Source organism: Pelophylax lessonae, assembly GCF_965119305.1.
Source record: "Pelophylax lessonae genome assembly, chromosome: 8".
NCBI classification, from domain to species: domain Eukaryota; kingdom Metazoa; phylum Chordata; class Amphibia; order Anura; family Ranidae; genus Pelophylax; species Pelophylax lessonae.
In genome coordinates, this window is record NC_138775.1 from 227790339 (window position 1) to 227934517 (window position 144179).

The 144179-nt window shown below is 43.1% G+C and overlaps 1 protein-coding gene across 1 annotated transcript; it reads left to right on the forward strand.

Annotated features, from left to right (window-relative positions):
- The first annotated feature begins 47583 nt into the window (after positions 1–47583).
- On the forward strand, positions 47584–106055 carry LOC309561870 (histo-blood group ABO system transferase 2-like). Its single transcript, XM_082265934.1, has 4 exons — positions 47584–47750; positions 87169–87357; positions 103411–103539; positions 105256–106055. The coding sequence occupies exons 1-4, from the start codon at positions 47677–47679 to the stop codon at positions 105938–105940; spliced, it is 1077 nt and encodes a 358-aa protein (XP_082122060.1). The 5' UTR covers positions 47584–47676; the 3' UTR covers positions 105941–106055.
- Positions 106056–144179: the final 38124 nt, after the last annotated feature.

A 144179-nucleotide genomic window follows, 5' to 3' on the forward strand; every position in this document is an offset into this window, starting at 1 on the left:
CATTTTGACTATGTATATATATATATATATATATATATATATATATATATATATATATATATACATCAATTTCTACCCTTAACCACTTAAGCCCCGGAGGATTTGGCTGCTAAAAGACCAGGGGGTATTTTGCGATTCGGCACTGCGTGACTTTAACGGACAATTGCGTGGTCGTGCGACGCTGTACCTAAACGAATTTGGCGTCCTTTTTTTCCCACAAACAGAGCTTTCTTTTGGTGGTATTTGATCACCTGTGCAATTTTTATTTTTTGCGCTATAAACAAAAAAAGAGCATCAATTTTGCAAAAATAACTATTTTTCACTTTTTTTTATATGAAATTCCCCCAAAAAAATGTAAAAATCAAAATTTTTTAACATTTTCGGCCTATTTGTTTTATGCTACCTATGTTTGGTAAAAAAAATCGCAAAAAGCGTATTTTTATTGGTTTGCACAAAAGTTATCGCGTTTACTAACAAAGGGAAAGATTTTTGTAATTTTTGTTGTTTTTTTTTAACGCGTAATGGCGGCGATCTGCGATTTTTTTGCGGTACTGCGACATTGTGGCGGACAGATCGGACCCTTGACTGACATTTTTGACACTTTTGGGGTTACCAGTGACATTTCTACAGTAATCAGTGCTATACATATGCACTGATACTGTAAAAATACACTGGTAGTGAAGGGGTTAACTTTATTTGAGAGGGAGGGGCTGTGTGTCTCCCTAGGGGCATGATTCTTACTGTGATTGGTTGTGGCTTGAGCTGTAGGAACACTGATTTGTACATTGTAGAACCGTGTGATCGGTGTTTCTACACTGGGGAGAATGACAGGTGGCTTGTTTACACAAGCCGCCTGACTTTCTCCCTCTCCCCCGACGATCGCTGAGTGACCGGCGGACATCGGGTCCGCCGGTCACACGCGCGGGGGGGGGGGTCCGTGACCATGTCCATGATCAACCTGTACTTTACCTCCTAGTGCCATAAAACTTTATAACTGTGCTTTAAAGCGGTTTTATACTCATAAAAAAAAAAAAAAAAACAAACCCTGTAAGACAAAGGCATAATGAGCTAGTATTCATCGCATACTAACTCATTATGAAATATTTACCTTAGAACGAACCCCCGGCATGGTCGTCTGGACAACGCTGAGGGAGCTGACATGCTCCCTCGGCGTCTCTTCCTGGTTCGGCGGCTCTGGCGCTGTGAGTGGCTGGAGCCGCGATGACATCACTCCCGCGCATGGTCTGCCGGACCTTCAGAGCGCATGTGCCGCATACGTCAGCGGCTGCATGCAGGTTTAATATCTCCTAAACCGTGCAGGTTTAGGAGATATTAATTGTACCTACAGGTAAGCCTTATTATAGGCTTACCTGTAGGTAAAAGTCATATAGCGGAGTATACTACCGCTTTAAATTGATTTTAAACTAACACCTTTTAAAAAAACCCATTTCATTTAACCATATCAGCATCAGAAGATTTACCGCCCCCTTCCCCCCCCTTCATGACCAGGCCAGCGATGCAGCACTACGTAACTTTAATGGACAATTGCGTGGTCGTGCAACGCTGTATCCAAATAACATTTTTGTCTTAGAGTTTTCTTTTATGGTGGTATTTGATCACCTCCTGCGGTTTTTATTTTTTGTACTATAAACAAAAAAAGACCGACAATTTTAAAAACAAACCAATATTTTTACTTTCTGCTATAAAACATATCCAATAAAAAAATGTAAAAAATCGAATTTCTTCGTCAATTTAGGCCAATATGTGTTCTGCTACATATTTTTGGTAAAAAAAATCCCAATAAGCATATATTGATTGGTTTGCGCAAAAGTTATAGCGTCTACAAACTATGGAATATATTTATAGATTATTTATTTATTTTTTACTAGTATTGGCGGTGATCAGCGACTTATAGCTGGACAGCAATATTGTGGTGGACAAATCGGACACTAAGTGACGTTTATGACACTTTTTTCGGAACCGGTGACACCAATACAGTGATCAGGGCTAAAAAATATGCACTGTCACTGTACTAACGATAGTGGCAGGGAAGAGATTAACATCAGGAATAATGAAAGGGTTAAACGTGTGCCCTAATATATGCTTGGTTACTGTGGGGGAGGTTCTTGTACTATGGGAAGGCAGAGATCCTGCTTTGCAGAAACACAGGATCACTACCTTCCGTCCTGCAGAACAGCGATCTGCCTTATGTACATAGGCAGACCGCTGTTCTGCTTCTGTCCCGAATGATCAGCAGGCATCGAGTCTGCCGGACCCGCTGATTGGCTCCCGCTGTGTTCAATAACAGCAGCTCCCCAAACCCATAAGTGCAGAATCACACACAGGTACGTGATTCTGTGCAGAGAGGCTGCCCTGCCGCAGTAAATGTAAGTGGGGCGGTCGGCATCTGGTTAAAACAGAAATGAAAGGCAAAATATTTTTGTAAAGATATAAAAAATACATTATAAATGCCTTTTTTCCACTTTTTTATGTGTTCACATTCCCTCTGCTCTCAGCTGCATAAGAGCTGGTACACTGAGCTTCCCAGTGACAGGCTGTGCAGGAGGAGCATGTCAAGACAAGTCTGATCATTAGAGGAGAGCAGGCTGAGTTGAAAGGGGGTACACTGGTTATTCTGCATTGAAAGGGGGCACGCTGGTCTCTCTGCATTGAATGGGGGCACGCTGGTCACTCTGCATTGAATGGGGGCACGCTGATCTCTCTGCATTAAATGGGTGCATGCTGGTCTCTCTGCAATGAATGAGGGCACGCTGGTCTCTCTGCATTGAATGGGGGCACGCTGGTCTCTCTGCATTGAATGGGGGCACGCTGGTCACTCTGCATTGAATGGGGGCACGCTGGTCACTCTGCATTGAAAGGGGGCACGCTGGTCACTCTGCATTGAAAGGGGGCACGCTGGTCACTCTGCATTGAAAGGGGGCACACTGGTCTCTCTGGATTGAATGGGGGCACGCTGGTCACTCTGCATTGAATGGGGGCACGGTGGTCGCTCTGCATTGAATGGGGGCACGCTGGTCACTCTGCATTGAATGGGGGCACGCTGGTCACTCTGCATTGAAAGGGGGCACGCTGGTCTCCCTGCATTGAAAGGGGGCACGCTGGTCACTCTGCATTAAAAGGGGGCACGCTGGTCACTTTGCATTGAAAGGGGGCACACTATACCTTGATTACTGAAGGCCCCTTTTACACTTTTGTGACCTCAAAGTCACGCAATTTTTTACAGCGTTTTTTGCCGCAAAGCAATGCCTATTACATTTTTCTGTTTGCGCCCCCCAAAAAATTTTGAGCACCAGCCGCAACTGGTTGTCATTAGGAATTGTAGACATCTTCTCAATAAAGACATATTATGCTATTTTGTTCTTCATCTGAGTGATGAGGTGGTGGAAGACCACCATGCTTTGGTTAAGACTTGTTTTGCACTTGAAAAGAGAAAAGTGGGAAGCTGAAATTGAGTGGTTGTACACTGATCTGGCTTCCTCAGGTCTTTTTCAGAAGCCGTTTTCTAAATGAGTGTAAAAAAATCTGATATACCTAGTTCCAAAACCTCCTGATGCAAGGACAAGCCCACCATATGTGGGTTTACCAAGGGGGTACATTTCGACAATCTCTGTGGAACAATGTACAGAAATATGAGAAAGTTGACATTAAAATCAATTGCTGAAGCATTTATGGAGCAGTGGAATATGATATAGCATAGCTGTTTCCGATCCTCCCAGATGATTTGTTTCTCCTAGGTCTTTTTCCCATTGCTCTGCATCAGGTAATCAGTTAGGGGCTTGGCCTTCAAATTTGAGTAATACATGATAGATATAATGGGTCTGGCTGTTGAATCTTTAAGGCATATTAGCTCAAAATGAGTGAGTGTTTGCAATGAGGATGAGTTATTTATGTTTATGTAATCTGTAACAACCAAGAAGACTTGGGTTCCTTCACCTTTAGTAATTTTCCATGCAGGGGCTCCCCCATGCTCCAGTGCCTGTCAAAGAGCCCTAGGATTTGTGGCATTAAGGAGAGGGATCATTACTGGTTAGCAACCCTCCCTGATCCAAAATACATGGGAAAGCTACAGAGCTCATCCTGTTACGGGCAGAGAAGAAACATCTCCTCTTGAAGGGAGGAACCTGTGTTACTCCTTTCCAGAGGCTGGCAGGATAACATCTCACAGGAAAGGTATCTCTGAGCCACCTGTTGGTGACTATCTGTGGGCAAGACTGGGTTTAGAGACCCTCCAAACAGATGAATCCCTTAACTACTGGGTCAAGGATGGACCACTGGCCAGAGCTTGCCCAGTATGCAGTTGAGCTGCTTGACTGCCCTGCATTCAGCCTACTGTTAACATGCTGTTGGGAATGTACTTGTAAAGAGTGGGGCAGTGGCCAGAAATATCAGACTAGGCACAGTTCTTAGTGAAAGAGGAATCAACCAAGTAGTCCAGATTACAAGACACAGAGTCAGCGTCAGGGTCACAAACCAGGGTCAGGACAGGCAGCAGAGAATCAGTGTTGAGGTCACAAGCTGGGGGCAGTGCAGGTAGTAGAAAATCAGCATCAGGGTCGCAAGCCAAGGTTATGAAAGGAGCAATAACAATCTGGTCTTCCTCCTAAATTGTGGCCCTAACAATGAAGGCTTCAAAGATATATACACTTTCCATCCACAGTGTCCAAAACATAGCACTGATATACAATTTCCTGGTGTAAAATGCCTGCCTGCTCTATCCCTCCAAAAGTGCAAACTGTCCACACAGGTTAGTTTTTTTGCAAACCCGTATGCGATCTTCATTGTCGGTGTCCAAAAAAAGACACTGAGATATATACAGAATTTATTCTTTTAATGGATGTTAAATGCCTGCTCAGTCTCCCAGAAAGTGTGCCCTGTTCAAAAAGGCCTTCTAGCTGTGGTGCAAACCTGTATGCTGTATCCATCATCCGTGTCCGAAAAGACACAGATGGATACATAAGTCTCTTCTTCTAACATAGTGGCCAAATACAAATGCTTGCTTTACCACTTCAAGTCTGGACGTTTTCACTCCCTCCAGTCCAGGCCATTTTTCAGTTTTTAGTGCAGTCACATGTTGAATGACAATCAGTCATGCAAAACCTTTACCCAACCTACATTTTTATAATTTTAATACAGATAGAGCTTTCTTTTTTTGGTATTTAATCACCACTGTTTTTTTTTCTAAATAAATTTAAAAAACTCAAAACCTTTTGAAAAAAGGTTTTTTCTTAGTTTGTTATTTTGCAAATAATCTTTCTTCCTAAATGTAGTTCAAAATGTATTCTGACAGTACGGAACTAATAAAGTGACCATGAAGTGTTGGTGCAAAACCCTATGATTTTTTTTTTTTTACATAAAGTGGGCAAAAAGATTTCAAAATAATATTCGTTGTAGATACAATGTGTAAAAAACACACAACACGAAAAAACTGCCCAGTAAGACTAAACGCATAATAAAAATAATATTAAAAAATAACCCCCTAGTGGTTAAATACACTGAAAACCAGTATATGTAATTTGTAAAAAAATGCTGTCACCCTCTATGAATACTATTGAGATATACAGCCTGAATGTGTAGCAAAAACCCTAAAAACCACAGTGTACACAAAAGATGCAATATATTAATGGTGTCACCCTCTGCAAAATACTATAATCAATCTGAATCCTTCACTGCAATAATGTTGTCAACCTCTATCGATTCTATAGGTATATACAGCCTGAATATGCACCAAAAGACCTTTAAAAATCAGTGTACACAAAAAATGCAATATAACAATAATGGTATTATACTACGCAATCACCACGCTAAGTAACCACAAAGTGTTCACCTCTACCTAATATAAAACAATCAACAATCAGTGATAAATACATAAGTTTTTCTGCAGCCTCCTTAAATATATAAATTAAATAAACACATCTATAAGTCCATAGATTAGAATAAGAGGCGCAGTCCCAACAGAGAAGTTATGTGCAAGCTTGTGCTTTGAACTCTCAAACAAAAAATCCAAACATGATAAAGCCTCCACACCACACCCTTTGTGCTTCACCACAAACTACAAACAAAATTTATAGGGCGTTTTGCACCTACACTTAGGCTCCATGTACACGGGACGCTGGAAATGGCCGTTTAGGAACAGTTGGGCGTTTTTTTCAGAAGCCCCTGAACCCATCTACATTTTATCTTATCTGTCCATGTACACCAGGTCGTTTACAGTCATTTGCAGGCAGTTGCGTTCAGGGACTTTTTTTAGAACGCAATTATTTGCGTTCGAACCTGTGTTTCCCGGCGTTTCAAACGCACAAACGCGTCCGAACGCGTCTGAACGCGTCCGAACGCGATGACCCGCGTTTAGCGTTCGCGTTTTAACATTTTAAAGGGGAATAATTTTTTTGACCTTTAGGAACGGTTCTAAACGCAAACGCCCGCAAACGCCCGCTAAACGCGGGTACAAACGCGACCGAACGGACGTTTCAAACGTCCTAAAAATTTCAGCATTCAAAGGGACTTTTAACAACGTCCCGTGTACATGGAGCCTTAAGGTCACTTTATGACCTCATGCACACTGGACATTTTTTCAGCGGCTGTTTTTGACATCAGTCGTATCTTTCTGCAATAAACTCCCCAGCATGTTATCCTATGTGTCCATGCACACATAGGCTGTTATCAGCAGTTTTTGGCAGGGGGTTTCTTGGCTGGAAAAACCCCAGAGCTAGTGGGTTTTAACCACTTCTGGACCGAAAGGATTTGCCCCCTTAATAACCAGGCCCTATTTTGCAATTCGGCACTGCATTATTTTCCTGGACAATTGCGTGGTCGTGCAATGCTGTACCCAAACAAAATTTACATTCTTTTTTTTTCCCCAAATAGAGCTTTCTTTTGGTGGTATTTGATCACCTCTGCAATTTTAATTTTTTGCGTTAAAAACAAAAAAAGAGCGACAATTTTGAAAAAAAAAAAAAAAAAACAATATTTTTCACTTTCTGCTATATAACATTCCCAAAAAAAAAAAATGTAAAATCGAAATTTTTTAACATTTTAGGCCAATTTGTTTTCTGCTACATATTTTTGGTAAAACAAATCACAATCGCGTCTACTAACTACGGGAAAGATTTGTCATTTTTATTGTGTTTTTTTTTTTTTACTAGTAATGGCGGCTATCTGCGTGACTGCTACATTGCAGCGGACAGATTGGACCCCTAACTGACATTTTTGATACTTTTGGGGGGACCAGCGACATTACTACAGTAATTAGTGCTAAAAATATGCACTGTTACTGTAATAATGACACTGGCAGGGAAGGGGTTAACAGTATAGGTGATCAAGGGGTTAAATGTGACCCTAGAGGAGTGATTCTAACTGTGGGGGGTGTGGCTTCTGAGGTGACCACAGAGACATGTGATCCTATATAGGATGACATAAGCTCTGTGATCATTTCACGGAGAAGGACCATCGGCTGTGTTTACAACGGCCGACCCTCCTTCTCTCTCTGCGAGGCGGGATCGCGGGTGTCAGGTGACAATTAGAGCCGTCTGACACACGCCTTGGCTTCCCCGCTGACGATCGGGGGCGGGAGTGCCCCCTAGCTCCCCCCAGGCGAGCAACGCAGACCTACGTTGTTCTGCCTGTACGAGCCAGCCTGCCGCAGTGAATATAAAGGAGCTGGTCAGGAACTGGTTCAGAGGAGTTTTTCAGCTGTAAAAATTCACTAAGGGCTCTTTCACACGGGCGATCCGATCAGATCCGCCTGCCAGTTTTTTAGACGGATCTGATTGGATCCCCCATGCAGCTCTATGGGGCAGCGGATGTCAGCGGAGACACCTCCGCTGACACCCGCTGCCATCCGCATCCGATCCTGTGCTTGAAATCTGGATGGATGGAAACCCTATTTTTCCATCCGTTCAGTAATCGGAGCGGAGCGGATCTGATGAGAGCGGACAAGCGGTCCGCTCTCATCCGATCCCCCATAGAGGGCAGCGGGTGCTGAGACACCTCCCTCTCCGCTCTGCAAGCGGAGACGGAGCTGTCACCCGCCCGGCTCAGCGGGGATCGCGGATCGATCCCCGCTGAGCAACACGGATCCGCCTACGGAGCGGACCGTGTGAAAGAGCCCTAACTGATAAAAGCTGAAAAATGCCAAAAAACACTGAAAAACTTGGCTATTCATAGTTTCCCAGTGTTTTCTAGTTATACATTTTTGTGGGAGTGTAGTTTAGCTGAAAAAAGCTAAAATAACGATATGGCAAAAAATCTGAAAAACTCCTTTTACAGCTATAGCTTTCTACTGGTGCTCTGATAACATCTAGTGGGCATGAGGCCTATTAGTTTGGAGCAGCGCCGCATTGCCTTTATTTTTTGTTTACTCATTTGATGTGGGGACACGTGCATGCTGGCAGCCACATATTAGATATTACATTAGGGAGGTCTGCGTGGTGGTTGCTCAGTTATATTGTTTAAAATGTATTCTGCTACATTTCTTCGGTAAAAAAAAACAATTAAATAAGGGCTCTTTCACACGGTCCGCCTCCGTAGGCGGATCCGTGCTGCTCAGCGGGGATCGATCCGCCGATCCCCGCTGAGCCGGCGGATGACAGCTCCGTCTCCGCTTGCAGTGCGAGTGAGTTGTTTTTTTACAATCTTTTGGGAACTGAAGAGATTAAATAAAAGGTTTGTTTTTATTTTATTTATCATAAAGTTGCAATTTTAACAAGTTATTTCTCAGCCTAGATGCATAGAGGGGCACAAAATCCAAGGTTTTTAAGGGGTAAAAATTAGGCATCTAATGTCCTAACTATCATAAGGACAGTAGAAACACCCACAAGTACCACATTTTGGAGAGCAAACACTCCAAAGTATTTTCCGAAAGGCAAAGTGAGTCTTTTTTTTATTTTTATTTTTTTTTGTCGCAAGTTTTTTTGGAAAATGGAGGAAAGGAAAAAAATGTTATTATTTTTTTTATTTTTTTTACAGAAAGTTGTCAATTCGATATTTCTAACAAACATCATAGGCATTAACTATGGCACCCCAAATGCAGTAAGCAGGCATGCGATTTGCTGCACCTTATGACAAATGTGCTACAATTGCGCCAAAGTGCTTATTGAAAAAATTAACCGTGCACCATGCCCAAAAAGGTTACATTTTGGCATTTTGATGCTTTTTTGCACATTTTCATGCAGTTTAACCACTTCATTACAGTGCACTTTCTGCCCAGGCCAATTTTCAGCTTTCAGCGCTGTCACATTTTGAATGACAATTGCGCGGTCATGCTACACTGTACCCATATTAATTTTTTATCATTTTTTCACACAAATAGAGCTTTCTTTTAGTGGTATTTAATCACCGCTGGGTTTTTTATTTCTTACAAAAAAATAAAGACAAAAAATTTTGAAAAATAAATTTTTTTTCTTATTTTCTGTGAGTAAATTTTGAAAATAAATATTTTTTCTTCTTCGCTGATGTGCGCTGATGAGGTGGAACTGATGGGTACTGATGAGGTGGCACTGACGAGGAGGTACTAATATGCCGCACTGATGGGCACTGATGAGCACTGATGGACACTGGTGGGCAGCACAGATGAGCAGGCACAGATGGGCACTGACTGACAGCACTATGGGCACTGTGGGCACTGATGGTGGGCACTGATTGGCACTGTTTTCACTTTTCTGTAATCAGGGCACTGATGATCAGTGCCCTGATTACCTGTTGTGACGGGAGTCCCTTTGGGCGTGGGGTGACCAGGAAACTGGTGGGCACTGGGGAAATGGTTTGGATTGCTCCAAATGGGACAGTGATATTTAGGAATGATGTCTCTCTTGAAATATGAAGATTTTATTCCCTGTACATTGTGAGGTCTATGACCGGGAAGTACAACTCCTAATATGGGCATTCCAGGAAGTTTAATGTGGAGGCCAACTATCTATTGCTTAACAATTTTGCTTTTGTCTGAATAAGTAAACTGTTAAGTGTTGTTAAGTGTACTGATGAACACACCTGTTGTCTGCTAAGGGATGTATTGACACTCAGAGTAATGTGTATTGGGGGCTCGTTATGTAACCATTGTGTGATGTTGAGGGCTGGATTTGGGTCATTGTTCATGTAGTGACTGCATTACTTCTAACATGTATATAAAGCGTGTATTCCTTTTGAATAAACAGTCTGATTCCTGCTTGACCCTCAATACAGAGCCTCGTCTCGTACTTGGGGGAGGGGGGGGGGGTTATTTGTATGGGTTTCTTGTTTGGCTGAGTGGAGTGTCCGGTAGCTGCCTTTGTGTTTGGGAATGAAATGTCCTAAACAACTGTAACCCCTTTCATACCCGGGGTGTCGTTACACCTGTCCTGGTCTCCCCTGTAAGGAGGAGCCGCTGATCAGCTCTCCTTGCCACACACTTTGACAGTATGAAGCGAGGAGAGCCGATAAACGACACTTCCTCATTTACATGTGACACAGCCAATCACATGGGTAAAGAGTCATGTCATTGACTCTTTACCAAGATCAGGGCCCCGATTGACGCACTGCGCCCCCCCCCCCCCCGAGGGCACGCAAGAGAGGCCGTTTTGGTGCGCCATCATATGACGACGTCGCAGAACAATAGCTGCACCGCTCCACCGTCATTTGACGGTGGGCAGGTAATAAACGGTTAGGGCCCTTTCACACGGGCGCTCCGTATGTCCGCAAATCATCCTATTTTTTTGCGGATGATTTGCGGACATAATGTAAGTCTATGGCATTGCGGATGTCAGCGGAATACCATCCGCTAACATCCGATTTTCCTCCTGTCAGTTCTGTTCCGTTTTTTGGAACTGAAAAAATCCTATTTTTGTTCCGTTCAAAAAACGGAAAGGAAGGAAAATCGGATGTCAGCGGTGTCATCCGCTGACATCCGCAATCCCCCATAGACTTACATTAGGTCCGCATATCATCCGCAAACTGATGGGATGATATGCGGACCTACGGAGCGGATGACAGAAATGTCATCCGCTCCGTGAAAAAAAAAAAAAAAGTCCCGCAGCGGACCTTTCACACGGAAAGCCCGTGTGAAAGAGCCCTTAAGCACATTTTGGCACTTTTTTTTAACCACTTCTCCTCCTGGCCTATTATAATAATACAGCCGGGCTGGAGCTTCCTCATCCCAGGTGGATGTAATATGACATCCTGTCACTCTTGCCACTCATGCGTGCCCGCGGGGGCATGCAGAGGCATGATTTGTGATCTGTGGGCCCAGCAAAAGACAGATCATTGTACCAGGCCTGCCCTGGTATCATGTTCATTGTGACCTATCACAGTGATCACCAGTGTTGGGAAGGTTACTTTGGAAATGTAATAGGTTACAGATTACAAATGACCCTATTTAAAATGTAATAAGTAGTGTAACTTTTCAATTACTTTATAAAAGTAAGGGAACTGATTACATTTGATTACTTTTTAATTACTTTAAAGTTTCTAATAGATATTTTCAACTAAACTATTTCCAAACAATTATAACAGGTTGGGTTAATGTTATACAGTTCCTTGCAAAAGTATTCGGCCCCCTTGAACTTTGAAGTTTACCGGACCCGCCGGAAGCGGGGAAAGCTATCCGGTCCCGGATTCTCAGAGACAGGAAGTCGAGTGAGGGCAAGATGGCCCTCACTCGACTCTATGGTCTTGGAGGACCGGAGCTACGTCAAAAGTCGTTGCCTAGCAGCCGGTTTAAAGGGACGCTTTTTTTTTTTTTTTCCTTTTTCAACAATTTTTTTTTCTTTTTTAGTGTAGTTGTGAGGTCTGAGGTCTTTTTGACCCCAGATCTCACAATAAAGAGGACCTGTCATGCCTATTTCTATTACAAGGGATGTTTACATTCCTTGTAATAGGAATAAAAATGATCAAAACATTTTTTTTTTTTAAAACTGTGTAAAAATAAAATAATAATAAATAAAATAAATAGGAAAAAAATAAAATTAAAGCGCCCTGTCCCCGTTATCTCGCTCGCAGAAGCGAACGCATACGCAAGTCCTGCCCACATATGTAAACGGTGTTCAAACCACACATGTGAGATATCGCCGCGATCGTTAGAGCGAGAGCAATAATTTGAGCCCTAGACCTCCTCTGTAACTCTAAGCTGGTAAACTGTAGAAATTTTTAAAATATTGCCTATGGGGATTTTTAAGTACCAATGTTTGGCGCCATTCTGTGAGCGTGCGCAATTTTGAAGCATGACATGTTGGGTATATAATTACTCAGCGTAACATTATCTTTCACATTATGGAAAAAAATTGGCCTAAATTTACTGTTTTCTTATTTTTAATTAAAAAAAGTGAATTTTTTTCAAAAAAATTGCATTTGGAAGACTGCTACGCAGATATGGTGTGATAAAAAATATTGCAACGATCTCCATTTTATTCTCTAGGGTCTCTGCTAAAAAAAAATATATAATGTTTGGGGGTTCTAAGTAGCTTTCTAGCAAAAAAAAAATGATTTTAGCTTGTAAACACCAAGTGTCAAAAATAGGCCCAGTCTTAAAGTGGATAAATGGACAACGTTGTGTAAAGTGCTACTTGGATGTTAGGCCTCTGTATGTGGCCAGGCTGTGAAAAAGTCTCACACATGTGGTATTGACATAATCAGGAGGAGTAGCAGAATGTATTTTGGGGTGCAATTTTTGCTATGTACATGCTATGTGTTGGAAATATTTCATAAATGGACAACTTTGTGTAAAAAAAATTCATTTTCATTTTCTTTCCACAGTTTCCAAAAACTTGTGGAAAAAAATGACACGTTCAAAGGACTCATTATGCCTCAAACATTATACGTTGGGGTGTTTGCTTTCCAAAATGGGGTCATTTTATGGGGGTTTCCATTGTCCTGGTGCTTCAGGGTCTTCAAAAGTGCGATAGGTTGTCAGGAAATTATATGTGTAATTTATGCTCCTAGAATGCCGGACGGTGCTACTTGGATGTTAGGCCTCTGTATGTGGCCAGGCTGTGAAAAAGTCTCACACATGTGGTATCGCCATAGTCAGGAGGAGTAGTAGAATGTGTTTTGGGGTGAAGTTGCAAGTATATATATGCTGTGTGAGAGAAAAACCCTGTTAATACGTCAATTTGTAAAAAAAAAATAAAAAAAAAAAAAATCTTCATTTTTCAAAGAATTGTGGGAAAAAATTACAACTTCAAAAAACTCACCATGCCCCATATTAAATACATTGGAATGTCTACTTTCCAAAAAGGGATCATTTGGGGGGTATTTGTACTTTCCTGACTTTTTAGTGTCTCAAGAAATGAGATAGGCCTTCAGTACATCAGGTGTGATCAAGTAAGGTAAATTTTCAATGATTAGCGCCATAACTTGTGGACTCTTTCACAAAGACCAAATAATATACACTTATTTGGGTTATTTTTTACCAAAGATAAGTAGCAGTATAAATTTTGGCCAAAATTTGTGAAGGAAAATGACTAATTTGCAAAATTTTATGACAGAAACAAAGAAAAATGCGTTTTTTCACAATATTTTCAGTCTTTTTTTATTTATAGCACAAAAAATAAAAAACCCAGTAGTGATATACCATCAAAAGAAAGCTCTATTTGTGTGAAAAAAGGACACAAATTTTTTATGGGTACAGTGTTGCATGACTGAGTAATTGTCATTCAAAGTGTGAGAGCACTGAAAGCTGAAAATCGGTCTGGGCAGGAAGGGGGTGAAAGTGCACTGTAGGCAAGTGGTTAAACACAAAGTTTTCCTCTGACTCATCAGATTTCAGAGTTGTCATCTCTCACTGCAGCTGGACTGTGCAGTGGTTCCAGAGCAATAGCTTCCTGCAGTAAAGTTCTCCTTAACACTTATCCAAAGTGCTGTTTTATGGCCTCACTGATACTGATGACAGTGTGTGCATTATAGAGCAAATGAGGCATCTTTTCAAATAGCTTTGTCTTGAGGTTAAGCAAAGTAGGAATTAAAAATCCTAGGTAACATTTGCTTTCACCCTGGAGAATGTCAATGGCAACAGCTAGAGGCTTCAGAACCTCTGTGCACTCTTTAACCACTTAAGCCCAGGAAGATTTTACCCCCTTCCTGACCAGGGCCTATTTTGCAATTCGGCACTGCCTGACTTTGACGGACAATTGCGCAGTCGTGCAATGCTGTACTTAAACGAATTTGACGTCCTTTTTTTCCCACAAACAGAGCTTTCTTTTGGTGGTATTTGATCACCTGTGCGATTTTTTTGATCATGAGCTATAAACAAAAAAAGAGGGTCAATTTTGCAAAAATAACAATATTTTTCACATTTTTTTATATGAAATTCCCCAAAAAAATGTAAAAATCAAAATTTTTTAACTTTTTCGGCCAATTTGTTTTATGCTACATATGTTTGGTAAAAAAAATTGCAAAAAGCGTATTTTGATTGGTTTGCGCAAAAGTTATCGCTAACAAAGGGAAAGATTTTTGTAATTTCTATTCCTACACAGGGGAGAATGACAGGCGGCTTGTTTACATTAGCCGCCTTTCTCCTGCTCTAACGGACGATCGCGAGTGACTGGCAGACATCGGGTCCACCGGTCACACGTGCAGGGGGGTCCGTGACCGTGCACGCGCTTGCTCCCTAGACCCTCACAGGCTAGCGACGTAGTACTACGTCGCTTTGCCTTTGAGGGGCTGACCGCCGCAGTGAATAGTCGTGCGGCGGTTGGCAAGGAGTTAAGGAATGCAGACTCTTGTGGATGAAGCTTTGGCACATCAAGTTTATCACAGATCTCCCTCAGCTTTTCTTCTGGGAGCCCTGCAAGTTTTGTGATAGGCCTGAACTCCGAGTTCCATCTTGTGACTGATGGGACAGTAAAATGCTTATTGGCAATCTCCTGAATCACTGCTGTCGCCAATGAAGATCTATGTGCTTTATTCCAGATAGATGAGCATTTAGCCATATCACTTCTGTATATCTTACGTGTTATCTTACTTCTGGGTGCGGCGTGTCCCTGTGTGAGGCTGGCGGTTCATGATGTTATGCCCGCCAGTGCTGACTGGTTGTAGAAGAGAGTAGTAGAAGGTCTCTCTGATCCCCCAATCTGGCTCTGTGATCATGGTACTGCCCCGTGGTCCCTATCATCTCATCTCTCATCTGACCGTGAGTAGGCTGGGCTTGTCATATGAGGAGCACACAGGGTATGACTTCCTCTCTCTTCTCCTTCTCCCCACATCCTCTGTTATTATTCAACATATCCTAGGGTTTTAAAGAAAATATTTAGGTTTAACCTTATTTGTAATCTTTAACATTTTCACAAGTAACTGTAATTTATTTACACATTTTTTCTCAGTAACTGTAACAAATTACTGTTACATGTAACGTAATTTAATTACAAAATAAATGTAACTAGTTACTCCCCAACACTGGTGATCACATGTAATTTGTATACAATTATTTTCATTCATAGCTATTCATTGTATACTATTGTGACCTCTGTGATTGGTCACAGTGATCACATAATACAAGACCAATCACAACAGATCTGTACCTTGGGATAGCTGAGGTCAATCACGCTATCAGAACAGTACACAATGAATGGCTATAACTGAATGGATGCCCTTCATAAAAATAATTGCTTATAACAGTGTCCATCACTGTAATAAGCAATCACCATGTTAAAAAAATAAATAAATACAGATCAGCTCCCATGCGCTAGTCACGGTATAATAAAAGAAAATTTTGTTTAAAAAAAAAAAAGTTTTAAAAATTGAAAAAAGCATTTTTTTCCTACAAATTCACCAGTCAGTTTCCTTGATAACCCACCACAACAGTCCTATGGTGAGGCTGTGCTGCTCTGGTGACAGTATGAAAAGGAAAAATGAAAAATCCCCCAAAAATTACTTAACCGGTTGCCGACTGCGCACAGTATATTTACTGCGGCAGTCAGCCCCGGCCAGGCAGAGTGACATAGGTCTACGTCGCTCGCCTGTCACTGCTATTAGAGCCAGTAGCGGGGAGCGCGCGCCCGCTGAGGCGCGCGCTCGCCTCAGCTCGTTCAGGGAGGAGTGCGGGCGTGTGACCGGCGGACCCGATGTCCGCCGGTCACTCGCCGATCGTCGGTACAGCGGGAGAAAGGCAGAGCGGCTTATGTAAACAAGCCGCCTGTCATTCTCCCCTGTGTAAAAATGGAGATCAGACGGTTCTACTATGTAGAACCGTTGACCTTTATTTTTACACCAATAGCATTGTCCCACTACAGTTAGAATCACGCCCCTAGGACACACTTAACCCCTCCCTGTCCAATACAGTTAACCCCTTCCCTGCCAGTGTCATTTTTGCAGTAACAGTGCATATATATATAGCACTGATTACTGCAGTAATGTCACTGGTACCCCCAAAAGTGTCAAAAATGTCAGTCAAGTGTCCGATCTGTCCGCCGCAATGTCGAAGTACCGCAAAAAAAAATCGCAGATCGCCGCCATTACTCGTTAAAAAAAAAAAACACCAAAAATGACAAAAATCTTTCCCTTTGTTAGTAAACGCGATAACTTTTGCGCAAACCAATCAAAATACGCTTTTTGCGATATTTTTGGGGGGAATTTCATATAAAAAAAAGTGAAAAATATTGTTATTTTTGCAAAAATTACGCTTTTTTTTTGTTTATAGCACATGATCAAAAAATCGCACAGGTGATCAAATACCACCAAAAGAAAGCTCTGTTTGTGGGAAAAAAAGGACGTGAAATTCGTTTAGGTACAGCGTCGCACGACCACGCAATTGTCCGTTAAAGTCACGCAGTAAAAAATCGCAAAAAAAAACCCTGGTCAGGAAGGGGGTAAAATCTTCCGGGGCTTAAGTGGTTAAAGGCATAACTTTTTTTTTTTTTTTCTGGATGGATAGCGTAAGGGAGGGTTATAATGCTTGTCAAATTTTTTTCGCCATCTGTGTCCCATTTCAGAGTTTTACTGTCACTTTCTGTTCCATAGCCAAAACAGGAGGTGGGAGAAAATACCTGCAAATTAAGGGAATTCCTTGGGGACCCCCAGATCACCAGAACTGGTGTCCCCATTGAAAGATTTCCCCTCTATTATTTTTCTGGTGACAACCCAAAACTTTTAATAATAAACAGGACAAATAGAGAGGGGGAATCCCCCTAATGGGGGCAAAGACAGCAATACAAACTGACAGGGGTTCTATTCCCTCTCCACTCTGTTCAAAAAAAAAAAAAAAAGTTTTGCCTTAGGTCACCAGAATGGAAATCTATACATTTTTTCTAACTTTAATGTTCGAAAGGAAGACTATGGGGTTGATTTACTACAACTGGAGAGTGCAATCTCTGGTGAAGCTTTGCATGGAAGCCAATCAGCTTCTACCTTCAACTTGTGCAATAAATAGGATTATGTAATCCTACACCCACGCAAGTAAGTTAAGAATTTTGGTGAAATTCAATACAAAAAAAATTGCGCAAGTACAGACCTTACAAGTTTGCAAATAAACCAGAATAGAATGGAGAGATGGTCGTTATAAAGATAAAACCTAGCATAAAAGTTTTACTGTAGATCACTAAATAATTATTAACCATGCTCTCACTTCCACAAATTTACTATTGTGCACATACTTCCAGTGAAATCGTGTTTAAAGTGATTAACACAACCATTCTAAGTAAAGTGTCCTTTAAAACTTCCAAGTGAGTTCAAAAATCACTGCAGTAGTTCCACACCGACAGTGCCGATTAGTGTCTTCTCTTCACCAACATGCAAGCACACAGCCCACTCACCAGAAGTTTTTGACACCTATTACAGGCAGTAAAAATCAGCATTGCATTATTTCACTGTTCTAAATGTAAAAGGAACATCTCAGGCCAGACCATCAATAGCGGCGCTTCTGCACTTTTATATTCTCCTGCCAGAACAGAAAAACCCAGCTTTCTCGGGTGTGCAGAGTTCAGCGTCCTTCATTTATCAAGAGCAGGCTGAGGTCACCTAGACACCCCCAGAACTGTCCACCATGCGCTGTATTTACCTCTCATCAGTTGTCAGGCACTTGTTTTTTTTCTGTTCTAAAATTTAAAGGAGCAGGAGCTGATGGTCCAGCCTGAAATGTTCCTTTTAACATTTAGAACAGTGGAATAATGCAAGATAAATCATCAGATACCCAATACTGTTTTTGACTGCCTATAATAGGGGTCAAAAACTTCTTGTGAGTAGTCTGTGTGCTTGTATGTTGGTGAAGAGGAGACATTAACCGGTTCCGGACTGCCCACCGCATATATACTGCGGCAGGCTGGCCCTCCTGCATGAAATGACGTAGGGCTACGTTGGTCGTGCGTCGGCAGCAGGGACTATGATGCACGAGGCAGGCAGCTCCGATTGCCGCCTGACACCTGCGATCGCTCCCTGCTGAGAGAGAAGAACGGTCAGCTGTTGTAAACACAGCTGACCATTCTTCTCCCTGGAATGATCATAGAGCTCCTGTGATCCTTCTATATAGGATCACAGGTCTCTGTCGTCATTTCCTAAGTCCCGCCCCCATACAGTTAAAATCACTCCCCTACACTCACATTAAACCCATTGATCACCCACAGTGTTAACCCCTTCCCTGCCAGTGTCATTATTACAGTAACTGCATATTTTTAGCACTGATTACTGTAGTAATGTTACTGGTCCCCCCAAAAGTGTCAGAAATGTCAATTAGGGGTCCGATCTGTCCGCCGCAATGTCGCAGTCCCATAAAAAATCACAGATCGCCGCCATTACTAGTAAAAAAAAAAAAAAGATAAAAATGACAAATCTTTCCCATAGTTTGTAGACGCGATAACTTTTGCGCAAACCAATCAAAATACGCTCATTGTGATTTTTTTTTTTAACCAAAAATATGTACCCGAAAACAAATTGGCCTACAATGTTAAAAAATTTAGATTTTTTATTTTTTTGGAATGTTATATAGCAGAAAGTGAAAAATATTTGTTTTTTGTTTTTTTTCAGAATTGTCGCTCTTCTTTTGTTTATAGCGCAAAAAATAAAAATCGCACAGGTGATCAAATACCACCAAAAGAAAGCTCTATTTGTGGCAAAAAACCAAAAAAAAATACATTTTTGTCATAATCCCGAAACTTGTGGCAAAGTATAAAATAAATTCCGTGAATTCAACATGTCTCTCAGCAAATAGCTTGGAGTGTCTACTTTTCAAAATGGGTCATTTGAGGGGGTTTTGTGCTATCCTGACATTTCAGGGCCTCCAATACTGTTGTAAGTAGTGAGGAAGTAAAATGAGCAATTTACGCCCTTAGAAAACCTGAAGGCGGTGATTGTTTTTTGGGGTCCCGTACACAGCTAGGCTCCCAAAATGTCACACACGTGTGGTCAGAGATGCATAGTAACTAAGTAGAACTACAATTCTGTACTTAAGTACCGAAAGGCAGTATCTGTACTTTCCTGGAGTATAATTTTTTTCTCCTACTTCCACTTTTACTTCACTACATTTTTTCGATGATTTCAATACTTCTACTCCGATATTTTTTTTTTTTTTTTGTGCTTCAAAGTTACTCGTTACAATGTCATGTGTAAATCAGCGCATACGAACATCAATGCTACTGTATGTATAAATAAAATGGTCTACATATCTGCTGTTAAGGGGAAAGAGAACCTCCCCCAACCAAGGAGAGTCACAAGCGTACATACCTTTTTTCTGGTAAGAGGCTGATTTTGCTTTTTTCACTGGAAGTTGAGAGCGCAGGTTTTGCAGTTTTGTTTCACTGGAAGAGTCTATTTGGATATTATTTTGCACTTACGTTCATCCGCCGGGTAAGGGGGAAATCCACAAGGCGGTGGGAGTCTGCACCTATTATTTGGAATAGCACCTGTTTGATTCCTGCACCTTTGAAAACAAATTCATCTTGTTTTGTCACATATATATGGTATTATGGCATAATGGCATTATATATATATATATATATATATATATATATATATATATATATATGGACTTTTTCGTGACTTTGATTTCATACACTCTTCCTTTATTTCATTATTGGAATATATTGTTGTATATCAGATTGGTTTATATATGATTTTGCGCACCAATAAGCTGTGGAGAAAAAAAAAACATGCAGGGAAGAGAAGGAGGGATGCTTTAAAGGGGAAAGGGAGGGACATTCTTTATCTGTTTTTATTTACAAAAAGTTACAGCCAAAGGAATTGTGATTGTCCTTTAGGTTAATCATTTGAAATAATAAAAAACAATATGATGTTCAAACTTTTGACTTCTTTCTTTAATAAACTACATAACACAGTACTTGTACTTTTACTTTCAGTACTTGAGTAGCACATTTTTTTAAAAAACTACTGGTACTTTTACTTTCAGTACTTGAGTAGCGAAATTTAAAAAAAAAACTACTTGCAATACTTAAGTACAAAAAATGTTGAATACATTAGTACTTCTACTCAAGTCACTTTTTGATAGAGCACTTCCACTTCTACTCAAGTCACTTTTCGATCGAGCACTAGTACTTTTACTCAAGTATGGGTTTCGAGTACTTTATACAAGTGTGCGTGTGGTATCCCCATACTCAGGAGAAGCAGCAGGATGTATTTTGGGGTGTAATTCTACATATACCCATGGCATGTGTGAGCAATATATCATTTCATGACAACAAGCAGAGGCCCTAAAGAACAAAATGGTAGTGTTGCAAATTTTTTGTCACAAGGTATTTGCGCAGAAATTTTCCAAACGCAATTTTTGGGAAAAAAAAACACTTTTTTTTTTTATTTAATGCACAAACACACTATATATTGCCCAACTGTTTGGTAAAATATAAAAGATCTTATGCCGAGTACATAAAAGGAAGGTAGTGAACCAATGCGCTAACCAATAATTATAAACCATTGGCGGCCCGTTCATTGAGGGCGCAGGGGCCCTGCCCCCCAATCCAGGCGTCTGGCCCCCTAATCTATATGCAGGGCGCCAGACACATGGATTCCAATGTTTTTTTTTTTTTTTTTAAGCACGTGATTAGAGCCAGAGACTCTAATAGGCTTCAAAAAAGGATGGGCTCTGAGCCCACCCAGTTGTGTGACAATAGCAAATGAATATTCGCTATTATCACACTGATTCTCCTCCCAGCCAATCAGGAAGCTGCCGCCAGCCCTCCATGTCAGTCCAGGGTGAGCGAGCCAGCGACGGGGGGAGGGTGGTATGGTGTGCGAGCTTATGTGTTCCGGAGGGGGGGGGGGTGGTATGGTGTGGTCCGTCTGCCACCTCCCCACCTCCCCCTCCCCGGCCCATGGAGCACCAGCCACCACTGGTATAAAAGATGTAAAGTGTAATGATGGCAGCCAATTTAAGTAGTGTCACCACATTCAACAGATAATTGGAGCATAAGGAAATCAGCGCTAAATATACATAAAATCAAAATAGCATACATATGTAAAAAACAAATAAAGTGCATAGACATGCTACTTTGTGAAGTAAATAAAAGTTAAAAATTGTGTGCCTAGGGGGGTTCTTTGTAACTGTATGGGGAATAGGCTCACTGCATGAACATGAAAAATCAAAATAGCATAAATATGTAAAAAAACAAAAAATAAATAAAGTGCATAGACATGCTACTTTGTGAAGTAAATAAAAGTGAAACATTCACACAGCAAAGCGCAATATTTCAGAGTAGAAATAATCTCCAAAAAAGCTAGTGATAGTCCAAATGAGTGAAAAAAGTGTCACACTTGCTCAAAGTCCAAAATAAATAGGTGACAACAATCAATATTAAAAAATGTGTCTTCTGTGCACAATCCCAGGTACCAAGCGTGCACCAATCCAGCTATGAGTGCAATGGCCGCCGCTCACCTTGATGAAGGGTATATATCGCATTGATAATAATCCCAAACTGGAAATTAGATCCTTCACCATGGTATAATTCAGCTCATGGAAGGCAAATAGATAACTCCATAGTGTAGTATGTACCATAAAACATTTATTTAAAGAATATAGCAATTTACAGTTAAAATCACAGAGGCAGATGAACAGAGGGCGAGACCGCGGGGTCCCCAGATGCTGTAAGTTCGTTTAAAATGGAACTTCCTGTCTCGGCCGAAAACTGGAAGTGACGTTAGCCAGCTTGGGGCGGTTGTTTATGTATTTTATTTGTCACGCTGGTGATATATGATTTTCACACATATATTCACAGGAGTGCTGTTATGTTGTTTCTTGTTTATATTGAGAGGTGTACACTTTACTACGTGCAGCTCCATATAAATATTTAATCTTTTAGATACACATTTGTTTTCGTGGGTTTGGTTTTATTGCACAATGGAATATGTGGCCCTTTGGCAGTGAACATGTGACTATTTGTGTATTGAAACACGCACCTCTTGGCCTTCCTCTATCTCTGAGTAAGCCCTTTCGGGTAAACCATGTTAGAGAGGAGGTCCCAAAGACGGGGACTTCACAGTGGTTGTTTGCTTCAGTATTTTGGGATCCATGTGATATCGGAGTGTGGAGAATTTCTTTCTGCTCGTTCAAGTGTTGGAGCGGAGATTGTTTTTTTATTATTATTACATCAATTTCACATGAGTCACTCTGACTCTCCTGCTGAGCCATATATGCGCAGTTTATAATTTTAAACTAAATGAACTATTCATAAAGCATTGCAGTCTGCTATTGTCACATGGATTCTTTGATGTTTTGTCCGTGCTTTTGTTGCTTTTACTGATTTCGAAACCGATACAGCTGCCTGAATATACTAGTTTGAACTGCTCATAAAGCATACTTTACGGCTGGTATCATACAAGAAGCTTTAGGGTTGCCACCTTGTCCCTTAAAACCAGGACACACATTAATGACACAGGTTCTGTGGCTGATTAAGGTGGTAATTAAACTAAGGTGACCAGACGTCCCCGGGGACAGTCCCCAGATTAAGGACACCATCCCTGGCTGTAATCTGTCCCCAGTTTTGTCCCCGCTCTGCAGGGCCAATGCACCGTAAACTGGGGCAGACGGGTACCCAGGGCTGGCCCTATCATAGGTTCCACTTGTGCTATAGTTGGGCTGCCTCCGGAGGGTATGGGGGGGGGGGGGGTGCGAGTGCATTGGATATGGGTACTGGTCACTCTGCATTGGATGGGGGCACTGGTCACTCTGCATTGATGGGGGCACTGGTCACTCTGCATTGATGGGGGCACTGGTCACTCTGCATTGATGGGGGTACTGGTCACTCTGCATTGTTGGGGGCACTGGTCACTCTGAATTGATGGGGGCATTGGTCACTCTGCATTGATGGGGCACTGGTCACTCTGCATTGGATGGGGGCGCAGGTCACTCTGCATTGGATGGGGGCGCAGGTCACTCTGCATTGGATGGGGGCGCTGGTCACTCTGCATTGGATGGGGGCGCTGGTCACTCTGCATTGGATGGGGGGCTGGTCACTCTGCATTGGTGGGGGCGCTGGTCACTCTGCATTGGATGGGGCACTGGTCACTCTGCATGGGATGGGGCACTGGTCAGGCTGCATGGGATGGGGCACAGCTCAGCCCTGCATTCTTTATGTAGTGCACTGCTGAGCCCTGCATTCTTTATGTAGTGCACTGCTGAGCCCTGCATTCTTTATGTAGCAGGCTCCTGAGTGCTACTAAGCCCTGTATTCTTTATGTAACACACTCCTGAACGCTATACCCTGTTTTTATCTATCTTATCTTCATAACATTTGGTAGTCATATCTCAAAAATTTTTAAGTAGTATCCTTTTTTTTTCTCCTCTCATGGACGAAATGGGAGAAATAACGTATATATCATAAATCATTCCATAAACACATACTACATACACTGCAGTTATCATTTGAGGAAAATATGCTTATAAAATAGTTTACCATTTGCTAATAAAAAATGTCCCCGGATTTAATTTTAATAATCGGGTCATCTTAAATTAAACTCACGGTGCCTTATGTGCATTATATCAGCCTCAGAACTTGTGTATTTAATATGTGTCCTGGATTAAAGAGATGAGGTGGCAACCCTAGCCTGGATCCTATGCTTGTGGCTTTGTTTTTTCACTAGATTTGAAATCTACGTAGAAGCCTTACACGCAACCATTGACAGTATGTACACAATAGAGAAAAAACAGGCATGCCAACAGACACCTCTGTAAGCGGTTGCAAAAAAGATCCCAAATGAGTGGGGTTTATCAGCTGTCTTCCACGTCCTGGAATCTAAGTTCCTACTATTTGGATCACAGAATGAGTTCCTTATTGAAATCTTAGACCTAGCCCTTAACAATAATTACTTCCAGTTTCTTGGAAAATACTATCAGCAAATTAGAGGCACCGCGATGGGTGCACCCTGGGCACCATCGTATGCCTGCCTCCACCTGGGTCTGTGGGAGGAAGAGACGGTGTATGCTTCCTTAATGTACCTCAGCCATGCTAGGACATGGCTGAGGTACATTGATGACATACTCATGGTCTGGGAGGGCACAAGAGCCAAATTGGATCTGTTTATATTGGAACTCAACTCCAACAGTAGAAACATCCACCTAACCTTTACGGTTGATGCGTCACAGATCTCCTTCTTAGACCTTAAAATTATATTGGTTAAATGTCCATTGTCCACCGCCACATACAGGAAAAATACTGCTGCAAATACCCTACTCCGTGCGGAGAGCCACCACCCTGAACTCCTTAAAAATGCATCCCGGTAGGGCAATTTATTAGGATCAAACGAAATTGCACTGACTACAGCGAATACCTACAGGAAGCTGATAAACTTTATCAGCGCTTTAGGGAGAGGGGTTATTCACATAGAACCCTAAGAATGGCTAAACGTATGGCGGGCACTAGGACAAGAACTCCTAGTCCCTAAGGAGAAGAGGGTAGAACACCCCTGAGGATGATCACGAAATTTGGAAGTCAGTGGCAGGAGGTACGAAAAGTACTCGAAAGTCCCTGGCACATACTGCTGAGATCAGAGAGGATAGGCAAAGTAGTGGGACCTAGGCCACTAATGGTGGCTAAACGGGCTAGAAACTTGAGTGATATGCTGGTCCATTCGGAATATCAAAGAAAGGTTAAGAGAAATTGGCTTACCGATTTCCCTCCTCTCAGCGGTATGTACCCCTGCGGACATTGCGGGATATGTGAATTTGTGGAAAAGACAAATAGTTTCACCAATTCCAGCAGATCTACTACCTTTACAATTAAACAGTTTATCAACTGTACAACAACCCAGGTCCTGTATTCAATTGAGTGTCCATGCCAGAAATTCAATATCGGAAAAACTAAAAGGCAGTTGAGGGTACGAATCAGTGAACACCTTAAAAGTATACGGTTAAAGAAGGAGACCCCTCTTGGTCTTCACTTTGCCGACAAACATAATAGCAGCATTAGGAGTTTAAAGGTCAAAGGATTTATGGCTCTAAATCTTCCACCTAGGAGAGGGGACTTTGATAAAATATTACTTCAAAAAGAAAAGGCCTGGATTTTTAGACTAAATACTTTGGTCCCAATCGGGTTAAACACGGAAATGAGCCTTAAAGTTTTCTTGGAGCCATAAAAGCTTAGTTTAAGGGCTATAGGCCATATTAATGACCCTACTTCTTAGAAAATACCTCCCTCTTCATCTAGATCACATGACCATATGCATTAATTGTCAAAATAAATAAATGAGCAAGTGGCGTGCAAATAAATTTAAAGAAATTTGTTCCATCCTTCTTTCCTTGTATCCTGAAATTCAATAGAGACTGCCAAAGACATGGGTGCCATACAGACTTGTGGTTGGTCTAAATTTGGTAATGGGAGTAGAAACAAAGGTGTAGTGTCATTGTTCACATATATTTTTCTTCCCCCTCCCTAAATACAATAGATCAGTATGAGACATCCACCTCACCTTATTTTAGGGTGATCTGGACTATTGTCCCTATATAATTTTGGGATGACCTACCCTTGAAGTAAAATTATAGCATTAGCTGGTTAAACTTCCCTTTATAATGTTGATTTTGTCTGTTTGGTCCCTATGTAGGGTGTGACTATTGGGGCTGCTAATTCTTCCTCTTTTTTGATGGCTGTTATTGGTGTCCAGGTCTTGCTAATACAGCCGTCGTTTCCCCACTAGAATTGCTTCCTATTGTCTGATTTACTACTTGTAGTTAAAATGTATGACCGGTGTAACGCTCCTCTCTGGCCACAAGATGTCTCCATACAAACGCCTTAGCCCATGTATCCTGACACAGCTGATGCTTTTGATTAGCTGAGTCGGGGTTTAAAGATGGAGTCATGCACTGCGTTATTACGTCCTGAAGAAGCGTGCGTCATTGCGCAAAACGCGTTGACGTCATGCGCTGGGCTCGTCACTCCACCCTGTACTCACTAACACCTGCTTCCTGAAACACCTCCTGGGACTTCTGCGTTACCACGCTACGGGACAGCGTGTTGTAGCAAGTGGAACAGAACCGATGCGGAAGCTTCCGCCAGCTCACATTGGCTCATCACCGCTCTGCAACCCCTCTACTGCTGCAAAAAGGTCTGTGGTGACTGGGATGCCTCCCTACATGTATCGTCACCTCAACAGTCTGACAACAGTCTGACACCGGGCGGTTAAGAGATCATCTGCAACCACTGCATCTGTTGCACAATTGATTGGGCTTTTATGCAGCTATAGTGTTCCTGGCCCAGTGGACTTTGACTTGGTTAAAGCCCACCATTATCTTCATGCAATATGTTTATTGGAGGTTGCCTTTATATGAAGTTCTAAGTGAGATGAGCGGGTTGCATTATTGCCATTGAGCTTGGTGCAGGGTGTGATTCAGGACATTTTTAACCCTTTGTCCACAACTCCTAAATCAGAATATTTCCAGCACAGTTCAGTGTATTTGGAGTGATACCTGGATCTTTCTGATTTACAGGCGTCATCAGCCTGAAATCCACAGGCAAACTGGCAATCGTATACAGGACTTGCAGGAGTATTACCCATAATCTCTGAGTCAATTCATGTTAGGATTCAGAGTGCCCTATTTCCTGCAATAACTGGTTCTTCATACCCCTGGAGTGTTTAATTGAGTTGAAATTTACACTGTTCTGGAGGTGTACAAGTCACCATTATTCCTAGATGTTGCATATTTTGGTACATATGGTTTCACCATAAATGTGTTTATTGCTGTTTAGGATAGTTAAAAAAAAGGGAGGGGTCTATAGAGTGCAGGGTGGAGTGGTTTTGAGCCCACAAGTGTTTCTGTGTGTGTTGATGTGTCACATCAGTTGGAAGTGCTTCCACAGGCCAATTTTCAGTCAGTTGCACATTCAGTGACTGACTTTTTATGCCAATCTTTTTGTTTTCAATAAAACTATTTTCCTATTTTCACAAACCAGTATTGAGCCCTCTTTTTTGCAACCTCTTACAGAGGTGTCTGTTGGCATCCCTGCTTTTTCTCTATTGTGTACTTACGGTTTAAACAATGATTTCCTCCATGGCTTTCACGCTCTATATAATTCCCCAAGAACTTCCAGGCTGTAACTCGGAATTCTTTAAAGTTAGCAGAGGTACAAGAAAGGGCTGCCCACTTTCCCCTCTTCTTTTTGCGCTTGCCATCGAGCCATTAGCCACAGCAATCATCGGTAACCCAGATATAAAAGGCTATACCTCCTCAAATAACACATACAAGTTGAGTATGTATGCTAATGATATGCTATTATTTATCACACAACCAATCACCTCTCTCCCTAACCTACTGAACACACTTCAAAAAATTTCTGTTATTTCTGGACTTTCTGTTAATGTTTCTAAATCAATAGGTATGCTGTTGAATATCCCTAGTTCCTTATTTAACATTGTTAAAAGCTCATTCACTTTTTCTTGGCCTGTGGCCTGGGTATAAGCCTTACCTGGGAATTAAAGTACATCTTTCCCAAAAATTATACACCACTACTGCTGAAAATCAGGAAATCCCTCAAGGCTTGGAAGTCCTACCACATTTCATTTCTGGGGAGAATTACTGCAGTTAAAATTATCTTACTCCCTAAATTATTGTATTTGTTTCGAGCAATCCCAAATAGAATTAATAAAACTTATATATCGAAGTTCCAGAGAGAAATTAATAAATTTGTCTGGGCTGACTCACATCCTCGATTCTCCAAATCTTTGTTGTACACTACACAACAGAGGGGTGGAGTTGGTCTCCCAGATTTCTGGTTATATTACTTGGCCTCTCACTTCACCCAGATTGCTCAGTGGCACATCCCTGATTCGAAAATCCCATGGGTTAATTTTGAGAGGGAATCAATTCTACCTTATCAGTTAACAGGTCTAATGTGGACCAGAAATGTCCCTAATAATATGATAGCATCACGAAATACTCTAGTCTCACAATCCTTATCTCTTTAGAGATCATTCGGTAATAAAATCGGCTTGATCTCACGTGCTCCTCCAGGTGCTATGTATCTAGGGGATCCAAAGTTTCTCCCCAGTCTCCATAATAACATTTTCAAACATTGGATTGATAGAAATTTAACATTCCTACATAAATGTATAACTAACTCCACGTTTACATCGTTTGAGATTCTGCAATCCAAATATAAGTTGCCTCATAGCGAATACTACAACTTCCTGCAGATCAGGCAATTTTTCCAAAAGCACTATCAATTAACTGACACCCCCAGCCCAACATTCTATGAAAAGATTTGCCTTAAAAATCCTAGAGGTAGGGGTATTATATCTGAAATATATTAAAGAATGACACACTCCATCTCGGAGGAAAAACTCCCTTATATGCACAAATGGGAGAAAGAATGTAATTTACATCTCACATCTGATAATAGGCAGGATTGTATTTTGAACCTCAGGAAATGCACCAGATCTATCACGATTCGTGAAACCCCCTACAAACTAATAACCAGATGGTACTTTAAGCCATCTAAACTGCTTGCCATCTTCCCATCTTCTTCCCTTAACTGCTATAGAGGATGTGATGCCCCGGGATCATTTACCCATATTTTTTGGGAATGTGACAGGATATCCTTTATTTGGCAACAACTGGATAGTTTTGCCTCCAAAATCTCTAACAGGCAAATAAACCTCACTCTCCCCAATTATCTTCTATTCACTACAATACCTGGTTTGTCTGTTCCTCAGATGAGACTTATTCACACTATATGTGTTGCCATACATTGGTTGATCGCAGTAAATTGGAAATCCTCTTTGTTCTCACAGACCAAATTAAAGGCTAGACTCTCTTCGATTAACCAAATGGAAATTGTATGTCCATTAATAAATCCATGTAATTTATAATTCAACAAAATTCTATGATAACAAATGGGAACCTTGGTTTGATCACTCTAACATTCTATTTCCAACGATGGGTTCCTAATCACAAATCTATCTATACGACGTGAATGTGAAATATATAGTTGGTATTTTGTAGTCAATTTGTACTTAATGATATGTTCTCTATATACTCTTGAATATTTACTGCTTTATGCAGTATTATTGAAATTATCACAGGTCCGTTACTCGGTACCACTCATACAAAGTCTTATTTTTTCTTGATCCTGTTGTTTAAATATACCTGACATAAGAACTTTTACATACTTTCTGTAACAATGACTATTGTTTATTGTTGTTTACCTCACTGTTAATATACACTTTTATACCACAATTTTTTCACCCTAATAAAAAAGTTTGTATACCAAAAACAAATTAGCTTCTGGAAGAATGGTTAAATATTCCCATAAACACACTCCAAAACCTTGCGGACAGCTTTCCCAGAAGAGTTGAAGCTGTTATTGCTGCAAAGGGTCGGCCAACTCAATATTGAACATTAACTAAGACTGGGATGCCATTAAAGTTAATGTGCTTGTAAAGGCAGGCGTCTGAATATTTTTGACAATATAGTGTATGATTTACAGTGATCCGTTATAATATTAGAATCTCAAAAGGACGCAATTCAAGCAGCGCAGAACTCCATTAAACCACTAAAGTGCATATGTGCAAATCAAAAATTGCATATTAGAATTATAATACTGTGCTTTGTCTCCACAGATCCTTCCTGTGCCAATACATATATAAAAATATAAATGAATAAAGTGCATACAAATAAATATCTAAAGTGCTAAATTATTGAAGTGCATTCAGTGCTCAGTGCAAACGGCAAATAGTCCAAAAGTCTTGAAAAGTCCAGCAAATTTTGCCCATGTGTTAGGTGAATGCAACCATGTGAATAATTCGGACCATATGCAGGTAGTTGGAAATATAGTGAGGGTGGAACCCTCCAACCTTTAGGATATAGAAGAATTATGAACTCACCAGAAGTAGTAGATCTCTGTTGTCATATGCCAACATGAGATCACAATGCGCTTGTGGGATTTCCAAAGTCAGATCCACTGCTCCGGATACTCTTCTGTAAGGTGGTCTCAAGCCAAATGTAAAAAAGGACTCCTCATAGTGTAGTATTGTGGTAAATAAATCCAGGTTTATTAAAAAATATTATAGCAAGCTTTAAAATTGCCATCATCCAACATGCCCTGCTAAACAGCATAAACAAGTCCAGTCTCCCTGTGGTTCGCAGCCTGCAGTTAGCGGTTTCCCGCACTTCCACTGAAAGCCGTCCCGCTTCAGGAAGTAGAAGTCAGAGGTGAAATGTTCTTATATTATACAGTCCTAGTTATTCTATTTGTAACATAAAATACAATTGCAAGGGCCGGATCATACTAGTGCGATGCCAGACATCCCATGTGATTCGCACCGCATTGCTTTGCAGATCACATGCAATCTCTGTGTGATGCAAATTCAGCCATACAAACTGTATGGCTAAATTTGCATCACTTTTGGACCAAACTCACGCAGGACCCTTTTTTTGTCTACACTGGAATCGGATCACATGGGTGTTCACACCCATGCGATCCGATTCTGCAAATCGGGCTGCGTTTTGCAAACTGATTGCGGGTTGTCATTAGCTTAACATACACCCCGCAATCCGTTCGCATAAACAGTTTGTGATTTTGATGTGGTGCGGTTTTGTAGCAAATTCGCTGTGAATTTGCACCTCCTCTACTGTGAACCAGCCCTAAAACACAAGTTTAGTTTATTTCTAGTTCTAGTTCTAATAGACTGTGCTAATATTTCAAGCATAATACTTTTATAAAAACTGCATTTGACCTTCCTAGTGTAACAAAATGACTTTCATTTTGTAAAACTACACACTGAAATTTTCTTTTTTCAGAAAATTTCCATTTTTTCCAGAGAAAAAAAAATAGAGAAAAAAAGTTTTTTCTTCATGACTTAAAAATTTCTGAAATTTTACATCTTTAGTTATAACTCTCCCTTACGTTATCCTAAATAAAAAAAGTTTTGCCTTTTAGTTTTACTTTTTTCCTCAAAAACATTCCTTTGCATTAACTTCCCTATTCTTTACTTATTTCCTTAGTAATTAACCTAGTACAGTTTTTTTTTGTTTATCTCCTGCTATGGTAATGGAAGAATTCCCCCAGAAAGAAGCTAACCCCATCATTTTTTATAACAATGTTGGAAGGACAGGTTATTTTAGTCCTTGGATATTTGTGTAAACATGAATACCAATAGAGCCCCACCTAAAATAAAAGTACAGTTCAAATGAAGTGCTTGGTTTAGGAGAGTCATATTTGTATCTGATACTTAGAGCATGATGATGCAAGAGATGCAAAGCCTTGGAGGCCATAACAGGACATGGCACTTAAAAGGGAGCATTTCTCTGTTGATGTCGTAATGCTGTTTGAACCATTAAAGTAGTATTAAATTATTGAAAGGAAATAGTCTGGTGAGCTAAACAAATATTACTAATGTAAACCACAATTGTAAAGACAATTTACCAAAGGGTGTGACAATAGTGATTCCCACACACAATGAATGTGTGAAGTGTGAATTACCCTCTTGGGGGTGTGATGAAGATCCTTTAAACACTGTAAACACAATGAATACTAATCTCACAATATAACAAAATGTGACTTAGTGATACCCACAAAAATTACAAAATAGTGAATGTGAAATACCCCCAAAGGGGTGTGATAAAAAGTCCAATAATAAATGTCCAAAATATATGTCCAAAACTTCCAGATTCTTGATAAACAAAGACACTGGTGACTTCAAATCGTGAAGTAAATCAAACTGTGAAAATCCAAACAAAAACCGTGTCTGATTAATATATCGTGAATCCCACCACCTTCTTTGCTTCTTACCAGCAAGTAGGAATGTAAGGGCAAAAACAGCCACCCCAAAGGGATGACTCTCTGTGATATAGGAGGGATAGTGCGCTTCTCCACACCTTGTGGGAGGAATACCAAAATAGCCTCTTACCAGATGGATGCCGTGGTGAAGCCTATATCTGTCCCTTTAAGGGTCTCCCCCATCTGCCACAATGGATCAAAGCTTGGGCTTCTTATAGGTGGTATTTTATAGCCTTCTATACTCCTTTAACTTCATCCCCAGATATTAGAGGAGAAGGAAGAGACGGATACCGCCTAGCATGTTTGTGGAGCACAGCCCGCACTGCACAGGAGGAAAGCACTCCGACACACAAAGCATCCCGACACAGCACTACACACTCCGCACACCGAGCTGCCACTAAACTGACAGGCTCAGCCAACCTCTGACGCCTAAGGCCCTTTTCACCCAGCTATTACAATCAGGTCCGCCTGTCAGTTTTTCAGGCAGACCCGATCAGAAGGTCCATGCAGCCCTATGAATGGGAGGGGGTAAACAAATCTCTTTCCAAAAGGGTAGTGTGGGAGAAGAACAGCACAGGGAGGACTTTGTCTGCCAGAAGACAACACTGGATTCCATGGTTTGGTTGGCATGCTTCTTTTAATTTTAGGCAGGGTATAGTAACTCTTTAACCTTCCTAGCGGTATTCCCGAGTGTGGCTCAGGGTTAAATTTCAGTGCCAAAAGCGGTAACCCCAAGCCACACTCGGGGTACCGCCAGGAAGATCGCTGGATGCTGATAGAGGGGCTACTTACCTGGTCACCGGGATTCCGCGATGTATCCCGGCGGTGTGTGGCGGCGGATCTTCCTCCTGATCCTCTGTGTGCCCCGGCTTCCATCTCCTGCGACGTTACGTTCGCAGGGGGGTGGAACCGGCGGCAAATTCGAATGTAAAACACACCAAACACACTGATACAATGCAAAATAAAATAAATTCACATTAGTTTGCCCCCCAGTGCCCTTTCCTGCAGTTTTACTGTACTTTTTGTGTGTGTGTGTATGTGTATATATATATATATTGTAAGGGATTAGCTCGGTGGCGGGTGTGGATGACCCCTTGGGGGGTGCGTTTTCCCAGAGAGGTAGCCGACAAGTGCTTGCAAACAAACAGTGTGGTTTATTAAATGGTGTTTTCTTCACCAGGCTGTATGCAGCAAAACATCCAAAATAAAATAAAACAGAAAATAAATCCTTGCCTCTGTGGGCGGCTACCTTCTCACAACTGGAACCTGCCTAAGTGTCTGTCTCCAACCTACCGTCGGGCAGACTTCCTTGTCCCACAGCGGACACTCAATAGTCCTTTTATAATAGCTTCACAGGGCAACACAGTCCTTTGTTTCTTTCACATCAACAGTTCGTCTTCTCACCTTTGAGACGTATTCACCCTTGGTTACCGTCCCGGGCACACATCACTCCGGGGGGTCTTCTCCCAGGCCCACACATCCTGTCGGGAGGCACACGCTGACTGTCCTCCTGCTCCCAGCCCACATGGCTTCAGGACACAGCTTCTGGAGGCAGCAAACAATAGGAATTTCTCTGAACAAATTATAGAGCCTTAACTCCCTCATTCTGAACAGGTGAAGGCCTTTCAACTTCCTGCTGGCTAGCTCTGTAGCCAACACCCTAAATTAATTAATGGACTTTCTAAATCAGGTGGAAATGTATCTCCTTCCTGTGACTACATTCCCAGATTTAGCTGACTTCCTGTTACATACCCCCCCCTCTTGTTTCAACCCTAGGGTTGGGACACAGATTTCCAGGCACGCATGTGTCAAGCACTGCTGACTCACTGATAAGCCTCCTATTATCCTCAAGCTTCCGGATGAAACTGTTTTGTCATCTTCATTGACGGATTTCTCATAAATGCCACACAGTTTGTCTCTCATCTCATATACACATTCTTCAACTGCATTTTTGGCATCATTTCGCTCCTTCTCGTTTCTGTCATCTTCATTGACAGCTTTCTCATAAATGTCAGACAGCTTGTCCCTCATAACCGTCTGTCCAATCCACCATGGAGGACCGTGATCCATAGGCAACTCAATTGGGCTAGTCTTAATGTCTTCAACATTCTTAAGACGCCTCTCTCTGCAATCCATAAATGTTTTCCACAAAACTTTGAGAACCTTTGCTTCACTAAGCTTTGTTCCAAGTAGGGACTCTTGACATCCCTCTGTGACTTGAGTTGCCTCTCCATACAGCTGTACACAATCATTGACTTTTTGTTGTAAAAGGGAATGATCTTCCTTCTTGAGCTTTGCTTGCTCTAAGATGCTGTGCAGAGGATTTTCCAATTGAGACAACAGGCTGTCACACATTTCTTCAAAGTGACCCCTGTTCCTTTTCCCAGAGACATCAATATCATTCACCAAACATTTCATATTCATAGGCAGATCTGAAGCATTTGCACTCATCAACTTCTTAAACTTTTCGCCCTCCTGAGCGAGTCGCAGTAAAGGCCTACTATTTGATTTGATATTGAGTTTATATTTCTTGCCAAACTCTTCACAGAAGAAGCCAACCAGAACATCATCAACTTTCCTTCCACCAACATAGGGGTCAAAGGCAACAACACAGTTGAACCCAGCGATCTGGGTGGTATCCATTATAGACCTCCTCTCTGCATCAGTGAAGAAGCATGGAACTGCAACACATTCTTTTACAGGTTTCTTCAATGCACTTTCTGCTGAACTATTTGACCGCTCAAGGTCACCTAGTTCTTTTTCTCTATCTGAATTCCACATGGAATGCATCTCAAGATCACGATCAAACTTCTGCCACCCGTCTTTCACCAGTTCCATTTTGGAAACACTCCCTGAAAGGCACTTATTCATTTGCTTCACGTTTTCACCAACAGCCTTAGTTTTCTCCACTAGGTTTTCAGCCTGAACTGAGAAATCACCACATTTCTTACTCAGCTCCTTTGTTTGCTGAAGCTCTAATGATACATTTTCCAATGCTTGAAGTTTTTGAAGGAACGGTTTATTCCAAAGGGGTGATTCAAGCCACATGTCGTCACATTTCTGAGGCTCACTCAGGACAGACCCCAAAACACTGATCCTTTTAAAAACTGCATCAGGCACACTATCCCCTCTTTGGGACAGATCCTCTGTTGCCTGGAATTCCTCTTCCAGTTCCTGCAACGGAATCTTCATCTCTTCTAGTTGCTGTTCTAAGGCTCGCTTAGACTTTTCTAGCTCCTGAACGCTTTTCACAACATCATCCTTGGAGCTGATCAATTCTTCCATTTCTGTACGCAGCTGTTTAACACTTTCTAGTTCAGCCTTACACTCTAGAGCTTCCTCCAAAGAGCGAGCCAAGAACAGGGCTTTGCTCTCGTTATCACGCACCTCCGTTTCTGCACGTGCGCGTTCTTCTGCATATTTTGCAGACACATTCTTCTCTTCACCAAGCATCTGATCAAACTTCTTTTTCACATCTTCAACACACTGTAATGAACCAACGCTTTCTTCCATGCGTTTTTTCATAACCGCTATCTGAGCTTGCAATGTTGCGACTTGCTCTGATAGGTTTTTCTTTGCTTCCGCCTCCTCTTTTAATTGTTCCAGGAAGCCATTTTTCTCATCTTCCATTTGTTTGAGCTTTGTGCTAAAACTCAGCCTTTGACACCTCTCTTCCTGTAAGAGTTCCTGCGTGTCTTGCAGCTGCGATTCCAAGATAGAAAAATCTTCCGCAATTTCTCTAGATTTGCTGTCTGCTTGAGAAAGCTGATTTGTAACATTGTCCAACTCAACCTGCAGTCGGTTTGCCTTCTCTGACAGCTTAGCACACAATCGGTCACCTTCTGACACCTTGACTTGCGATTCCAGAAGCTGTGCCTCTACTTTTTCCCTCTTATGTTCACAATCTCCTTTTCCCTGCATAAGAGCCTTCACCTCATTGGCTAGTTTCTGGGAATGAGATTGTAATTCTGCCACACAGGCTTCTTTCTCCTTTAACTGCTGCTGGACACGTTGGGCTTCCCCTTTCCAACTTTCACAGTCCGCACGCCATTCATCTACCACATTGCTTAAAGTAGTGAGCTCATACACAGTACTCAGTAATTTAGCCTCTCTTTCACTTTTCTCTTTGTCGCTGAGAGACAATGTCGCTTCCAGAGCAACATTCTGTTCCTGCGACTCCTGCAGGTCTATTTTTGTAGCTCCCAAAGACTGAAGACTTTTTTCCAGCTGATTACGCAACTCCAACATATCAGCCATACTTTGCTTCTGCAAAGTCTGAATTTCACTTTCCTTTTCCATGAGGATGGTATCTTTCTCCATTATAGTCTCTCTGCGTTTTTGCAACTCGACCAAAAGAAGAGCAGTGGATTCTTCCCACTGTGACACATGAGACTTGAGTAGTTCATTTGTTTCCTGCAAGTTTCTATGCTCCATTTTAAGCAATTCCAAGGCTTGTTCCTTTTCTTCCATTTTCCGTTGCAAGGCATCCAACTCAGCCCTGCACACATACTCGGTTTCCTCCAAACCGATGGCCTCCATTTGCTGCTGGCGTCTCTGTTTCCAGCCTGCCATGCTCTCTTGATGAGCCTTTTGTTGAGCTGCAAAGCTCTGCTGAAAATCCGCATTTGCCTGCTGTTGAGCTGCATTTGCTTGCTGTTGAGCTGCATTTGATATAATCAGATGTTTCAACATCTCCTCCATTTTGAGTTTACTTTTCATCTGAGCACACTGCGTCTCCATAGCAGTTTCATCAGTGTTGCTAGGGACAACAACCTTCCTCTTTAGTAGACTCTCTTTAGGCATGGATGGGGCTGGTTCAGACGGCAACATCCCCTCCATCCATAGAATCCGGTCTCTCATTTCATCTATCTTTGCATTTTTCAGGCGTTTGGACCGCCCCATCTTCAATAACTCCACAAACAAATTTTTCACAGTCCAGCAAACAATTTTCAGACCACTGTCTCTTCAACACATGTAGTTTTTCTCTCTCTTGCAGGATCTCTTTTCCTGCGCACACAGTTTGTGCAGTCACTTGCACCAGACACAACAAAGTTCATCAAAAAATTTTGAGACCCCTGTCTCTTTAAAACACTTTTTTTTTTTTTTTTTTTTTTCTGTCAGGATCTTCTCTCCTGCACACATAGATTGTGCAATCTCATGCACCAGACAAAGTTCATCAAACATTTGCACTTCCTTGCAGGGATCTTCGCTTCTGCCCACTGCATACCTCCACCATATGTAAGGGATTAGCTCGGTGGCGGGTGTGGATGACCCCTTGGGGGGTGCGTTTTCCCAGAGAGGTAGCCGACAAGTGCTTGCAAACAAACAGTGTGGTTTATTAAATGGTGTTTTCTTCACCAGGCTGTATGCAGCAAAACATCCAAAATAAAATAAAACAGAAAATAAATCCTTGCCTCTGTGGGCGGCTACCTTCTCACAACTGGAACCTGCCTAAGTGTCTGTCTCCAACCTACCGTCGGGCAGACTTCCTTGTCCCACAGCGGACACTCAATAGTCCTTTTATAATAGCTTCACAGGGCAACACAGTCCTTTGTTTCTTTCACATCAACAGTTCGTCTTCTCACCTTTGAGACGTATTCACCCTTGGTTACCGTCCCGGGCACACATCACTCCGGGGGGTCTTCTCCCAGGCCCACACATCCTGTCGGGAGGCACACGCTGACTGTCCTCCTGCTCCCAGCCCACATGGCTTCAGGACACAGCTTCTGGAGGCAGCAAACAATAGGAATTTCTCTGAACAAATTATAGAGCCTTAACTCCCTCATTCTGAACAGGTGAAGGCCTTTCAACTTCCTGCTGGCTAGCTCTGTAGCCAACACCCTAAATTAATTAATGGACTTTCTAAATCAGGTGGAAATGTATCTCCTTCCTGTGACTACATTCCCAGATTTAGCTGACTTCCTGTTACAATATATATATATATATATATATATATATATATATATATATATATATATATACAGTGCATTGCGAAAGTATTCGGACCCCTTGAACTTTTTGACCTTTTGCCACGTTTCAGGCTTCAAACATAAAGATATAAAACTGTAATTTTTTTGTGAAGAATCAACAAGTGGGACACAATCATGAAGTGGAATGAAATTTATTGGATATTTCAAACTTTGTTAACAAATAAAAAACTGAAAAATTGGGCATGCAAAATTACTCAGCCTCTTTACTTTCAGTGCAGCAAACTCTCTCTCCAGAAGTTCAGTAAGGATCTCTGAATGATCCAAAGTTGACCTAAATGACTAATGATGATAAATAGAATCCACCTGTGTGTAATCAAGTCTCCGTATAAATGCACCTGCACTGTGATAGTCTTAAAGGTCAGTTTAAAGTGCAGATAGCATCATGAAGAACAAGGAACACACCAGGCAGGTCCGAGATACTGTTGTGGAGAAGTTTAAAGCCGGATTTGGATACAAAAAGATTTCCCAAGCTTTAAACATCCCAAGGAGCACGGTGCAAGCGATAATATTGAAATGGAAGGAGTATCAGACCACTGCAAATCTACGAAGACCTGGCCGTCCCTTTAAACTTTCAGCTCATACAAGGAGAAGACTGATCAGAGATGCAGCCAAGAGGCCCATGATCACTCTGGAGATCTACAGCTGAGGTGGGAGACTCTGTCCATAGGACAACAATCAGTCGTATATTGCACAAATCTGGCCTTTATGGAAGAGTGGCAAGAAGAAAGCCATTTCTTAAAGATATCCATAAAAAGCGTCATTTAAAGTTTGCCACAAGCCACCTGGGAGAGACACCAAACGTGTGGAAGAAGTTGCTCTGGTCAGATGAAATCAAAAATTAAACTTTTTGGCAACAATGCAAAACGTTATGTTTGGCGTAAAAGCAACACAGCTCATCACCCTGAACACATCATCCACACTGTCAAACATGGTGGTGGCAGCATCATGGTTTGGGCCTGCTTTTCTTCAGCAGGGACAGAGAAGATGGTTAGAATTGATGGGAAGATGGATGGAGCCAAATACAGGACCATTCTGGAAGAAAACCTGATGGAGTCTGCAAAAGACCTGAGACTAGGACGGAGATTTTTCTTCCAACAAGACAATGATCCAAAACATAAAGCAAAATCTACAATGGAATGGTTCACAAATAAATATATCCAGGGGTTAGAATGGCTAAGTCAAAGTCCAGACCTGAATCCAATCGAGAATCTGTGGAAAGAACTGAAAACTGCTGTTCACAAACGCTCTCCATTCAACCTCACTGAGCTCGAGCTGTTTTGCAAGGAGGAATGGGCAAAAATGTCAGTCTCTCGAACTGATAGAGACATACCCCAAGCGACTTACAGCAAAAGGTGGTGCTACAAAGTAGTAACTTAAGGGGGCTGAATAATTTTGCACGCCCAATTTTTCAGTTTTTTATTTGTTAAAAAAGTTTTAAATATCCAATAAATTTCGTTCCACTTTATGATTGTGTCCCACTTGTTGTTGATTCTTCACAAAAAATTACAGTTTTTTATCTTTATGTTTGAAGCCTGAAATGTGGCAAAAGGTCGAAAAGTTCAAGGGGGCCGAATACTTTTGCAATGCACTGTGTGTGTATATATATATATATGTATATATATATATATACACATGCATATATATATATATATATATATATATATATATACATACATATATATATATTGTGGCAGAGCGTTGCCCTGCCAGGGTCTAAAAAGGGAACGTGACCCAGAATTCTCAACCAGGGAGCTTGAGGGGCTCCAGGGAGCTTGTAACATGAAGAGGAAACTGGCTTTTCAGTTTCCTCTGTGTTTTAAAAAGTTCAGTTTGGAACCTGGAGCCTGTAGATTTCTAAGTGATCTGGGTGGGATGAAATCTCCAATCCTGGGTCCAGCTATTCAGTATAGCCAGCATAATAATTGGTCAGGTGTGTGCTGGGCTTTTAATAATGACCTGACCATGGTTCATTGCTCCACCCTGGCAGACAGGAGGTCTAGCCCAGGAGTCAGGAGGGCTCCACGTGGGAGTCAATGCAGCACGAGGCTGCGATCCGTGTGCACCCTGTTGGGTGACCTAAGTCTGTAGGAGACAGACAAGGGCCTGAAGTGTTAAGGCCAGAGCAGCAGTGCTGCAAGTTCAAGCCAGGAGGGCTGAATAATCATTTATTTTGCTGAGGACTCAAATGCTGAAACCCCCTGCGAGGGACACACTTGTTTTCTGTACCAAGTTTTCTTTTAATAAACATGGGCAAAGAAAGCCCTTAAAGCGGAGTTCCACCCTGGGACATTTTATTTTAATAAAAATACCCCCGGGACAGTTAGGGCTAGTGCATTCCACAATGGCTAGCCTCTGATCTGTCCCGGGTCACACTTACCTGCAAGAAGAAATACTTACCTTTGAAAATGTATTGTCCAGCGCTGCCATCTCAGGTGTGGGCAACTTGAAGCCAGCGTGATCCTCTTCTGTGTCCTCTTCCGTCTTCTTCGGTCCCACGATGCACTGCACCGGCCCCGCCGTCACTTCCGGTGTGGCAGCGTCATCCCTGCACAGCTTCTGGGCATGCCCAGAAGCTGTTTAGCAAGGTATGATGGCGCCTGCACAAGAACTGACGTCGGGGCCGGTGCAGGCGCATTGATTCCTGGGAGCGATGACGTTCAGCTCCCAGGAATCATTGCAAAGCCAGGAAGTGACGAATCGCCGTGGCCGCCGAGGGGAGGAAGAGGAAGTAAGGTAAGTATATTTTCTTCTAAACCAGGTAAGTAAAAAAAAAAAAATTGCGATTATCCATTTGTTTTTCAGGTGACCCGGAGCGAGAAGATGGAGGTAAGTTTAATTTTAGGGTGGAACTCCGCTTTAACTCTGAGCAGGAGGAGACAGAGTGGCTAGGAGGTCGGTCTGCTGCTTAGATAAGAGTTGTTTGAAGCCTGTGCATATTAATGTTCAGTGACCCAGGGGGTAATTAACACTGCCAGAAGGAGCTGGGGGGTGAGGGCTGGTAAAGGAATTACTTTTTTGGTTTTTAAAACTGTCAGCTGAGCTCTGAAACACAAAATGGGTGCTTGCAACAGTTTTAAACGAAATGGCTGCCTGACAAACTGGGGTCCCAACGCACGATACCATTACAGGCATCTCTCTCCGCTTTGTTGGACTTCAGTAATTTGGTGAGAGAAGTGACTTTAGCAAATCCTCTACGAATCTTCGATAGTAGGAACAAAACCCCAGGAAGGATCTCAGTTCAGTAACATTCCTGGGTCTGGCCCAAGTGGCAACAGCCCCAACCTCCTTGGGGTTTGTAGCGACTCCTTCAGCGGAGAGGACATGTCCCAAGTACGTGACAGAGGATTGGTAAAACTGGCATTTTCAAGGGATCATTTCAACCCCTCCTCATGTAGCCTCCGCAACACCTTCTCGAGTCTCTCTTCATGTTCTTCCAGAGTTCTCCCAAATATGATGATATCATCTAAGTACACTAAAACCTTGATCAAGTTCATGTCTCCCACTGTACGCTTCATCAAACGCTGGAAGATGGCGGAAGCTACTGACCGATCCTGTGGCATCCTATTAAATTCAAAAAACCCCAGAGGGCAAATGAAGGCTGTCTTCTCCCAATCTTTGGGGTGCATGGGTTTTTTGGTAATACCCACTCTTTAGGTCAAGCATACTGAACCATTTAGCTCCTGACAGACTTTGAAGGGCATCTTCAATTCATGGAGTGGTGTTTTGATCTGAGATGGTCCTCCGATTAAGGGTACGATAATCGATACACATGCAGAGGGTTCCATTTTTCTTCCTCACAACTATAGGGCAGGCATAAGGACTCCGAGACTCTCTAATAACACCTGTCCTCTTCAAATTGGTCAGTTGCTCTCCAAGTTCCTCCAAGAAGCTCAAAGGAATTCTTCAGGCTCTCTCCTTGAAGGGTTTATCTTTGCTGAGTCTAATTCTATGTTGAGCGCTCTTAGCACAGCCCACATCATAGTCACTCTTTTAAAACTGCTTCTTCCATTGCGAAAGTCTCTCCTTAACCCTCTCCTTCCATTCTGTAGACAGTGGGGAGTCATTGTTCTGTTGATACCAAATTCACTGTCGCCTTATGAAGCTTGAAGCCAGCGCGATCCTCTTCTGTGTCCTCTTCCGTCTTCTTCGGTCCCACGATGCACTGCACCGGCCCCGCCGTCACTTCCGGTGCGGCAGCGTCATCCCTGCACAGCTTCTGGGCATGCCCAGAAGCTGTTTAGCAAGGTATGACGGCGCCTGCACCGGAACTGATGTCGGGGCCGGTGCAGGCGCATTGATTCCTGGGAGCGATGACGTTCAGCTCCCAGGAATGATTGCAAAGCCAGGAAGTGACGAATCGCCGTGGCTGCCGAGGGGAGGAAGAGGAAGTAAGGTAAGTATATTTTCTTCTAAACCAGGTAAGTGAAAAAAAAAAATGCGAAATATCCATTTGTTTTTCAGGTGACCCGGAGCGAGAAGATGGAGGTAAGTTTAATTTTAGGGTGGAACTCCGCTTTAAAGAAGAAACAGCGAGTGGCGGTGTCCTTAAATCTCTACATTTGATGCGAATCTCACAATAAATAAATATATATATATATATATATATATATATATATATAAAATATATGTATACGTATATATGCATATATACAGTATATATATATATTTATTTATATATATATATATATACATACATAATACTTTAACTTATTTATAGTTTTTTATTATATTATAAATTATGATTTTGTGTTTCAAACTTTATCATACCCGAGATGTTATAAAGAAGAACGCACAGTAAAAAAAAAATCATATGTAACTAGTTGGTTTGGGCTGCTCATTCTTAAGAATTACATGCAAAATAATGGTACCTCTTTAAGCACCTAAAATCCGAAAGAATCATACCGCCAGGGAGGTTAAGGGTGGAGAGGTTGCACTATAATATATTTATTGCTTCTTCTGATTTGCAAACTACTTCTGGGACAGTGACTAAAAAATTCTTGAAACCACTAGCTTATTGCTGCAACCACACAAATGGTATTATCATTACAAATAGTCAACAATGACGGCCGGTTTACGTTAATCATTTGCTGCCCAGACCAATTTTGACATTTCTCACAAACCTGTTAAAACCAGCTTTTGTTTGCTAGAAAATTACTTAGAACCCCCAGCATTGTGTATTTTCTAAGAGCAGAGGCTCAGAAGAATAAAATTATGGTTGCTCACATTTTTTATGTCACTTAATATTGGTGCAGCCATTTATCAGATGAAAATTTTCAGGAAAAAATACACTTAAAGGAGTTGTAAAGTCTCAGGGTTTTTCACCTTAATGCAATCTATGCATTAAGGTGAAAAACCTTCTATGCTTCAGCTGCCCCCCAGACCCCCCCCCCTTTTTCTTACCTAAACCGTATCGTTCCAGCGAAGCGCACAAACCCAGCAGCTACAGCCGCTGTCTTAGGTCATCATTGGATAGATTGATAGCAGCAGGAGCCATTGGCTCCCACTGCTGTCAATCAAATCCAGTGACACAGGTGCGGGAGGCGGGGTAGAGTCCTGCTGTTTGTGTCAATAGACACAGCAGCAGCACTCAGAAACGCATTCGCATGGGTGCCTCCATGAAAACCGGCTTTCCGTAGGGGCACCCAATTAAGAGGAGCAGCCAGGAGCGCTGCTGGCGCACCCCAGAAAAGGAGGATCAGGGCTGCTCTGTGCAAAACCCTTGCACAGAGCATGTAAGTATAACATGTTTGTTATTTAAACCCCCCCCCCCAAAAAAAAAAACTTTACAATCACTTTAAATGCATTTTTAACCACTTGCCAACCGCCCACAGTATATTTACTGCGGCAGTCAGCCCCTCCTGGTCAAAGCGACATAGTACTACGTCGCTCGCCCAGGAGCCTGTAGGGGGCGAGCGCGCACCGCCGGAGGCGCGCTCCCGCCCCCGCTCGTTCACGGGCATCCCCGCGCGAGTGACCGGCGGCTCCGATGTCCGCCGGCCACTCGCGATCTCCCGCTGGAGAGGGAGAAAGGCAGGCGGCTGATGTAAACAAAGCCGCCTGTCATTCTCCCTGGTGTAACTGCAGAGATCATACGATCCTGCTATGTAGGATCGTATGTCTCTGTGGTTACATCACAAGCCACGTCACTTTACAGTTAGAATCACGCGCCTAGGGACACACTTAACTAATAAAGTTAACCCCTTCCCTGCCTGTGTCATTTTTACAGTAACAGTGCATTTGTATAGCACTGATTACTGTAGTAATGTCACTGGTACACCCAAAAGTGTCAAAAATGTTAGTCAGGGGTCCGATCTGTCTGCCCCAATGTCGCAGTCCCGCAAAAAAAATCGCAGATCGCCGCCATTACTCGTTAAAAAAAAAAAAAACAATAAAAATGACATAAATCTTTCCCTTAGTTAGTAAACGCAATAACTTTTGCACAAACCAATCAAAATACGCTTGTTGCGATTTTGGCAAACAAATTGGCCTGAAATGTTAAAAAATTTAGATTTTAACATCTTTTTTTTGGGAATTTCATATATAAAAAATGTGAAAAATATTATTTTTTTAATTTTTTTTTTTTCAAAGTTGGCTGACATCTCACTCCAATTAGCTCTTGGAGATGTCATTAGTCTAGGGGTTCACATACTTTTTCCACATGCACTGTGAATGCTTACACGGCGTGTTCAATAAAAACATGGCAACATTTCATTCTTTGTGTGTTATTAGTTTAATATTAGTTTAAGCAGACTGTGATTGTCTATTGTTGTGACTTAGATGATGATCAGATCACATTTTATGACCAATGTGTGCAGAAATCCATATCATTCCAAAGGAGGGTTCACATACTTTTTCTTGCAGCTGTATGTATGTGTATATATAGTGTAACATATTCCCAGTGCTACAGCTGCCACTCACTGCCCCACCCTCCCTGTGGCAGCAGTATGGGAAGAAGCTAGTACCCTGTAATAGCTGCCAGTTTTTGAAAGCAGAGAAACACGGCCACGTCATTCATACACAGAGCTTTGTGTCTGAAAGAACAAGTTCCGACAACCTTAGCCACTGTGGAGCGCCGTGTTAGTTCACTGAGTATTCTTGTCAGAGAGTCAGCTTACCCATAGGGGATGAGATCTGCTGATTGTCGGTGGAATGCTTTCCAGACTCCTGCAACAAAAAATAAAAAAAATGCACATTTTTTTTTTTACCTGCAAAAAAAGCGCATTTATTTATTTATTTATTTATTGTAAAGTGAATTTATCCTTTAAGATAATCTGGTATCCCTGCTACGAAGGTCTTTGTTCAGCCACTTCCTGTTTTGGGGGGATAACCGACTTTCCGTTATGCATCTTCGTGGTTTTATGGCCGTTGGCCGCGCTAACACACATTGCAAAGGGAGTTTCCACTGCGATCAGGAAGAAGCTTTGAAATAATCATTTATAGATGGTGCTGAAGCGATTGAAGAAAGGAAATGGTTCAATAAGGGTGAAAGGGAGGAGCAGTGCTGAGATGCACAAAAAAAAAAAAAAGAAAAAAGTGAAAGCAGTATTTACTGGAAACCTAAAAAACAGCTGCGTTACACAGTGCTTTAGCAAGCTAATTGTCATAAAATTTAAATTTACATCCTCTTTAAGTAGAACAAAATATAATTTTTTAACCTAAATCCTTACATTAAAAAGGAGGTGGGGGGGGGGCATTCTTTAGGGGGGAGTTGTTTTACAGTCTTAATTGTTTCTATATGATTTATGATTTCTTCTATAGTATTATGTTAAATGGATTTCTTTTTTTTTTTTTTTACTCTAGCTCTTCTCCTAGACTCTAGGGTCGAAGATAAGAATATACAGTACGTAGGGTGGATGATAAGAATATACAGTACATAGGGTGGATGATAAGAATATACAGTATGTAGGGTGAATGATAAGAATATACAGTACGTAGGGTGAATAATAAGAACATACAGTACATAGGGTGGATGATAAGAATATACAGTATGTAGGGTGAATGATAAGAATATACAGTACGTAGGGTGAATAATAAGAATATACAGTACGTAGGGTGGATGATAAGAATATACAGTACGTATGGTGGATAATAAGAATATACAGTATGTATGGTGGATAATAAGAATATACAGTACGTAGGGTGAATAATAAGAACATACAGTACATAGGGTGGATGATAAGAATATACAGTACGTAGGGTGGATGATAAGAATATACAGTACGTATGGTGGATAATAAGAATATACAGTACGTAGGGTGAATAATAAGAACATACAGTACGTAGGGTGAATAATAAGAATATACAGTACGTAGGGTGAATAATAAGAACATACAGTACATAGGGTGGATGATAAGAATATACAATACGTATGGTGGATGATAAGAATATACAGTACGTAGGGTGAATAATAAGAACATACAGTACATAGGGTGGATGATAAGAATATACAGTACGTAGGGTGGATGATAAGAATATACAGTACGTAGGGTGGATGATAAGAATATACAGTACGTATGGTGGATAATAAGAATATACAGTACGTGGGGTGGATAATAAGAATATACAGTACGTAGGGTGAATAATAAGAACATACAGTACATAGGGTGGATGATAAGAATATACAGTACGTAGGGTGGATAATAAGAATATACAGTACGTAGGGTGAATAATAAGAATATACAGTACGTAGGGTGAATAATAAGAACATACAGTACATAGGGTGGATGATAAGAATATACAGTACGTATGGTGGATAATAAGAATATACAGTACGTAGGGTGAATAATAAGAACATACAGTACATAGGGTGGATGATAAGAATATACAGTACGTAGGGTGGATGATAAGAATATACAGTACATAGGGTGGATGATAAGAATATACAGTACGTAGGGTGGATGATAAGAATATACAGTACCTATGGTGGATAATAAGAATATACAGTACGTAGGGTGAATAATAAGAATATACAGTACGTAGGGTGGATGATAAGAATATACAGTACGTAGGGTGAATAATAAGAACATACAGTACATAGGGTGGATGATAAGAATATACAGTACGTAGGATGGATGATAAGAATATACAGTACGTATGGTGGATAATAAGAATATACAGTACGTAGGGTGAATAATAAGAACATACAGTACATAGGGTGGATGATAACAATATACAGTACGTAGGGTGGATGATAAGAATATACAGTTCGTTGGGTGAGGTCTTGGCTCTGTTATGCATTGACTAACTGTATTTTTGCTCTGTGCCTGTAACATGACTCTTGACTCTCATGATAAGAGGAAGACACATAACGTTGCTTCCTTCATACTGCCTGACATACTGCTTCTAAATTCGGTTTCATGAGTGACACCATGAAGGAATATCTTTGCTGCATTTTGCTCATTATATAGTAAATATATATTAGCTAGCACATGTCCCTTTTTAAACTTACCGTACCTTGTTACCTATTCTAAAATAGATCCCTTGAATTTCTAGGTTTTTATCTCATTGTTGGAGGGACAATAACTGAAGTCTTCTTGGGGAGTCGTTCTGAACAGAAGAAAATGAAAATGCCGTTCCCCAAACATATTGTAATAGGAGCTGCAATGATGCTGGTGGTGTTTTTGACAGGATTCTGGTAAGCAACTTACCTTCTTTGTTTTCAATTTTTTTGGATGTCCTGGACAATATTTTGGTACAATGTTGTATTTGTCCTTATTATTTGCTCCAATTATGCTGAAATGTTTTGTCACGCCATCTCTAAATGTTTTTTTTTGTGCCTTTTTTTACATTTAAAATTGCACCCTTCTACAGTGCTGTTAATTGTGCATTATCTCCGCATGAAAACTTTTACCGTCAGACAGAATCAACTCATTGATAAATGTTGCTCACTATGATAGATATAGAGATATATATATATACATACATACACACACTGGGGTTTATTTACTAAAGGCAAATGCACTAAACGTGCAGTCACTGTAGATCTGAGGGGGACATGCAAAGAAAAGAAAAAAAAAACAGAATTTTTGCTTGCACATGATTGGATGATCCGCAGAGATTCCCCTCATTTCAGATATTTCCCTCTGATCTACAGTGACTGCACTTCCAAATAAACTTGCAGTGCACCTGTAGTGCACAGTTGATTTGCCTTTAGTGAATCAACCCCACTATGTGTGTGTATGTATGTATGTGTGTATATATATATATATAATATGTGTGTGTGTATGTATATATATATATATATATATATATATATATATATATGTGTGTGTGTGTATGTATATATATATATATATATATATATATATATATGTGTGTGTGTGTATATATATATATGTATATATATATATATATATATATATGTGTGAGTGTATATGCATATATTAGTGTGTGTGTATGTATGAGTGTGTGTATATATATATATATGTATATATAATGTATGTACTTTTTTTTTTTTTTTGGTACAGTTTCTGTTTGATATATTATGAAAAGTATGAAGTGACTTGCAATCTTTTTAGTAAGAAATGCAGACTCCAGTAATCTATAGAAAATTACCAACGTTTTTAATAACAATTTATCAAAATGTTTTTTCTTCCTTTGCACTCCTTGCAGATATTAGATTCCTAATACTGTACATACTTTTACTGTAAGGCTTCTTTCACACGGTCGGCCTTCGTAGGCGGATCTGTGCTGCTCAGCGGCGGATCGATACACAGATCCCCCGCTGAGCAGGCAGGTGACATCTCCCTCTCTGCTCTGTGTGCGGAGAGGGAGGTGTCAGAGCCCCATGCATCTCAATGGGGGAATCGGATGAGAGCGGGCCGCCTGTTCGCTCTCATCTGATCCCATCCGATCCGATCCCCTGGACGGATGGAAAATAGGGTTTCCATCCATCCGGATTTCACGGACAGGATCGGATGCGGATGGCAGTGGGTGTCAGCGGACATGTCTCCGCTGACATCCGCTGCCCCATAGGGATGCATGGGGGATCCGATCAGATCCGCCTAAAAAACTGACAGGCGGATCTGATTGGAGCGTTAAAATAATTTTAAATTAAAAAATTGAAATTACATTTTTTTTTTATAGATTATAAAATTAAAGCAAGCAGAATAAAAATAAACACAATAAATACATAGTTATGATTGGAAATCACTGGAATTGTTGATTTGGAGTTTGGTACACAGAAGGGCTTTGGTGGATTACAAAGGATTGTCACAAAAATGTAGGCTCCGTTCACACTAGCTGCGGCCTGAATTTGCACCTGAATCAGACCAGAAGTCGTGCAGGACCCTTTTTCAATGCAGACCGGGGCTGCCCCGAAGCTCTGTGAACCGGCTTCATTGAGAGCCGCTCACTCTCCTCTCATGCGAATTGGGGGAAACCCGCATCCAATTCACATATGATATGTGTGAACCCAGCCTTACCGATTTGGTGGCACAAAGATTTTGTAAATGAACAGTTGAATTATTGGCACACAAATGGTATAGAAAGACTATGTATTTATAACAATTGCGTTTAATTTTTAATTCATTTAGTTTTTTTTTTTTGTGGTATACAGTATATTGTTTTACAGTGCAATTTTTGAGTGTGACACAGAGTGTGCATTATAATGGGGTGGAAGTGCTGTATTTTTAGAATACAAGAAAATGAAATATCATGAAATATATCCTACATACAGCAGCTTGTTTTTTTTTCAGCGAAGAGAAGTGTGGATTGATAATATCTAAGTCTGAAATATGGTTTCTCAGCAAACACAGGTGTACTGTAAATCCCAAGTACTTATTTATAAAGTTTCAGGTATAAAGTCTTAACCATAGTTGCCAACATTTGAAAAAAATTTCCAGGGACACTGCAGCACAGCTATCAATTACTTACCACACCCACTTCCCTGAAGCTTTGCCCACTCCGCATAATTATTTTATGGCTACTTGTCATCAGATTATGAGGTCTACTCAAAGAGAGAATTACAGGTAATTGAAAAGAGAGGTGCACATATAATGAATTATATCATAAGTGACACATGCTCATTAAAAACACTTTGGTTACATTTGCCCTCCCTAAGTGCCGGTTCACATTTCTGCTATGCGGGAATGCTGCGAATATACAGCGTATTCCCGCATCGCATCCTCACCCCTAGCAGTTCACACTGCCATATGCGATACGCTGGGGGTGTCAATTAAAAGTTAACAGCACCCCCAGATCAGATCGCATATCGCAGTGCGATCTGAAAGTTTGGATCGCATTAGTTTGAACCACCATGCGATCCGATTCTGCTGCGGACCAAAAAAAGGGTCCTGTGCGTGTTTTAATACGATTGCGGTGCAAATTCAGCCATACAAACTGTATGGCTGAATTTGCACCGCACAGAGATCGCATGTCATTTTAGGAGCAGTGCGCTCCGAATTACATGCGATCGCTGTGATCGCACAAATGTGAACGGGCACTTAAGGCTAAAGTTGTAATTTAAAATGGTTCTTTCAATATATGCTTTTCCAAGCTTTAATGCATACCATTATGTTTGCAAGGGAAGCCTTGCACTCATAAATCCTATGTTTATTTTTGATCAAGGGTAGTAGGTGCAGAATAGGTTTCCAATGGTCCTTGTAGTCCTGTTGTTTAATTCCAGGAAGTGCCTCTGTCTATCTCTTACATTTTCTCCTTTGAATGCTTCTACTTGCCAGAGATTGGCCCCCAAACCCATTCAAAATTAAAGGCTTTCTCACCTTCCACAGAACATGTTCATCCCCTGCAAGGGGCAAATCGTGTCCAGCAGTACTCCTGGGTGATGGTCCTTCTCTGCTCTGCAGCTGACTGTGGTGGCCGGCGCTGGCGAGGCGATGCCAAGAACGAGTGCCTTTGATTTAAAAATGGCACCATGCGGTGCCATTACGTTACTACACATGTGCCCGCCCGCCCGAGCTTGTACGCGCTTTCCCAAGCCCAGCAGGCATCGTAATGGCACATGCGCAGTTACGATGTTGGCCCTCAACCATTTTTTTACAGGCACCAGCTGCCCGTAACAGGCATTTACGGACAGCCGGGAAAAATGAAATTGCCTGGGACAGGGTCCTATTTGCCAGGACTGTCCCTGTAAAAATGGGACAGTTGGCAGGTATGTCTTAACAGATGTAGGGAGTAAGCTACACAAAGCAGGTAATCTTTAAGATTTATCATAGTCCATACAGATATGAGCTAGAGGCACACCGGGCACAATAACCATTGATAAGATAAAAGGTTTTGCAATTTCACCATTGTACAGTGGGTACGGAAAGTATTCAGACCCCCTTAAATTTTTCACTCTTTGTTATATTGCAGCCATTTGCTAAAATCATTTAAGTTCATTCTTCTTCCTCATGAATGTACACATAGCACCCCATACTGACAGAAAAACACAGAATTGTTGACATTGTTGCAGATTTATTAAAAAAGAAAAACTGAAATATCACATGGTCCTAAGTATTCAGACCCTTTGCTCAGTATTTAGTAGAAGCCCCCTTTTGATCTAATACAGCCAGGAGTCTTTTTGGGAAAGATGCAACAAGTCTTTCACACCTGGATTTGGGGATCCTCTGCCATTCCTCCTTGCAGATCCTCTCCAGTTCTGTCAGGTTGGATGGTAAACGTTGGTGGACAGCCATTTTTAGGTCTCTCCAGAGATGCTCAATTGGGTTTAAGTCAGGGCTCTGGCTGGGCCATTCAAGAACAGTCACGGAGTTGTTGTGAAGCCACTCCTTCGTTATTTTAGCTGTGTGCTTAGGGTCATTGTCTTGTTGGAAGGTAAACCTTCGGCCCAGTCTGAGGTCCAGAGCACTCTGGAGAAGGTTTTTGTCCAGGATATCCCTGTACTTGGCCGCATTCATCTTTCCCTCGATTGCAACCAGTCGTCCTGTCCCTTCAGCTGAAAAACACCCCCACAGCATGATGCTGCCACCACCATGCTTCACTGTTGGGACTGTATTGGACAGGTGATGAGCAGTGCCTGGTTTTCTCCACACATACCGCTTAGAATTAAGGCCAAAAAGTTCTATTTTGGTCTCATCAGACCAGAGAATCTTATTTCTCACCATCTTGGAGTCCTTCAGGTGTTTTTTTTAGCAAACTCCATGCGGGCTTTCATGTGTCTTACACTGAGGAGAGGCTTCCGTCGGGCCACTCTGCCATAAAGCCCCGACTGGTGGAGGGCTGCAGTGATGGTTGACTTTCTACAACTTTCTCCCATCTCCTGACTGCATCTCTGGAGCTCAGCCACAGTGATCTTTGGGTTCTTCTTTACCTCTCTCACCAAGGCTCTTCTCCCCCGATAGCTCAGTTTGGCCGGACGGCCAGCTCTAGGAAGGGTTCTGGTCGTCCCAAACGTCTTCCATTTGAGGATTATGGAGGCCACTGTGCTCTTAGGAACCTTAAGTGCAGCAGAAATCTTTTTGTAACCTTGGCCAGATCTGTGCCTTGCCACAATTCTGTCTCTGAGCTCTTCAGGCAGTTCCTTTGACCTCATGATTCTTATTTGCTCTGACATGCATTGTGATCTGGAAGGTCTTATATAGACAGGTGTGTGGCTTTCCTAATCAAGTCCAATCAGTATAATCAAACACAGCTGGACTCAAATGAAGGTGTAGAACCATCTCAAGGATGATCAGAAGAAATGGAAAGCACCTGAGTTAAATATATGAGTGTCACAGCAAAGGGTCTGAATACTTAGGACCATGTGATATTTCAGTTTTTCTTTTTTAATAAATCTGCAACAATGTCAACAATTCTGTGTTTTTCCGTCAATATGGGGGGCTGTGTGTACATTCATGAGGAAGAAGAATGAACTTAAATGATTTTAGAAAATGGCTGCAATATAACAAAGAGTGAAAAATTTAAGAGGGTCTGAATACTTTCCGTACCCACTGTAAGTGCAGTATTGTATGAGACTGTGTGAGCTCCTCCAATGAAAAACTTACATATGCAACACAGGTAATTCACAGTGGTTCAACCAATATGCCACAATGAATGCACAGGTATCTGTGAACGTCATATAAGGACCACAACATGGTACCCCTGTTTGTATAATGCTGGCAAAAATCAGACCCTTTTTTTTGAAGATTGCATTTTGTAAATATGGCACACTCACCCAAGCTTTTCAGTTTGAATGTATAAATGTATGTAAACTGTGATGTCACAGTAAGATTTCCAGAGTTCATAAAAAGTGGCCAAAGACCAGACATTTACAACAGGTAACATCCTAGCATTTGGCGTTTATGGCTTGCAATATGATAAGCTATACTACAAACACGTGAGCAGAACAGACCGTAAAAATGCAACAAAACATTAAAAAAAAATGGATCTCCCTAGTTTCCAAAAGTCTCTTTGGGGTACAGAAGAGTAAGGTGCCTACTTGTGGTCTCACAGTGATCTTTAGAGCATAAGGGGTCACTGGGTACCCCAAAGAAATGCCATGTGTCTTGACATGTTTTATCTTGGGATGGCTCCTTCAGAGGGGTGGTTGCAAGGATTATCAAGTTGTAGCCTTACAAAGTCCACTATTCTGGCAGGACAACGATTTTCAGCTTGGAACACCATGTCCTTCAACAAACCTTTTTTATACGAGAGAAAATAAAAAAAAAACACTACCAAGGTGTAGTAAAAAAGGAACTCCTATAAAAAAAACGAAACAGTGACACATAATTGTGACACATTCTCCATTGAGGTGTCTCAATAATCTTCTACTGATGTGCTTCCAAATAGCCAACGTGTTAATATACATTGCCAACAAATATATCAAAAACTCAATTTAACAATAATGGTGCCATCCTCTCACACGAAAATTATTACATATGTCTTATGGCACTTTTCCACTGCAAGTACCGGCTTGGCTCTACTCGGCCCTGCTTGGCCCTGTTTGGTTTTCCACTGCATGGTACCACATGGTACGGTGTTGGAACGGTTCGGTACGGTTTGGTATGGTTTGCTTTTCCACTAAAGTAGTACTAAAGTAAGTGGGTGGGATAACAATGATTCTCTGACCAATCAGTGGCTAGTAGTGACAAACAGTCAAGGCTGCATGCAAAGGATTGTGGGATATGGTACCGATACGGCCCTGTTGGAACCACAACTGAGGTGGTACTGTTTAAGCGAGCCGTACCGTTCAGTTCCATGTAGTGGAAAAGCGCCGCTGTACCGTACCGTACCATACCGAATCGTTCCTACACAGTACCATGCGGTACCAGCAGTGGAAAAGCACAAAAGCAAGCCGAACCGTTCGGTTCCATGCAGTGGAAAAGCGCCATTAGACAACAATCTCTGAATGAACAGTCCTGAAATCAACTTCACTATACTGTGCTTAGTAGCTCACCTGCTACTTCCATATACACACTCAATCAAACTCCATGAAGTGCAGTTCTCCTTCAAACGTGCTTTGCAGTGGCTGAAATTATTTTGTTTCAAACCCCACGTGATTCCTCCACCGTTTTTGCCCTTTAAGTTAGGACCAACATAAGTAATGGTTCTTGATGCTTATGGAAAGCTCCTTTGGACAATTACCAACACGAAGAGCCCTCTTCAAAGATCCACTGCTCTGTGAGCAGTGTGGGATATAAAGTACTCAAAGGAACAAAAATGGAACCATTATTGTGTAAATTGTAATAATAAAAACATAACATTTTATAAAATAAATGAGATAAAAAAAACATTTAAATGCACTCACATTTGAATGTGCACGGAATCTAGTGCACATAGATCAACATATAAAAGTTGCACACTAGCACCTTAAAGAGCATAAAATATCGGCCTCACTTCTATGGACATCGCTTCCGGTGATCTGATGCAGTGCTGTATCTTGGCCTAGGTCAACAAGGCCCAGGCCTAGGGCAGCACTATGCAGGGGGACAGCAAAAAAGCTGCACCCGCAGGAAAAAAAAAAACAGCCTTCTCCCGGCTCCTGCACGAAAAAGGTCCCCACCCGACTTGCACTACACTTTTAATATAGTGCCAGTCCTATGGGGTGAATTGGGCCAGAGGGCGGGGTCTAGGAGGCAAGTCAGTCTGGCAGCCCTATAAAGCGGTCACACTGCTACCTGCTGGTATGATAATACTGGCCGGTGAGGACATTCAGACAGACAGGCCACCGACCACACTTAAAACAACTGGCCCAACAGCCGCCAATGCTAATAAGTGTGGCACCGCAGCCTAATGCTTGGCTTACACTCCTTCGCCCCCAGGTATGGCAGGCATCATGTCAATAATATAATTTCATTTCTTTAAACATACTTGTCCTTGAGCGCGCGTACTGAATTGCATCATATACAATTAAGACTTTTAATTGTATATGATGGCAATAATATTTTGGACCTGCTCACCTCATATGTGCTATCCCAATATGTCACTGTAAGATTACTCCAATCATATAAGATATTTGGACTTGTGTTTGCTGCCACTGATTATTTCACCTATTTCTTTAATGGCTCTGGACTTCCTAGTCATTATACAAATAAGTGAAATAATTTTATAATTATAATCAGTGCCAGCAAACACAAGTACAATTATCCTAACAGAAATTAGTAATCTTACTAATCCTGTGACATAAGGCTGCTCTAATGGGCACTGATACGGCTACACTGATGGCCACTGATGAGGTGGCACTGATAAGCTGCACTGGTGGGGCTGCACTGATAAGGCAACACTTATATGCTGCACTGATGGGCACTGATGAGGCGGCAATTGTGGGTATTGATAAACTGCACTGATGGGCACTAATGAGGCTGCACTGATAAGACAGCACTGATGGGCACTGATGAGGCTGCACTGATGGGCATGAGGCAGCACTGAAAAGCTTCACTCATGGACCTGCACTGATATGCTGCCTTGATGGCCACTGATATGTTGCACTGATGGCCACTAATGAGACTGCGCTGATGGCCACTGATGAGGCTGCACTGAGGGCCACTGATGAGGCGGCACTAATAAGCACTGATGGGGCTGCACTGATGGACACTGATATGATGCACTGATAGGTTGCGCTGATGGGCACTGATGAGGTTGCACTGATGGGCACTGATAGTCTGTGGTTGTGGTTTACAGATGACAGGGCGGATCATAAACAATAAGGGGTGTGGCCTTTACAGGAAGGGGTGGGTCATATTTAAATTAGGGGGTGCCCAAGTTTAGTCAGGCCTAGGGCAGCACAAAACCTAAATACACCATTGATCTGATGACGTAATTTGCTCCGCTCCAGTGATGTTCTGTGAATCAGTTGCGGTTCAAAACGCCCCACTCTGTCTAAACTCCATTCGTGAAGCTTTACATATTTCTCAGCTCAAATGATTTCAGCTTTCTTGTTTAACCTCTTCAGCCCTGGAAGGTTTACCACCCTTCATAAACAGGACATTCCGTGTATTACGGCACTGCGTTACTTTGACTCCCAACTGCGCAGTGGTGCGACACTGTACCCCCCCAAAAAAAAAGTGTCCCCCACAAATAGAGCTTCTTTTGGTGGTATTTGATCACCTCTGCAGTTTTTATTTTTTGCACTATAAATAAAAAAAAAGACAATTTTGAAAACAAAAAAACATTTTTTACTTTCTGCTATAAAACATACCCAATTAAAAAAAGTAAAAAAACAAATTTCTTTATCAATTTAGGCCAATATGTATTCTGCTGAATATTTTTGATAACACAAATCCCAATAAGCATATATTGATTGGCTTGTGCAAAGGTTATAGCATCTACAAACTATGAGTTCTATATATTTTTTATAATATACATTATTTTTACTACTAATGGCGGCAATCAGCAGCTCATAGCAGAACTGTGATATTGCGGCGGACAAATCGGACACTTAAATGACACTTAGGGCTCTTGGGGTGGTCTCGTTGGTTCTCCAGCTGTGTTCCCCTCCCTCGGGAGGTTGGCCGGGATCGTGTTTTGCCATGTTCCAATCCTGCTGAGACTGGACAGTTCACATTTTGATTTTAAGTTCATGGCTTTAAGTAACTGACTCATCTATGTCATGTGAGTAACCATCTGTATCATCAAGGCCTTATGTTGATGTTTTTTTTGAATATTGGCATTGTATGAATGTTTTTGTGTCTGACTTTGTCTCTCTTCATTTTCATTAGAGGTACTCTGTTTTTCACAAATATCTGTACAACACCCCTGAAGATGGATAATTTTCCAGAAACACGTCGGGTGTACTAACCACATGGTGTACTCATTATACTGTTACATTGTACCTGGTTCTCATATGATGATGTCATTTTAGGGCTAGCCACCCATTTCGTTTTCTATGTACTGTATGTATTGTATACTATGTCTTTTCTTTATACATAAAAACTTTCTTCATTGCTCAATAGTGTAATACTGTTTGAAGACCTCAAAAGTCCCATTGGGGGTTCCTCTTGTTTCTATATATCGGGATGTGGTCCCACCACTAAACTCCTAATTTCCCCCAGCCAGCCCCACTTCCGAAGATCTTTTTATGTTTTTTTTTTTTTTTTGCTGCTTCCTTATAGCTGGGTAGCATGTCATTGTTTGGTCAGCTCTATCAATACCTCCCATGGTGTTGTAGTCTATCACTACTTGTGGCTTCATGACTTCTTTCCCACCTTTCATGCGTACGATAATAGTGGAGGTGTTATGCACTGTACTCATTAGACACACATCTTTCTTGTCCTTCCATCGCAGTGCCATCATTTTGTCTTTCTGCCAGGCAACCATTTCCCCTGTCTTCAGTTTCTTTTTGCAAAACATTGGCGGCATGTCACGTTGGTTAGCCCTTACAGTTCCATAGGCATCCGTTTTGTTGTGCAGGAGACCTATAAAAGTTGTCCATTGTTCCACAATAGCTCTGATTTAGCAATGGCTAAATCAGTGAAAGAACAGAAGATGTTGCCACTCCATAATTGCTGTATTTTTCATCAAATGTGGTTCCTTTTCCAGTGTATATCACTGAATTCCAAATGTAGCCAGTTGATATTTTATGCCAAATCGTGCCCTCTTTGATGCAAGGTATTGCACCATGGGCGTCCAATATCAATTTGATTCCACTCCACGTGGTGCGCAGCGCTGATTATCGCTGCCAACTTGATGCGCCGACTGGCTCCCTTCTCTCTTCGTCCTCTGCTGCCCTTTCTACAGCTGCAGGGGGCAGGCCGGGGATTCCCTGCTGTCGTCAGTCAGGAGGGGCGAAGCTGCGGTCCATGGAGGAGAGCGGAGCCTCAGCCTGGAGGAGAGAGGAAGCGGGAGTCGGGACACACGTGACCTGGGCAGCGGCGATGAACTTGAAGAGTATCTGAAACTAAGTGTTAGCTCATTTGTTAGCTCATTTACGTCAGGAGGCAATTGCAAGATGATTTTGCATTTAGGTCCCGGACCTAAGACCCTTCAGTTCTAACTCCCCAGTGTAGTGAATTTTCCGTCTCTGGCCAGGAGATGCAAAGACATACAGCACTTAAGCTTAATGTGTATACATCTGATTTATTCCATTTCGGCTCACATATTTATGGGAAATTTGAGAGGGAAAAACCAGTCCAAACTAGTGTACAATCCATGGGTCAGTTTAACAATAGAATATATCTACTTAAGACAATACATAAAAAGGCTTTTGTTTTCCCTAACACAGTGCTGTAAATGTGGGGTGTAGTGTGTCTGAAATTGCGTTTGTGGAAAAGCCGTTCCGTCTCTGTTCAGCTGTCTGATGTGTTAATATGTAAGTAATTGTCAATGTGTTCAGGTGTTGTCTGTAATCCATATGCAAAAGTTAAGTGTCCAGGATGAATGAATGAAATGTGTTTAATATTTAAACACTTATCAATGTGTCTGTAATCTGTATGCGAAACCTAACTGTTAAGTGTCCAGGATGAATGAGACTTGTTTAATATGTAATTGCAAGGGACCACATTCCATTGGAAAGTGGGCACTAGCTAAAATGAATTTTCTCTGGTATCATGAAGTTTAATATTTAATTAAGGCACATTGATACACTCTTTCAGTCTAATTGATTGTCACTGTCACAGACTGCACGGGCTTCTTTTTTGCATGGACTTTTACTTGGATTTTTCCTTTTATTTAGTATTAGAGGGGCTGGATTGTACAGCTATATTTATCTAGCGCTGCACTATTTACTTCTTTGATTGCTCATCGGTATAGGTTGTTCATGCTGCACTCAAATGTATGATTAAGTGCATATTTTTCGGTTTTATGGTTTTATTTGATGAATGAGCTTTTGTTTCCATCAGACCTGCGTTAATTTAACGGAAAATTGCGCGGTCATGTGACGTTGTACCCAAATAAAATGTATGTCCTTTTTTTTCCCACAAATAGTTTTCTTTTGGTGGTATTTGATTACCTCTGAGATTTTTTATTTTTTTTTGCGCTATAAACAAAAAAAGAGCGACAATTCTGAAAAAAAAAAACAATATTTTTCACTTTCTGCTACATACCATTCCCCCCCCCCCCCCCCAAAGAAAAAATTAAAAATCAAATTTTTTCATCATGTTAGGCCAATTTGCTACATATTTTTGTTAAAAAAAATTGCAATAAGCGTATTTTGATTGGTTTGCGCAAAAGCTATCCCGTCTACAAACTAGGGGAAAGATTTATGTAATTTTTATTGTTTTTTTTTTTACCAGTAATGGCGGCGATCTGCGATTTTTAGCGGGACTGCGACATTGCGGCAAGCAGTTCGGACCCCTAACTGACTTTTTTTACACTTTTGGGGGGACCAGTGACATTAATACAGTTATCAGTGATCGAAATATGCACTGTTACTGTAAGAATGCCATTGGCAGGGCAGGGAAGGGGTTAACACAGTGGGTTTTTATGGGGTTAAATGTGAGCCTAGGGGAGTGATTCTAACTGTATGGGGGCGGGGCTTTTGAAATGATCACAGAGACCTGTGATTCTATGTAGGAGGATCAAAGGCGCTCTGTGATCATTTCAGAGAGAAGAACGGTCAGCTGTGTTTAAAACAGCTGACCGTTCTTCTCTCTCAGTGGGGATCGATTGCGGGTGACCTGCGGCAATCGGAGCTGCCTGCCCCATGCATCGGAGTCCCCGCTGCCGAGTGGGGGTGGGAGTCCCCTAGCTGCAGGCGTGCGACCGACGTAGATCTATGTCGGTTCGCGCAGAAGGGGCTGCCTGCCGCAAGTAAAACTGGTTGTTAAGCCACTTTATACCATTCTGTCTGGTCTGTTTAATAATCCTGTGTGCCCGTGCCCCTGTGTCTGTGTTTAAAAAAAAAAAAGTTTTTTACTAGTTTTCAGAGCGCCGCTCACGTGACCCGCCACCTTTCTCCTCTCCCCGTTTGACAGCTGCCTGCGGTGGGTGGGGCTGAGGATTCCTCGCCGACATCAGTCGGGAGGGGAGGAAGAGGAGAGGCCGAGAGGAGGGGAGGCGGCGGGTCATGTGAGCAGCGATCGGCGCTCTGAAAACTGGTAAAGAACAGCTTATTTTTATAAAACACAGACACAGGGGCACACAGGATTATTAAACGGACTGTAGACAGGATATGAAACTTTAAATGAAATGACAGCAGCAGGAGGGGAGGAGGCAGGTAATGATTCAGGAGCAGACGGGCAGGGAGGGAGGGGGGAGAGAGGACAGAGGAGGACAGGAGGGCTGCGGATGACGGAGACACGTAGACTGACCACGGTGTCAGGGCTCAGCAAGCGTGCTATACCGTGGTCAGATTACAGAGGCCGGGCAGGTATTTCAGGTGATAGAAGGGGCCAAATTACACAGCACAAGCACTGTGCTGTATAACATGCTTTAAGGGAACAGGATCAAAATTTTTTTTTTTTTAGGTTAACAACCGCTTTAAAAATAAATGACGTCGCCTTTAGGACATTGTCAAAAAGGGGCGGAGCATAGGTAACCTTAAAATGATTCCCCCCCCCCCCCTGAAAAAAGTTCTGCGGACACCCATGTATTGCACCTAGCTGAGCCTTCCCTTGTAGGCCGTTAGACATTCATCTATGCTGATGTCTCTTTCTGGCACATAGCTCCGTTGGAAATTCTGAAGAATCATTTGATATAACTTCCCAAATTGTTTTTAGTTTTCATTTTCAAAGTGCAGATATTGCATTATGAGTGAAAATCTGTATTCTGACATGACTGTGCCAAAGAATGAAGTGGCAAGTAATGTAATGGTTGTCCAATACCACTTCTGCAGGGGTTTCCCCACCACTCCCTGAAGAATTATTAGGCCCAGACAGTTTCAAAGGTCATCTTTGGTTACTGGTTCCCACTTTCTGCATCTTGCAAACCTCTGATGCGTAGCGCATTGTTGGTCTTTGTACTGGTTGGTTTCGGTAACAATTTTTTCAATAACCTCATTGGTCAAAAATAATTGGAGGTATGCCAGGGGGTTGTTATGGTCGACATCAACTTTTATACCAGGTGCTCCTGTAAATGGGAATCTTGGGGGCGCTGCTTGATCTGTGCTGCAGTCAATAGAGCACCAAGTCCGCACATCGCTGAGCTCAGTTGCAGAATCATGGTCATCATCCCTTTCCGTACCTGATGACAAATTTTCCCACGAATCGCTATCGCTCAGCTCTTCAAGTAACTGTTTCGCTGTTGCTGTTTTCCAGTTCGTCTAAAAGCGATTTTGCGCAAAAAGAACGCTTTTTGGACGCCGTGGTCGCTCTCAATTTTCCAGGCACAAAGAACTGGAAAAGCACAGGCAGGGCATTGGAAAAGTCAGCAGGTGAAATTGTGAGGTAAATGACTTGATACAGTGTAATCCGTTAGGATAACAACCTTGTATCAAGTCATTTATTTTATTTACTTTTTGAATTTGCCGCTGGTTCCACCCCCCTGTGTCGCAATGCTCGAAGGGAAGGGAACCGGAAGACAGGTGGTGGCATCTGCCCAGCACACTCCGGGGAGACAGAGTGAGGATGCCTGGAGGACGGCTAGGGAGGACGGCGGGGGATCGCAGGGGAAGGTGAGTTTCATTCTGGGGTAATCCTGAGTGTGGCTCGGGGGTTACTGCTTTTGGTACACTATATTAACCTCAAGCCACACTCGGGAATACCGCTAGGGAGGTTAAAAAGAACACTGCTTAAGATCATTTCCCAACACACATTACCTTTTTATATTCTACCGGGCTTAAAGCACATTAACTTATCAAAAAAACCAAAGGTCATACGTATATCATCTTGTAGCATTTTTTTTCACGTTGGTTCCTATTGTATGATTGTATAATTTATAATCCTTATCAACAGTTAAACAGAGGTGGATACAGTTTTAAAATAGTTTTATAAGGTAGTATCAATGTGTCAGTTTGCCAGATCTTTCAGTAAATATAAAATAAGATAAAATTTAAATAAAATTTCAGGAAATATTCACGTAACAATGTACAAATGGCATTGTCATGAGTATGTTTAAACATAAGTGGGTGAAAAGTATTTTGTATATCCAGGCAGTGTGATGCAAGGTGACTATGGTAGTTTCCAACCCAGTATACATAGACTATATTACCAAAAGTATTGGGACGCTTGCCTTTACACGTACATGAGCTTTGATGGCCCACCCTTTGCAGCTTTAACAGCTTCAACTCTTCTGGGAAGGCTGTCCACAAGATTTAGGAGTGTATCTATGGGAATTTTTGAAAGGAAATTTGTCAGGTTAGGCACTGATGTGGATGAGAAGGCCTGGCTCGCAGTCTCTGCTCTAATTCATCCCCAAGGTGTTCTATCAGGTTGAGGTCAGGACTCTGTGCAGGCCAGTCAAGTTCCTCCACCCCAAACTCGCTTATCCGTGTCTTTATGTCTTTATGGACCTTGCTTTATGCACTGGTCCAAATCATTTGGTGGAGGGGGGATTATGGTGTGGGGCTGTTTTTTAGGAGTTGGGCTTGACCGCTTAGTTCCACTGAAGGGAACATTTAAGGTGTCTGCATACGCAGACAGTTTTGGACAATTTTCATGATCCCAACTTAGTGGGGAACAGTTTGGAGTTGGCCCTCCCTGTTCTAACATGACTGCGCACCAGTGCACAAAGCAAGGTCCATAAACACATGGATGAGCAAGTTTGGGGAAGATAAACTTGACTGGCCTGCACCTAAACCTGATGGAACACCTTTGGGATGAATTAGAGCACAGACTGTAAGCCAGGCCTTCTCTCCAACATTAGTGTCTGACCTCACAAATGAGCTTCTGGAAGAATGGTCAAACATCCCCAAAGACACTCCTAAACCTTGTGGACAGCCTTCCCGGAAGAGTTGAAGCCGTTATAGCTGAAAAGGGGGGGGGGGCCAATTCAATATTGAACCTTACGGACTAAGATTGGGATGCCATTAAAGTTAATGTGCGTGTAAAGACTGGCATCCCTACATCAAGGGGATCTTCTGGCCATATTCCAACATATGTCGGTCATCCATGCTTCCTCCGCTTGATGTGGGCAAGGAGCATTATCAAGAGGTCTCACCTCAACCCCTCTGGTTTTCGCAAGTGTTGGCCCCGGTGTTGACATTGTTGTACCAGCGGGAAATTGCGATACTGGAGTACCTAGATGATCTTCTTCTGCGAACAGAGTCTCTGACTGATCTGAAGGTCAACCTGGAGATTACTGTGGGGACTCTGCAGGAGTTGGGTTCGAAATTAAATTTGCAGGTATTGCCTCTGGCTGCGTCCACATAGTTCGACTCTCTGGGTCTTTTCTGGACTCAGCCAGAGTGTTCCTCCCATGGGACGATTTTTTCGAAAATCTGTCCCCACGAGACCTCTGCAAAGAGAGATTCTTGTTATGTAGGGATTCGAGTTTGGCCACTTTTTATGAGATTGATAGAATTAACCCCATTGGAGGGGTGGTAACATGAAAAAAAAAAAAAATCTCGAAGAATAAGACGGAATGGATTTTTGAATTATGTACCTTATGTCCAGCAGGAATGAATGTATATATTGACTTGAATTGTTAAATTTCTGATTATTAAAGTGTCAAGGAGCTTCAATTACATCCATTTTTATGGAAAAATCTCTTCACTAAGTTTGGGTGGATTTTTTATATCACCTAGATGGTGTTCATATGTCATCACCTATATCTCACCATTTAAAAAAAAAAATGTTTGGGTATGATGGGGTACTTGTATGTGGCCACTGGAGGGAGCCATATTGGCTTTTATAATATCTATATAAATTGTAATATTTTTAATAGTATATATTTTTTACAAATATTATCTGTTTTAATAACAGGTGGGGCTAATATTGCAATTTAAGGGTTTATCTGTATATTTTTGGCTGAATTATTTCTCCATTTTATAAATGTATTCATTGATTGATCAACTTTTCCCAATAAGGGTATTTATTTGCACATTATTAGTAGGGGTTAGATATGCAGGGTCTCTGAATTCCTATTGAAGGATTGATGTGGATTGGATATCCTCTTTCAGCGGTCTGTATAAATGTTGAGGAACTAACGTACGATCACATGACCCCTGATGATGTCCGACGCCTCTGACGAAACACGTAGGGTTACGGGGTAACGTGACACGTCATTTCCACCGTTTGGAATGCAGGTGGAACGCAATCGGCATCCCTGCTTCTTGGATAGAGCTCTAATACATTTGCAGGCATTGTAATTCCTTTGAATTGCTTCTTTTCAAAATAACTTTACTTATTACACTATGGAAGCCTCTGTCTTGTTCCCCTTGACATCGCTGACGTCCTGGTGGAACACCTGGTGAAACACTGATACATCTGATCAGTGTTTGAGGATCCCTCAATATGTGATAATAATACTTCTCGCTGGTGAGTAGGCAAAGTGGCCACTGGTGGTGGATACAACAATCACAGCACGCCTTTTGGAGAAGTTTGGAAGAGTGATTTAAAATCAGAATTGCATGTTTAAATCACGTTGGTGATCAAGGACATTTTTTCATGTAATTTTGCTATTTACAGCACTTTATGTATTCATTGTCATTGGAAATGTTCACATTTTGGTACCATTAAGTGACACCCTTTTTTGCACGGAATGAACTTTATTTTATATATTGTTTTTTATCAATTGTATTCATATGAATTATAGTTTATGAAAGGGTCACCCATACCTTATTGGCACATATGCACAGAATGCACTTTAATGTTTGATATACTGTATATATTAGAACTAACTGCGTTTTCATCAATTTTAATATAGTAAGTGCATTTTTTCTTTTTTAAAGGATCGATTAAGTATCAGTTGATTGGTTTCTTGGAATTTTCATCATCTAAAAAAAAAAATTAAGACAATCAAAAGCAAAATTGGTATGGCAACAAATGCCCTAATATAAATGTATTCAATTGAAGGCTCGATGAGTAACATACTGGTTGAAACAGCACACCAAAGTATTCCTTAACCATTACCAAGGAGTTATTGCTAAAAGCCTTAAAGGGACACAGCGACAAAAGCCACAGTCTCCTTTGATTCAGTCCAAATTTCCCAGACCTTAGAGAATTTGGTTGGGCATCCTCTAGACTCATAGGTAAATTTATACAGTGGCACCATTTTGTTAACTAAGCATTTCCAAAAATCTAGTGTGGGGGGCCTAAGGGGATCTCCAGCTAGGGAGTATAGTCTTATGAGCATAGAACAGAAACAATCCTAGAAGAGTTCCCATATCCCTAGATGTAACCAGCAAATGAACAAGACCCAGTATACAGACCTCAATAGATAGTCGTGACTGACTAAATACACGCAGAGATCTCTGCCCAAAAGGGCCTAATGATTGGGCTTTCCCAATATAAATGTAAAAAAAGTGTCTGGATCTTCAAAAAAGCACCTGCTGTGAGATCCTTCATGTTCCTTTGTGCCATCAGACCCTTCTTCTGCACATACTGCCCCATCTCAAATTCTCTGAAATGCCTCTCCTGCACATACTCTCTTCAGTACTCCCTTCCCTTACTTTTTGATACTCCATTCCTGCACATATTGACTGCAGTTACACCCTTTGGCACTCCTCTTCTGCACATATTCCCCAATGGCATACACTGTGCACTCTTCTTCTTCACATATTTCTCCTCCACAAACTTCTCATCATACCCTTGGCACATCTCTCCTCCACATACTGCCAATCATTATACTCTTGTCACGGGGGCCGGGACAAGGGGTGGGCAGGAGGGGAAGCTGCCCTGGGCACTGTGATATCATGTGAAGTAGGGGGGCACCACAAGGAGATTGGGGGGAGAGAATTTCTGTTGGAAGGGGGCATTTGGGGGGTGGCGGGAGTAAGTATTGTTCTAGGAGCGGATTGTTAGGACTAGAGTGCTAAGAGTGGTGATTTATGGGGATTTGTGTTGGGAGTGGGGATGAGGGAAGACGATTTGTGCTAGGAGGAAGGACTTGGGGGGAATTTGTTCTGGGAGGGGGGATTTGAAGTGGAGGGGAGATGATGTGTACTTGAAGGGAAAATTTTAGGTGTAGAGGACTTGTGCTGGGAGGGGGTGCATTTTTTTTTTCTAGGTAGGGTCATTTGAACTGGGGGGATTTGAGGGATGGAGGGTAAAGATTTCTCCTGAACAGGGGAATTTCAGCAGGGGGGCAAATTTGTGCTGGGAGGAGAGGGAATTTATGCTTAGGGTGTAAGCATGCAGATTAGTTCTCAGTGTTTTTGTGGGGGGATTTTTGCTGACGGATAATGTTAATACATTTTTTGGGGGGGGGGGCGCAGTCTGGCATGTTGGCCCTGGGCTCTAGATGACCTTGTCCCGACACTGCTTGTCACTCCTTTCCTATGCTTATTACCCTCCATCATACCCTAACCCTCCCCACTCTTTTCCTTGCACAGAACAGGAATGCTTTCTCTTGAGATTTGGTATCCCTAGAATCCTGTTGTGAGCGTGAGTGGTGTCACTGTTGTTGTGTTATAAGGGGACTATTTTTAAAAAATTCTCTTCATTTTTTTTTCAAGGTTTTAGGCCCCTTTCACACGGCTCTGTTCCGTTGATGGAGCCGTGCTGCTCAGCGGGGGATCCACCGATCCCCGCTGAGCAGGTGGATGACAGCTCTGTCTCTGCTCTGTGTGCGGAGACAGAGGTGTCATATCCCCGCTGTCCTCTATGGGAGAATCGGATGAGAACAGACCACCTGTCCGTTCTCATCCGATCTGCCAGATGGATGGAAAATAGGGTTTCCATCCATCTGGATTTGACGGACAGGATCGGATCGGATGTCAGCAGACATGTCTCCACTGACATCCGCTGACCCATAGAGAGGCATGGGGCATCCATTCAGATCCGCCTGAAAAACTGAGGCGGATCTGAATGGTCCGCATGTGTGAAAGGGGCCTAAGTGATGTATTTATAAAGCGATTAATCTGACATTCGTCAAACATTCAGAGGAGGGGAATCATGCATGTGTTTAGAATAACAGTAATTGATTCACCATCAGAAAATGGTTGGTTAAAGTCACATAAACCATTTTATAAATGGACCCTCATAAGGAGGATGCTTTATAAATAGAATGCTCATAAAACGGGACATAATTCACCCTAATATTAAAATGGGAAATAAAAATTTTCCAATATTTCATCAATCTTTATTAATGAAGCTATTTCATGTTTTTATAATGTACATTGTCTTTATAAATTAAGACATATAATAAGACAGGCTATAAACATGTAGCCTGGTCACAAGGCTGGTGTTGTTCAGACTGTTGTTCTGTTATTAAAGTTCCTACAAAGTACTGATTTGTGGAATTATTGGAGATGTAGTTCTGGGAGGGGTGAGGATCATGGATTGCCTGTGTGGTTGAACTCTTCTCCCAGGGAGCAATGGGATTTGCGGAGCACGCTGGGAGTGTTTTTATAAAGGGGGAGGGACCAAGATTCGCTCTTTTGCTTCGAGGACAGCGCGCTGTGAGGAGGGAAGGAGCTGCTGCGGAGCACAAAAAAGGGTTGGCCAGAGACCTAGTGGATAGACACCGGAGACAGGGTAAACGGTGTGCTGAAGGATCTCGGTAGTCGACCGAGCAGAGGGAATGCCCCGAGAGGCTGTGAGTGTCGCTGAGGAGAGCGGGACACTGCTGTAGTGGACTGTGGAAAACGGAGCTCGTCACACTGGGTTAGAGAAATCTGATTTAAAGTATCTGCTGTACTACTAGACTGAGCTAGGGCAGGTCTGTGGAGCAGCTTTAGCGGAAGGCTATATCAGTTCTAAAACGTTCGCCACAAGACACTGCTGTCTGGGATAGTGCGTGGCAGATTAGAAGGCCTTGCCCCTCCTTTTCAGTTCTAGATTGACTCTCAGCTGTGGAGTACAGAAACTTATCTTCTCCCCTTTTGTTGGATTACAATTAAATGGTTATTCCTGTGTGGATTACAGTTATTAGTCACCTTTGCTGTGGATTACAAATACTTTCTCTGGATTGGTTGAGGACACCTTTGCTGGCGAAGCCTAGCAAGGCCTTGCTCATCCAGGAGACTCTTGCAATCGAATGTAGAAGGGGCCCCCTTTAGGATACATGATATAGCTTAGTGCTGCGATATTGGATCTACTGAGAAGTTATCCATAGTTGGAGCTACTCTTTATTACTGTTAAGTATTGCTTGTGGTCACTCTCGCATTACACCTGAGAAAGAGTGTATTTACAGATCTTCAAGATGATAATCCTGAATCTTACCTAGTTCCAGGTTGGGGATTCAGGATCAAACTTATTATCAATGTTCCTGTGTTAACCACTCTATTGCAACTGTTTGTACATTTTATCAAACGCCAGTTAATTACAAGTAAACCTGATTCTTTACTGCAAATTTTGGTAATTTCTTAATAAATTTATTTGCAATGACAGAACCTATAGTGTCAGATGGGTTGGACAATACTCAGGGCAACTGAAGTGAGGAGGATTTGTGTACACTTAGCCACTCCCCAGGGGGCAGGGCTACAAACATTCAAGCGCACGTCACTCACGTTGTCCTCTCAGCAGCTCAGCTTACCCTACCCTTCTTCACAGCAATGACACTGCAGCCTTCCAACCAGGAGTGCATTTGGACTGTGGGAGCCAACAGAAAAGTTAAAGCACTAAGTTAAAATGTTTTTTTATCTTAATGAACTCCCTGCATTAACCACTTAAGGACCAAGTAAATATATATTTAGCAAAGACTTTGGAGAATATAATGGCGGTCGTTGCAATATTTTTTGTCACCTGGTATTTGCGCAGCGGTCGTTCAAACTCAATTTTTTGGAAAAAATACATTTCACTGAATTTAAAAAAAAAAATGAACAGTATTGTTAGCCCAATTTTTTTGTATTTTGTGAAAGATGATGTCACGCCGAATAAATAGATACCTAACATGTTACAGTTTAAAATTGTGCACACTCGTGGAATGGCGACAAGCTAGAGTACTTAAAAATCTCCATAGGCGATGCTTTAAACATTTTAAACGGTTACCAGTTTAGAGTTACAGAGGAGGTCTTTTTTGAGAATTCTTGCTCTCGCTCAGGCAATTGCGGCGATAACTCATGTGTGGTTGGAACACCCTTTCCGGCTTTCTTGCGCGAGCTCACGGCAACGAGGGAACTTTAAATTATTTTTTTCCTATTTATTTTATTTAATTTCCTTTTAAGCACTGTTTTTAAAAAAAAAAAAAAAACTGGCACTTTTTTTGCTGTCACAAAGAATGTAAACATCCCTTGTGACAGTAATAGGCAGTGACTGGTACTCTTTATGGAGAACCCTCCTCCACTGCACTTCAGTGTTTTCAAAATGCCGAAATCTGCATTTTAGAATACTGCCAGTCTTTTTAAAATCAGCGCCGTGAGCAGCCGAGTAAACCAGAAGTGATGTGACGTCACGTCCTGGTTACTACATTGGAGACCTGATCAAAGCCGAATCCGGCTTTGTTTGGGACTCCAACCAGCCGGCGGACGAGCCGGCTGGTTGCTCGGGTCTCCCGGTGGGAAGGGGGGGGGGGAGACCCCTCCTGCTTGCTGGGATAATGACCGAGCAGCTGCTGAGCCGCATAAGCTGTTATCTCCTGAAAGCTGACCACCGGCTCTAAAAAATGGTACCGGGTTGATGCCTGCAGCTGCAGACATCATCCCAGTACAACCACTCCTGCAAGCCGACGTACAGGTACGTCAGTTTGTGGGAAGTGGTTAAAGTGTTACTGAACCCACAACAGTAAAATCAGTCTGTATATCTAGTAAAGCATGCTTGTTATACTCACTGTGAAATCTAAGGGGTTATTCCTCCGTATTGTGTAAAAAAGGCTGTTGTATCCTGTTTTCTCTGATCCCCCCCCTTTTTTTTTTTTTCTTATAAAAAAAAAAAAAAAATAACCTCTCCTTCGTTTACTGTCCCCAAACCATCTGCTGATAGCACATAGCCCTATGAGGCACTCTGCACATGTTAAGTTTAGTGTGTATTGCATTTTTCTTTTTTTGGGAGGGTGCATGTGATTAGCACAGGGCCAATCAGCACTGTCCAGAGTGAGTCACAGGCGGATGGTATAGGACAGCCAGAGGAGAATGAAACCTCCTCCTACAAGCTTTACCCAGTGCTTGGCTGGACACTGATAGAAATCACAAGACTGCTATATTCTGCTGATGGGAAAAGGTATTTAGCACCAGGAAGAGAAATTATCTTGCTCTTCCTGGTGCCCCAGGTGACATCAGAACAATTAAATGCGTAGGGCATGGTTTGGTAGCACTCCTAAAGAGAGATTTGTCATTTACCTGAGCAGCATTGGAATGATTTTAAAGTGATATTGGCATTTTTTTTTTATTTTATTCAGTTATTATGTGAGTGCATTTTTTATCTTTCTTTTCTAAATAAAAATACCTCAGTGAGCACTATGTCACTTTTTGTATCTTTTTGTGCATTGATCCATGCATTATTATCAGAGCTGCGGGGAATGCTGGATTTACGGAGTGAGAGTTCTGGTGAGGATTGTTTGAGCCTTCGGAGAGTCCAGCTGGGTTTTTTGGACTCCTATTGGTTTGATTATAGGTGCAATAAAGTCTTTGTAATGAGGGTTAATCCATAAGGTGAACGTTGCCCAAATGTGAATTGGTGTAGGCGTCTGCTATTACACAATCTGATCTGACCAAACTGAACTGTCTATGTTGACTTGATCATGACTGGTGGATTGTATCACAGTTTTATTCATTGCCATTTATATGAAGGACTGTTATGCAGTGATATTGGACTATTATTATTATTATACAGGATTTATATAGCGCCAAAAATTTGTGCAGCACTTTACATTATGAGGGAAGACAATACAGTTACAATACAATTTAATACAGGAGGAGTTGGAGGGCCCTGCTCGTTAGAGCTTACACACATCGATTGTTGGCACATGTAGCACTACCCCCTTGGGGGATGCTTGTAGTTGCATGTTCTTCTGTGCCGCTTTGACCCTGTGAACTGTCCAGCCCTCCTGACACTCTGGGTTCAGACATTTACTGTATGTATACCTTTTAACGACAAACTGACACAATGCAGATTTGCTTTAACTCTTTCATATTTACTTCATTTAAAAGGAAGGCTTAAAATGGGTATTAATCAACCAAGTTAAACTGCCAGGGCTCAATTGAAATAATACTAAGAAATTGTTAAATCACCGTTAGCAGTAACAAGTAAAGAACATCAATATGCACAGTATTAACCACTTCCCGACCGGTCACGTTGACCGTACTGCGGCAAAGTGGCTCGATATCGTCCAGCAACATAGACCTAGGTCGCTGGACTCCTCTCCTTGTGGGCGGCGCGCGCGCGCCGCCGGAGGCTCGCTCCCGCTGTATTCAGTCACAGCGGGAGTCGGGCCAGGGGAAGAGAGGCGGTGATCACCGCCGCTCTTCCTCGATCGTCGGGGATCGAGTGTGGAAATCCGCTCGCTTGTGTAAACAAAGCGGGTGGATCTCCTAAGTGACAGGCAGGGACAGATTACAGGATTCAGCATAGCTGAACCTGCGATCTGTGCCTATGTCACTCAGTCCCCTCCCCCCACATACGTTAGTAAGCACCAGGCATACATTAACCCCTTGATCACCAATAAAAGTTAACCCCTTCCCTGCCAGTGTCATTTTTACAGTAACAGTGCATATTTATAGCACTGATTACTGTAGTAATGTCACTGGTACCCCCAAAAGTGTCAAAAATGTCAGTCAAGGGTCCGATCTGTCCGCCGCAATGTCGCAGTCCCGCAAAAAAAATTGCCGATCGCCGCCATTACTAGTTAAAAAAAAAACAATAAAAATGACATAAATTTCCCGTAGTTAGTAGCTGCGATAACTTTTGTGCAAACCAATCAAAATACGCTTATTGCGATTTTTTTTTACCAAAAATATGTAGCAGAAAACAAATTGGCCTAAAATGTTAAAAAATTTAGATTTTTACATTTTTTTTTGGGGGATTTCATATAAGAAAATGTGAAAAATATTGTTATTTTTTCAAAATTGTCGCTCTTTTTTTGTTTATAGCGCAAAAAGTAAATATTCGCACAGGTGATCAAATACCACCAAAAGAAAGCTCTATTTGTGGGGAAAAAAAGGACATAAATGTAATTTGGGTACAGCATTGCACGACCGCGCAATTGTCCGTTAAAATAATGCAGTGCCGAATTGCAAAATATTGTCTGGTCAGGAATGGGGTAAAATCTTCCGGTCTTAAAGCGGTTAAAAATACGCTCATTGGGAATTTTTTTGTCAAAGACATGTAGCTAGATACATTTTGGCCTAAATATATGACAGAAATGTAATATATTGGATATTTTTTAACTGTCAAAGTAGAAAAATATTGTTATTTTTTCAAAATTTTCGCATTTTTTTATTAATATCGCAAAAAAATAAAAAGCGCAGAGGTGATCAAATACCACCAAAAGAAAGCTCTGTTTGTGGGGAAAAAAAGGACATAAATTTCGTTTGGGTACGGCGTTGCATGACCGCGCAATTGTCAGTTAAAGTCACACAGTGCCGAATCGCAAAAAGTAGCCTGGACATAAGTGGCATGCAGTAGGCCACTGTCCTCTCTCAGCAGCAAACTGATGCACATTTGATGGATTCCAGGAAGCAAGGGAGCGTGGGACTGGTCAGCAGATCCCTTTATAGTCTCTCCCACAATTCTCCCATGAAGCAGATTTCCCGCTAGGAGGTGTAGTCCATGAACAGTCCAGCAGTGTAGTAACTTCCCCTCAGGAGACCACAGTCCCCACAATGCTCTCTTTTGGTCTCAGGAGTAGGATACATGAAATCTTAGCCCAGCACTGGGGGAGTACAGAGACAGCCTCGGGGAGCAGAGGACAAGTCTACAGTGTCCGGTACTGTAGTCCGCTCCCGCCTATACACAATTATGTTTTGTGTGGTATTTTATGTCAATGATTTTATTTGGTAATTTATGTTAATGTTTTTTTTGGTATATGAATCAGCACAACATATTTTATATACATACCTGTATATTTATACTCTGCACTTACAGCTCTCCAATCACCACTAAAGGAAAAGTGAGGAGGGAGCTGTATGCCCCTGCCAGGTCTGAGCTTTTTCAGTGCATGCACACTAGGATGAATCGTTAAACATTCCCTGAGTGTCTGCATTCACACAGCTTCCAGTTACTGATAACGTTAAGGGGATCAACTATTTGCACAGCTGCTGAATATATAATGTAATGATCACGACGCAATATCTTCATAGTAAAAAAAAAAAAAAAAAATACTGAATATTTTATATATATATATATATATATATATATATATATATATATATATATATATATATATATATATATATCTGTATTTGTTTTCTTTTTTTTTTACTATGAAGATATTAAGTTGTGATCATTACATTATATATTCAGCAGCTGTGCAAATAGCTGATCCCCTTAACGTTATCAGTATATATATATATATATATATATATATAGGTTTTTTTTTTTTCCTTAATGCATTCTATGCATTAAGATAAAAAGCCTTCTGTGTGTAGCAGCCGCCATTATTTAAAAAGAAAAAAACGAAAAAAGCAGACTTTACAATCACTTTAAACTAAACTTAACAGTACCCTGCATCCACTATATCTGGTCCCCCACAGTACACAGAACATGGCAATGCAGTTATTTTACTAAATATAAAACTGCTAAATACCTTTTTCCCATCAGCAGTATATAGTAGTTTTGTGACTTCTATTAGTGTCTGGTTAAAGCTTGGAGGAGGAGTTTTATTCTCCCCTAATTGTCCTATAAGGATCCAGGACCCCTGACCCTCTGTGTGGACTGTGCTGATTGACCCTGTGCTGATCATATGCACTTTCCCAAGAAAAAAAAAAAAAAACTCTCTAGCAATACACATCAAACAGAGCATGTGCAGCTTGTCCCTATACTATCAGGAAATGAGTAGGGGACAATGGGAGAAGGGGAGGATCAGAGGAGACAGGATCAAACAGCCTTTTTACACAATAGTGAGGATTAACCGTTTAGGTTCCACAGTAAATATAAGAATTTACTTTGTGTGCCGAAGCCCCCCCAAGCACCCCTGATACTTGAGCCCATCCTTATCCAGCAATGTAGCAGGAGTGCTTTGCAGAGGGGAGGCGAAGGACTCAGATAGAGGTAGACCACGTTACTGTGTGCTGATCAGGGACTGTCTTCAGATATGTGTATGTTCTGTGGCAGATTGACATAAGATGGAGTTACAAGAAGTGGATTTCTAGTGAGAGGAAGGTAAAGACATAGAGGGTCATTTTTTCTTGACCTTGTCCAGGAGTAGAGATTTTGCTTTCCAATCAGATTTTACTTGAGCACCAGAGTGGCGAGAGTCCTATTGGCACATTTGGCTATTGTCGTCATAAGATTCTGTTATCAAGCACTGCAATAGCCTTTTCTAGTGGATTACAAATCTCTCAGGCATGGGAGTGAGCTCTCCTACTGACCTGAGGGCCTACTGGCCAGTGGTGTAAAAATGGTCTCTTATAAGCACAGTCAGGATATTTTTTCGGTTATTGAAAATGAGTAGGCTCACACCGTGCCATTTTGTTAAATTGTGTGCTGGTTTTCATCCAATGGTATTGTTACCTGTTTGCAGCATTCATTTTCCACCCTTACAGTGCTTTTTTTGCTTAACAAAGCCCATTTAATTCTATGTGCTGGTGTTATTGGGTTCTACCAAAGTGGGTCATCAATGAGGGACATAGACTCATTCAACCACCAGCTATCTTAAATCTGATAGATCTGCCCATTCTGTTAAAATAGAAAATCAAATTTGTAACAATCTTAAAGAGGACAGTCCCCACAATTCTATTTTCAAATGCATGGGGCTTGACTGACAGGATTAACACTTGGTAACAATGGAACTTACCTCAGTCTCTTAAAACTGAAGTTTAATCTGCATTTATTTTGACTTCCCTAGTTCCTCCTTCTCCAATCATCAACATGCTTGTAGGCAAATAGGACAGGTGGTTAGGTCACTGCTGCTATACCTATGAAGCAATGGCGCTGCTCCATCGGTTATTGGTACGGAGGAGTTATTCAGTGACTCTGTGATCGCTAAATTAGTTTCTCCTTTCCTCTCAATAGTAGCAAACTAGTCACATGACCACAACTTTTTATTGGCACTAGAGGGCCCCCAGCATATGCCTAATGTATCTTCTAGCATGGATTCGGCTCCATCTTGGTGAAGCCTGTGTCTAATTTGGCACAGAGATCTCTCATGATCTCGGTGGTCATTCTAGGGAGGCAGAGTGCTGTGTGTGTGTATGTTGTGATGATTTGGGGTATATGTTCGTTGGTAGCGCCAAACAGTGAGTCCACTCCACTCCACAAAGTTCGTTTTAGGGCTTTTTCTGCCTCACAGCAGAATAGTTTCCCTTGCAGGGGTTCTCACCATCAATGTGTCAAAACAAACCGTACCCCGCCTTGTGGCTCTTCTCTGCAGTATCTCTGCTTAGGCCTCTTGTCAGGAGTCTGTGGTAGAGAGCCCTTGTAGATCGCCAGCTCAGGATTCCCCAGGGCACGTAGTCTAAGCCTCAGCCTGCTTCTGTACCAGAGCCCCTGATGGTGGGGATGGACTTGCAGCAAGATGGAACCAGGTCGCGGCCCCCCAGGTAGGCACAGCTGAGGATGCGGTGACCACTGGCGTGTGCAGAGTACAAGCAGCAGACAAAAGGATATTCAGGAGACAGACGGTAAACAAAGCCGGGGTTGGTACATGGTTAATCGGACACAAAAGCCAAGGGGTATGCAAATGGGAGCTCAGAGCACTGCACTGAGCACAGGTGTATATATGTATATAGGGAAGCAAACAGGGAGGCAACCGAGTAAGTAATAGAAGGGAAAATTATATAAACCCACAGTGGAGCAGGAGGACCAGCTCTAACATAAGCCCAGTGCATACCTGCCTCATTAGTGTGCCTGTCTTCTGCAAGACCTGATCTAAACTGCCAAAATAAACAATGGCACGGTGACAGGCTCGCCCTTCTACAATGTATATAGTGTATAGTATAAACTGTTCTAGAGGCACCCATTGGGCATGTGCCCAGACAGGGATAGGAATCCATTTTGTAGAGGTAGCTAGGTATCACACCTCAGCTGAGAGTGGTTTCACCTCGGGAAAATGTGAGAAGGAAGATTCGGGCCTGGCTGTTTGGGAGCATACTGGCTAAGGCAATCTTATTCTCCCAGCAGCTTAAAGTGATTGTAAAGGCTCGTTTTTTTTCAATAAAAATAACAATCATGTTATACTTACTAGCTCTGTTACAGTGGTTTTGCACAGAGCAGCCCAGATCCTCCGCTTCTCAGGTCCCTCTTCTGTGCTCCTGACCCCCCCCCCCCCAGTGAGTGCCCCCACACCAAGCATCATATGGAGTCACCCAAGCCCAGTCACAGCTCCCTGTGTCCATTTAGACAGATGCGACCCGAACCCACCACCTCTCTATCCTGATTGGTTGACTGACTTTGACAGCAGCGGGAGCCAATGGAGCTGCTGCTGTGTCTCAGCCAATCAGGAGTCTTGGACGGCAGAGACAATCGTGGACACCGCTGGACAGAGATGGGGCTCAGGTAAGTATTAGGGGTGCTAAGGGGGCTGCTGCACACAGAAAGCTTTTTATCTTAATGCATAGAATGCATTTAGATAGAAATCCTTATGCCTTTACAACTTCTTTAAGGAAGTCATGCTTCACTCTTTTTTTTGTAAGAGCTGCATTCTTGTTCTTCATATTTGCTACTAACCATGTCCTCCTTCTTGGGGTGTATCTGAAGGGGATAAGGTTGTTGCTGTTATGCCAGGTTGATGTGGATAAATGTCTTAAAGTAATGTTTGTATGGTATCTTCCTCTCTATTTTTTACCTTGAGTAACCACCGACAATATGCTTATAAAATTTATTTTATTTTAGACTTGATGCCGTCATCATTCGCTCTATGCAATGCCTTCAGATCTAGGACAGTGGGAGCAGCCATGGGGGTGCTGTACATATCTTCCTGAAACAGTATAAAACTCTGTCTTAATACTTCTCTCAGGGGCCCCCAGCCATGTTGCAAGCACTGGGTTGGCTCTTGAAAGGTGTTGGTAAATGCTAAAAAGCCCTTCATGGGCAGGGGTCAGTCTTGATGAGTCGGCATTCCTACGCAGACCGCATCTGCTCCCACACTAGATGCTGAGGCACTGTCATTGAACTGTAGCACTTACCCCCACAGGAGCCAGTGATGTGATGGGTTCTCTATTCTGCCACTACTCTTTAAACCCCTCGGGCCACACTAACACACCTGGTTAGAGGTGAAGGACCACTTGCACCTGGATAACTTACAAACGAACTTGTAAAACCACTTTGATTTCTTACTAGATTAAGTTATGTGCCCCAGTGTATGTTCTTTATAAAAATATACAGTTTTATACCTTATTTCGGAGCAGGGCTTGGCACTCACAAAACCCCTTCCTACTCTCCCCCTATGATCTGAGAAATACAGCGGGAGGTTCTCAGATTCCCCCACTGACGTCAGCCGGGAGGAGGAGAGCAGCGGGAAGTCACATGAGAAATGATGCTCTGAGTTAGGGTGTAAAGCGGCATATTTTTTATAAAGAACCTACATTGGGGCACATAACCTAACACTGGGGATTCTAGTAAGAAAACAAAGTTATTTTAGCAGCAGGAGGGGAGGGGTGAGGAGCATATCGGCAGAGACTAGCTGACAGGCCAGGAGGGAGAGAGGAGAGATAGCGGGATGACGGAGGCACGTAAACTGATCACGGTAATCATGGATGAGCCCCCTTTACAGAGGGGTGCAGCACCAGGCAGGATCAGCCAGGTTTTTTAGATGATAGGAAGGGACAAATTTCACAGCACAAGCACTGTGCTGTTTTTTTTCATTTCTTTGATTTTCGGGGTTCTATACCATTGACCAGTTTTCATCACAGCTTACAGAGTCAGAGCCACTTATGGTTTTTAATCAGTTTCATTCTGAAAAACGTTTACAGACCCTCCTCTGTTCTGTAGGCAGCCCACAGCAGTGCTTATTCCATGGCAGTGCATATTTTCCACGTCACTAGCTTGGTTTTTAAGTATGTGTGTGTTTATTGAGCGTGATCACACCTTCCACAATACGACCTTAGTCATAGGCTTTTTATCTTACATTTCCTCTTGTTCACAGCTGACCTTCATATGAGAGGGTATTGTTGCAAAGACATTATAATACACTAGCCATAATCAGCCACTGTACTTTTTCATATTGCCATAACCAAACATGTTTTAATTGCTTGGATTAAAATGTGACTGTAATTAATAAGATCTTCTTGCAATCAAAAGTACTGTGGGGAAAAAAAATATTTGATCCCCTGCAGATTTTGTAAGTTTGCCAAATTACAAAGCAATGAGGAGTCTATCATTTTTTATCATATGTATTTTAAATGATAGAAACAGAATATCTACCAAAAATCTAGAAAAAACACATGATACAAATGTTTTAAATGGAGTTGCAGTTTAGTGAGTAAAATAAGTATTTGATCCCCTACAAACCAACAATAGTTCTGGCTCCCGCAGACTGGCTATAGTACGTGCTGATGTGGTACATAGATTAGTCCTGTCAATTCAAGAAGGTGCTCCTAACTCGTTATGTGTATAAAAGACAACTGTTCACATAATCTTTCTTCCATTCAAACCCCACCATCCTGGGCAAGACCAAAGAGCTGTCAAATGACATCAGGGGCAAGATTGTAGACCTGCACAAGGCTGGAAAGGGCTACAAGATCATCAGCAAGAAGCTTGGTGGGAAAGGAGACAACTGTTGGAGTGATTATTCGCAAATGGAAGAAATACAAAATAACCATCAATTGCCCTTGGTCTGGAGCTCCATGCAAGATTTTGCCTCATGGGGTAAAGATGATCATGAGAAAAGAGAGGGATCAGCCCAGAACTACACGGAAGGAGCTTGTGAATGATCTCAAGGCAGTTGGGACCACAGTCACCAAACAAACCATTGTTAACACAATATGCCACCATGGATTGAAATCCCGCAGCGCCAGCCTGGTCCCCCTTCTCAAAAAGGCACATGTACAGGCCCTTCTAAAGTTTGCCAATGAACATCTAAATGATTCAGAAAAGGATTGGGAGAAAGTACTGTAGTCAGATGAGGCCAAAATTGAGCTCTTTGGTATTAACTTGATTTGCTGTGTTTGGAGGAAGAAAAATGGTAACTATGACATTAAGAACACCATCCCTACAGTCAAGCACGGAGGTGGAAACATTATGCTTTGGGGCTGTTTCTCTTCTAAAGGTACAGGCTGACTTTTCTGCATTGAGGGGCCAATCGACAGGGCCATGTATTGTAAAGTTTCGATTGAGAACCTTCTTCCCTGAGCCAGAACACTGAAGATGGGCCGTTCATTGGTCTTCCAGCATGACATTGACCCAAAACATACCGCCAAGGCAACAAAAAAGTAGCTCAGAAAGAAGCACATTAAGGTCATGGAGTGGCCTAGCCAGTCTCCAGACCTTAATCCTATAGAAAATTTATGGAGGAAGCTGAAACTTCGAGTTGCCAATTCTTAGGGATTTAGAGAAGGTCTTTAAAGAAGAGTGGACCAAATTCCCTCCTGAGATGTGTGCAAACCTGGTAACCAACTACAAGAAACATCTTGAATAAAGCACCTGGAACAGATGGCAGGTCTCAGGTCTGGGATTAAAGATACCATTTCGATGTTTTCAGATGACACCAAGCTATGCAGTGGAATAAAATCCTTACAGGATTACAAGCCAACCTCCATGCACTGTTTTATTGGGCAACTATATGGCAAATGAGGTTTAATGTTAATAAATGTAAAGTTATGCACTTGGGGGCTAAGAATATGCATAAAGGGGGGAGGGAGGATATGATCAACATGTATAAATCCGTAAGAGGTCCATATAGTGAACTTAGTGTGGAGTTACTCACTTTAAGGTCATCACAGAGGACAAGGGGGCACTCTTTACATCTAGAGGAAAATAGATTTTATTTCCAAATACGGAAAGGCTTCTTTACAGTAAGAGCTGTGAAAATCTGGACTAGACTCCCTCAAGAGCTGGTTCTGGCCAGATCAGAAGGTTGTTTGAAGGTACTGGTGGCACAGTGGGTGAATGACAGCCAGAGAGAGGAATAGGATAGTATAATAAGTATTACAGCTTATTTCACGACCCCCAGACTTGATGAGCATTTAGGGATTTTTTTTTGCTGCTGCCCAGGGTGGGGCTTTAATTTAATTTCTGAAATTCGTTTTTAATCTTTTAAATCTGCAGCTTTTTTTTTTTTTAAATAATAGATGGTGATCCTACCATGAAGCTCTTGTTCAGAAATTACGGTTCTAGGGTGACAACACTGTCTACTGATTGCTCTCCAGCATCCTCACCCTGTTGTCGCATGCACTTCCAGTGAACACTAAAGCTGGCCACACACTGTTTGATTTTTTTTTTTCTTCATTCAGCCTGAACAAAAATTATCTAACTGATTTCTCCATCTATGCTAAATCGTGCAGTTGGACAAATCACCAGCTGCATCTGCAGTGGCTCTCAGGATACCTGAACAACGACTGCATTGAATGCAGCCATTGTTCAGATGATTATCTTCCATCCGTATTCTTCATTTTTTTAATCGAAGGATGTTGGGCAGGAGGGGGCTAACAGGGCCATTTATGAAGTGAATATTAGCTGGTGTGACGGTACTAACCGTCACTATGAGTAAAAGACAGATACTTAATGGTTTGGATTGCTTAAAGTGGGACAGTAATATTTGTCAGCAATATCTCCTCTGAACTATGAAGATATAATCCCACTTTACACTGTGTATTCCATGTATTTCAAGGAAGGAGACACACAGTCTTTCCTTGGCAGGCTTGTCCTATTGTCAGTTTTGAGATGGAATGTGTATTGTGTTAAAAGTCTACCTGTCCCATTGTTAAATGTTAATGACCTCACATTGTTCTGTCCAGATGGCCAGCTAATTAGTTCAGGTTAATTCTGTTTCTGTATACAATTTCATCTGCATATAATGTAATCAGGCAGAGGGGAGGGATTGTGTACACTGTATGGGAGTGTAAAACTCTGTTTTCATTGGACTGTGAATTTCAGGGCCGGTTCCCAACAAGGTCCACCTGAGCGGTAACCTTGTGGGGGAAAACTGTATAAAAGAGCAGCTGTACCATTAAATTTTGAGTTATACTTCACCCTCAATCTAGAGTTCTGTCTCTTGTTGGGGGAATCTTCTTCAAGGGATTGCTGTGCTCTTCATACTCCCTTGAATAATCACTAAGCTCTTGTAAGAGCTTGTTCCTATTTCTCTCTCGGGAAAGAGAGGTATAACCACGGGAACCTGGAGCCTTGTCGTAGGTCCAGGGTGGGTAGGGGACGGCGAGACCCCAACCAAGCTGCGGCAGTTCGTGGGGTCTGAGGTGGTTATGGTGTCTGGTGGAGTGCTTGGAGCCCTCGGGAAGCACTAGGAGCATCCGTCAACGGAGGTACCCAGTCGGGTGTCGGTTTATCCGTTACAGCCGGTTTATCAGGAACCTTCTAAAATCCTATAGTGTATTGCCAGTTTAATCCACTCTGACTAATGACATGCAGCCAATGGAGCAAATGCATGTAGATATTGACTGCCACCATACTGAAGGAGATCATCAGCACTGAGATTCAACAACGATTGATGAAAGGTAAACATTATTTGCTGAAGAAAAAAATCATGGTCGTCATTTTAGTTGTTAGCAAACTAAATCCAGATACAGGATGTGGTGTATCTGGATTTTGCAAAAGCATTCAATTCAGTTTCCCATAAACACTTAATCTACAAGCTGAGGTCTGCAGGCATGGACCATAAGGTTTGTTCTTGGATAGAAAACTTTTTACAGGAGCACGTCCAAAGAAATGGTAATAAATTATGTGTACTGTTGCTCAATCTCAATTTTTGCGGCCGACCCAAAAATAAGCAGGGCAATAACTTCATATCAGGATATTAAAATTTTACAGAAAGACCTGAACAGAATAATGGAGCGGGTAACTACATGGCAAATGAGGTTTAATGTGGAGAAATGTAAGGTGATGCACATGGGGTCTAAAAACATAAACACAAACTACTCACTAGGGGGAGAACCTCTAGGGGAATCAAGGATGGAGAAAGATCTGGTAGTCCTAGTAGAAGAGAGACTAAGCAATAACATGCAATGTCAAGCTGCAGCTAGCAAAGCCGGCAGAATTTTAGCATGCATAAAAAAGGTGATATACCCCCCCTGCTTTGACCTGCCTTGCCCCTGTTCTCCAACAGTCTCAGGTTCTAGTATCCAACTCACCCTTACCCTTCTAATCACCCTCCTCACCACCACATCTCCACAGACGCTCCCTTAACATGCTTAGCTACGAAATTGCCCGCACCAATACATTGGCAAGAGCAGGCAGCTGGCTGTCTGCTCAACCAATACCTCTATTTCCGCCTATTTGACTCACCTCTCTTCTAATTTCTTGTTTATGTGTCCCCAATTACTTTCCATGGGATTTACCCTTATCAAGTCTTTGTCATCTCTTATGGTTTCACATCATTATCTTGCGCGATCAAACCTGAAGTCTGTTTACCGCCTGGTATTGGCTAGATCCTTCCCCCCCACCCCCCACCCCTGACATTGAAACCAAACTTTGGTGTACTCCATCAGGCTTCACACCTCCCTCATAGGGACGTTCACACCTAGAATATCACCTCACATACTCCAAACACCATTATCCTCAAGGGACCGATATTCGTCTTTATATGACATGCCAGGTCTGCAAGCTGGCTAACTTATGTTTTGGTTTGTTTCATTTTGACTCTCTCTGATCATAGTTTTGGTATATACATGTTCATTATATAAACCAGTGTTTCTCAACTTCAATCCTCAGGGCACACTAACAGGCCAGATTTTAAGTATTACCTTCGGGAGATTCAGACTAGAATACTGCAATCACTGAGCAGCAAATTATATCACCTGTGATATATTTCAGTTTTCTTGCAAACCTGGCCTGTTAGTGTGCCCTGAGGACCGGAGTTGGGAAACACTGATATAAACCATGCTAGAATAAAACCCAATAAAGTATTTTGGAACAAAAAAAAAGGTGATATACTCCAGAGCTAAAACTATAATCCTGCCACTTTATAAAACTCTGGTCTGGCCACATCTGGAGTATTCCGTTCAGTTCTGTTCACCAGTCCTTAGAAGGGATGTGCTGGAGAGATTCCAAAGAAGGGCAACAAAATTGATAAGGGGATTGGAGGGACTCAATTACAAAGAACGACTACAAGCACTGAGTTTATTCTAGCTGGAGAAGAGACGCTTGAGAGGGGACATGATAGCGATTTACAAACACCTCAATGGTGATTCCAGCGTGGAATAAAAACGATTGTCTCAGGGAGTATAAGAGGACATGGAGCCACACAATGAGATTGTAGTAGAAGTGGTTTAACCTTAAGCTGCACAGGGGATTTTTCATGGTCAGGGCGATAAGGATGTGGAACTCTCTTCCACCATTGGTGTTGTCAGCGGGGAGTATTGATATTTTTAAAGGACTCGTTAATGTGCATTTTAAAGAACACATCATACAAGGATATAAGAAATGATTATCAACACTGACACACGTACCAGTGTTGCCAACCTACTAGATTATAATTTACTGACACGACACCCAAAATGTACTGGAACAGCCAAGTTTTTACTGGCATTTCCAAAAGTTACAAAACTACTATGTTAAGTGCAAATTTCAGTATTTAGGCTACAAACCAGTAGCCTAAATTTTTTTATACAATGAGCAATGTGATTTAAGGTAGATATTAAGGCAAAAAACATATTTCCTTTTTTATTTTCGATAAAGTAAAAAGTAGCTCAGGGACAGGGATCAGGAGGGCAAGAAATTAGAATGATCAGGCACACACACATGAAATTGATCACCAACATGAGACGTCCCCTCCTGAGTCATAGTGACAGTCTCTCTCCACGCCAGGTGGTCCCTTCAGTCCACTCCAGTCCAAACAGCACGGACGGTACCGCTCCCGGTTTGCCTTGCTCCCGTCCAGCAGACCCGCATAGGAGGCTCCATTGCACAATGATATTACATGACATGCTCAGGCACTGCCGCTGCCAGGCCTGCCCCCCGCTAGAGCCACCCAAACAAACTGTAGCAGGCAGTCAGATGGTATCGACTGACTCCAGGCCTGCAGTTTTGGGCTGAGCGTCACAGCCATATTTTTTTACTGACGACCTTTTCCTATCACTTACTAGGAGGAGAAAAGTGCCTGTTTTTTACTGGCTGCCAGTTAAAATACTGACGGTTGGCAACACTGACGCATACACCTACACAGGTTGAAGTGGATGGACTATTGTCTTTATTCAACCTTACCTACGATGTTAATTTCATTCAATTAAGGTTTAGATCTACTTTAAAATAGAGTGGTGTAACAGAAGAAGTATTAGTAGAAATGGTATGCAGTTCTAGTGTGAAGAACAAGAACGGACAACAAGTTGATGCATGAAGCATTGGCAAGAGGATTAGTAAAAGAAATCTGATTTCGAAAGTTGTCTTGCGGCAGTAAAACTAGATTCCAGACAGATATACTGTAAATGATACACATTAATACAACTATGTATTCATTAACCACTTTTGGACCGGAGGATTTTCCCCCTTAATGACAAGGCCATTTTTTGCGATTTGGCACTGCGTTACTTAAACTGACAATCGCGCGGTTCGTACAATGCTGTACCCAAATAAAATTGATGTCCTTTTTTTCCCCCACTAATAGAGTTTTCTTTTGATGGGATTTGATCACCTATGAGATTTTTTTTGCCCTATAAGCAAAAAAAGTGACAATTCTGAAAAAAAAACAAAAAAAAAAAACTGCTATATAACAATCCCCAAAAAAATGTAAAAATCTAATTTTACAATTTATAATTGGGCTTGTGAAATCAATACAGGGACCTAAATACAATAATAAAATTTCTGCGCTGTGTGTTAGAATTAGGCAGCTAACACTAAAGTGGTGTATCCAACCAACATAAAATAATACAAGAAAAAAAACAGTGTAGCGCACTAGATAATTACTACGGACACCTGAATGCTTATACTTTTTTGAGCATTTATTTGTAAAGATCTTAAATGTGATGATTATGCCCCCGTTCGCACTGAGGCGACCTGTGAGGCGACCTGGTCGCCTCACAGGTCGCCTCCCATAGGGAAGCTGCGGACCCGTTCTAATAGGAGCGACACAAGTCGCTCCGACTTAGAAAAAGGGTCCGGAGCTTCTTTGGGGCGACCAGGAGGTGACCGCCATAGACTTCAATGTTATGAAGTCCGTGGCGGCCGCTCCGAGGTCGCGGCGCGAAGTAGCGTCGCCCCTATGTGAGCGGGGGCTAACACTTCAAGGTTCAGTAGTATATGCAACAATAATCACTTCAAGGTGCAGCAATGTATATAACTCATGAGTCACCACCATCCCCAGATAAGTTTGACACTCACCAGATGGTATGGCTACCATTACAGTAGCTTGAATGCCTTAAACGTACATGAGCTGGATATAGGATGGAAGAGACCTCCGCTGAATCACCACACAAGTATTCAACTGGGAAATTAAGCAGCTCAGCCAGAGCCAGAAGGTACAATCATAGTGTAGTATGTTTATTAAAAACAACCACAAAACCAGTACAAAACAAAAGCAAGTCACACATCCATTGGGATGAAACGCTTCAACGTGATTATTTGGCACTGATGTCCCCGCTGCTGTGCGATTCCGGGTCACCAGCAGCAATTCATGTGAGTGTTATGTGACTTGCTTTTGTTTTGTACTGGTTTTATGGTTGTTTTTAATAAACATACTACACTATGATTGCACCTTCTGGCTTGAGCGGCTTCATTTTCCAGTTGGATACTTGTGTGGTGATTCATCAGGGGTCTCTCTTCCATCCGATATCCAGTTCATGTACGTTTTAAGGCATTCCAGCTACTGTAAGGGTAGCCATACCATCTGGTGAGTGTCCAACTTATTTGGTGATTGTGGTGACTCACGAGTGATATACATTGCTGCACCCTGAAGTGATTATTTTTGCATATTCTACTGCACCTTGAAGTGATAATCCTCACATTTAAGATCTTCACTACGAACACCTGATTGCTTGGACTTTTTTGAATACAGAGACCTGTGTTCCTAATTAGGAGGAACACAGGAGCTCTGTATTGATTCCTGAGAGAACAAGAGTCTGCTGTGTTTACAACAGCAGACTGTCGTTCTCTTTCTACGGGGAGCGATCGTGGGTGTCCGGAGGCAATCACAGCCACTAGCCCCGTTGATCAGCTTCACCGCTGGCGAGTGGGCATGCGTGTGCGGCCCCAGGATCGCTAGTGCAGACCGCCATACAGCTATGGTGATTGGCGGGAACCTACCACCGTATAACTGCGGCGGCTGGTCGGCAAGTGGTTAATTCCTCATAAAAGTATAACTAAAGGCATCCACGTTACGTTTTGCCTCTTTGTAGCAAATCGTAGATTGGTTAACTAAATTGTGGTTTAGCCTTGCTGTTAATTATACGTTGTTTTCATACCTTTTTTTTACGTTTTTAAGTAATTTCTTTTTTTTTAGTTATTGTTTTGATATAACACTTTAGTGTGTATATTTATTGCTTATTTTCTGTTATCTTGCAGTGTGTATAACCCGAATTTAGTGTATAATCTAAGGCTAAAAAGTGACTGCTCACAGAAATTGGAAGACTGCTCACAGAAAGTGGAAGACTGCTCACAGAAAATGGACATCTGCTCACAGAACGTGAATGACAAGTCTGTAGAATTGGCGCATTGTGAGAGGAAATTACTTACAAATGATATAAGGGGAAGGTAGGCTATGACATTTTTAGATTTAATTTTAACGCATACCCAAAGATAGAATAAGCTGGTCATAAATATGACTTGAAAATAAAGGCAGTGGGCCAGGGCCAAGATATAACTCTAGAAAGTTTGGTTCGGTCTTTAGCAGGATAAGACTGAGAGCTTGTATTAATTTGTAGCTCCCTCTTCAGTACATGTCAGTTAGACATTTCAAGCTACCCTCCCCACCAACCTACTGTCACAGTGTGAGACCCTGCCACTGTTTATGCCTTGTTAATTGGCATAAAAGTGACACCGGATTCTCAAAGCTGCAATTTAAGAAGCTCTGGCAGGTTGAATATGAACAGAGAAAGCTGTGTTCTATGCTTTCTCCAGATTTAGCAGTTAAGGATCTGGATCAGGGCCGGGAGCTTAAGACCCTGTGCACACTAGCATTTTTTTTAAGCTCCTATTGTCAGCATTTGTGCTTCTGCTCCAAAAGCGAATAATGTTATCCTATGTGTCCATGCACACTATTTTATGCTAGTGTTTTTTAAGTGTCAGCATTTAGGAGCAGAAAAAAAATGTTGTTTCCTTTTTGGGAGCAATTTTCCTGGCAAAAAAAAAAAAAAAAAACACGCTAAATGTTTCTAAAACACTCAACGCTAATGCTTCTAAAAGCTACTAAAATGATATAACAAGCTGGCACAAAAAAATGCTATTATTTCTAGCATCTTTTAAGCTTATAAAACATACTAGTGTGCATGGAGCCTGAAGGTTTCAAAGAGTATTGGGCAGGGCAGAACCTTTTCTTGCTGTCTGTGTGAAGGCACAGGTGTGCAGGGTCATTATAAGCCAGATCTGGGCATTGCTCAGAGAAGGTGAAGTTTTAGTAGTTGCTGCCATTTGCAGACAGACCCCTGTCAGGAGACCTGGTTGCTACTGTCAGAGGCGGCATCCCTTGTGAGGGGGACTTCTTGCTCAAAGGACAAGAAAGCTCAGGATGGCTACGGGGGCCTGGGGGATCAAGAGGGTCTGGGAGGCCATTAAAACTGAGGTGGCTATCGAGTCCAGGTAGGCTGGAGAAAGTCTGGAGTTTTGATGGTGAGGCTTCTGCTTGAAGCCTCTGTCAATCAAACAGCACAGGTGTGGCAAGAGGGGTGGCAGCTAAACCAACTATAGGAGAACAGGCACAGCTATGAGTCTTGTAGCTTCTGGCAGCAAGCTCAGAGATATTATTTATCTGACCATGTCAGCAAGATTGTTCTTCTCTGCTTGCTGTGGTCACAATGCAAGAGGAAACGAGTGGAACTAACAGGATCTCCAGATAATTTTTTATGGAAATTAATAAAATTAATAATAATTTTTAGTTTTAAAATTCAGTTTAGAGAAGGTTTTTGGTAATGTAAAAATGCCCCCACTCTCATTACTCTACTCCCAGTCCACAAATGCTTATGTTAACTGAAGAAATTGTCGCTCTGGGATCAAATGCTGACTAGTCACATTCTAGACTTGATTGCAGGGAGCTATAAAGAAAGGACCTACCACATATGGAGGTCATGTTCATACTCATTGCGTATGGGCTCCCAGCCCCTTGAAATATTCAGCCTCAGATCCTATGTATTAGAGCTTTACCATAATTGGCATACCCTTTTACTAGCTCACAAGAGGAGTTTAATTTAGCCAGGCAAATAAATGAGGTTTTTCAAGTCCTAGATTTAGTTTTTGGCAAATCAGGCAAATCAGGGGCAGCAAAAAATGTCCTCGCTCTTTACTCACATACACCAACTTGTGGCATCCAATCCCAAATAAGATAGAATGCATACACAAATCCTGAAACAGGATTTGACAGAGGGGTGGGGGAAGGGATGTTGTGATGCCGGAAAAGTATAGAAATGCAATCTAAATGTCTAAAAAAATATATTTATGAAATACATCAATAAATGAACAAACAAAAACATTCTAATGATAATACAGATCATCAAAAATCCATGACAATAAATACATGACAAATTTATTAAAATTCACATTAGGAGGATATCCACAGCGTGGGGGCTAAGCAACATGTATGACACAATGGAAGTTTATTGGTTCAGGATGCAGACCCCTACGCGTTTCAACTTTGAGAAGTCTTCCTCAGGGAGAATTTCAATCCTACAGACTCTTTATGGACTCGACCTGTAAATATAATAAGTAGGCGAGCAAATAATCCATACAATACATAAATATAAAATGGCACATAACAATATACGAAATATCCAACAACACAATTATATATAAGACTGAAACACTTACGTACTGGACAGTCTTCCAAAGAAAATGCACCAACTATAAAAGAAAAAACGCTGTACAATGCATTGACTGTATGCAGATTGACAACCCAATTGCACGTCCAAACCAGGGACCACAAGGGGCAAGGCATAAAATGGATGGAGAGAATACTATCAAAAAACAAATATAAAGTATAAAGCCATAGAGAACAATAGTGGCCACAGAAAAGCACCTAATAGCAGGGGCAAGTATAAAAAGGATGATATATATGTATGAACTAGGCCACCTATATATTTACCTTAAGGCGAGGCTCCGTTAGGGATCAGTGTGTCCACAGTCCAACAAAAGAACTTAGCCTCAAGAGTGGAGGCTTGGTGACACAAAAGATAGCTGTAACCAATACTCCTTTCTGCAGATAAAAAAAGCGAAAAAATAGTCTATAAACAGGGGAAAAAAGGAATTATCAGTGATATATTAAAGTAAAATTAATTCCATTAAATAGGGGTAGCATACCAGATAAAAAAAGGATAAGGGCTATCTAGGCTATCTAATATATCATATAATTACCTCCACACCGTCACACAGCAAGCGTACCTCCCAGCTGAAGCAAGGGAAAGACTGTCAGGTGTGGAGGTATAAAGGAAAGGGGAGGGCCACCCCAAAGGAAGTGGACCAATCCCCACAGTGTCTCCAATTAATGGGAAACTCCCATCCAGGTGCCTGTAATGGAGCAAAGAACTCCACCTGCCCCCCGCAGTGTTAACCCATCACATTGCGGGGCCGCCGACATGGGGCATCCATGGCAACAGAACAACGGCGCTCAGAGGGGTGGGCACCCGTGGCCAGAGAACACGGCCGGGGGAACGGCCGATGATGCAGCCGATGACGCGTTCAGTGACGTCTGCCCAGAAGGGCGGAAGAGGAGCCAGAGCGGTTGGTGGGGAGGGCAGAGGGATGGGAAAAACACTAGCGCCGACTGTTCCGTGAGAATTACCTACCCTCGTCACTTCCTGCCAGGAACAGCTGAGCAGCGCAGCATTGCGCATGCTCACAGCCCCGGATACGTAATGGAAGAGCTGAGGAGCTGACTAGTGCACATGCGCACTAGTATGAAATGATCAGGGTGTCCGTGAAAAAAACCTACCCACGCGGTGGTTACATTAAAACAGCTGTGCTGCAATACGAGTCATCTCCGCTCCTGTCCCTGTCACTTCCCTGATCTTGGCTAGTAAATATAAAAGCGGCTCTAGGCTCCGTGATTTATCTTTTCATACACCCGCCGCCGCTTTTATATTTACTAGCCGAGATCAGGGAAGTGACAGGGATAGAAGTGGAGATGACTCGTATTGCAGCACAGCTGTTTTAATGTAACTGTCGCATTACACACACTGCCGTGCACCCGGAAGTGACGAGGGTAGGTTTTTCTCACGGGTAGGTAATTCTCACGGAACACCGACACAGGTATCCGGTGGCCCAAAAGAGGAGACCAGAAAGGAGGAAACCCACCAAAGTGACACCTCCAAGCCCTAACCCACAAGGGAAGGGGCTACATGTGCCGGGTGGAACCCGGTTGGTGCCGAGCAAGCTAGAGCCCCCACAGGAAGTCCATCACAATGCAATAGCCAAGACATAACAAGACAGATCATACATATAAACAATTCCAAAGCAACATAACATAAAAAATGTGTAGAAACAAATAAATGTTATCCATCCACTTGGAGAAAGGGACAAAGGATGAAAAAAGGAAAGAGGAAGGTTGGGGGGGGGGGGGTTAAGTGCACCAGATTTTATGCAAGATTCGTATCTGCCTGTGTTTGTTCAGCCAGCTGGATTGGAATGGAATCTCCCTCTCTAGTGGTGGCCAAAGGCAACGCAGGCTGTGAAAGTATCACGTCCAGTCTTATTACTCAGTAGGAGTTTCCCTTATTCCCTTATACTCCCCAGTTATGAAACCACGTTCCGGTTAGCTAGTCGCCGTGGGTAATCGTGACAAAAAAAAAAGTACACCAGATTGTATGTAAGATTCATATCTGCCTGTGTGTGTGGTCAGCCAGCTGGATTGGAGTAGAGTCTCCCTCTAGTGGTGGCCAAAGGCATTTTGGAATACATCCTTTATCATAACGTTTTTTCCTTTTGACCGTTCCCACTTCCTCCAGGTACAAGGCGTAGCGATGGGGACTAGTTGTGCCCCATCCTACGCCAATTTGTACCTGGGGGAGTGGGAACGTTGGTTCCTTCATTCTGACGAATTTTTTCAGTTCTCCCAACATTTTCTTTTATGGTTACGTTATAGACAATGTATTTGTCCTGTGGGACGGCTCCTCAGCCCTCCTACAGGACTGTCAATTGGCCATGAATGTCAATGATTATAACTTATCTTTTACAATGACATATAGTCATGAATCCATTACGTTTTTAGATGTTTCGATTGGTGTTACCTCCGCGGGCTTGCTGATGAGTGATCTCTTCCGCAAGCCCTCGGCTGGTAACACAATTTTGCGGGCTGATAGCTTTCATCCGGAACCACTAATCCGTTCCATCCCCTATTCACAATTTCTTAGGCTTCGCCGCAATTGCAGTGACGATAATAAATTCAAGGGTGAAGCCTCTCAACTTAGGGACCTGCTCCTACATAGGGGTTATTCTAAAAAATGCTTGCGGAAAGCATTTAACATAGCTGCAGGGAAGAATAGATCCTCTTTACTTACTGACAGATCTAGAGATGCCTCCATCACTAAACAGCCTATAAGATTCATTACCTCTTACAATTCCCAGCATAATGTTTTACGCAAACAATTTTTGTCACTTCAGGCGGATAAAAAAATTGTTCAATTGATCCCTCCAAAACCCCTAATCACGTTTAGGAGGGTTCCCTCTTTAAGGGATAAGTTGGTATCAAGTACCTCTCCTACACCTGTGGGTGGGGCTCGACCCCGCCAGGGTACACGTCTTTGTGAGGATTGTCAGTGATGTGTATTTTTGAGGGATTCCAACTACCACATTCTTCCAAACAAACATAGCCCCCCCCCCCTCCCTATGTTGATTGTCAGACCGTGGGAGAGATCTATCTTTTAGATTTCTCCTGCGGGGCTTATTATATTGGCAAAATAAAGAGGGAGTTTTGGCAGAGGGTCAAGGAACACGTTATGTCAGGTGAAATTGGGGACATCTATACGACAATAGGTAGACATGTGGTTCAGGCACACAACTATCAAATGCCAACCCTGTTGTTTTGGGCATTAGAAACCATCAACCCGAATCAGAGAGAAAGAGGGGGGGACTGGAACAAGACCCTTCTACAGAAGGAGGCTCGCTGGATTTACACTTTAAAAGCGACCTCCTCCCCGGATCTTCATGAAATTTTGAGTTTTAGAAACTTTTTGGAGGGCTTTTCGTCAGGACGCTCGGAACATCTTGTAATTTTGACTTAATTAGTGTGTTTATTTCTATTATATGTTTTTTTTGTCACGATTACCCACGCTCGCGGCAACTAGCCAACTGGGACGTGGCTGGGGAGTATAAGGGAATAAGGGAAATTCCTACTAAGTAATAAGACTGGCTGTGACATTTTCAAAGCCTGCGCTGCCTTTGGCCACCACTAGAGGGAGACTTTACTCCAATCCAGCTGGCTGACCACACACAGGCAGATATGAATCTTACATACAATCTGGTGTACGGTTTTGTTTTTTGTCACGATTACCCACGGCGACTAGCTAACCGGAACGTGGTTTCATAACTGGGGAGTATAAGGGAGTAAGGGAAACTCCTACTGAGTAATAAGACTGGCGGTGATACTTTCACAGCCTGCGTTGCCTTTGGCCACCACTAGAGGGAGACTCCATTCCAATCCAGCTGGCTGACCACACACAGGCAGATACGAATCTTACATACAATCTGGTTCACTTTCCCCCAAACCCCCCCCCCCTCCCCTTCCTCCCTCTTTTCTTTTTTCATCCTTTGTTCCTTTCTCCAAGTGGATGGATAACATTTATTTGTTTCTACACATTTTTTATGTTATGTTGCTTTGGAATTGTTTATATGTATGATCTGTCTTGTTATGTCTTGGCTATTGCATTGTGATGGACTTCCTGTGGGGGCTCTAGCTTGCTCAGCACCAACCGGGTTCCACCCGGCACATGTTGCCCCTTCCCTTGTGGGTTGAGGTTTGGAGGTGTCTTTTCGATGGGTTTCCTCCTTTACGGTCCCCCCTTTGGGGCCACCGGATACCTGTGTCGGCTCTGGTGTTTTTCCGATCCCTCCGCCCTCTTTCGTCATGGCCGCCCTGGCTCCTCTTCCACCCTTCTGGGTGGACGTCACTGAACGCATCATTGGCCGTTCCCCCGGCCGTGTTCTCCGGCTGCAGGTGCACGCCCCTCTGAGCGGCGTTGTTCTGTTGCCATGGATGCCCCATGTCGACGGCCCCGCAATGTGATGGGTTAACACTGCGGGGGGCAGGTGGAGTTCTTTGCTCCATTACAGGCACCTGGATGGGAGTCTCCCATTCATTGGAGACTCTGTGGGGATTGGTCCACTTTCTGTGGGGGTGGCCTCCCCCTTCACTATATACCTCAACACCTTACAGGTAGGGTCATTCCCTTGCTTCAGCTGGGAGGTACGCCTGCTGTGTGACGGTGTGGAGGTAATTAAATATCTTAGATAGCCCTTATCCTTTTTTATCTGCTATGCTACCCCTATTTAATGGAATTCATTTTAATTTAATACATCACTGAAAGTTCCTTTTTTGCCCTGTGTGGGGACTATTTTTTTCTCTTTTTTATCTGCAGAAAGGAGTATTGGTTACAGCTAACTTTTGTGTCACCAAGCCTTCACTCTGGAGGCTAAGTTTTTTTTGTTGGACTGTGGACACACTGATCCCTAACTGGGCCTCGCCTTAAGGTAAATATATAGTGTAACAGGAAGTCAGCTAAATCTGGGAATGTAGTCACAGGAAGGAGATACATTTCTACCTGATTTAGAAAGTCCATTAATTAATTTAGGGTGTTGGCTACAGAGCTAGCCAGCAGGAAGTTGAAAGGCCTTCACCTGTTCAGAATGAGGGAGTTAAGGCTCTATAATTTGTTCAGAGAAATTCCTATTGTTTGCTGCCTCCAGAAGCTGCATCCTGAAGCCATGTGGGCTGGGAGCAGGAGGACAGTCAGCGTGTGCCTCCCGACAGGATGTGTGGGCCTGGGAGAAGACCCCCCGGAGTGATGTGTGCCCGGGACGGTAACCAAGGGTGAAATCGTCTCAAAGGTGAGAAGACGAACTGTTGATGTGAAAGAAACAAAGGACTGTGTTGCCCTGTGAAGCTATTATAAAAGGACTATTGAGTGTCCGCTGGAGGACAAGGAAGTCTGCCCGACGGTAGGTTGGAGACAGACACTTAGGCAGGTTCCAGTTGTGAGAAGGTAGCCGCCCACAGAGGCAAGGATTTATTTTCTGTTTTTATTTTATTTTGGATGTTTTGCTGCATACAGCCTGGTGAAGAAAACACCATTTAATAAACCACACTGTTTGTTTGCAAGCACTTGTCGGCTATCTCTCTGGGAAAACGCACCCCCCAAGGGGTCATCCACGCCTACCACCGAGCTAATCTCGTACATATGGTGGAGGTATGCAGTGGGCAGAAGCGAAGATCCCTGCAAGGAAGTGCAAATGTTTGATGAATTTTGTCTGGTGCATGAGATTGCACAATCTATGTGTGCAGGAGAGAAGATCCTGACAGAAAAAAAAAAAAAAAAAAAAAGTGTTTTAAAGAGACAGGGGTCTCAAAAATTTTTTGATGAACTTTGTTGTGTCTGGTGCAAGTGACTGCACAAACTGTGTGCGCAGGAAAAGAGATCCTGCAAGAGAGAGAAAAACTACATGTGTTGAAGAGACAGTGGTCTGAAAATTGTTTGCTGGACTGTGAAAAATTTGTTTGTGGAGTTATTGAAGATGGGGCGGTCCAAACGCCTGAAAAATGCAAAGATAGATGAAATGAGAGACCGGATTCTATGGATGGAGGGGATGTTGCCGTCTGAACCAGCCCCATCCATGCCTAAAGAGAGTCTACTAAAGAGGAAGGTTGTTGTCCCTAGCAACACTGATGAAACTGCTATGGAGACGCAGTGTGCTCAGATGAAAAGTAAACTCAAAATGGAGGAGATGTTGAAACATCTGATTATATCAAATGCAGCTCAACAGCAAGCAAATGCAGCTCAACAGCAGGCAAATGCGGATTTTCAGCAGAGCTTTGCAGCTCAACAAAAGGCTCATCAAGAGAGCATGGCAGGCTGGAAACAGAGACGCCAGCAGCCAATGGAGGCCATCGGTTTGGAGGAAACCGAGTATGTGTGCAGGGCTGAGTTGGATGCCTTGCAACGGAAAATGGAAGAAAAGGAACAAGCCTTGGAATTGCTTAAGATGGAGCATAGAAACTTGCAGGAAACGAATGAACTACTCAAGTCTCATGTGTCACAGTGGGAAGAAACCACTGCTCTTCTTTTGGTCGAGTTGCAAAAACGTCAAGACACTATAAAGGAGAAAGATACCATCCTCATGGAAAAGGAAATTGAAATTCAGACTTTGCAGAAGCAAAGCATGTGTGAAATGTTGGAGTTGCGTAATCAGCTGGAAAAAAGTCTTCAGTGTTTGGAAGCTACAAAAATAGACCTGCAGGAGTCGCAGGAACAGAATGTCGCTCTGAAAACGACATTGTCTCTCAGCGACAACGAGAAAAGTGAAAGAGAGGCTAAATTACTGAGTACTGTGTATGAGCTCACCACTTTGAGCAATGTGGTAGATGAATTACGTGCAGACTGTGAAAGTTGGAAAGGTGAAGCCCAACGTTTCCAGCAGCAGTTAAAGGAGAAAGAAGCCTGTGTGGCAGAATTACAGTCTCATTCCCAGAAACTAGCCAATGAGGTGAAGGCTCTTATGCAGGGAAAAGGAGATTGTGAACATAAGAGGGAAAAAGTAGAGGCACGGCTTCTGGAATCGCAAGTCAAGGTGTCAGAAGGTGACCGATTGTGTGCTAAGCTGTTAGAGAAGGCAAACCGATTGCAGGTTGAGTTGGACAGTGTCACAAATCGGCTTTCTCAAGCAGACAGCAAATCTAGAGAAATTGCGGAAGATTTTTCTATCTTGGAATCGCAGCTGCAAGACACGCAGGAACTCTTACAGGAAGAGAGGTGTCAAAGGCTGAGTTTTAGCACAAAGCTCAAACAAATGGAAGATGAGAAAAATGGCTTCCTGGAACAATTAAAAGAGGAGGCGGAAGCAAAGAAAAACCTATCAGAGCAAGTCGCAACATTGCAAGCTCAGATAGCGGATATGAAAAACCGCATGGAAGAAAGCGTTGGTTCATTACAGTGTGTTGAAGATGTGAAAAAGAAGTTTGATCAGATGCTTGGTGAAGAGAAGACTGTGTCTGCAAAATATGCAGAAGAACGCGCCCGTGCAGAAACGGAGGCGCGTGATAACGAGAGCAAAGCCCTGTTCTTGGCTCGCTCTTTGGAGGAAGCTCTAGAGTCTAAGGCTGAACTAGAAAGAGTTAACAAGCAGCTATGTACAGAGATGGAACATGTGGTCAGCTCCAAGGATGATGTTGTGAAAAGAGTTCAGGAGCTAGAAAAGTCTAAGCGAGCCTTAGAACAGCAAGTAGAAGAGATGAAGATTCCGTTGCAGGAACTGGAAGAGGAATTCCAGGCAACAGAGGATCTGTCCCAAAGAGGGGATAGTGTGCCTGATGCAGTTTTTAAAAGGATCAGTGTTTTGGGGTCTGTCCTGAGTGAGCCTCAGAAATGTGATGACATGTGGCTTGAATCACCCCTTTGGAATAAACCGTTCCTTCAAAAACTTCAAGCATTGGAAAATGTATCATTAGAACTTCAGCAAACAAAGGAGCTGTGTAAGAAATGTGATGATTTCTCAGTTCAGGCTGAAAACCTAGTAGAGAAGACTAAAGCGGAGAAAACTAAAGCAAGTGATATAAATCTGGGAGAAAAAAGCAAACGCCACCTAGTGGAGAAAACTAAGTCTGTTGGTGAAAACGTGAAGCAAATGAATAAGTGCCTTTCAGGGAGTGTTTCCAAAATGGAACTGGTGAAAGATAAGTGGCAGAAGTTTGATCGTGATCTTGAGATGCATTCCATGTGGAATTCAGATAGAGAAAAAGAACTAGGTGACCTTGAGCGGTCAAATAGTTCAGCAGAAAGTGCATTGAAGAAACCTGTAAAAGAATGTGTTGCAGTTCCATGCTTCTTCACTGATGCAGAGAGGAGGTCTATAATGGATACCACCCAGATCGCTGGGTTCAACTGTGTTGTTGCCTTTGACCCCTATGTTGGTGGAAGGAAAGTTGATGATGTTCTGGTTGGCTTCTTCTGTGAAGAGTTTGGCAAGAAATATAAACTGAATATCAAATCAAATAGTAGGCCTTTACTGCGACTCGCTCAGGAGGGCGAAAAGTTTAAGAAGTTGATGAGTGCAAATGCTTCAGATCTGCCTATGAATATGAAATGTTTGGTGAATGATATTGATATCTCTGGGAAAAGGAACAGGGGTCACTTTGAAGAAATGTGTGACAGCCTGTTGTCTCAATTGGAAAATCCTCTGCACAGCATCTTAGAGCAAGCAAAGCTCAAGAAGGAAGATCATTCCCTTTTACAACAAAAAGTCAATGATTGTGTACAGATGTATGGAGAGGCAACTCAAGTCACAGAGGGATGTCAAGAGTCCCTACTTGGAACAAAGCTTAGTGAAGCAAAGGTTCTCAAAGTTTTGTGGAAAACATTTATGGATTGCAGAGAGAGGCGTCTTAAGAATGTTGAAGACATTAAGACTAGCCCAATTGAGTTGCCTATGGATCACGGTCCTCCATGGTGGATTGGACAGACGGTTATGAGGGACAAGCTGTCTGACAATTATGAGAAAGCTGTCAATGAAGATGACAGAAACGAGAAGGAGCAAAATGATGCCAAAAATGCAGTTGAAGAATGTGTATATGAGATGAGAGACAAACTGTGTGGCATTTATGAGAAATCCGTCAATGAAGATGACAAAACAGTTTCATCCGGAAGCTTGAGGATAATAGGAGGCTTATCAGTGAGTCAGCAGTGCTTGACACATGCGTGCCTGGAAATCTGTGTCCCAACCCTAGGGTTGAAACAAGAGGGGGGGGTATGTAACAGGAAGTCAGCTAAATCTGGGAATGTAGTCACAGGAAGGAGATACATTTCTACCTGATTTAGAAAGTCCATTAATTAATTTAGGGTGTTGGCTACAGAGCTAGCCAGCAGGAAGTTGAAAGGCCTTCACCTGTTCAGAATGAGGGAGTTAAGGCTCTATAATTTGTTCAGAGAAATTCCTATTGTTTGCTGCCTCCAGAAGCTGCATCCTGAAGCCATGTGGGCTGGGAGCAGGAGGACAGTCAGCGTGTGCCTCCCGACAGGATGTGTGGGCCTGGGAGAAGACCCCCCGGAGTGATGTGTGCCCGGGACGGTAACCAAGGGTGAAATCGTCTCAAAGGTGAGAAGACGAACTGTTGATGTGAAAGAAACAAAGGACTGTGTTGCCCTGTGAAGCTATTATAAAAGGACTATTGAGTGTCCGCTGGAGGACAAGGAAGTCTGCCCGACGGTAGGTTGGAGACAGACACTTAGGCAGGTTCCAGTTGTGAGAAGGTAGCCGCCCACAGAGGCAAGGATTTATTTTCTGTTTTTATTTTATTTTGGATGTTTTGCTGCATACAGCCTGGTGAAGAAAACACCATTTAATAAACCACACTGTTTGTTTGCAAGCACTTGTCGGCTATCTCTCTGGGAAAACGCACCCCCCAAGGGGTCATCCACGCCTACCACCGAGCTAATCTCTTACAATAGGTGGCCTAGTTCATACATATACTGTATATCATCCTCTTTAGGCCCCATGCACACGGGGCGTTAGAAAAAACGTACGTCAAAGTTAGTTCTGACGCCGGAAAAAGCAGCTGTAAAAACGTGCTTTCAGTAGCTTTTTCCATTGGCGTTATTGCACGTTTTGCCACGTTGCTTTTAGCAGCGTTTTTTTTTCTTCCATTCAAAATCAATGGTTCCCTATGGGAGCCTATTGATTTGAATGGAGGTCGCACCGCAACACCGCAAGTCGGATCCGACTTGCGGGGCGACTTGCGCTGTGAGAATCTTGAGGGGGAACTCCACGCCAAAATGGAAAAAAAAACGGCGTGGGGGTCCCCCCCAGGGTTCCAAACCAGGCCCTTCGGGTCTGTTATGGAATTTGAGGGTAGCCCCATGCCGAAAAAACGGCATGGGGTCCCCCCCAAAATCCATACCAAACCCTTATCCGAGCATGCAGCCCGGCAGGCCAGGAAAGGGGAGGGGACGAGCGAGCGGCCCCACCCCCCCTGGACCACACCAGGCCACATGCCCTCAACATGGGGGGGTGTTGGTGCTTTGGGGCAGGGGGAGCTCTGCACTCCCCACCTCAAAGCACCTTGCCCCCATGTTGATGAGGACAAGGGCCTCATCCCCACAACCCTGGCCGGTGGTTGTGGGGGTCTGCGGGCAGGGGGCTCATCGGAATCTGGAAGCCCCCTTTAACAAGGGGGCCCCCCAGATCCCGGACCCCCTCCCTATGTGAATGGGTATGGGGTACACTGTACCCCTACCCATTCACCCCATAAAAGGCAGTGTATGGAAATAACGACAAGAGACGTTCTGGAAAGTTTATTAAAAATCTTCATCCGACTCTTCTTGTCTTCTCCTCTCCGGGGTCTTCTCCGGGGTCTTCTGCTCTTTTGCTGTCCGCCCTTCTTGTCTTCTCCTCTCCGGGGTCTTCTCCGGGGTCTTCTGCTCTTTTGCTGTCCGCCCTTCTTGTCTTCTCCTCTCCGGGGTCTTCTCCGGGGTCTTCTGCTCTTTTGCTGTCCGCCCTTCTTGTCTTCTCCTCTCCGGGGTCTTCTCCGGGGTCTTCTGCTCTTTTGCTGTCCCCCTCTTCTTGTGTTCTTGTCTCCGGGGTCTTCTGCTGTCCCCTCTTCTGCTGTCCTCTCTTCTTTTCTTCTCCTCTCCGGTCTTCTGCTCTTTTGCTGTCGGCTGTCGGCTGTCTTCTTCCTCCGGTCCTCCTCCGACGACGTCTCCGCTGATTATGCCTATCTCCGGTCTCTTCAGCTTATTATATAGCCATTAGGGGCGTGGCCCCGATGACGTCATCTGGAGACCCCGCCCCCTCATGTCACAGATGACGTCATATGTGACATGAGGGGGCGGGGCCTCCAGATGACGTCATCGGGGCTACGCCCCTAATGGCTATATAATAAGCTGAAGAGACCGGAGATAGGCATAATCAGCGGAGACGTCGTCGGAGGAGGACCGGAGGAAGAAGACAGCCGACAGCCGACAGCCGACAGCAAAAGAGCAGAAGACCGGAGAGGAGAAGAAAAGAAGAGAGGACAGCAGAAGAGGGGACAGCAGAAGACCCCGGAGAGAAGAACACAAGAAGAGGGGGACAGCAAAAGAGCAGAAGACCCCGGAGAGGAGAAGACAAGAAGGGCGGACAGCAAAAGAGCACAAGACCGGAGAGGAGAAGAAAAGAAGAGAGGACAGCAGAAGAGGGGACAGCAGAAGACCCCGGAGAGAAGAACACAAGAAGAGGGGGACAGCAAAAGAGCAGAAGACCCCGGAGAGGAGAAGACAAGAAGAGTCGGATGAAGATTTTTAATAAACTTTCCAAAACGTCTCTTGTCGTTATTTCCATACACTGCCTTTTATGGGGTGAATGGGTAGGGGTACAGTGTACCCCATACCCATTCACATAGGGAGGGGGTCCGGGATCTGGGGTGCCCCCTTGTTAAAGGGGGCTTCCAGATTCCGATGAGCCCCCTGCCCGCAGACCCCCACAACCACCGGCCAGGGTTGTGGGGATGAGGCCCTTGTCCTCATCAACATGGGGGCAAGGTGCTTTGAGGTGGGGGGTGCAGAGCTCCCCCTGCCCCAAAGCACCAACACCCCCCCATGTTGAGGGCATGTGGCCTGGTGTGGTCCAGGGGGGGTGGGGCCGCTCGCTCGTCCCCTCCCCTTTCCTGGCCTGCCGGGCTGCATGCTCGGTTAAGGGTCTGGTATGGACTTTGGGGGGGACCCCACGCCGTTTTTTCGGCATGGGGCTACCCTCAAATTCCATAACAGACCCGAAGGGCCTGGTTTGGAACCCTGGGGGGGACCCCACGCCGTTTTTTTCCCATTTTGGCGTGGAGTTCCCCCTCAAGATTCCCACAGCGCAAGTCACCCCGCAAGTCGGATCCGACTTGCGGTGTTGCGGTGCGACCTCCATTCAAATCAATAGGATCCCATAGGGAACCATTGATTTTGAATGGAAGAAAAAAAAACGTATAACGTGGCTTAACGCACGTTAAGCCACGTTATAGCAAAGTTATTCAGCTTTTAGCAGCGTCAGGCGTTTTTAACGCTGTAACGCTGGTCCTCAGAACGCGCAGGTGGTGGGTTCTTGTTGCAGCCTAAAAACGCCTAAGCCACTTACAGCTCAAAAACGTCTGAGTGTGCATGAGGCCATAGAATAACATGGAGGGGCGTTTTTAGGCTGCAAAAAGAAAACGCCTGACGCTGCTTACAGCGGCGTTAAAAACGTCCCGTGTGCATGGGGCCTTATACTTGCCCCAGCTATTGGTGCTTTTCTGTGGCCACTATTGTTTTCTATTGCTTTATACTTAATAATTGTTTTTTGCTAGGATTCTCTCCATCTGTTTTATGCCTTGCCCCTTGTGGTCCCTGGTTTGGACTCGTGCAGTTGGGTTGTCCCGGGGTCTTCCATCTGCATACAGCCAATGCACTGTACATCGTTTTTTCTTTTATAGTTGGTGCATTTTCTATGGAGGACTGTCTAGTATGTAAGTGCTTCAGTCTTATATATAATTGTGTTGTTGAATATTTTGTATATTGTTATGTGCTATTTTATATTCATGTATTATTTCCTTGCCTGCTTATTATATGTACAGGTTGAGTCCATTAGGAGGAGTGAATTTGAATAAATTTGTCATGTATTTATTGTCATGGATTTTTGATGATCTGTATTATCATTAGAATGTTTTTGTTTGTTCATTTATTGATGTATTTCATAAATATATTTTTTTAGACATTTAGATTGCATTTCTATACTTTTCCGGCATCACAACATCCCTTCCTCCGCCCCTCTGTCAAATCCTGTTCCAGGATTTGTGTATGCACGGTTTGTATGAACACAGCTGCTTGTTTCAATTTGAGCATGTAGCTAAGTGGCCACAAAAGCAGACCATGTGCAGTCAGGTCACCCACCTGCTCCTGCATGTCGAATTGGGATGAATAGATGTGTCTCTGCATCTGCTGCGTCTACGAATACTTGCATAGGTTTCCGGTACGCAGCACCTGGCGACTAAGGCCACATAAATACATGACCCCTAACTGTCTAAAGGACTCAGCACTTGCATGAATGCGACCTAAACAGGTGTTATATACTGTATGGCTCAGCCTCTCGCTGAGAGGCTGAGCCGGGTGCCTGTCCAGACATGTGGACGGATCCCGACTCCATGGTCGCGATCTTGACTGAGCCAAGACCGGCTCTGTGACGTCAGCAGACAATGGACTTCAGCCCGCTGTCAGCTGAAAACGGGTCACAGGAGTGCAGAACAAACTGAACTCCTTTGATCCACAGGGGAATATAACCCAATGAGCTTTGGCTTTACTTCTCCTTTAAGACAGCAACATATCCAGCATTGGTAAAGGAAACCAGTACTGACTTGAGTGCTATTTTTATTGTTCTTGATCTAATGCTTTTTTCTGTCACCAGGAAAGCTAGTCTGAATGCCATTACTCCCTGGCTTGCTCCAATCATCTGGGATGGACTATATGATTTAAACATTTTAAATGAACAACACAAGGACACCAGGATAGGACTGTTTGTATTTGCTGTAAAAAAGTAAGTATTAATAAATATACTGGTTTATGAGTCATAGGACTGCTTTATCACACATCCTCAGTGTTGAGCAGTTACAAGAAGTATTAGGAAATATGAGATAAGAAAAAACTGAAAAATGAACTGTAATCTTAAAATTCAGATATTTTTACTGTAATTTAATTTAATAAACATATATAAACACATACAATTCAGAAAATATTCCTTGAATGCAGAATATATTTGAGACCGCAATCTGCTTCATGACAAATTTATTAAAAAAAGGACACTTACCAGCACATTAAAAGCGTGATGGAGTGAGAAGCTAAAGCAGTGTTTGTCCAATGTGTATAGATTGTGTGTTTATTGCCACCCCCAAATTAAAGACCTTAAAGTGCCATTGGGCACAAAAAATAATGTAATATATTGGAACTTACCAATGCTTAAATCTGGTGGCTGCATTGGTTTTCTTTTTTCCTTGAACCTTGTATTTTCACCTGGTGATCTGACTAGTTACCTGTTTGAATTCTGGATGGAGGAGCAACAGAGACACTATTGGACAGCAGCATTGTCAATCCGGTGAGAGGGTAGTGTTAAATATATAAGAAATATAATATAAATGTAACACAGGCATCACATGTAATCACATGCCCGACAAAGGGGTCCTGCGTGGCTCCGAAACGATAAAGATTTTGAACGCTATTCGATGATCCATAGTGTGCTACCAAACATATATATTCATTCTGGGACAATGTCTTTAAAATTTAATGATTTTGCTTTAGATACTGTGCCCCAAGCCCTCCAAATAGCACTACTACCTATGCTTCCAAAATCTATTTCTAAGGTTAAGAAAGGGATTTAAGGTTTTTTTTTAGTGGCTGCCAGGGCAGTAATTAATTCAGAGGTATTTGAAGTCCCAGCGCGTACCCTCTATAACAAAATTGATAACCAAACGGAATAACCTTATGAGAATGGAAGAATTATCAGCGCAGCTACATGACCGACATTCTCACTTTTAGGAGATATGACTCCCCTGGTTATTTTTTATGAACAAAATCTGCAACCTTATTAACTTAGAATTTAGTGAGCTGCTGAACTTCCAGAAATCCCATTCCTTTACACAGCATTTGCTACCTAATCGACGGGTCCATTCCCCCCTTTCTTTTTTTTTTTTCCTCTCTTTTTTTAAGTCCTCATTTATTTTTCATATTTGATTTAGTTTTTTGGTATCTAACACTCTAACTGCATTTTCTTTTGGCTTTACGTGCATTAATTTGATTACTCAAAATTTCTCAAATTTTTAATGCTGTCTTAATATTGTTATAGCAATGTATACCAAGAGCCAGATTTACGCTGTTAAGTGTACCTGTTACATTTACAGGCTCTACTATATTTCTAAGTTATGTCTTTATTTTATTTCTGTAAATCTTTTTATGATGGAAAAAAAAAAAAAGACCAAAGGGTAACAATAAAAAAAGTTAGGGTTTACATAAACATTCATTTTAAGGACATTTGTTTCTCTTCAGCTCACTGTCATGGAAGATTCAGAAAATTGTTTTACTGGTTTTCCTTTTAAGTGAGCTGAAACTATCAAGTTATGCTGTTGGTTACATTTTCATAAGGTAAATATAAAGGGAACACAAAATGGTTGATAGACTACTATGCCGCTTTATTTTATATTCTAGGATTTGTTTTTCTTCTATTTATAGTATTTTTTAACAATGGAATCTTTCTTTTTAGGTACATTCAGTTTCTTGGTCCATTTCTGGAAACTGCAGAAAGTTTCTTCATGGTTGGCCACAATGTTACGTATTATGTTTTTACTGACAAAGTTGGTGATGTAGTTAAGCCCAAAATGGGTGAAGGTCGCAATCTACAGTTGCATGAAGTGTCAGCTGACCAGCGATGGCAAGATGTGTCCATGCGACGAATGGAAATCCTAACTGTCCTAACAAAAGAGCAGATGCGAAATGAGATTGACTACTTGGTATGTGCTGATGTGGACATGATCTTTAATGACCATATGGGAGTGGAAATCCTTAGTGACCTATTTGCCACAATCCATCCAGTATTTTTCCTTTCTGATCTCCAAGCATTTACATATGAGCGAAGGCCCATTTCTGCGGCATATGTACCTTTTGGTAAAGGGGACTTCTATTACATGGCAGCATTGTATGGTGGGAAGGTGGAAGAAATTTACAAGCTTAGCACGGCTTGCCAGAATGGGATCAAGGAGGACAAGAAAAAGAACATTGAAGCCATTTGGCAGGAGGAGTCCCATCTCAACAGATATTTGGTATACAATAAACCTACCAAGGTTCTTTCTCCAGAATATATTTGGGACACAGATTTGCCCAATGGTGAATTGATAAAAAAGAAGAGATTCATAGCAGTACATAAAAACCACGAGGAAGTAAGAAGTTAGAATGTTCTTACCAATTCACATGTTGAATAATTTATTACCATTCTACAAAATGAGGACTTTATGGACCAAGGGAGTTCACCTTTTTGTATTTGAGATAATTCACAGTTCACTTTAATCAGAAAATAATCAGTTTTTCTTGTTTTTTATATGGGAATGAACTTATTTCATTGTTTTGCAGTTTGTAGCAGAACAAAGCTGATCTCTGCCAAATAAAATAGATTTTTTTTTTTCTAATCTGTAAAATCAGTTTCTTGGAGTACATCACAGGAGATAGGCTGGCAATTCAGTCTTCAATGGGTTAATTAGCCACTTTCAAATATTTGGACACTGGCAAATCAAAGTTGTAGAAGATAGCCCAGCTTACCCCTCCCACTCCCAGCATGCCTCTAGTTTTGTAGCAAGCAATACAAATAGAGTGGAGTGAGTGCTGATGTGACATTTCAAAGCAGTCCAGCTGAAGTGTGGGCAATACAGTAAACAAATGGTTAACAGGTTTAAACAAGGACAGGCAAAGCCCAACATGTCACACAAGGCCAACCTTACGACCAGGTACACATCCAAATGACATTCGGAAACTAACGCTGGATGCTGAAAAGCCCAAAAAGCACTAACACTTTTTTGGGAGTTCCCCTTGATGGGAAAGGAGGGGGGGGGGCATTGCCTCTAAGGTCATAATATTGAATTATAGGCTATTGGTGAGTTTCTAAATTGGCAGTGGAGCAAGAAGCAACTGACCCCTGCAGGGTCCTTCAGGAATGACAAACAGAATGATAAAAAGAGGCTGTAGTCTGAGAAGAAAAGGATAGAATGCACCACTTTCAAGCAATGTGTTTTTTCCCATTTAGGACACTTAGGCGCAAGACAAAGGGAAAGCCTTTACAGGGGAGCTCCAACACTTATGGCCAAAGTATTAGCCTAATGTGCACTAAAAGAACATATTCTGAATACCTGACCGAGAATATCCACCAGCCCAATGACACAAAAGTGCAGGGTCAAAAGGACGAGCTCCAGTTCCTATTGCACTGTAGCACAGAAGGATCTTATAAATATGGATGCAGGGTCTCTGACCATGGTTGGTTAAACAGCTAAAATCTGGCAGATAGTCATGAAGGTAATTGCAGGCTGCATAACCAGACCTGCCGAAGAAAATGAGACCCATAAGAGAATTGCTAACCCCTTGTCTACAGGGTCCTTAAATAGAGAAACATCCACATTCCAAACAGGAATTTAAGGTTTAGTTAAGGCAGGATATAGCTGGGTGCACAGCAGGAACAGTTAATTTCTTTAACGTATCAATAAAGAGAAAACTGTTTTTTTTTTATTTTTGGATAGTGTGGAGGCGGATTACAACCCCTGTCACCATTATCATTAAAAAGGGAAAGGAAATGAAAATCACATTTTGGGTTGTCTTCTGTAAAGTTAGAGAGGGTAAATCTTCCATTGGGAAGTTCTGAGTAACCTGTGGGGGTGCAAGGGATTCCCTTCATTTGCAAGGTTCCCTCTCACTTCCTGTTTAGGCTATGCAATCTCCCCAATGGGACACAGATGGCAAAAATTCAGGTGTTATAACTTTCCCTTACACTATCCAAAACGAAAAAAAAAAAATGTATCCTAATTTAACCACTTGCTGACCGCCGCAAGTACATATACTGCGGCGGTCAGCCCCTCCTGGGCAAAGTGATGTACCGGTATGTCACTTGCCAAAAAGCCAATAGGGGGCAAGCGTGCGTTGCCAGAGGCGCCCTCCCGCCCCACTCATTCCCTGACATCCCTGTGCGAGTTCCGATGTCCGCCTGTCACTCGCGATCTCCCGCTGGAGAGGGAGAAAGGCAGGCGGCTGATGTAAACAAAGCCGCCTGTCATTCTCCCTGGTGTAACAGCAGAGACTATACGATCCTGCTATGTAGGATCATATGTCTCTGTGATCACATCAAAAGCCACGCCCCTTTACAGTTAGAAGCATGCCCCTAGGCACACACTTAACCTCTGGATCTCTAATAAAGTTAACCCCTTCCCTGCCAGTGTCATTTTTACAGTAACAGTGACAGTTTACAGTAACAGTGCACATTTATAGCACTGATTACTGTAGTAATGTCACTGGTACCCCCAAAAGTGTAAAAAATGTCAGTCAGGGGTCCGATCTGTCCACCACAATGTCGCAGTCCCGCAAAAAAAATCGCAGATCGCTGCCATTATTAGTTAAAAAATAAAACAATAAAAATGACATAAATCTTTCTCGTAGTTAGTAAACGCAATAACTTTTGCGCAAACCAATCAAAATCCGCTTATTGCGATTTTTTTTTTTTTACCAAAAATATGTAGCAGAAAACAAATTGGCCTAAAATGTTAGAAAATTTTGATTCTTACATTTTTTTTGAGAATTTCATATAAAAAAAATGTGAAAAATATTGTTATTTTTTCAAAACTGTTGCTCTTTTTTTGTTTATGGCGTAAAAAGTAAAAATCGCACAGGTGATCAAATACCACCAAAAGAAAGCTCTGTTTGTGGGAAAAAAGGACGTCAATTTAATTTGGGTACAGCGTCGCACGACCGCGCAATTGTCCGTTAAAATCACGCAGTGCCGAATCGCAAAATAGGCCCTGGTCTTTGAGCAGCCAAATCCTCCGGGGCTTAAGTGGTTAAGAAACCCTTCTCAACTGGATATTGCTAAGCAACAAGTTTAGGTTGGGGGCGAGGATTATTAGGCTTAGAGCCACCTTACAATACACGCTGAAGCTACGAGTCTATAGGGAAAGACTTAGCAGAATTGGGCCTCTTAAAGGGACCCATACCAGTGACTTTTGGCATGGATGTTGCATGTAGGTCTAATTATGAACACTTGCTTATTGCATTATCTTTAAGCTTGAGGGAAAGCCCATCGACAGGTCCTCTTTTTGTGCATAATTCTCTGAACTGGATGCGCCACCATCTTACTCTTCCTTGTCACAAAGGGCAGAGAAAGATCAAAAGGACACACTGGAGAAGAGGATGAGGGGGCTCACTGACAGACCAGAGATCTCTAAAAGATCAGACAGTTTTTCCATTAACTCAAAAATGTTTGCAGCAATTTCCTTCCTATATAAATATCTATGAAGTGGTAAAAAAACAGACTGATCATGTCAGGATCCCAAGAGGGGGCTAAGCTAGTGGGGTTAGCTAGCCGGATGGGCTAGCAATCATGTGATCACATGATCCTGGCATCAACACCCACTTAAAAGGTCTGCCTGGAGGTGGGAAGAAGGGATTAAACATGTAAATAGATGAAACTGTTCTCCATAGTTTTGCTGCAACTGAAAGAATCGCAGTCAGAGCTCTAAGTTAACCCCTAGAGGACCAGAGCAAAACAGCACACTAGGCACCACGCATGGCATTAACCCAAGGTTACCTGAATCCAGGGACACAGGCCACCACAGGATCGGGTGTCCTTCATGCACATAAGCTGCCAAGGGTTATGCCGACAGGACCTGTGAAGAGAAGGATGAGCTCATCAGTGCACTGCTGTTTTTTACTGTCCCCTCAGACTGGGAGGGGGCAGGGAGGTTGACCTAGCTTATAGAAATGTAGCACCCTACAGGTAGGTGTGAGGTAAATTTATAGTGGGCCTTGTCTGCCTAACAGCAGGGCCATGATTTCTTTTGGTAGGGTGTCATGGTTTCCAGGTGTCTGCTGAAGGGGGAGTCTCCCCACTAGCTCTGTGAGAGGCTTCTCAAAGGGCAATGGAGGAAACCCAATCAGGGATGCATTCAGGCTTGTAATTACCCCAGAAGGCAGATTCTGCCGCAAAGGATTCTGGGAGTGGGTATAAGTTTGAGGGAGAGAATGACTCATTGTCTTTGGCGGGACGCAGAGTCCCAGGAGGGAGAGGACGGCTGTCTCTCCTCCTGTCAGAGAAGGTGGATGTCTCGGGTGCTGCCTGAGAATCCAGAGAGTGCTGAGTTGAGCTGAGGGGGATCCGGTGTGTGCCGAGAACCAGTGGAGAGCGAGAGGGGTCCAGTCCCAGGAAAGCCTACACAGGTCGGGAGTACTGAGGATTGCCCCTGGGGGTCTGCCTAGAGTCAGAGGGGACCACTCCAGAGAAGGTTCTAGGATCCAAGTGTTAGCTAGCTGTAAAGGGGGTACCTAGTCAGAGGACCCTGAAGTAATAGAGGGGGTACCTAGGTTGAGGACCCTGAAGCGGTAAAGGGGGTGCCTGCAGTTTGGGCCCTGAAGAGTTAATGCACAGTGTGAGTGCATCAGTTGAGAGTTGCAGCCATACAGGAATACACAGCAAGCTACCTCAAGCCAGTGCAAGGCTGGAGGGTGTAGTCAGTGACTTTGCAGTGCAAGCAGTGTCAGATGTTCAAGGTTCTACAGTCCTGGATCTGCTAGACTTAAAGCGGAGTTCCGGGCACAAAATCGATGTTTTTTTTTGTGCCCGTCCGCTAGTTCTGGATAACCTGAAAAGGAATTGGATAGTTAGGTTTTTTTTTTTTTAAAACTCACCTTGTAATTGTAGATCGTAAATACTCACCTCAGGGTACTTCCTCCCTCGGAGCCGCGGCTCACCCCGTCACTTCCTGCCTCGCGATGATTCCTGGGAGCTGAACGTCATCGCTCCCAGGAATCAATGCGACGGCATCGGCCCCGCACGTCATTTCCGGGCGACGCCGCATTCCCCTGCTAAACAGCTTCTGGGCATGCCCAGAAGCTGTTTAGGAATGCGGCGCCGCACCGGAAGTGACGAGAGGGGCCGGTGCGGCGCATTCTGGTAGAAGAAGACGCGGAAGAAGACGCAGAAGAGGACCGCGCCGGCTTCAGCTGCCCACAAGAGAGATGGAAACGCTGTGGAAGAAATTTTATAAGTAAGTATTTCTTCTAAAAGGTAAGTGCGAACCGGGACAGATCAGAGGCTAGCCATTGTGGAATGTGCTAGCCCTGACTGTCCCGGGGGTATGCTTATTGAAAAATGACATCTGTGCCCGGAACTCCGCTTTAAGTCAGGGTTCCAGCACAGCTTTCAGAGATACAGTGTGTTCAAAGAGTTAGTAAGTGTTGGCTAGCGTCGGCTGGTGTCAAGACAGTGCTAACAGGCATTTTTGCTATAAAGTCCCAGAATTGTAAATAGTCGAGCCAAAGGAGTATCCAACTCATTCCCTTCTCCCATCCCCTAAAACTACAATAAAACAACCAAACTAAGATGCCAGAGTCGTCAATGTGTTAGTTCTCACACCCAGGGTCGCAGCTCACATGGGCTGGAGAGGTAACCGGTAACAATGGCAGACCCACCTCAGGCCACAGGCCTGGAAACCTTGCTACAGAAATATAAATCTTTTGGCAGATAAAACAGTTCTCTTAAACAACATCAATATATGTAATTTATTTGTGTATTTAGCTGTTTATCTGAAGCTAACTTAACACGATTCTGTCTGTTAGCCCTCTAAAGTAAATGTCAATATACAGTAGCATTACATGTTTTATTTTTCTGCACGTAAGCCCAATGAGATGATTCAGAAGTATTTCTACCGCATGCCACAAATAAATTTCAAGCACCGGAAAACAGGATATTGTTGCAGACAGGATTTTCTTGCTGTTACAGACCTTTTTGTAAGTCTATGGTGATATTGCAGACAAAGGTACACAGGTATTTGTAAAACACTTTGTATTATTGAAATTTGTTTAGCTTAGAGCTTAGGCTAAGTTCACATCTAGGCGTTTTGGGGCGTTTTTGGGGCATTTTTCTGCTCTAGGATCAGCTGAAAAAACGCCCAACAAGACAAACCCTATTCGTTTCAACGGCCCCTGTTCACATCTGAGCGTTTTGACGTTTTAAGCAAAACGCCCAACGCTCAAAAAAGTACATGAGCTTCTTTTTGGGCAGATTACAGACATTTTTATTTTTTCCATTGGTCACTTGTCAACCTAAAAACGCCTGCACAAAAAGCCTGTAAAAACGCCTGTAAATTGCCTGAAAAAACGCCCATAAAAACGCCTGTAATTAGCAACGCCAAAATGTGAACGTAGCCTTAAAGTAGAACTATTGGCAAAACTTTTTTTTTTTTTTTTTCAGTTTATTTTTTGACATCTGTGTCCCAATAGGGAGATTACCCTTCACTTCCTGTCCCATAGAAAAAACAGCAAGTGAGAGGAAATCCCTGTAAATTAGGAAAATATCTTGTTGACCTCCGGGGTCACCAGAACTAGTGTCCCCATTGGAAGATTTCCCCTTTATTACTTTTCTGGGGACAACTCAAAATGTGGGATTTTCTTTTACTTTCATGAATGATAATGGTAAACAGGACAAATAGAGAGTGTAAGCGTAACAGGGGCACAGACCACAATAAACACTGACAGGTGTTCTAATCCATCTATACCCCATCCAAAATAAAAAAAAAAATAGTTTTGCCTTTTAGTTGTTCTTTAGTTCTTATAATCAAGCATATCCTGCACTTTTGAGATTATCAATCAGTTTAGTACAGATTAAAACATTTTCTCACATACTTTATAGTTCATCTAAATCCAAAACCTTTTTAATGGTGAGGGGTTGGATCTCTCTGCCAGGTTTTTATTATTGTTCCTGCTAGTGGGATGCTCTTTTTATATTTTTCCTTGCATTACTGTGATGGAGACCTAAAACAATCACAGTCCCTATCTAACTATCCTTATCCCTCCCTTTGGAGAGCTTTTCTTTGGGTTCCTGTTGTGTCTACAAGTAAGTGAAGAGAAATCTGCCCAATGGTACAGAGATAGGTATGGGTATTACCCATTCTTTTCTTTATCCAACTTTTTCTTTTTTTTTTTTTTTAACCACTTCTGGACCGGAAGGATTTGCCCCCTTAATGACCAGGCCATTTTTTGCGATTCGGCACTGCATTCATTTACAAGACAATTGTGCGGTCGTGTGACGCTGTACCCAAATAAAATTTAAGTCCTTTTTTCCCACAAATAGAGATTTCTTTTGGAGGTATTTGATCACCTGTGCGATTTTTATTTCTTGCGCTATAAACAAAAAAATGAGCGACAATCCTGAAAAAAAAAAAAAATTCACTTTCTGCTATAACATTCCCAATAAAAAATTTCAAAATCTAATTTTTGGCCATTTTTTCTGCTACATATTTTTGGTAAAAAAAATCACAATAAGTGTATTTTGATTGGTTTGCGCAAAAGTTATCATGTCTACTAACTATGGGAAAGATATTTATGTCATTTTTGTTTTTTCCTAGTAATGGCAGCGATCCGCAATTTTTTTTTTTTTTTGCCAGACTGCGACATTGCGGTGGACAGATTGGAACCCTAACTGACATTTTTTACACTTTTGGGGGGACCAGTGACATTACTACAGTAATCAGTGCTAAAAATATGCACTGTTACTGTAATAATGACACTGGCAGAGAAGGGGTTAACACTGTGGGTGATCAAGGGGTTAAATGTGAGCCTAGGGGAGTGATTCTAACTGTATGGGGGTGGGGCTTTTGAAACGATTACAGAGACCTGTGATCCTACATAGAAGGATCACAGGCACTCTGATCATTCCAGAGAGAAGAACGGTCAGCTGTGTTTACAACAGCTGACCGTTCTTCTCTCTCTCAGCGGGGAGCGATCATGGGTGGCAGGCGGCAATCAGAGCCACCTGCCCTGTGCATCGGAGCCTCCACTGACGAGCGGGGGCAGGAGCGGCGCGCGCTTGCCCCCTAGCTGCAGGCGCGCGTCCGACTTAGACCTACGTCGGTTCGCTCAGGAGTGGCTGCCCGCCACAGTAAAACTGCAGGGGGCGGTCCAGGAGCGGTTAAAGCTAAACTTCAGGATAAGCCATCGTCCTGTGAATATAAGATCTTGGTGTGCTTTGTGTATTTTTTCCAGATCTGTGCATTAATCCAGAGTGAAATTCTGCCCCTGTGCTGGAAATTCCTGAAATAAAGACGATGTCAATGCTACGCTTTTCTTGTGCAGGGTGACCTAGCTTCTATCCACCCTCTCCTATAGTTTTCTGTAGTGGGTGGGCCTGCTCTATCCCTCCCACAGCTCTGATCTCTGTACAGGCTATGTATAGCACAGTGATGATATTACTGCTACTATCAGGTACCAAAGTACTGGAGGCCAATAGAGAGAGGGCTTCCCTTGCAGCTAAGTTCCAGACTCCCCTGGAGGTGAGACAGGAGGGGTCAGGCCTAAAGTAGTACAGGTCCCCTGCAGAGTTTCTTGCAGAAAAGGCTCAGAAACACAGCTGATGTGCTGCGGGGCTGCTGCAGGCAGGTGACGCCTGTGAGATGTAGGGGGTAACTAGGGTCACTAAGACAGAGGGTAGTCGGTACAAGCCAAAGTTCGGTGCCAGGTGGGAAGCAGAGGAGACAAGGTCAGGTGGAAGCCGAAGTCAGGACAAGTACCAGGCAGAAGAGATCCATTGAACAAGCCGAGGTCAAGGTCAGGAAGCGGGCAGGAGACAGGTCTGGAACAAGCCGGGTCGGTAATCAAGAATCACAGGAAAACGGCAATGTTGGTAACAGCTGAAGGTCAAACAGCACTTCAGCCAAGGACTGGCTTCCTTATAATGGCCCATGTAAGGTACTGGTGGAGATGCTGGGTCCTAGAGCCCTTTTCCTGCCCTGACAGATGCTGGGTCCTTGAGTCCTCCTGCTATTGGTGCCCTGACAGATACTGTTACAAGGTTACATCTGCGTTTGCAAAGGCATTTGTTGAATGCAAAGTGGATTTATACCCTTTTAGGCAATTAAGGATTGAATTTAAATTAGAGTTTTTGTGCCTGGAATTTTTCTTTAAGTTTTGGCATTGCAAATGGAAAGCAAAAATGAAACCCCGCTTGTGGTAGTAGGTTAAAAAAGGAAGAGCTGCCTGAACAATATGAAATATCATATACAGTATGTAAACACAATGCTAAAATAAGTGCTGGGCATTACATATACTGTAAAGAGGTAGTAAACCGTCGGCAATTTTTTTCATTCATTTTAACCTGCAAGGTAAAGTTATAATGGGCTAGTATGCATTGTATACTAGCACATTATGTAAAACTTACCTTAGAACGAAGCCTTTTCAGTGGCGAGCTGTACTGCTGACAGGGCTGACATCTTCACCCATCTTCCTTTCGGATTCATGGACACCAGCTGTATGAGTGGCTGGAGCCGTGATGACGTCACTCCCGCGCATGTGCGTGGGAGCCGCCGTTTACAGCACAAGACTCTGAAGGAACGGCCCAGTGGTATCCAACACAACCCTATCTTTTATACTTTACCAAAATATTGGGTATTGTATTGTGTTTATGTACAATAAAACAAAATTTGGTGTGTTTTTACTGAAAATATGCGTTTGATAAACAGTCACGCAAATATTATGCAGCAAAAAAAATTTCAGAAGTCACCATTTTATTCTCCAGGGTATCTGCTTTCTAAGTAACTTTCTAGCAAAAATTGCTGATTTTAAAGTGTGTGAAAAATTGATCTGGACAGTAGGTGGTTAAACGTGTATATTATGTATCCATAAGCAAGATATGTACATGTTTGTTTGAGGACCTTTTATTATCAGTGCTGGTCTGGGATCTCAGAATTGAGTGTTGTTAGTTTGTTGGTTGGTTTGGAAAGTAATACCACACCTTGCCTAAGCTTTGATGTTGTAACAATTTCACAATTGAGGAAGCAGCTAAAACAATTCTATTGAAAAGAAAAAGAAGGGTTGGGACTTTGAATGAGGCCCACAAAGACATGTGCCTCCATCCCTATTGTATCATGAAAAATAATAAAAGTTTGGGACTTTGAATGAGGTGTATTGCCCTATGTGACTAAAGAGAGTATAGACACATCAAAAAAATGTGATGGAGACATCAGGTCAATATAGATCACACTTTTATTGGATCATAAAAATAGCAAAAAGGTGATAACGATGTACATGGAGGATGAGATAAAAGGGTATGGATTACATAAGTACAGGCATACCCCGCTTTAAGTACACTCGCGAGTAAGGACACAGCTTGTTCAGCTTGGCATGACACTACTCCTGGTTTTTAACATTGGCGTCGATAGGAAATCTTGGTCAGCTTGACATGACACTGCTCCCAAACCATAAGTGACAGGGATACCAAACTTAGGGAGCACTGAGAGGGGACCAAGGACTACAACATATTCTGTTTGTGGCTGGCCAGCTTGCCTAGGTAATGTACTATGTCATAGTCCTGGATCCCCTTAACATGCTCCCCAAGCTTGGTGTCCTTGTCACATGGTTTGGGAGCAATGCCTTGTCAAGCTGGCCAAGATTTCCTATAGAGTTAGTGTATTTACATGCATTGAGAAATGAAAAAAGGTATTGCTTCACTTTAAGTACATTTTCGTTTTACATACATGTTCTGGTCCCATTGTGTACTTAAAAGTGGGGTATGCCTGTACTGTAATAAAAACATCCAACACTGATAAGAAGGTGATAACACATGTGCATGCATGTTGAATAACACCACGAGTATACACAATACATACAAATGGTTGTAACAATAGTACAATTGAATACATGATACAAAGAAAATGGTACAGTAAATTGCCTCCTAGAGAGCTCAGCGCGTTTCGTGAGTAAACACTTCATCAGGAGCGGATGCAATTCATGTATCTAGAAAAAAAAATACATGTACATGTGTATGTAAGATAGTCTTATATGTAGCTAGTAAATAACTGAACAAATCCAACCCTAATATTATTCAATCTCACAGGTGGATTCCAATCAGAGTCACAGAATGTATAGGTAGCGTGCCATCAGAGGGTATGCCTGACATGGGAGCTGAGGGAGCAAGGCCTGCACACATGGATTGGTTGTGTAATGAATATGTGGATGATGTAAATCCTCATATGGGGGTCACAAATATCTCAACCAAACGTCAAAAGGTAGGTCTCTAGAAAGACAGTAACGTAATAAAGTAATAAGGTAGAAGCCATATGCAGCTATAAATGCTAATATAATGGCGGTGAGATATAGAGGAATCCCCATACCAGAGGACCAAACAAATAAGAGAGTTATGCCTCGTACACACGTGCAGATTGTCGGCCGAAAAGATTCGAGAAAGGAGAGAGCGGCGCCAGCTTAGTATAGTACAAGTTTATTTAACACTGTTAAAATTGGTGACTCACTGTCCAAGGTTGGGTGAGACCGGTACACAAAGACTGTTAGGGTCATCCATCTTCCTCTTCCAGGATAGTGGTCATAGGAGAAGGTGGTGAGGTTCCAGAGGTATAGCCGAGCCGCTGTGGGGCTGCTAGTTGTCACTGACCGCTGCGGAGCATGCACAACAGGGCTCCGGCTGCCGACTTCTGATCCCTGATGACATCACTTCCTGGCAGGAGAAAAATAGGGGTTGCACGCGTTCAGAGCATCCGTGCTCCTTCGTCAGGCGTCAGCCATCGCCTGACGAAGGAGCACGGATGCTCTGAACGCGTGCAACCCCTATTTTTCTCCTGCCAGGAAGTGATGTCATCAGGGATCAGAAGTCGGCAGCCGGAGCCCTGTTGTGCATGCTCCGCAGCGGTCAGTGACAACTAGCAGCCCCACAGCGGCTCGGCTATACCTCTGGAACCTCACCACCTTCTCCTATGACCACTATCCTGGAAGAGGAAGATGGATGACCCTAACAGTCTTTGTGTACCGGTCTCACCCAACCTCGGACAGTGAGTCACCAATTTTAACAGTGTTAAATAAACTTGTACTATACTAAGCTGGCGCCGCTCTCTCCTTTCTTGCATCTCTCAGGGCTTCTCCACGCTTCAGCCGGCTGCCGCGGACTATAGCTTCCCTACAGTACCAAACTTTGTTACCCCCCACGCAGCCCCATAACCCCCCCCCCCTCCCATCCACCCACATTCCTTGTATCACCTTGGGATATTAGAAGAGCGCCATGACACCCCCCACTTTCATGGCCGAAAAGATTCGGCCACCGACCGATCGGCCGATTTTCGGCTTGTTAGTATGATGCTTCCGACAGCCGACAGCGCACTTTCGGCCGAACATAATCTGTCGTGCAAGCATTAAAATTTTTGTATGCCGACACCAGAACGGCCGATTGTTCGCCAGTCAGTACAGAATTTGGCCGACAGACAGCAGATTTGCAAGACTGGGCATGCTCAGAAAAGAAAAAAGACAAGGAAAGTTAACCATCACATGACATCACTTCTGCAGTCGGCTGTTGTTGGCCGACAATATTCGTGTGCAGTCTTTTGCAGTTTTCAACAGACACGACAGACCTTGGACAAAAGACGGCCGATCGTTCGGCCGACAATCTGCACGTGTGTACGAGGCATTATCCATAAGGTGAATATGGAAATGAAAATGAAAGGTGAATGAAGTACTAAGCAAGTACATATATCACAAGAGAAAAGTGAGGATAAAGAATGTGCCAGTGATGAGAGATGCAAAAGGAAGTTGAAAGAAAAGGCAGTTAAAGGTAGAGCAGTGAAAACATGCCACCAATAGAAAATGTGGCAAGTGAATCAAGCCAGTAAATACCAAAGGGGTCATATAAATTCAACGGCCCGATTATAATAATTAGATATAGTGCATGTGCATGAAAAGTACCTAAACACCAAAGACCCAGAGGAGAGAAGTGAAAAAAAAAAGAATTACCTGAAAGAAAAGAGTGTATCTCTGAGAAAAAGTGAGCAGGACTGGCTATACTCCCTTTAGTCACATAGGGCCATACACCTCATTCAAAGTCCCAAACTTTTATTATTTTTCATGAAACAATTCTATTGAAGAAAAGATTTAGAAGAACAATTTAGAGATCGTATTGTTCTGGGCACATGTGAGTTATGGTGCCCTTCGTTTCCTGTTCCAGGTGTTTTGTCATACATCAGGATTTGCGATTCATTGCCTGAATACTATGGACAGTGCTCTTTCCAAGTAGAGTGGATGGGGGAATCAACTTATTTCTTTTAGGCCCCTTTCACACTTGTTCTACATGTCCTGTAACTTGGGACTGCAAAGTCACATGACAAGTCATACCCTATGATTTCCAATGAGTACCATTCATATCTGTGCGACTTCAGGTCATAGCAACTTCATTGCATAATACTGTACCTGCTGTGTGCCTGTTGTACCATGTACTTATATTAAAAGGTATCCTGCTCTCTTTGTATTGCTTCCTCTGTGTGAAATTCTTGGTGTTTCTGTCAATCCCTCTACCCTTAAGTAATTGTAAACGATCACCTTGGTAAACAACCTATTCAGTTTAAAATAGAAATGAAAGAGAATATAATCATAGTCAATGAACTACATAAAACAAAACAAAACAAAACAATAAGAAGAAAAAAATAGGGGGTATGCAGAAACTCGATACAGAACTTGAACAGGTATCGCATAAATGTGGTCAAAAGCACAAGTTGTAACTTTAACAATATTGTATAACAGTTAGTCAAGATACTGTCTCAGTAGGGCAATTGCTGCCGAGCAGCAAACGAACAGTAAACAAGGATTACATTCTCTTCATGATTGTATTGTTCATTTATATGCTCTAAAATCAATAAAAATCTATTGAAAGTAAAAAAATAAAAAATAAATAAAAAAAAATAGAAATGAAAGGCAAAACATTTTTGTATAGATATGAAAAAAAAAAAACATTATAAATACCATTTTTTTTACCTTTTTTTTTACAATTTATCACATTCCCTCTGTTCTCAGCTGCATAAATGCTGGGGGGGGGGGGGAGGAGAAGTAGCAGCACACTGAGCTTGCCAGTAAATGACTGTGCAGTGGGGGCGTGTCAGGACAAGTCTGATCACTGGAGGAGAGTACACTGGGTTCCCAGAACAGCTAAAGATCTGACCTTTATCTATCCTCTATCCTGCTTAGTGTGGTCAGTTTTTAATAGGAAAGCAGAAGGACTGGCAGGAACACCAGGGATTTCACTTAAGAGAAGCAATACTAAGAGAACAGGAGACTTTCTCATACAAGTACATTGTACAGCAGGTCCATATCAGGAAAATGAAGTGTTTGGGTAACAAATGCTTTAACTATGAACAACTGACCACACTAAACAGGAGAACACACCGTGGTCTGCTCTCCAGCTGTGCTAGGAACTCATGCTGCTCACCTACAACAATTAGACTTTTCCTGACACGCCCCCCCCCCCCCCCACCCGCACAGCCTTTCACTGGGAAGATCAGTGTGCTGTTGCTTCTCCTCCCCCCAGCCCCATTGCAGCTGAGAACAGAGGGAATGTAATCACTTACAAAAAAAGGGAAAACATTTATTTATAATGTTTTTTAATATCTATACACAAATGATTGCCTTTCATTTCTATTTTAAACTGAACGGGTTGTTTTCTTAATATACCATATCAACATACACGTGTAAGAGCAGTGCCAGTGAAATTGGCGCTATTACCAGAAGTGAACAGGCACAGCAGTGCAATTCACTATTTGTACACAGGGCCGGTGCTAGCGCTAGGCAAACTAGGCAGCCGCCTAGAGCGCACTGCCGCCTATTTGTACACAGGGCCGGTGCTAGCGCTAGGCAAACTAGGCAGCCGCCTAGAGCGCACTGCCGCCTAGGGCGCAGCTACGGCTGCTGGGTTACCTACTTTACACTGGGAGGAGAGGACGCCTGGAGTTTGTCAGTGCGCCTCGTCCTCTACCCCGCTGTCTAACACCGGCCCTGTCTGTGGCGGCGCAGCAGCAATCAGCAGCACCTTTGGGCTGCAGGCAGCTGAACATCCATCGCCACACGGCCGTGATCAGCGAGGGGCTGGCTGAGGGCAGAATCGGGAGAAGAGCTCCAACTGCAGCACCACCTCCTCCTTTACCTCGCCCCCCTGACCCGCCCCCCGAAAAGACGAGTAGCAGCGGGTGCAGTGTACCCCGCGCTTCCAGAGCATGGACTGCTCCAACTTCATCTTCACTCTAACGTGAAGAGCCGAAGAGCTGGAGGACAGGCTGACTGGGGGGACCGAGCTGTGACAGAAGACGAGTGGGAGGCGCAGGTTGCTGTGAGAGTCGCTGGAACTGGAAAGTTGAAAGCAGATCATAGAGATATCGCAGAGATAGAGAAGGTAAAAAAGGGGGAGGGGTATGTTTGTATATTAAGAACAGTATACAGGTAAATATGAGGGATGATATTAATAATAGAGCTAAGGACGAGGCAGAATCCCTATGGGTAGAGCTTCAAAGGGAAGGCACGGTGGGGAAGGTAATATTGGGCGTAAGCTATAGGCCCCCCCAGCAGAGGGAGGAGGGGGAGGTGGACCTCATTTTACAGATAGCATTGGCAGCAAGGATGGGAAATGTCATTATAATGGGGGACTTTAATTATCCTGATATAGACTGGGCAGAAGGAACCGCACACTCAGCCAAGGCTCGGCAGTTCCTAAATGTTTTGCAGGACAATTTCATGGGTCAGATGGTGAATGCACCGACAAGAAACAATGCGGTACTTGACTTACTGATTACTAACAATGCAGACCTGCTCATGGATATAGAAATACAGGAGAACTTAGGAAACAGTGACCATAGGTCAATAAGTTTCAGTATTAATTACAGTAATAGGAAGCACAAGGGTAATATTAAGACGCTGAATTTCAAAAGAGCCAATTTCCCAAAACTGCGCTCACTGCTAGAAAATATCAATTGGGATAGAACCCTGGGAACAAAGAACACGGAGGAAAAATGGGAGTGCTTCAAGAGCATACTTAACAAAGGGATTGACCAGTGCATTCCAAAGGGAAATAAATTTAAAAGAGCAAAATTAAACCCTGGGTGGCTAAACTCCAACATAAAAATGTATATTAGTGCTAAAGAAAAGGCCTTCAAAAAAATACAAGACTGAGGGGTCATTGGCAGCATTTAAGCATTACAAAGAGTGTAATAAGAAATGTAAAGATGAAATCAGGGCGGCTAAAATAGAACACGAGAGACATATAGCGGAGGAGAGTAAAAAGAACCCCAAGACGTTTTTTAAGTATATAAACAGTAAGAAAGCGAGGCCAGAACACATTGGCCCCAAAAAGATGACAAAGGAAATATGGCCACTGAGGACAGAGAAAAGGCGGAAGTGTTAAATAATTTCTTCTCTTCAGTCTTCACAAAAGAATCGGGGGGCTACACAAACCTAGCTTGTAAGGCCGAACTAAACAACACACCTCAGGAAATACCGCCATGGCTAACAGAAGATAGACTTAAAACTAAACTAGAGAAACTTAACATAAATAAATCACCGGGACCGGATGGCTTGCACCCGAGGGTTCTGAAAGAGCTCAGCCAGGTGATTGCCAGACCATTATTCTTGATCTTTAAGGATAGTTTACAGACGGGTATGGTGCCAGCTGATTGGAAAAAAGCCAACGTGGTACCAATATTTAAAAAGGGGCCGAGATGTATCCCGGGTAACTATAGGCCGGTCAGCCTAACATCTGTAGTCTGCAAGATTTTGGAGGGGATGTTAAGGGACCAGACCACATACAAGACTTTAGTAATGAAAATGGTATTATTAGTAGTAATCAGCATGGATTCATGAAAAATCGTTCTTGCCAAACGAATCTATTAACCTTCTACGATGAAGTGAGCTGCCACCTAGATAAAGGTAAGCCGGTGGATGTGGTGTATCTGGACTTTGCAAAGGCCTTTGACACCGTTCCCCACAAACGCTTACTGTACAAACTAAGGAAGGTAGGTATGGACCATAGGGTGAGTACCTGGATAGAGAACTGGCTCCAGGGGAGAGTCCAGAGGGTGGTGATTAATGGGGAGTACTCGGATTGGGCGGGTGTGGAAAGTGGGGTTCCCCAGGGTTCTGTCCTGGGACCAATCCTGTTTAATTTATTCATAAATGATCTAGAGTAGGGGATATCTAGTACAATCTCAGTATTTGCGGATGATACTAAACTAAGCATGCCAATATCTTCTATGCAGGATGTGGAAACCTTACAAGCGGACCTGGGCAACTACATGGCAGATGAGGTTTAATGTTGAAAAATGTAAAGTAATGCACTTGGGGGCCAGAAACCAGAAAGCAAGCTACTCACTAGGGGGGGAACCTCTGGGTGAGTCTAGGATGGAAAGGGACCTGGGGGTACTGGTAGACAACAGGCTTGGCAGTGGCATGCAATGCCAAGCCGCTGCAAGCAAAGCCAACAGAATACTGGGATGTATAAAAAAGGGGATTCACTCCAGAAATAAAGAGATTATTCTCCCACTCTACAAGACTCTGGTCCGGCCACATTTGGAGTATGCTGTCCAGTTCTGGGCACCGGTCCTCAGGAAGGATGTGCTGGAATTGGAAAGAGTCCAGAGAAGGGCAACAAAAATAATTAGGGGAATGGAGGACATCAGCTATGAGGAAAGACTACAAGCACTGAACTTATTCTCTCTGGAGAAGAGACAATTGAGGGGGGATATGATATCAATGTACAAATACTGTACTGGCGACCCTAGCATAAGGAACAAACTATTCAGAGAGAGGAGATACAATAAGACACGTGGCCATTCACTAAAACTAGAGGAAAGGCGGTTTAACCTTAAAATGCGTAAGGGGTTCTTCACTGTAAGAGCGGTAAGGATGTGGAATTCTCTTCCACAAGCAGTCGTATCAGCTGGGAGCATTGATAGTTTCAAAAAACTATTAGATGGGCACCTTGGAGACCACAACATACAGGGGTACACAATGTACGGTTAAAAGCAAACACACACACACATCATAGGTTGAACTGGATGGACTGATGTCTTTTTTCAACCTCACTAACTATGTAACTATGTAACTAATCAAAGAGACAGACAGGCAGCATGGCATGAAAGGTACCGTTCATTATCATACACACGCAGATCTGCAGACAAACAGAGACTGGGATAATGCAGATAGAGACAGGGCTAGGGGATCTCTCTCATCTCCCCCCTAACTCCCCCCCCTCTCTCAGCCCCCCTCCCCCTCTCAGGCCCCCCTTTCTCTCTCAGCCCTTCCACTCACCTCCCTCTCTCAGGTCCCTCTCTCTCATCTACACCCCCGTTTTAAGCCCCCCTCTCTCTCTCTCAGCCCTTCCACTCACCTCCCTCTCTCAGGTCCCTCTCTCGCATTTACACCCCCGTTTTAAGCACCCCTCTCTCTCTCAGCCCCCTCTATCAACTTCCCTACCTCTCCCTCTTCTCCCCCCCTCCTCCCTCTTCTTCCCCCCTCCTCCCTCTTCCCTCCCGTCTTCTCCCTCCCTCCTCCTCCTCCTTCCCCCCCCTCTTACTCCTTCTCCCCCCTCCTTCCTCCTTCTCTCCCCCTTCTCCCTCTCCCCCCTCCTCCCTCTTCTCCCCCTTCCCCCCTCCCTCTCCCCCCTTCTCCTCCCCCTCCTCTCCTCCCTCCTCCTCCCTCTTCTCCCCCCTCCTCCTGCTCCCTCTTCTCCCCCCCTCTTACTCCTCCCTCTTCTCCCCCTTCTCCCTCTTCTCCCCTTTCCTCCTCCTTCTCCCCCCCTCCTCCTCCCTCTTCTCCCCCCTCCTTCTCCCTCTTCTCCCCCTTCTCCTCCCCCTCCCCCCTCCTCCTCCTCCCCCCCCTTCTTCTTCTTCCCCCCTTCTTCTCCCCCCTTCTTCTCCCCCCCTTCTCCTTCTCCCCCCTCCTCCTTCCACCCTTCTTCTTCTCCTCCCTTCTCCCCCCACCTTCTCCTCCCCCCCTTGGTAACAGTGAATAAAAGGGTAGGGGAATACATGGGCAGGGCAATGGAGGTGGAGCCAAGGGGGCGGCAAAATAAGGTTTCGCCTAGGGCGTCAAAATCCTTGCACCTGCCCTGTTTGTACAGCTCCTAATGGGATATTACATGCTTTTTACCTTAGTACACACACACACACACACACACACACACACACATGGGTGTATTTTTATTTGCTTTAATAAAGTGAGAATCGAACAGAAAGCACTTTAATGCATATGTGTTTACCTTATTTTGAGCTCAATCAGGTAGGTTAACATTAAAGTGGTTCTAAAGGGAAAAGGTTTTTTAATCTCAATGCATTCTATGTGTTAAGATTAAAAAGCTTTCTGTGTACATCGCCCCCGTAATACTTACCTAAGCCCCATCTCGATCCAGTGATGTTGCACGAGAGCCTTGGCTGCCAGGGACTCTCCCTCCTTATTTGGCGAGACAGCTCCCACTGCTGTCAATCAAAGTCAGTAAGCCAATGAGAAGAGAGAGGGGGCGGGGTCAAGCCACGGCTCCATGTGTGAATGGACACAGAGCGATGGCTCGGCTGCCCCATAGCAAGCTGCTTGATGTGGGGGGCACTCGGCAGAAGGGAGGGATCCGAGAAGAGGAGGATCTGGGCTGCTCTGTTCAAAACCATTACACAGAGCAGGTAGGTTTAACATGTTTGTTATTTTTAAGCAAAAAAAAAAAAAACTACTAAAATATTCATGGGTCAAAAATAGAAGTGAGCATATTGTGGGCACAATGGTGGAGCACATAATGAAAATTTGATTCTTGGCGTTGGGCACTTTTGTTTTTTACATGTACTGGAGCTGGGCTGATCCTATTATTGAGATAATTTGAAACTTTTAATGGTGGGATTTTACACTGAATGTACTGTATTTATATTTATATATGATACAGACACATGAATTATAAGTGCAATTGCAATTTAAGTTTAGTATTTTGGACATTTTGGACTGAATGTAATAGGGTTACATATATTTACTAGCAGCTGGATTTTTTTTTATTTGGAAGTTTTTTTTTATTTATGTCTTGTGGTATATGTTTACAGCAGTGCTGAGCCGGTTCACATACAGGCGACCCGACTTGCCGGGGCGACCTGTGAAGTCGCGGTGCAAAGATCGCACCGCGACCTCGGAGAGACATGCACGGACTTCATATCATTGAAGTCAATGCAGGTCGCTCCAGGTCGCCCCAAAGTAGCTCAGGACCCTTTTTCTAAGTCGGAGCGACTTGTGTCGCTCCTATTAGAACGGGTCCTGTGCTAATCTATGGCAGGCGACCCACGGCGACTTGTCAGGAGACCAGGTCGCCTGACAAGTCGCCCCAGTGTGAACCTGCTCTTTCTGTTTGATACATATGTCAGTGTTGGTTTGCTACTGACTATTTATTGTAACAATACACTTTGGAATTGTAGCTTGACAGCATTTTGGGTTATAATAGAACCTTTTTGTATAGCACTGTGCTCCTGACAAAAAGACAGGCAATTGTAAATAGTTATCTTCAAAACATTCTAAGGCCCCTTTCTCATGGGGCAGAATCCATCAAAGTGGACCTGCCTGCTCAGCGAGGAATCTCTCTGCTGATCCCCGGTGAGCAGGCGGATGACTGATCCGTGTCTGCTCCGCTATATAGAGGTGACACAGACACAGCCTGCTGCTCTCTATGGGGCAGTTGGATGGAAACAGACTGCATGTCAGTTGCCATTTAATTGCATATATGTATTTTCAATGTATCCCCGACAGTCTTTTTAGTGGACCAGATTGGATGCAGGTGGATTACAGTGGACACTTGTCTGCTGACATCTGCCACCCCATAGAGCACAATGGGTGGTCCGATTAGGTCCTGAAAAACGGATAGGATATACAAAGTGGTGTAGCAAGCTTTCAAGTAAGCTTAATAGAACATTCACCTTTTGCATCATGGTGGTTGGATGGATCTAGGAGGACACTGACACTTTATGAACTTATTTTTTGCAGGAGATTTCTACTCAGTTAACCACTTAAGCCCCGGAAGATTTTACCCCTTTTCTGACCAGGGGATATTTTGCGATTCGGCACTGTGTGACTTTAATGGACAATTGCGCGGTCGTGCGACGCTGTACCTAAACGAATTTGACGTCATTTTTTCCCCACAAACAGAGCTTTCTTTTGGTGGTATTTGATCACCTGTGCGATTTTTTGATCATGCGCTATAATCAAAAAAAGAGTGACAATTTTGCAAAAATAACAATATTTTTCACATTTTTTTATATGAAATTCCCCCCAAAAAAATGTAAAAATCAAAATTTTTTAAACTTTTTGGCCAATTTGTTTTATGCTACCTATGTTTGTTAAAAAAAATCAGAATAAGCGTATTTTGATTGGTTTGCGCAAAAGTTATTGCATTTACTAACTAAGGGAAAGATTTTTGTCATTTTTGTTGTTGTTTTTTTTAACGAGTAATGGCGGCGATCTGCGATTTTTTTTTTTGCGGGACTGCGACATTGCGGCGGACAGATCGGACCCTTGACTGACATTTTTGACACTTTTGGGGGTACCAGTGACATTACTACAGTAATCAGTGCTATACATATGCACTGTTACTGTAAAAATGATACTGGCAGGGAAGGGGTTAACTTTATTAGAGATGCAGTGACTATGTGTGTCCCTAGGGGCGTGCTTCTAACTGTGCAGGGATGTGGCTGTGTGTGTAACAGCACAGATCAATGGTCCTACATAGCAGGACCATTAGATCAGTGCTTTTACACAGGGGAGAATGACAGGCGGCTTTGTTTACACTAGCTGCCTGCCTTTCTCCCTTCACAGTGGACGATCGCGAGAGACCGGCAGACATCAGGTCCGCCGGTCACACGCACGGAGGTGTCCGTGAACGAGCCGAGGCGGGAGCGTGCCTCCGGCCCGCTATTGGTTCCCAGGCTAGTGACGTACTGGTACGTCACTTTGCCTGGCCGGGGCTGACCGCCGCAGTATATGTACTTGCGGCGGTCGGCAACCGGTTAAACACTATTGTTTGGGATGTCACAAATATGTTGTATGAAGGATTGGTATTATTAATTAAGTTCTTTACTATATTATTATTATTATTAATGTTGGTTGGTTTGAAATAGCGCCATACCTTTTTATCAGGGCTTTTTTTCCCCAGAGAATAGATGCAGGTATTCTCCACTTCCGAGTGACCCTTGTCTCCGTCCCCTACCTACCTCCGAGCAGATCCCTTGGTTACATCCCTACCCAGATTCCAGTATCACCCCTTTTAGAGAATACAAAACTAAGTAACATTTTGTGGTGCTAAGTAATTTGTATGAAATTTGTTGATTTTTACAGAAATAGCAGTAAAATAGATCCCCTGCAGCCAGCAACAATAGTCCCCCTTCCCCAGCAACAATAGATCCTCCTAAAATCAATATGCTTTCTCAGCAACAATAGACTCCTTGCAACAAAATACCCCCCCAGCAACAAAAGATCCACCACAGCCACGATATACCCCAACAAGCAACAATAGATCTCCCAGCAGCACACATCAGTAGATCATACAGTAGCCAGCGACAATAGAGGCCTCCCAGCAACAAATGATCCCCCAGCAACAAAAGTTCACCCACCAGCAGCAATAGACATTCCCAGCAACAAAATATCCCCCAGCAATATTGAATCCCCCAGCAGCCAGGATCAATAGATCCTCAAGCACACCCAATACCCTTTGTCATTACATACATTCTGTGCTGGTGGTGCCGGAACTGCTTTCCCCCTGAAAAAAAAACTCTGCCTTTTAATTTACTTTTATTTTTGGTATCTAGTGGTATTTTACCACTTTAAAAGGGGGCAGTTGCATTCACATATATTTTTATTTTGTTTTCACCCAGTTGGCGCCCTCGTTTATCACATTTGTAAAGTTTTTAGTAGTACAGTAAACTCTTACAAAACTCACTGCCAGCCCCTCTCTTTTATGCAGCCATAATGCACTGTGTAGGTGCTTGTTAAAAAAGGAAGTCTCTAAATACTTTTTTTTTTCTTCAGGTCGGTAACTAAGCTCTGGGGGAAAATGAGTGCACCTGCATCCGCAGTCTATTTGCCTTTAGTAAATCAACATCTGTGTTGCAAATCACAAGAAAGAAAAAAATAAATAGCACATACCAAAATAGTCTCCTTCTATCTCTGCTGTCTGTGCCCAAGCAAGCTTGATGGAGGAGGTCAGTGACAGCTCCAGCCTCCAACTAGGCCACACAGTCTGAGGGGGGGGGGGGGGGGTACAAATGTAAGTAGGAGTGAATACACAAAGGTAAGGGGGACAATGATATAGAGGTACCCCCTTATATCACCCCTTACCTTAGTGTATTTACTCTGTGGAAGGTGGTCTATGGACTGTGGTCACCAAAGTCCCCACCCTACACCATAGTTCCTGACGTTACCCCTTTAATCAGAGTCCTCAGAGTTTCCCTTTACATCAGAGTTGGAAGGATTTCACCTTACAGTTCAAGGGGGAAATCTGCGAATCCAGATGTAAAGGGGAACTCTGATGTAAAGGGCAATGCTGCAAACCCTGATGTAAGTGGTAACTCTTCTGTACAGGTAAATGCTGCAGACCATGATGTAAGAGGAAACACTGCAGACTCTGATTTAAGGGGGTGGGCTCTGGTGACCGGAGGCCATCTTACATCAGAGTTCACTTTAACACCAGAGTCCACAGCAATTCCCCCTTACATCATGGTCTGCAGCATTCCCCTTTACATCAGAGTTCCCCTTTACATCGGGGTCTACAGAGTTCTCCCTTGCACTGGAATCCTGCAGGCACTGAACTCTTTGGACTCTGATGTAAATTATACCTTCATGGACTCTGCAAGGGATAACTTTGTGGACTGTGATGTAAAAGGGAACCCTGTGGAGTTTGATGTAAATGAGGACTCTGATGTAACGGGGAAATCTGGGCACTGATATGTAAGGGGGGGGGGGGCTTTTGTGACCAGAGACCCCCTTGCATCAGAGTTTTTGCATTCCTCCTTACATCAGAGTCCCCAGAGACTCTGATGTATGGGGGAACTCTGGGGACCCTGATGTAAGGGGGAACTCTGGAGACCCTGGTGTAAGGGGGAACTCTGGAGACCCTGGTGTAAGGAGAAAGGCTGGGGACTTTGACATAGGGGGGAGACTCTGATGTAATGAGGGACTCTTGAAACCCTGATGTTTTGGGAAATATTAGGGCCTTTGATATAGGAGGGACCTTGATGTGAACAGAGGGTTCATCTTGACTGCTGCACTCTATATGTTGTTTTGTATGTTACTTATCCTGAACCCTGCATTCTAGATATTGTGTTGTACATTACATAGTCCTGACCAAGGTGTTCATTGTCCCAACAGTTGGTGGTGCTAGCGAAGTTCTTCTTTAACCCTTTCCCGCTGCTGCCTTCTGGTCATTTAAGAGCTTCTTTGAGCAGTGTTGCGCAGCCATGTTGGAACAGGCAGGTCCAATCCACACTGTTCCCAGAAAGTTGGGAGCACGGAATTGTCCAAAATGTCTTGGTATGCTGACGCCTTAAGTTTTTCCTTCACTGGAACTAAGGGGCCAAGCCCAACCCTTGAAAAACAACCCCACACAATAATCCCCCCTCCACCAAATGATTTGGACCAGTGCATAAAGCAAGGTCAATGAACACATGGATGAGCAAGTTTGGGGTGGAGGAACTTGACTAGCCTGCACAGATTCCTGACCCCAATCCGATAGAACACCTTTGGGATGAATTAGAGTGTAAGAGCGGAGACTGTGAGCCAAGCCTTCTTGTCCACGTCAGTGCCTGACCTTACAAATGTGTTTCTGGAAGAATGGTCAAACATTCCTATAGACACACTCTAAAACCTTGTGGACAGCCTTCCCAGAAGAGTTGAAGCTCTTATAGCTGCAAAGGGTGGGCCAATTTATTATTGAACCCTACGGACTAGGACTGGGATGCCATTAAAGTTCATGTGCATGTAAAGGAAAGTGTTCCAATACTTTTGTTAATATAGTGTATATTGTATGTACACTGCTGAGGTCAAGGTATCATATCTGGACTTTGACGTCTTCAGGACTTATTTGTATTTGCATGGGAAGGATAGCAACAGATTGAAGCTCTCTTCCCAGATTTCAGCAGGCCCTTCCCCAGTGTTCCTTTTGGTTTATCTTTACCAGGCAACAACAGAATCTAATACAAAGCCTAATCAAGGCGGATCTGGCCCACAAATATGCAAGCAAGCAGTCTGGTGATTTTTGTTCAAGGAGTGATTGACTTCCCTCCTTGACTTTGTGGGCCGATGCATTTTTTTGCTCCAGATTTACACACTGTTCATGAAATATTGTTTCTTTTTTTTTTTTTTTTCCATCAAAATAGTTTATTTAAATTCAAGAAAAAAGGGGTTTACAAACTGCTCTAATGAGCATATGAAAATATAACATAAACAGTTTGAATAATATCTTTAGCACGTTATACAATGACAAGACTAATAAAGGTGTCCAGAGCATGGGACACATATTGTGACCATGCGAGCAACAACCAAAGTGGAGGTAACAGTGCATATACAGAGGAATGGAGCCGCCTGACCCGCCCAAGGGGTCGAACACAATCGGGCTCTCCAATGCGTCAAAACCGGCAGGGTGAGGGAAAAAGGAAATGAGAAGACAGAGAAAAAGAAACAGGAGAAAAGAGGGGAGATGGAGGGCAGTGAGAGGGGTTCGGGAAAGGTCCAGAGGGTACATAGAGGGGTGTATGCCCCAGCCCCCCCCCCAGGCGCCCAGGTCCATCATCTCTACAGGTAAGTCCAACCTATTCAAGCGAGACAGTCCCCATCACTTCTGCGTACGTCAGTGAGGATTTAAAAGCCGACCAGCATAACCATGTAGCATGAAATTTGTGTATTCTATCCTGGGATGTAAGAATGAGTTCTTCCATTTCTTCCGTTTTGTTAATTCTGGAGAACCATTCCGCCGGAGTTGGAACATGCATGGAACTCCAATGTATGGGGATGCACATCCTGGCAGCGTTGTTTCTTTTTTTAAATTTTTTTATTTATGATGAAGATCCACCATCAGTGTTCCCTATTGATAGCTTATTCAGGAGTACAGCAGAAGAACAGCATGGTCAGTAACACTCCCCGGGCTCTGCACAATACAAGAGGTAGAGGATCATGTGACTTTGCAGTAATGTACGTGACCTATTAATCTCTCTTCTCATCCAGGATTAAAACTATGTCTAGGGGGAAAGCATGACTAAAGAAAAAGTTTGCTAAAAAATTTGTCAACTAGGAGGCATTTTTTTCGGATCAGCGCATATACATTGTAGAAGCAAGGTATCGCAATAAAGCAGTTGACATCAATGCTTTACACTAATGTGCCTTGCCCTGCACTGAAAAAAGTACAACCTACCCTACTTTTTTTTCAGCACGCAACACATGTAAATGCATTGCAATGCTAATAAATGCAGTCATTTGAAGATACAAATAAAGTTTAAAAAAGTGTTGCTTGTCAACACAAAGCAGCATGCCAACACATTTCAATGCACACACATTGCAGTGTAAATGGACCCTTAAATTGTTTTCTGGGATGGATAGGGGTGATAGCAATCTCCCTTTGCAATTGGGGAAAAAGGAAGCAACTACATACAGGGCCGGAGTGGGACTCATTTTCAGCCCTGGAGTTTCATGCCTTTGACCGGCCCACTTTAGTTCACGACTGACTATATTAAAATAATGTAATTAAAACCTCAGAATATAAGTTTGCAATGGCGCACTGTTCTCTACAGCCTTGTAATTCATTGTATTTTTCAAAAAATATCATCATTTCCAATTCAGTGCAAATACAGTAGCCTTCTCCGCCATGGATTCCCCCAGATCCTTCTCCGCCATGGATTCCCCCAGATCCTTCCCCCCTAGTATGTATGATACATGCATATTCTTACCCCCCAAGTGCATAACTTTACATTTATCAACATTAAACCTCATTTGCCACATAGTTTTTTTTAAATGTACAAAAATATCGGCCAATATTGGCCAAAGCCGATATTCAATGGCCAAAATATCGGTATTGGCAATAAAAAAACTATATCGGTCGATCACTAATTCATAGTGCTGCCAAAGCAGCCTATTCCATGTTTTAGCTCAGTATTAAAAATGAGATTAAACATTGCAGTGATATAAAGTGGGTACCTTTTGTAATCTGTTCTCCGGCTATAGCTCAAATAAAACCTCTACCCTGTACAAATTTCTAGAGAAATACACAGACATGAAACGATGTAGAATCCATAGATCACATTCAGTTTGGTGAAAGGTGACGGTTACATTCGGTCATGTATGGTCTATGTGCATTTGTTCAAGGACCTCAAAAGCACCTAAGCAGCGTCCATTGGAGGCTTTTTTTCCAATTTTGCTTCAGTAAACTACCAAACCCTGCAACTGTGCTACAGTCAGAAATTAATTTACTTCACCAAAATGAATGATGGCAACAAGAGGACCTTACAACTCCGGGGCAATATCTCCTTACTCAAGGCCATCCTTCACCTCACCCTCCATAAAATGCTAGTTAAAACTGCAAAAAAAATATCCCCTAAATACCTGTAGGGAAAAAAAAAAAAATTAGCCAATTTACTTACCTTTCCCCCAGCTTCCTCCAGAGGTAGCTAATCAAGGAGGACATCATCTCCTTCAATTGAGGAATTTAAACCCTCTTCCGCTATGAATGCTGGGTCCCTGCCTGTGTGTGCCTGATGTCACTGGTTGCTAGACACCAGGCGGATAGCAACCAGTTCAGGAATCACACAGTGTGCGTTAAATTCTGGGACACTGCTTTGTCCTGGAATAAAACTGCCTTTACTGTCATGCTACATGACAACCCCCCAGATGTTGCGCCCGGTGCGGCCGAACCCCCTGCACCCAGTGCCGAGACAAGGTCATTCAGTGCCCAGGGCAAACATGGCAAGCTGTGCCCCCCACCCCATCTATAGATAAGGCTAATAATGGTAGAAGGTTTGTTTCAGGCAGTAGGGAGGCGATACAACGGCTCCTTACCTCCTGTCAAATGCTCTCTGAAGAGCAATCTGCATGATGGTTGCTTTTCAGAGACCAAAACATGTGTGAACAAGCCCTTAATTATTTATTTTTTACAAATGTTTTACATTATTTACTGTATATTGTTTTGAGAATTTATATGTACAGTGTATATATATACTTTTTACATTTTTAACTGCCCTGTTGGGGGGCTTTTATGAAATATCAGGGCTCTAAACAGACCCCAGATGTTTCACTTTTGAGACACCATGTGGTTTGGTGCATGTGATAGCAGATATGTGGGGTGCCATTACCAATAAATGGCACTGTCACACGTCTACTAATGGATGATTTGTTTCTGTGTGTGTGTGTGTGTCAGGAAAGCCACAATCTTGTGACTGACATTCCAAGGTGTGAACCTCGCCTTATAGTGGGGTCACACCGGTGCGCTGCGGTTTGGTCACAGTGTGATTGTGTGTGCGTTTTACCTGGATTTTAGGTGCACTTCTATTGAATTCCATTACACAGTGCGTTTTCTGAAACCGCATCAAAGATGCAACATGCAGGTCTTTGATGTACTTTCATGAAAACGCACTTTGTAATAGAAATTCAATAGAAGTCCACCTAAATCCAGGTAAAACGCACACACAATCACACTGTGACCAAACCGCAGTGCACAGGTTATTAGGGATAGGTATAGGGGGGGATAGGTATAGGGGGGGATAGGTATAGGGGGGTAGGTATGGGGGGATAGGTATAGGGGGGATAGGTATAGGGGGGGGTAGGTATGGGGGGATAGGTATAGGGGGATAGGTATAGGGGGGGGATAGGTATAGGGGGGGTAGGTATGGGGGGATAGGTATAGGGGGGTAGGTATGGGGGGATAGGTATAGGGGGGATAGGTATAGGGGGGTAGGTATAGGGGGGGATAGGTATGGGGGGGATAGGTATAGGGGGGATATTTATAGGGGGGATAGGTATAGGGGGGGTAGGTATGGGGGGATAGGTATGGGGGGGTAGGTATAGGGGGGGATAGGGGGGAATAGGTATAGGGGATAGGTAAAGGGGGGGTAGGGATAGGTGGGATAGGGATAGGGGGTAATAGGTATAGGGGGGGATAGAGATAGGGGGGGATAGGGATAGGGATAGGGGGGGAGGAGGGCAGGTCTGGGTAATAAGAACATGTGTTGATGAAGAGCAGAGTGAAGGACTGTAGAGAAAGTGCTAATGCTGCATTTTAGGATAGGACAGGGTCAGCTAAATGGCTGCTTAGATAGCCCAGAGTTGGGACCAGGGGCTGCAGGACATACAGTACAGATTTATGGAGTGGACAGCTGAAAGAAGATGGTGAAGGGTTATTGTGAACAGGACAGGAGAGAGGAGCAGAAGACTCAGTGCTGACTTACTTTTTTGCAGGGAAGGTAAAGAGACGACATGCTGCGGACAAAGTGAAAGTAAAAAAGAGGAAGATTCAAGTGACCTGGCCGGGAAGAACAAGCTGACAGGGGGGAGGGGAGCTTGTAAAGAATAGAGTGATAAACAGCAGAAGAAGAGATAAGGCAGAGGTGAAGTGGATGGAATGGACAAGTCCGGGGATCATACATTGTACAGTGACAGGAGGGAGAATGATATTCACCCCTGTCAGGCAGGAGAAGGCAGAAGCTCCCAGTGCGTCCCCCCTTCATCACACATATGGACACGTCCAGGGCAGATGATACTTGTAACTTTCGGCAGTACACCGGCCCTGCCTGCACCCCAAATGGACCAGCCCATCTGGAATTCTCCAGATGCTCCCGATTAGCCAATCCGGGCCTGACTACATATGTAGCAAACTCTTATGCCATATAAACCAACAGAATTACTACTGGAATCTTTGTTCTTTACTGAGAATAATTATTCTACTTAGGGCCAGTTCATACCACATTTTTTTTTTCGGCATCAAAAACACATGGATAGTAGGTTATATAGTTTTCAATGGCATAGTTCACACCAGTAGGTTCCAGTTCCAGAAAAGAAAGTTGAAAATGCTGCATTTTTTTATACACTGGACTATACTGGAACATGGCAAACAACATAAAAAAAACGCACCAGAACACACCAAAAATTGCACGGAAACACACATATCTCTACTAAGAGCAGTGGCAGCCTGTGCATAGGGTGCGCCAGGGCGCCGCCCCCCCCCCCCCCCTAAAAAAAGAATGAAAAAAAATTACAAAAAGAGCAATAAAGTTTTCAAAAAAAAAAAAATTGCGTTCGCCGGCCTATGTGGAGGCTGTGGGGGGTTTACGACCCAGAAGAGGCACCGATTGGCTGCCTTCTGGGGCGTAACCTGGGCGCAGGGCACAGCGCTAGGACACCCCCACTTTCGTGATATCTTGGCTGTGATTGGTCCGGTCTCCAGCCTGGACCAATCATCATCCAGGACATCCCGCTGACGTCGCAATGGGGCAGTGCCGGTGCTTGCATCAGTCACTCACCGCCACCGCCCGGTCACCTTCCCGCCGCCGCAGAGAGGAGTTCAGAGGAGAGGAGAAGCCGGCGCCGCTCACCTTCCCGCCGGTTGCCGCCGCAGAGAAGTGGAGAGGCCGAGACGAGGGAGAAGCAGCTCACCTTCCCGCCGCTGCCGGGAGCCGAGCCGCCGCCAGGTAAGTGCATTGGATTGAAGGGAGCACGCACGCTGGTCTCTGCATTGATTGGGGGACAATGCTGTGGGCACTCTGCAATCATTGCGGTACAATGCTGTGGGCACTCTTCAATCATTGGGGTACAATGCTGTGGCACTCTGCAATCATTGGGGTACAATGCTGTGGGCACTCTGCAATCATTGGGGTACAATGCTGTGGGCACTCTGCAATCATTGAGGTACTCTGCAATCATTGTGGCACTCTGCAATCATTGGGGGACAATGCTGTGGCACTCTGCAATCATTGGGGACAATGCTGTGGCGCTCTGCAATCATTGGGGGACAATGCTGTGGGCACTCTGCAATCATTGGGGGACAATGCTGTGGCACTCTGCAATCATTGGGGACAATACTGTGGCACTCTGCAATCATTGGGGACAATGCTGTGGCGCTCTGCAGTGATTGGGGACAATGCTGTGGCGCTCTGCAGTGATTAGGGACAATAGTGTGGCGCTCTGCATTGAAAGGGGCTTGCGCGCTGAACTCTGCATTGTGGGGGCACAGCACAGTGTTCATTGCATTGAAGGGGGCACAGCACAGTGTTTATTGCATTGAAGGGGTCACAGCACAGTGTTTATTGCATTGAAGGGGGCACAGCACATTGTTCATTGCATTGAAGGGGGCACAGCACAGTTGCATTGAAGGGGGCATGCACGCTGAACTCTGCATTGTGGGGGCACAGCACAGTGTTCATTGCATTGAAGGGGGCACAGCGTTTATTGCATTGAAGGGGGCACAGCACAGTGTTTATTGCATTGAAGGGGGCATAGCACAGTGTTCATTGCATTGAAGGGGGCACAGCACAGTGTTCATTGCATTGAAGGGGGCACAGCACTGTGTTCATTGCATTGAAGGGGGCACACACGCTGATCTCTGCATTGAAAGGGGGCACGCACGCTGGTCTCTGCATTGAAAGGGGGTATGTACGCTGGTCTCTGCATTGAAAGGGGGCATGTACGCTGGTCACTGCATTGAAAGGGGGCATGTACGCTGGTCTCTGCATTGAAAGGGGGCATGTACGCTGGTCACTGCATTGAAAGGGGGCATGTACGCTGGTCTCTGCATTGAAAGGGGGCATATACCATCTCCTGTACCATGACCTGTGCCATGCATATACCATATCTGTGCCATGCCTATACCATATCTGTGCCATGCCTATACCATATCTGTGCCATGCCTATACCATCTCCTGTACCATCACCTGTGCCATGCCTGTACCATCACCTATGCCATGCCTATACCATCACCTGTGCCATGCCTGTACCATGACTTCAAAGTCACGCAATTTTTTACTGCGTTTTTTGAAGCGAAGCAATACCTATTACATTTTTCTTTTTGCGCCCCCCCAAAAATTTTGAGCACCAGCCGCCACTGACTAAGAGCTAGTTCACACCCCATGCATTCCAGTGCTTTTTTTCTGCATCCAAAAAGCATATAAAGTAGGTTACATGGTTTTGAATGGCATAGTTCACACCAGTGCTTGCAGTTCCAGTGCGTTCCAGTTACAGAAAAAAAGTAGAACATGCTGCAGTTTTCCTGCACAGAACTGTTCTGGAACTCCGTAAGTTGCATCAAAAATGCACCGGAAAGCACCTACATGCATCAAAAAAGCACCAGACCCCAGTATAGTGAAAAAAACTAGAAAATAAAGCATCTGGAACGCATCTGGAAACACATAAAAAACGTGCATGCAGAAATGTATCCGGAACAGACCTGGGGGACATTTTTGTGGCGTAAACTAGCCCTTATGGTGAAGAAAAAAGAGTGGGGAAAAACGCACTGGAACAAATCAAAAACGCATCAAAAACGCGCATGCAGAAAAACATCTGAATCGCATCCGAACTGTATTTCTATGGTGTGAACTGGCTCTTAGAGTTACACAATAGCATTACTTGACTATATATTCTAGTTTATTGGTTGATATTCTGAGATTATGTAACATTGAAATGTTTATATGAAATATGATTATATAAAAGTGCAACACTGAGTATTAGGAAGCTTACTCACTTGAGCTCCAGAAGGTTCTACCCCCTTTATGACCAGGCCATTTTTTGCTATTCGGCACCGCTCTAATGTAGCTGGTGATCGCGCGGTCATGCAAAGCTGTAGGCAAAAAAAAAAATAAAAAATGTTTGCGAATATGTCAAAAAAGAGCCGCGCTATAAAAAAGGGATAATCAACACATATAAATCAAAATGATTCCAAGTGAAACTGAGTAATCCAATGATATTGTTAATAAATATCATATAATCTATTGCATAACACCTATGCACAACAAATTCCAAGTAGTTATGCAATAATAAAGTGCATAAAAAGTACAAGAAAGTATGCAACAATGTGAAAAAAATGTATGCCCATCAGATCTTCCTTTTTTAGAAGGGTCCACTGAATTTGGTAAGCCTGCATCTTTACTGAGGTGGCGGTGTCACAAATTGGGAGACCTGAATGGTGATCGGATGCTCACTACTTATACATTTACCTTTGAAGATTTCTGAAGAGGATCACTTCTAATCTTCACAAACTTTATATTTTTATACATTTTTTTTCACCTTTTCAATTTTTGCATACTTTCTTGTACTTTTTCTGCACTCAATTGCTGCATTTGCACTTGGACTTCCTTGTACACAGGTGTTATACAATAGATCATATAATATTAACATTATCATTGGATTACTCAAATTCACTTGGATTGATTTTGATTTATATGTTTTGAGTATCACTTTTTTATGGCGTGGATCTTTGTGTAATGTGTGCTGATTTTACTATGCAATATTCCATATTTTCTTTTTCTGTTTTGCAGGGAAACAAAAAAAGGACACATTGCCGCTGTCAGAAGAGAGGTTTGTGTGTCAAGCCGCATGCTTGGATAAGGATCTGGCATAGATTTGGGGGGGCATGCCGTTTTTTTTTTTTTTTTTGGCGCGAGATTTCCTTTCTCAAAGTTGAATCAAAATCGAATCCTGTTCTTTAAAGTTGCATGGAAGTCGGACCGCTGTCCCAGGGCAAAGCCGGACCGACAGTTGCATGACTTTCATGTCGCACCAATGTGTGAAAAATAACTGCACTGCACAAATGTTCATATATATATATATATATCAATCACACTTACACCGCACCACTAGACTAATCATTTAAATGTTCAAATGTGTAAAAATATAATGTTTATAAGAAAAACCTTTTACTATGTGTAAATATTAAACACAAAAACTTAATATTAAAATTAGTGTGTAGTGCTGTTGCCCCTTTAAAGTTCAAACAAATCAAATGAGTGTCTGAAAAAAAAAAATAAAAAAACAGATGGGTGGGGCTGCAAATCCTTATACCTTCGTTATAAATTCAAAATGAATACATATACAATTGAATCAAACTATACCCAATTAACAAACTCGTATAAGGCCTGGTTCATGTCTATGCATTTTTTGGTGCTTTTTGCTTTTCACAGACACACACACTACAGTTCATTTAAAATGGTTTCCTATGGGACACATTTACAACTATTCTTTTTTAACTGCTGCATTTTTTGAAAGGGTCAGGAACTTTTTTAACCACTTCCGCACCAGCCACTGCAGTTGTACGGCGGCAGGCTGGCGTTCCCAGGCAAAGTGCCGTACATGTGTGGCGCTCGCCTGGGTGGAGCTAGGGGGCGATCGCGGGCCGCTGGAGGCGCGCTCCCGCTCATCAGCTCGGGAGCCAGCGCGTGTGACCGGCGGCTCCGATGGCCGCCGGCCACTCGCGATCTCCTGCAGCTGTGAGAGAAGGACGGACGTCTGATGTAAACACAGCCGTCTGTCATTCTCACTCAAGTGATCACAGAGGCTATGCGATCCTGCTATATAGGATCGCATGTCTCTGTGATTACTTCACAAGCCACGCCCCCTGACAGTTAGAATCACGTCCCTAGGGACACATTTAACCCCTTGATCACCAATACAGTTGTCATGCCTCCAGCATAAGGAAATAATTAATGCTATTGGAACTTGTAATACCAATGTAGTCCACAAGATGCCACTGTGGCAAAGACTGTTGTTGTACAGCACTTTATGGTATTTCCTGCTCTCTATTGCTGGATATTAGTTCCACCCCTCTCTGAGAAAATCTCCATTTTAGAACACCTCATGGACACAGCCAGACAGCATCTGAGGTTCCTGTGGGAAGATTTCTGAACTCCTCTTGGAAGCATCGCTGGTATGCTCAGAACTGTCAGTTATATACTCAGCGCATATCTTGATTATGTTTGTATGTTTGTATACTGAATGTATGCCTTTATCTGTTTATTTACAGTTTCACCTGACTATTCACAATCCTATTTGCATATCCATCTGACTTGTAACCTGTTTCATGTGACCACCATTCTTTCACTGGAATAAAGCCTTAAGTTACAAAAGGACTGGTTATTGTAGGATTGAAGGTTTAGCTGTATGTTGAGCTGCACACGTCTGGGGCATACGTGTAGTGAGAACAGAACAGTGAAACAGCGGCTATCCAGCAAGTGGGATTTAGGACAGCGACTATACAGAGGCCTGCTACCCTGCCAGCGCCGTCATCTGCATATGCAATACAGCAGTCTCTACACAGTCAAGCATTCCTGCAAGCAACATGTCACATAGCCAGACATCCTCACTCAAGACAAGGTCCTGAGTTTCCGGCTCCTCTAGATCTTCCTCCTCAAGCAGTGCACTTGCCATAGTACGTGCAAAAGCTGAAGCCGCCAAAGCGCGAGCAGCCTTTGCTGAGCAAGAAATGCAGATTAAACAGGAGAAAGTAAGGTTAAAGAAAGAGGCAGAGGAAGCCCTCTTAAAAACAAAGACTGAGGCCGAAGAAGCCCGCCTAAAAATGCAGAAAGAGGCAGAGGAAGCCCTCCTAGAAGTAGCCCTAGAGAAACTGACTGTAGAGAACGAAGTAGCAGCAGCCATAGCTGAAGCAGACACCTTAGAATTAGCTGTATACCCGAGAAGTGAACGCAGCAGACGTAGCAATATTCTCGATCCAGCAGCTGAAACTTCAAATTCTCTACAACAAACTTCAGATTACATCAATCAACACTTTAAAACAAGCAGTGTCAAAGATGACATCAAAGAGACAAGCCAAAGTCACCACACGGTACCGCCGCAAGTCAGTGACAAGCCTCAAGCCTGGAAACGGGAGAAATCCGTACAAAGTGACGTCTCCTACGACAGACTCCCCATAAGTGAGATAATAGAATCACCTTCTAATCGCCCTCCAGAACCAACGTCCAAGCCAGAACGGTACATCAGAGGACAGCTTGGTGCCAGCAAAAGGTATGACTACACACAGCCATCTTACCATGACAACACACAACAGGCTAACCAAGCCACAATAGACTTTGCAAGGTTCTTTGCACGACGCAAGTTAGTCACCAAAGGACTTGAAAAGTTTAATGACCGCCCTGAAAACTACAGAGCCTGGCGGTCATCCTTTCAAAACACTATCAGAGACTTAGGGCTATCTTGCAGCGAAGAGATAGACCTCCTGATCAAATGGCTTGGGAATGAGTCTGCCGAACATGCCAGGCAAATAAGGACAATAAATATAAACTACCCAGACACTGGTCTTAGAACAATCTGGGACAGACTTGATGAGTGTTATGGTTCAGCAGAAGCAGTAGAAAGTGCATTATTCAAAAGACTTGATCCCAAAATACCTAGCAAAGCCTACCATAAACTTAGAGAGTTAAGTGACTTGTTAATGGAACTTCAAGTAGCTAAATCCGAGGGGGACTTACAAGGACTTGCATTCCTTGACACAGCCAGAGGTGTCAACCCCATCGTGCAAAAGTTACCCTATAACTTGCAGGAGCAGTGGATTACACATGGATCCCGATTTAAAAGACAGCATGATGTTCCATTCCCTCCCTTTTCTGTTTTTGTGGACTTTGTGTGCCAGCAAGCTAAAACAAGAAATGATCCAAGTTTTGATTTTACACTGTTGTGTGCTGCTCCTGTGGGACTTAACCCTCGCAAACCTCCAGTAGCAGTACACAAAACTAACGTGTCTCCTCCAGGTTCCTTTCACAGGTCTGCCAACTTCTCTAACTCAGAGACAAAGGTCAACGATCCTGGTAAGCAGTGTCCCTTGCATCTGAAGCCACATCCTCTCCTAAAATGCAGAGCCTTCAGAGAGAAAACCCTGCAGGACCGCAAAGCCTTCCTCAAGGAGAACAACATCTGCTACAGGTGCTGCTCTTCAACATCTCATCCCTCCAAGGACTGTAAGGTCAGTTTAAAATGCACAGAATGTGACAGCTCAGATCACAACACAGGGTTGCATCCTGGGCCAGCTCCATGGACTTTACAACACACCCTCAGCACTAGTGAGCACGGCGGGGAGGAGGAGCACACCACCACAACTACACCAGAGGTCACTTCACAATGTACAGAGATCTGCAAAGGAGCCATAGGTGGTAGGTCCTGCTCCAAAATCTGCCTAGCCAGAGTCTACCCAGCAGGCCAAAAAGACAAAGCTATTAAGCTTTATGTAATCCTGGATGACCAAAGTAACAAGTCATTAGCCAGCTCAACTTTCTTTGACATGTTCGGCATTAAAGGCCCCAGCATTCCCTACTCCTTGAAAACTTGTGCAGGAATAGTGGAGACGGCTGGTAGGAGAGCAGTCCATCGATAGGCGATCATGCTTGTCTTTGCCAACTCTTATCGAATGCAATCAGATTGATCATAGATCTGAAATTCCTACACCAGATGTAGCTGCTCATCACCCACACTTGAAACGCATAGCACATATGATACCAGAACTTGATCCTCAGGCTCAGATTATCCTACTCCTCGGGAGAGATATCTTACAAGCCCACAAATCAAGAGCGCAGATTAATGGTCCCAATAACCAGGGGCGTTGCTAGGTGGTAAAAAGACCAGGGGCTGCAGCCCGAAGGTAAATTTGATAACCCCTCCCACAAGTCCCGCCCAAGCTCCACCCAATACCCGCCCCCTCACCCCTGCCCAATGCCCCACCATAAAATGACTCACCCTTCGCAGCTATAAGAGGCACAGATGTTGGATGAGAAGCCCTGACCTCACAAAATGTGCTTCTGGAAGAATAGAATCAGAATAGTCAGGGAGGGAGAGAGGGAGAGGGAGAGGGATAGAAGGAGCGAGAGGGAGAGAGAGGGATAGAAGGAGCGAGAGGGAGAGAGAGGGCTAGAAGGAGAGGGAGGGAGAGAGGGGTAGAAGGAGAGAGAGAAGAGAGAAGAGAGAAAGAGCCATAGATAGAGATACAGGGATAGAAGGAGAGGGAGGGAGAGAGGGAGTGAGAGAGAGAAGGATAGAAGGAGAGAGAGGGATAGAGGGAGAGGGGGGGATAGAAGGAGCGAGAGGGATAGAAGGAGAGAGTAGGAGAAAGAGGGATTGAGAGATACAGGGATAGAGAGAGAGGGATAGAAGGAGAGAGAGGGATAGAAGGAGAGAGGGAGAGAGAGAGAGAGAGAAGAAGAGAGGGATAGAAGGAGCGAGAGGGAGAGAGAAGAAGAGAGGGATAGAAGGAGAGAGAGGGAGGGATAGAGGGATAGAAGGAGAGAGACGGATTGAAGAGAGAGGGATAGAAGGAGAGAGGGGGGGATAGAAGGAGAGAGAGAGAGAGAGAGAGGGGGAGGGATAGAAGGAGAGAGAGGCAGGGATAGAGGGATAGAAGGAGAGAGAAGGATAGAAGGAGAGAGAGGGATAGAAGGAGAGAGGGGGATAGAAGGAGAGAGAGGGATAGAAGGAGAGAGAGGGATAAAAAGGAGCGAGAGGGATAAAAAGGAGCGAGAGGGATAAAAAGGAGAGAGAAGGAGAGGGATAGAGGGAGAGGGATAGAGGGAGAGAGAGAGAGAGATAGAAGGAGAGGGAGTGATAGAAGGAGAGAGTAGGAGAAAGAGGGATAGAGAGAAACAGGGATGGAGAGAGAGG

Coding starts and splice junctions, on each gene's coding strand:
- LOC309561870 (XM_082265934.1), top strand. CDS start 47,677: ATGAAAATGCCGTTCCCCAAACATATTGTAATAGGAGCTGCAATGATG. Junction 47,751..87,168: donor GTGTTTTTGACAGGATTCTG/GTAAGCAACTTA, acceptor GTTATCTTGCAG/TGTGTATAACCCGAATTTAG. Junction 103,540..105,255: donor TTTGTATTTGCTGTAAAAAA/GTAAGTATTAAT, acceptor CTTTCTTTTTAG/GTACATTCAGTTTCTTGGTC.